At 41.5% G+C, this 138,970-nt stretch overlaps 5 protein-coding genes across 8 annotated transcripts; 2 read left to right on the forward strand and 3 right to left on the reverse strand.

The window, feature by feature from the left end:
* Positions 1 to 7,258: 7,258 nt before the first annotated feature.
* Positions 7,259 to 25,029, reverse strand: LOC133440651 (EF-hand domain-containing family member C2-like). The gene is given in 15 exon segments (XM_061717974.1): positions 7,259 to 7,381; positions 8,050 to 8,149; positions 8,370 to 8,462; positions 10,664 to 10,858; positions 12,917 to 13,050; positions 13,197 to 13,393; positions 13,719 to 13,846; positions 13,959 to 14,136; positions 16,019 to 16,157; positions 16,708 to 16,812; positions 19,081 to 19,332; positions 19,569 to 19,792; positions 19,973 to 20,123; positions 20,339 to 20,527; positions 24,988 to 25,029. Coding segments are annotated over 15 exon segments (2,250 nt in total).
* Positions 25,030 to 30,417: 5,388 nt separating this feature from the next.
* Positions 30,418 to 78,379, forward strand: LOC133440652 (uncharacterized). The gene is made up of 23 exons (XM_061717975.1): positions 30,418 to 30,602; positions 39,363 to 39,825; positions 39,910 to 39,941; positions 40,131 to 40,410; positions 40,587 to 40,627; positions 41,804 to 42,089; positions 46,265 to 46,308; positions 54,849 to 55,113; positions 55,390 to 55,433; positions 57,187 to 57,585; positions 59,506 to 59,773; positions 60,083 to 60,163; positions 60,266 to 60,300; positions 60,749 to 60,822; positions 63,529 to 63,743; positions 63,822 to 64,072; positions 64,201 to 64,326; positions 68,588 to 68,726; positions 72,725 to 72,748; positions 73,790 to 73,837; positions 74,140 to 74,211; positions 74,340 to 74,383; positions 74,480 to 78,379. The coding sequence occupies exons 1-23, from the start codon at positions 30,597 to 30,599 to the stop codon at positions 74,600 to 74,602; spliced, it is 3,360 nt and encodes a 1,119-aa protein (XP_061573959.1). The 5' UTR covers positions 30,418 to 30,596; the 3' UTR covers positions 74,603 to 78,379.
* Positions 78,380 to 86,618: 8,239 nt separating this feature from the next.
* Positions 86,619 to 101,736, reverse strand: LOC133441140 (natural killer cells antigen CD94-like). Of its 4 annotated transcripts, XM_061718532.1 has the most exons (7): positions 101,596 to 101,736; positions 101,215 to 101,295; positions 98,165 to 98,257; positions 93,863 to 94,057; positions 88,336 to 88,496; positions 88,101 to 88,216; positions 86,619 to 87,069 (listed from the first exon to the last, which is right to left on the reverse strand). In XM_061718532.1, exons 1-7 carry the CDS (start codon positions 101,654 to 101,656, stop codon positions 86,922 to 86,924), a joined length of 855 nt encoding a protein of 284 aa, XP_061574516.1. In that variant the 5' UTR covers positions 101,657 to 101,736; the 3' UTR covers positions 86,619 to 86,921. The 4 variants fall into 4 exon arrangements, 3 of the variants coding, with proteins under 3 accessions (XP_061574516.1, XP_061574517.1, XP_061574518.1); XM_061718533.1 differs by lacking the exon at positions 98,165 to 98,257; XR_009782403.1 differs by lacking the exons at positions 86,619 to 87,069; positions 88,101 to 88,216 and adding an exon at positions 90,698 to 91,297 and having other exon boundaries at positions 88,412 to 88,496.
* A 4,727-nt stretch (positions 101,737 to 106,463) lies between these two features.
* Positions 106,464 to 115,335, reverse strand: LOC133441141 (C-type lectin domain family 4 member M-like). Its single transcript, XM_061718535.1, has 7 exons — positions 115,213 to 115,335; positions 111,603 to 111,680; positions 111,414 to 111,521; positions 111,147 to 111,332; positions 109,610 to 109,770; positions 108,357 to 108,478; positions 106,464 to 106,750 (listed from the first exon to the last, which is right to left on the reverse strand). Exons 1-7 carry the CDS (start codon positions 115,271 to 115,273, stop codon positions 106,603 to 106,605), a joined length of 864 nt encoding a protein of 287 aa, XP_061574519.1. The 5' UTR covers positions 115,274 to 115,335; the 3' UTR covers positions 106,464 to 106,602.
* A 1,768-nt stretch (positions 115,336 to 117,103) lies between these two features.
* On the forward strand, positions 117,104 to 120,641 carry LOC133440653 (uncharacterized). Its single transcript, XM_061717976.1, has 2 exons — positions 117,104 to 118,408; positions 118,455 to 120,641. Exons 1-2 carry the CDS (start codon positions 117,104 to 117,106, stop codon positions 120,570 to 120,572), a joined length of 3,423 nt encoding a protein of 1,140 aa, XP_061573960.1. The 3' UTR covers positions 120,573 to 120,641.
* Positions 120,642 to 138,970: the final 18,329 nt, after the last annotated feature.

The following is a 138,970-nucleotide window of genomic DNA, read 5'->3' on the forward strand; positions in this document are numbered from 1 at the left end:
TTATTTATTTATTTATTTATTCTACTTTATATGCTTTTATAAAGATGGCTTAAAGGAGGAAAATCATCTGTTTGAATAACAGTGAATACAAACCATTTATGGAAGTATTAGGCTGATTTGCCAAAATAAAATACGTATGTACTACAGACGCTGTAGATACTGTATACTGTGATGTATGTACAGTATACAGCTGGGATTTCTTATTCATATTTTCCTTTTAATTTTAGAGTAAATCTTTGTTATATTTATGACAAATTTGGGCAAATTTCAATTAATGTAAATTCAAAAATGCTTTATTAATCCCTTGGAGGGAAATTAAGTTTTCAAATTAAAATGTGAGTGTCTTTTTTTTATATTTTCATTAGTGACACTGAAGCTAAAAATACACAAATTATTTGTTTTGATGTACTTGTTATTTTTTGTCTTTATGTCAAATTTCTAGTTATTGGTACGTTTATCTACGTGTAAAACGTAGAAACTAAATTAGGCACAAACGTGAGAAGATGATTTATGTTGTCAGTTATTTGGTAGACAACAGGGCAGTTTGATGTCAACCTGTAACATCACCTGTAACTCACTCTTTAGGGTCAATTTGGATTCACCAAATATTTTAATGTGGATGTTTTTTGACTACTGGAGGACTTTTCAACTTTATTTAACCAGATAAAAAGAATAGAGTACGGAAGAACACAAACTGTACACAGGAAGAGCCAGCTGGGATCTGAACCAGGACCTTCAGTGAGACGACAGTAAAACTAAAGTGTCTAAGTGTTTTGCGTCTGCCTTACGTCAACCACGAGTGACTCTGAAGCTCCTCCGGGCTGGGACGCTGTTTGGGATTTAAAATAAAACACTTATGCAGGAAATCTTGACACTCTGCAGAGAGATCATCCCTGATTGTGATCACATCTTCAAGGTAATAGTCGGATGGGAAGTCTGTGTTGTGGAGAGTTTCATACAGGACCACTCCCATCTGCCATGTTGTTGTAGGTCCAGCAGTGTACGTATTAGTAACAAGCCACTCCGGAGGGATACTGTTGCCACAGAAGATCCTATAGCGAGATCTTGGCCTGAAGAAGCAACTCAGCCCAAAGTCTATGAGGCGAACTCGTGGGACAGATGAATCAGTCTCTATCAGGATATTTTCTAGTTTGATGTCTCTGTGGAAGATGTTATTGGCCAGAAGATGTACCGCTGCATCCAGCAGCTGTTTCAGGATGATTCTGGCCTCGTCCTCCTCCAGCTGACCTCCGTTTTTCCCAATGTAGCTGGAGAGGTCTTCTGAAGGCATTGGTCTCTCCATGACCAGAATCAACTCCTGATCCAGATCATACCAGTCTAGCAGGGACACAGGTGCTGACTCTCCTGCTGAACCTGAACTTACTTCCTGGAGCTTCAGCATTGCAGCCACCTCCACAGAAACCCGCCTCCCATCCTGGCCTTTATGTTTGCAGAACACCTTGTCTTTTTGGACGTGTTTGATAGCCACCTGTAAATTATCAGACTTCCGGTACCCAGCAAACACAGACCCACAGGCTCCTTCCCCGAGCGGACCCTGCTGCTCATATTTCTCCTGAAACTCAGCTCTTCGTGAGCTTGTTGGGTCCTGTTGGGTCTCTGTCTTCTTCTTCTTCTTCTTCTTCCCACCTGATGTTTCTTCAGCATCCTCATCATCGGCCTTCCTCTTGGCATTTTTCTTCCTTTTATCCCCCCCAGGAATAGCGTGAGTTTCTAAATTACTACCAGTGTCCGTAGAGGAGGAAGCAACCTCTTGGTCCAACACGCGTCTCAGTAGATCCCCACACTTGGCTCGTTTTTTTGGTCTCTCTCCGTCCTCTCTGGCTTTCCTCTTTGCTACTCTGACCGTCTTTTCTTCATGGTCGTAGCTTGTAGAGGATCCAGCTACCCCAGGAATAGCGTGAGTTTCTAAATTACTACTAACACCAGTGTCCGTAGAGGAGGAAGCAACCTCTTGGTCCAACACGCGTCTCAGTAGATTCCCACGCTTGGCTCGTTTTTTTGGTCTCTCTCCGTCCTCTCTGGCTTTCCTCTTTGCTACTCTCACCGTCTTTTCTTCATGGTCGTAGCTTGTAGAGGATCCAGCCACCTCAGGAATAGCGTGAGTTTCTAAATTACTACTAACACCAGTGTCCGTAGAGGAGGAAGCAACCTCTTGGTCCTTCACGAGTCTCAGTAGATTCCCACGCTTGGCTCGTTTTTTTGGTCTCTCTCCGTCCTCTCTGGCTTTCCTCTTTGCTACTCTCACCGTCTTTTCTTCATGGTCGTAGCTTGTAGAGGATCCAGCTACCTCAGGAATAGCGTGAGTTTCTAAATTACTACTAACACCAGTGTCCGTAGAGGAGGAAGCAACCTCTTGGTCCTTCACGAGTCTCAGTAGATTCCCACGCTTGGCTCGTTTTTTTGGTCTCTCTCCGTCCTCTCTGGCTTTTCTCTTTGCTACTCTCACCGTCTTTTCTTCATGGTCGTAGCTTGTAGAGGATCCAGCTACCTCAGGAATAGCGTGAGTTTCTAAATTACTACTAACACCAGTGTCCGTAGAGGAGGAAGCAACTTCTTGGTCCTTCACGAGTCTCAGTAGATTCCCACGCTTGGCTCGTTTTTTTGGTCTCTCTCCGTCCTCTCTGGCTTTCCTCTTTGCTACTCTCACCGTCTTTTCTTCATGGTCGTAGCTTGTAGAGGATCCAGCTACCTCAGGAATAGCGTGAGTTTCTAAATTACTACTAACACCAGTGTCCGTAGAGGAGGAAGCAACTTCTTGGTCCTTCACGAGTCTCAGTAGATTCCCACGCTTGGCTCGTTTTTTTGGTCTCTCTCCATCCTCTCTGGCTTTCCTCTTTGCTACTCTCACCATCTTTTCTTCATGGTCGTAGCTTGTAGAGGATCCAGCCACCTCAGAAACCCTTCTCCTCTTGCTGGGGGGCTGGTTGTCGGGGCTGAGGCTTCTTTTAAATGTGTTATTTTTTGTATTATTTCCCACTGCACTTGAATGTGTCGCGCTGGAACTGCACGCTTCTTCCTCCTGATTGGAAGTACAGTCACTTTTATTTTTCTGCACTAAATCTTTATTCATGCTCATTTTAAAAGAAAGTTTAGGTAATTAAACTTTTGTTAATGTGTGAAATGAAGTAAACTCGACTGATCTTTGCTGTGTCTTGCTCTGAGGTTAGACTGAACTAAAGACAGTTTGTCAACAGTTATATGCTTTACTGTATGACATCACTAGTGACATCACAAGTGACACTAAACACTAAGTAAACACTAATGTGCACATTCCGGAGTGTTCAGATTAGTATTTACATTATGTTGCCTAGCAACAGGGTTAGTCTTTCAATCTTCTTTCTTTCATTTTTTTTATTTATTTTTTATTTTTAAACTCTTTGCATTCAAATTAATGGTTGATACCACAATTCGCCAAAACCTAAAAAACCAAGGAGAACAGGATGTAAAGCTAGCCGGAGCTGCACTGTGAGAACCTGTCCTCCACCACATCAATGCTCCTTCTTCCAATGTTTTTAAAGAAATAGTCAGGATCAGGCCAGACTTTTAGCAGCTTCTTTGTCCTTATTACACTTCTGAAGCAGATTTATTTATAAGTACATACACAAGTTCTTTGTTGGTAGTTGTCTCTGGTTAATTAAAGTGTAATAAATATTGAATAAGGGAAAAAGTGGGAATAGTGAAAACTTTATGGAAAATTTTTACATAGAAATGTAAAAATATACAATAGAGTTGCAAGTAATACGTGTAAGTATTAAGTCTATCAACTTCTCCATTAAGGCCCTGTTTACACGTAGCAAAAACGGTGGCCAAAGTGGAGATTTGCAAAAACTCCGTCTTCACATTTGCTTGTAAACGGAGGGAAACGGACATTTAGGCTTCAGAACGTCACATTATGCCACAGAAACGTCACCATACTGCAAAAACTCAAAATCTTAACAAGAATATTTGTCTTATTTCTAGTTAAAATGTTTCATTTTTAGTCAAAAAAATCTCATTACACTAAAAAACAAGACTCATCACTGGAAAAAAGTGAAAATTTACTTGAAACAGGTGAAAATTGTCAAATAAGTTATTTATCTGGTGATGACTCTTGTTTTAAGTGTAATGAGATTTTTTGACAAAAAATTAGACATTTTAACTAAAAATAAGACAAATATTCCTGGTAAGATTTTGAGTTTTTGCAGTGCAGCGTCATGTGTGCGACCTGTGTTTACAATTTGTTTGGCCACCGTCAATATTTTCTTGTATTTTACTTGTTTTATATTCTAAAGTCACACTTAAAAGTAACTCCACTTCTCTGTCACTCAGAACGAAAGACTCTCGTTCCATCTTGGAAATAACTGGAAGTTACACGTGTCATTTGTTGATGTTTTTTTTTCCAGGATTCTGATTGGCTAGCATGACTTTACGCTTCTCGTTACACTGCCCCCTGTAGGTTTGGCTGCGCATGGCACATTAACAGCGTATTTATGCAGGTTCGTGTAAATGACTGTATTTTTCAAAACGTAGATGGGGAAATATCCGTTTTTGTAAATACCCGGCTATGTGTAAACGTGGCCTAAGTGTGTCAGAATTTTATTTAAAGAAAACCTGATGCGAGTTCAAAAATTGGAAGGATGTGATCTGATGAAAATTCACCAACACAATCGTGAGCTCACAGGTCCTACACCAACAAGTCTAAGTGATAAAACACTGACTGTCCCCAGATGCAATAAAAGACCCCGACCGCATGGCTAAACATTTATACTATAGGTGGAGAGGGCGTGGTTTAGACTTTGCCGCTCTGTGGTTGAGTGGTCCTGGAGGCTCGTCTCCCCGTCCAATCCAGTGCTGCCAGAAAAGGGAAGAAACTACATCCGGTGACACTTAAAAGGAGCTTGAGGCAAGAATAAGAAATGAGACTCATTAACGCTACGACGACCTTCTGGGGTACTGCAGCCAACAGCGAAGCCGGCACAGGAGAATGGGGAGAACGTGCATGCAGCGTCATTTGACGTCACATCCGCAGGACAGCGCGGGAAATTCCGGTCCGGAATTGCAGCACATTTTGCAGCAACAGCCTGTTCAAGGCAACGGAGAGATACGCTAGAGGACTCATTCTTTTTGGTTTGGAACGCTTCATCCGACATTATTACTAGAAAACTTAAAAAGTATACGAATTTTTTTCATAAATCCTGCCTCAATCCTGCCTCATGCTCATTTAATGACTAAATGATACAAAATGAAGATGGCAGATACACTAAACATATTGGAAAGATGAGGAATAATTATTCAAACATGAAGATTGTATCTGACATGAAATATGAAACTCTACTGATCAATAACAAAATAAACCAAAGAAAATGAATGACATGAAAAGTTGGCAAAAGATGGCATGGAAAGGTACATTTTTCCAGCCTAACAAGTGTCGTGTGACTAGTCAGAATAATGTAGGCGGTTTGGATTTGTGACAATTAAAAAAAAATGAACAGAAGAAAGTTAAATTGTACTTCTAAACATATTTAGGGTGTACTTTACACCCGTTTTATCTCCTACAGCTTAATTCTTCTCCCCTACAGTAGCCATTACACACATACGGTGAAGTAAACATCAGAAATGCTTTGCCACAAGCTGTAACTGCAGGAACTACACTAACTCTGGTGATGCAGATCTTCCCAGATGGTATTCCTCCACTTGTAAATAGTGAAAATGAGGTGATGATGTCATCTAGCAACTTTTACGACAGCCGATAGCTACATCTCCCGTTCTTTGTGCAACTCCAAGTGTCAAAGAAAGTTGGAAGTTGTTCCATCTCCGACTGATCCTCGACCCACATGCTTTTCATTTCATTTTTTGTTGTTCATCTATTTGCAACATGCTGTTGTAAAGAAGAGAGCTCACACAGACACATGTAGCTGTGATGACTGGTGATTAGTGTCTTAATCTTTAGGGTAATATGTCAAGTGTTTTCAAGTCAACAGCCTCAAATCCAAGGGAATTTAGTCTTTGCATTTTGTCAAGTGTAAAGTTGGGAAAATAATGACTTCAGTCAGAGACGTTCAATAAACGAGACAGCCCACTACAGTTCGGTTTCTTGTATCTGTGTCACGTGACTGCCCCGCCCCTTTAGGAGACCGGATCGCAGCCATGGCAGCCTACGTTCCTGCTGCATTCTGCAGCCTACCTGGCAACCTCTGGTCGGGGGGAGGAGGGGGAGGGTACACGCCGCTCAACAATATTTTGAAAGTGACTGCAGTACCAGTTTTGGACATTTCTTACAGACGGCTCCTTTAAGTCTTTTTGGAAGAAAGTTGTACTGTATTTTGTGTTGTATGTTCCAAAACGATGTGGGGAGAGGGGCGACCACGCCCACTTAGGAGACCGGAAGTGTATACCATTTCATACCATTGGCAGCAACGGTAATGCGCTATCTTCTGTATAGAGGATCTTTGCTTCAGTCTTATTTGAGTCCCAGTCATGTGACTCGAGTCCACACCTCTGGCATCACTTATTTAAAAGATATCGTAACGTACGTCTGGAAGCGGCTAAACTCCTGAACCTGAACTCACCGTCCTCCCTCCTCTTCAAATTAGGATATACCAGGGCAGTTCCTTCTTTTCCTCTTCTTAGTAAATCAACACAAAATCATTGTTACTTGATGTGTTTTTTTTTTTTTGTTTTTAAAACCTTTATTCACAAAATTGGACCACACTTGAAGGGAATACACAACCATGTCAATTTTCGCCTTTCGAATTATTAACACTATAATCAATAGTGTGCTAATCAATACCATAGAATTGTGGTATTGATTAGCATTGCCTTTAGCGTGCATCATTTCTCACTTCTCCCATTTCTCCCAAGGTCAGTTTTCCATAACACCTTATAGCATAGTGCTGGAAAAGAGTTATTTCCTGCTTTAAAAGTGTTGGCCAGAGCTGAATCACATTACTTCTTTAACGCCTTGTTATTGAAACACACATGCACACCAGGAAGCATCTCTCTTCTCCAAAGCCTTCTCCCTGTAGCATCAGTTTTCAAGTTAACTGGACTTTGTAGGATCACGCTCAAACCAGTGGAGCCTTTCCTGCCAAGCCTTTTCTACAGAAGTAAAAACTAACTTTCATGCAATTCGCACTTATCCCATCTCCTCACGTTCCCTCCCACGTGACAGTTGATGAAAACGCAGACGTTTTTTTGCTAATGTTCTTTAATGGAGGAAAAGCATGTGTGTGAATGTGTTTTTGATGCAAAATCACTTTCAAGAGGAGGTTGTTGGGTCACTGTTGCTGGAGGTAGAGCTGAACACATCCTGCAGAAGGGTGGAGTAATTGACCGTTTCCAGCGCAGTTCTGTCAACATGAGGCCTTGTGTTCACCACAAACTACAGACAAGATGGACAAACATCACTGCATAGCTCTGAGTACATAATGGGATTTCATTATTGAATGCTCATTTTTTTAATATTGCACAGTGATGTTACTTGTATGAAAATGGTCATACTTTGACTTTTATTTGTTTGATATCTTTTTATAAACTTTACACACCTTAAAAGGCACCTACAATAGTCACTGTTTTTTAGTCTGAGCCTGTCAGCATGACATTCCTGTTGTGCTTGACTCCTTCAAAGGTTAGGTTTGGCCGTAGTAAAGCATTCCAAATCAGCATTCGATGAAAGAAACAAATGCGAGGACGAAGAAACAAATGAGCGGCAGTGTTTCCTTATTCTTTGATCACCTCAGTCTTCATGTGTCTGTGTCTGTGTGTCACTCTTTTTAAGGTTGTGCTCAGGTTTAATTGTCCTTGTGTCCATTTGACTGTTCCTTTCCACTCACTTAATTCTGCCTTTGGCTCACTTGTCCTCTGAGTCATCACAGACTGGGGTACAACTCAGATTGATTTTCAATTAAATCTATTTATAAATCTGTGCACACACCTTGAGACTACTTACCATGTCCTCCTGATTGAGCTTCATTTAAAAAGTTTTTCTCATTTTTTTCCTCTCTCATCTCTTCGTGTTTCATATGAATTGCTGTCGTCTTTCTCACTTACCCTTAAGATGTCCTCTGGCATTATTTGTGGAGCGCAGTGATCTACCCAGTTAATACCAGCATGGAAGGCATTATAGTCAATCTGGTCTTCATCAGCAAACCTACAGCAGACATACACCCCGATAATTAACAAATGATTCAAATGAACGTGTTGTACTGGTCCATAATTGGACCAGCTTTATTTTGAAAGCCGGTCCAGAGATGCTCCATATGTTCCAAGTAAAATTGTATAACAAAATATTCGTTTGAGTCTCTCAAAATAATCTGTAAAACCTTTGGTGGAACTGTATGGTGGGACTTTGAGTAGAAGTGGGCTCTTACTTGCTGAGCAGATCTTCAAGCAGCTTTTCAGGCAGGGGAAGCTTGAAGGCTTTACAGATTTTCCTCATCTCCTTGGTGGAGAGACGGCCAGTTCTAGAGACAAAGCAGAGCATGTAATAATATTCATTCATTCATCCACTCATTCTTTCATTCATTCATTCATTCATTCATTCATTCATTCATTCATTTGCAAACACAGAAAAACAACTGCACAGAGAGTTGAAGCAGTTAAAAGTCACCTTGAATTGTACCTTGGTGGGACCTCCCTCAGAACCAAACGCAGATATGGACGACTTTAAAAGTTGGATAAAACAACATAGCAGCCCGAGGCGTCTTGCATACTTTAGTAATGGTGGTTTATAATAGAAAAGGTACGGTAAGTTGAAACTTGCTTCATATTAAGCATTAAAAGTAAATAGCTGCAGGTTGCTTTGATGTGTATTTTGCTGCCTCTTGACCAGCTATGAAACTGCCTTTATATCTGAACTCCAAAATAATAAAATAATTTAGAATCCCCTTTTACTTTTTACTCAATCTTCCAATGGCAATAATATTTCCAATATCTTTTCTATATGTTGCATTGCCTGCAAGATACAGTAAAATGTACTTGACATCACATGAGAGTTGAAAGATGTTTATGATTGTCAGAATCATTAACTAAATGTATGCCGGTTTCCATTACACCAGGCAATATCCAAGGTTTGAGGTGGTAATCACACAGCTGTCTTTGGCACCCTACTGAAATGTGGCTACGCAGATTTGAATATCATTTTGAATGGACTGGTGTATCCAAACATTGGAATGGTTCTGTAAATGTCTTACAAATATCATTTGAAAATAGTCTGTGAAGATTCTGGCTTCGTTTTCAATATTTTTATTTATATGTACGCTTTTGGCAGACGCTTTCCAAAGTGACTTACAGCCAGGGAACAACGTTCAAGCTCCAAGACCCGTGAAACATCACACTCTCTGGTTATCTAAAAACACTGCCATTCCACTGACAACATTGTTCTTAAGTCTCATGTCTCAAGCTGACATTGCATGAAGACAATGTGTGAGTATGATTTTTGCTCTCTCAGACCATTATTGTTTTCAACAGCACTGCCAGATGCTCCATTCCTGTCGTGCCATCCTCATTGCAGGAACAATGTGATGCTAACTAAGGGTGTCAGCGGTATAAACAGACTACTCAGCAACACTGTGGTACTGATAATCATCCATATCTGCTAAGCCTAACGTTAAAGATGGGTTAAAGCTCTTGTCATTGGATGGTTTTATGCACAAAATGAAAAGGACAAGGAGGCCAAGTGCGTGTGTGAATGTTCCTGTCCTGCAGAACTGCATGCTGGTCTTCAGGGTCCATCTGGTTCCAATGCTCCCCTCTCACATTGCTGGAATGAATCATTGCTCGGAGATATGAGGTCAGAGGCTGCACGATTGATGTCTTGTTGTGATGCGATCTGCCTCAAGGTTTTTGTATGTGTTGCTATTGCAGAGGGATTATTATTGATTATTTTACGCTGTGTGTGCGGGTGTAGGTGCATGTCTGTGGTACACAGAGGTGTCAAGTAACGAAGTACAAATACTTTGTTACCTTACTTAAGTAGAAATTTTGGTTATCTATACTTCACTGGAGTAATTATTTTTCAGACCACTTTTTACTTTTACTCCTTACATTTTCACACAATTATCTGTACTTTTTACTCCTTACATTTTAAAAACAGCCTCGTTACTCTATTTCATTTCGGCCTTTAAAAAAAAAACTATCCATTTAAATTACGCCATCCGGATAGAGTGAATTTGGTTGTGGTTGTTTCAGATGTTCTTGTCCAGTTTTGTTCTTACATCCGTTCCCTCAGATTCCTGCAGCTAAACTTGGATGTACATTCCAATAAAGGTTAGGATAAATGATAACATGCCTCTGAAGTTTGACTTTTTGCACCATTACAATACTTATAGGCAACTAGTCTTCATATCTTCTGCTCTCTGAAACACATGTTAATGCTCAATAGTACACATATATGGTTCTTTAATATATTTGCATTATACTAAGATGCATTCATTTTCAATGGCTTTTGTCCTTAATGGCTTTTTTCCCCCTTACATTACTTTTACTTTTATACTTTAATTAGTTTTAAAACCGGTACTTTTATACTTTTACTTGAGTAAAAAACTTGAGTTGATACTTCAACTTCTACAGGAGTATTTTTAAACTCTAGTATCTATACTTCTACCTGAGTAATGAATGTGAATACTTTTGACACCTCTGGTGGTACATTATATGTGATACCCACTTTTGCCGGTCACGCTGCCTAAATGCTTTGGCCAGTTCATGGAGCTCCTGAAAGCCTTTCCTCTTGAGGAAGTCCTGGGCCACAGCAAGCATCAATCCCACGTCCTCCTCCGGCTGTTTGCGCTCTGAGAAACATCGGCCCACAACCAGAACTTCATGCTCCGTCAGACCGCAGTCAAGGCCCATCAGGAAGCTCCTGTGTCCCAGATATGACGTTTGTGAGATACATGAACATGAACAGCATTAAAAACATCAAATAAGTTTTCTTCAATATGAAGAAAACAATGCATATAAAGAAGAATGCGTATTTTCTTTCCTACTCTGTATAAATTGTATCCAGAGAGGTATAGCACTATTTAAAGGAGCTTGAGGCTCCTTTTAAGAAATGAGACTCTCTAGCGCCACCCTTCACCACGACGGCTGTTGGGGGTACTGCAGCCAACAGTGAAGCCGGCACGGGAGAACAGGGAGAACGCACATGCAGCGTCATGTGACGTCACATCCGCAGCCCAGCGCGGGAAATTCGGGACCGAATTGCAGCACATTTTGCAGCACACAGCCTGTTCAAGGCAAGGGAGAGATACACTAGAGGAATCATTCTTTTGGGTTTGGAACGCTTCATCTGACATTACTACTAGAAAACTTAAAATGTATACAGATTTTTTTCATAAATCCTGCCACAATCCGGCCTCAAGCTCCTTTAATCCTTTAACATCAACATGCTGCAAAAGCACTATAAAATCTGACAGATTACCTACAAATCGATGCTTAGCTCACTTTCACATGTTCTGTCCAATGCACGTTGTGTGATTGAAAAACTTTTTTCTGAGTGCTAACAAGTCAAATCAAAATTTGTATCTAAAAAATCTCCAATTAACAATCTGCAAAGTTCCAAAAATCTGTTTTTCAGTGCAAATATATTTTTTGATTATTTTTATGTTATCTCTCTGCATAGTACTTGGTGAAAAAAAAGTACATACATATACATACATATACCGTGGAAATGTGAAATGCTGCAGAGCTGATGTGGACTGATTTCTGTCAGGATAAAGCCATCACCAATCTACAGTTTATGCTTTGGTCTGATGGTCCCCTTTTTCGTTCGGGAGACTAAACCATTGGGATATTTTTCATTTTTAAAGCTACTCCCTGTCTTCTTCCATCTTAACAATGGACCTTCATCTTTCACTGAAGTTCTTCTACTGTCTTTATCTCCATTAATCATTCCTTTTATCTATCCCTAAAGCCTCTTACTGAACTGGAGAAAAAAAAGATTAAAAAATGCTGCTGCCTCAGCTGTCTCTCTAAAAAGAATTCAAGCAAACTCAGGCCAAAGCATAAAAAGTTACACATATTTCTTTCTTTATTATTAGTTTAATAATGAGGCAGTACACATGTTGGCTGAACTTGGCACATGCTGTGCTTAGTGGAAACTTGCATATTTTATGCAAAGAAAAAAAGAAATTCAGTCCAGACCTGCAAAAAAGCCCCATGGACACATGCCAAACGTCCGACAGGTAGTAGGCCACTTTGAGTTTATCTACAAATGTTTGGCCTCATTTGGATGATTCCAAGGCTTCACTTTTTAAAAGACTTCATTATATTATTTATTATTTGGTTAATCTTTGTTTTGAACGCAGGATCAGAGCTGTTTGTTTGTTGGTTACACAAAACAATCCACTTCCATGGAGACTAGACGGAGAGGGAAGAACAGAGGTGGAAGTGGACTATCCAGTCATAGGATTGTGTTTGGCATCGCTTCATTATCTTCACTAGCGACTTTTGTAGTCTGGGTGAAGTTAAATAATTGCGTGGGGGGCACAACTGAAGAGGGACTTATAAAAAGGTGTTGTAAAATACATTAACAACAATGCTGGGTAATCTCACCGTTATTACAGAATCTCCTGAATAATCTGCAATAAAAATCTGCTTTGCCGGAGGAAAAAAAAAAAATTAAACATTTTGCTATTTTTTATCTTATTTTGAAAAATCACAGACTGATGGAGAAATAATGTTTATTATTTGTGCTCTAATGATGCACAGTTTCTATTTGAATGTTAATCATCTTTGAAAAACAGTCTGATTATCTGGTTATCACGTCACAGTAGTAAAAGATTTTAATGATGCAACCAATTATTTTGAGAAAATTGTCTGACATGTTTATTTTTTTAATCTTAACGTCTTGTTTTCTGCTCAATAAAAGAGTTGGCATTGGTTTGAAATGGAACTCTGGCCATTTTGCTTTTTACTGCACCTGAATGACTGATAGGGGATGAGGCCAGTGTTGCCGGGGTCATCGAGAGCCAGAAACTTCCTCACTTCAGCCTGTTTTCCCTCCGGAATGGAGCGCAGTTTGCTGAGGATGTTACCTATGTTGGCTTTGGGGAACTGTTTAACACACACACACACACGCTTTAACCATGCACACCATTCTTTAACAACTTAAAAAAAAAGATTGCCGCTCGACATTACTGAGCCAAAAACCAAAACTGGAAACATCCATGCGGTAAACAAATCTCAGTCCATTGGTTTACCTCCTCTGCATGCTGCTCCATGTAGTTGAGTGTATATTCATCTGCGTCCAGAAGCTGGAAGTCTTTACCACAGAGGTAAATGCTTGCTCCAACATACAGATCCTGAGCTGTGAAGTACTCAGACGGCTCGCTCTTAAACAGCTCCTGGCCAGGCTTCTTCATGCGGCGACGCTCAAGAAACCTTCCACCCAGCATACCTTTTGCAGAATGCAAAACTGTTAATTCCACATCACATCAGCCATCTCGTTATTTCAGTGGTATAAAATATGAGTATTGAAAATACAGACTACTTAGCTAATATTCACATTTATATCATATTGCAACAACTTTACATCTTACACCATTAAAAATACAATCAAACTGTGAAAAGTGCATCCGAGGAAATGTATCTCTATGTCATGTGTTTCCACAAACTTTGGGAACTGGAAGCTCAGCATGACTACTTGAGAATCCATGAGAAGCAAAGATTTCTTCTCCTGGACAGTCCTATTTCTGATGAAGCTTTAGCCTAAACTTTTATACCTGAGTTTTTCTGAGGGGGCTCAACCACACTCATAGTGTCATCACCGAGGAAGAAGGAGATGAAAAACACCCTCTCTGCATCAAATGTATCAGTGGTCATCTTGGCACGGAACGTGAGCACATTACTGCTTAGGCCGGATATGGAGGGGACATATACACATGCACGTTGGGGGAGTCTTCTGATACAAACATGTCCTTACGTATTTCAATATTTAATTTGATTGTAACTGTGACTGTAACTCATAGGCCTACCCGTCGTTCTCCATAAACTTAGAGAAATCTTTCCTGGGGGGTTTGGGCCACAATTTCAGACAGCACTGCAACGAGTCCTCCTCTGAGCCAAAGCCATTGAAGGGGGGCACAAGCTTCGGCAGCTCGGGGGCTGGGGGAACTTTGTACTGCACTGGAGTGAAGTCCTCTGCGAGAAAGGAGAAGATAGACAACACAAAACTATCAGAAGAAGGGAGAATGAAACACAAGGGGAGAGCAAGAAGGATCAGAGGGAAGCAGGTAATCCATCCCTGCTCTGACCTCTGACTGCTCCGAGTCAGATAAGATAAGATAAGATAAAACCTTTAATAGTCCCACAGAGGGGAAATTTGCAGTTTACAGCAGCAAAGGGGATAGTGCAAAAAAACAAGAGGCATCAATAGAGAGGTAATAACACAGTAATAATAATAACACACTATAAACAGTAAACTGGTATATACAATAATAATAATAAGAAGAAGAAGAAAAATAAATAATAAGAAATACTAGTATATAAAAAGATAACAGACGGATATAGGCAGGACCCTCCATCATAACCAGGGGTGCACACAAGCCGGTACTCGAGGGCCAGTCTACTGCACGTTCTAGATGTTTCCCTGCCTCAACACAACCCTGATAGACAAGGCTGTGTCACCAACAGAGTTGTGTAAACCTTGATGACATGTTGATGACGACCAGTGATTAGAATCAGGTGTGTTGAAGAAAAGGAAACATCTAAAACATGCAGTAGACTAGCCCTGGAGTCCCGGCTTGTGTGCACCCCTGATCATAGGAACCTGTCAGTCGGGGCTGTGCTTGCGTTTCGACTGTGACTAATGTAGCATGCCCAAAAACCTGCCCAGGGTGGTAGACACATCCAGGACAAGCTTGAGTTTCTGTTGCGAGATAAACAACCCAAAATGTTCACAGCTGGGCTTGTTTTTTCCTTGTTACCAGTACTTGAGTTGTAAAAAGAAATCAGGGGGGATGGTGGATTTTATCATATGGGGACAGATAATTTGTGCTGATTACAAATAATATAATATATTACAAATAATAGCACTGACCAAAACACCTGTAGAAATACTGCAGGAATGACATAGCAGCAGTTCAATGCAGCCTTCTGTAAGCTTTAAATATCCACTGGGCTTACATCAAATACATCAAAACACAACAATAAAAAACAGTTTTCTGAACGTATCAATACGACTCTGTCCTTCACAGGATAAGTAAAATGGATCACTGCAAAAACTCAAAATCTTAACAAGAATATTTGTCTTATTTCTAGTTAAAATGTCTAATTTTAGTAAAAAAAATCTCATTACACTTAAAACAAGACTCATCACTGGAAAAAACAACAATTTTCACCTGTTTCAAGTAGATTTTCACTTGAAATAAGTAGAAAAATCTGAATGTGGAACAAGATTTTTTTGCTTGTAATGATAAGATAAATCTTGTCCCACTGGCAGATTTTTCTACATATTTCAAGTGGAAATTTACTTGAAACAGTTGAAAATTGTCAAATAAGTTATTTTTCTGATGTTATTTTTCTGGTGATGACTCTAAATGTTTAAATAGCAGTTATACCACATTCATTGATGAAATTACATAAGGGATGGAAAGGGGGGATGGAAGTTTTACAGGGGGGATGATTTTGACCGTATTTATTTCAGGGGGGATGCCATCCCCCCTCATCCCCCCTCAACTCTAGTACTGCTTGTTACACCCAACAGTCTTAGGAATATGTCTTGCAAAGAAGGTGATCAGTTTGCTTGCTCTTACTGCCCCCAAGTGTTCACATCAGTGTAATGCAACACATCATTATCAAACAAAACGCCTAAAGTCGGTGGAAAAGCACACACTGTTTAAATCATTTTGAACCCCATCTGAACACCATCAAAATCTGTAATGAATCATTTCAGATATGAAAACGAAATAGTCCCTCTAAGCTAATATTTAAAGTTGCCCGTTTTGCTTTAAGAAGGAGCTAAAACCTTTGCAGAAAGAAATACAAATCAGATGAACAGCAGACATGGTTACCAGTGCCTCACCTATGCCATATTTGGAGCGGTAGTGTTGTTTGGTGAAGTCATCGCAGTCAGCGAGGACCACTCTCCTGCCCCACACGTTTACCTCACCACCCACAGCCAGGTCAGAGTCCTTATAAAACTCCTCACTAATAGTTCCCGTCTGCAAGTAAGTGAGAAAAGAAAGGGAAGATTTTGCATAAGTTAATTCAAGATAAATAAGCATGCATTATTCTCACGTGTTTTAATTATAGCTTAATTCACACAAATGTCTTTCTCATAAATAAGGCAACTTGAAATCAGGGCTTCACATTCTTTACACATGACTGGACACTAAGATATGAACACAGCTCTTTTGTTAAGTTTGCAAACATGTCCACCATCCTAAAATGCATTTCAAACAATCATGAAAACCTACGTCTAGAGAGAATAACCAATCTTGCAGAATTTTGCTCAAAGAACTACTTGATGACCAACACTGACAAAACCAGGGAGCTGAACATTAACTTTTGGATGAAACCAGACCCAGATGAACACTGCCTTTCTATATCTATACAGCTCCAGTGGAAACAACATCCCAGAGAAGGTGGCTGCAGACGCCATATTATAGGTTTATTGGAAGAACTTTAACTTCTGGTTAAACAACAGACTCCCTCCCTGTAATCTACTTGTTGACTGCTATGAAGTGTAACCGGGGCTGAAGCAGCACATACATTGCGGTGGTCCAGCATGAAGCGTTTTCCCAGGTTATCGGCCAGCACGTTGAGCACTGTGCGATCCGTGACCTGTCCTGGCTGCTTCATCCGGGCCAGACCATGCTGCAGTGAAATATCAAACAACCACACATGAAATGGACGGAACATTTACTCAAAAGGCATCATTAACAAAAAGTGGGAAAAGTGGACACCATTCTGCGTCCCGTAAACATGGATGCAGGTGGAGAAAAGGAGGAAACACGACAGAATGAGACAGAATGAAGAAGGGATTTCTCATTAAGGATATGCTGGGTTTTTTTCAGATGGTGGATCATGGTAAACCTTTGAGGCTGACATTTAATAAAAGGCATCGAAGCAAATAAAATTACTGGACTGAAAACACACAACCCCAATCATGATTGAGGCCTGGCTGGCTTTCAAGATGAATGAGGCTTTAGTGAGTAACTGGAGGAGAATGAGGGAAACTGGATGCTGCAGTCCTGTCAGAGAGAATGAGATCTCAACGGGGTCGGGGGTCGGGTGGCTGTTTGAAGGAAAGACCAAGAAAATAACTGAGGGAGGTACTGCAAACATTTAGGTTTCTCAAATAATTAATTATACATGCAAACCATAACAGACCAAAAATGTTCCTGTCTTGTATGATCATCTCTGAAGTACCGTCACGTGAAAAAGAAAACACCCATTTTCAGTTCTAAGGTTTTATGTATAGGGTCTAAATATTATACAACTAAAACTTCAGATCAACAGCAACATTTGATATATTATTCATAAATATTTATTTTTGAAAAAGAAACCCAAAACGCAGAATCGGTGAGTGGTAACTCGGTTTACTGTTGGTGTTTCCAGTGGAGTTAAGAGGGTCAGTATCAATTAGGTGCTGCTAATCCAATACACCTGACTAACTGATTATCGGCATGTCTGAACACCGTAAAACCTGAAGTTCAATTTGTTTGCCTTCAGCAGTTAAATTGATTGAATCCCTAATAACTTATAAATGTATAAAATGGGAATAAATACTTCCATAATCACTCTTAATCATGGACTGTACAGAAAATAATGATGAACTAGCCTGAGAGAAAATACAATGATGAATAATGAGGTCTGAATATTTCTAAAGTTGCTTTCGTCAACGAAAATTATGACTAAATATCGTCGACAACGAACCTTTATCACCTGAGGAAAACGAGGCAAGACGCAACGAAAATGCTGGTCATGTGACGATAACGATAATTAAATATATAATGCAATATCGTAGAGGAATAAAAACGAGACTAAAATGTAGATTACAAAATAAAAACTCTGTGTCTTCATTTTCGTTGACCAAAACGAGACGAGGTGAAATGTTCTACTAAAGATCCTTAATGTCCATGTTTTCAGTAGTTTCCTGGTTTCTGGTTTAGTTCTGCTGCTGGGTGACGTTAGTCCTCAATCCCAGTCTCGGCCCGCGGGGAATCAGATCCAGAAGATGCAGCTGCAGAGTTAGAGGCTGATGCCGTTAACGCAGAGCTCTAGGTTCACGTCAATTAAAAATAAAGTTAAATAGACACGATCTTTGGATACACTTTCCTACATAGACGCAGAAAAGAAAACCGAATGTATCGTGAAAAAAGAAAAAGACTGGGAGAAATGCGGAAAAATAAATACGTTGTAAACTCAAATTAGAGTCTTCTGCATCTGGAATGAATGTATTCTTGAGTCTATAAAGTAACAATAATATAATAATAAGATAACCTTGTTTGAATTGTAAAATGGGTTTGGCTAAATACAATCTTTGACTAAAACTAGACTAAAATGGTCCTGGACAATTCTGACTAAAATAAGACTAAAATGCTCAGACTTTTAGTCGACTGAAACTTGACACGACTAAAAGGAGAATGAACGTGACTAAAACTAATACAAACTAAAATGATAGCTTGACCCAAAGACTAGACTAAAATTAAAATTGAAACAGCCTGACAAAAACAACACTATATTTCTGAACTGATCTGAGAGGTCAAATTATTAGTAAAAATACTAAGTAATAATTATGAGACACTTTTTCATTTTTATGATAGACAATACAAGCTAATGTTTTTGCTAATGGGTGAAAAAGGATTCATGGGCAGTTAATGATGACAACATAATTCATTACACTGTACTCAGACGATATGATTGACTACTTTAAGGGTAAAAAAAAAGGGACAGGTCATCTTAAAACATTTAGTAATGGGGACCATCACATACCTATTCAGTGAGTAGCTGTATACAACAATGAGTAATACCCAATATTATATATTAGTGACTAAGTAGGCCTAAGTCTTATCTAGCAGTCAGTTTCTCATCTCTTCTCTAGTATGCAAACATCTGTATAAAGTGTAAAGGACACTTCACCTTGGGTAATTTGCTGCGATGCAAGAATTTGCTGCTAGCATCTCTTCCAGGGTTTGGTGGGAGCACTTCCAATATCTCTATAGTGTCATCGGCAAGGAAGTAGAGAAGTATGAGCTCCCGCAGGGATCCACACGCGCTCTCTGAATCATCCCAGTAGCAGTAGAAGCGCAGCAGTTCACGGTCGTGGTCCAGGAACTGCTTCAGCGTGTCAAGTCTCTGATAGGGACGAAGGGGTTTCATACTCTCATCCCACTGAACGAGAGACATCAAAAGATCACATGTTACTATGAAAACACTCCATTCAGTTCCATTTTTCTGGTGACAATTTTACTCAAGAGAAGCTGTTGTTGCTTTAATGAAGAAAAAAAAAGGAATAGTTAATGATCAGGAAGGAACTTTAGTTCAACTGCTCCTGCTCATAATATATTTTTTACAATTCACTAAGAAAATAAAAATCTGGATTCTAAAAGTGTGATTATAATGCCTACCTGCTTCCGGAGGTTGCTGTAAGGGTCATCGGGCACATTAGTGGGTTCATTCAGCTGCACCCCCAGTTTTGTCAGAAAGTTCCTTGTGAAGGCGTCACAGTTGGTCAGAGTGAACGTGCGAGAGTACAGCACCATCTGTTGGTTGAGGTTGAAATCGTAAACGTTGTAGAACTGGTCATCCTTTGGGTGAGGGAGAGGGACACGGTGGCGACAAATCAAGGTTCCTGAAACAGGGATCACAAGCAAAACGCTATTGATTATCAGGTATAAAACTGCTCATCACAAGTCATCGTGCTGCTTCTTTTACTGTGATGGACTGTTTAGAAAGCTAGAATCTTGGAAGCAGGAAAAATAAATAAATATTGCTCTAATTTCTAAGTGATTTCCTGTGTGGTTGTACACACCTTTAGGGAGGCCACTGTTCTTGTATTGTGTCTCCACCACTTGGATGGTGTCATCTTCCAGGTAGAAGTAGATCTTACACTTTCTGATCCGGTATTTCTCATTTTGTGCAAAAGGCACAGTCTCCTCAAAGTAAGCTTCAAAACACAGAACCTGGACAGACAGTGTATAAATCATAGATCAGATTTAGTGTATTCTGATTATTGTGTTTAGTCACTGGAGTAATCATTAACGCTACAGAAATATGAAGATGGCAATGCTAACATAGCGCTGTTTGAAAATGTGGAAGTTGCTATGTTAAAATACATAAAGAAAAACCAAATATTAGCTCCAGAGTATGAAGATGAAGCTAATCAGTTTCAATCCACCTGCTTATCAAAGGCTATCCATGGTGGCAGATCACGGCCCTGTTCTTTGGGATAAACAGAATGTTTTGGTTTAATGTTCTGGCCCTCCAAACGCTCGCCTCCAATACCCGGCTTCTCTGATCCCACGAACATTGGAATTTCATTGGAATAGCCGAAATGCTGGGATTTGTGAAATTTCTCCTGTCCAAGCTGTAGCACAGAAGACAAACAATTTCATAGTTTCTGTTAAAGACATGCTGCAACATGCATTACTTACATGAGTTTAGGCTGTACATATTTCTATCTAATGATCTTAAACCATAACCATACACACATTCCTGGACATTATAATCATGAAACACTCCTACAGTACATTACTTTGAAGTTGCATATATCTAACAGATCATATTCACACTCAGTAACACTTCTTAGGAGTTTTTATGTTTTTAAGTGAGATTAAAATGTTTATATATGTTTGTCTACTACCGGTAATTTTTCATATGAGAGAATGTTGACCCTCGTTTTTATCTTGTCATCTTCAGAAACATTTTGTATTTCCAAGGGCCTGATTGTGCTGCCACTTTAGTCAGAGACAGTACTCGAGTTGTAAAAAAAAATCAGGGGGGTGGTGGATTTTATCATATGGGGACAGATAATTTGTGCTGATTACAAATAATATAATATATTACAAATAATAGCACTGACCAAAACACCTGCAGAAATACTGCAGGAATGACATAGCAGCAGTTAAATGCAGCCTTCTGTAAGCTTTAAATATCCACTGGGCTTACATCAAATACATCAAAACACAACAATACAAAACAGTTTTCTGAACTTATCAATATGACTCTGTCCTTCACAGGATAAGTAAAATGGATCACTGCAAAAACTCAAAATCTTAACAAAATTATTTGTCTTATTTCTAGTTAAAATGTCTCATTTTAGTAAAGAAAATCTCATTACACTTAAAACAAGACTCATCACTGGAAAAAACAACAATTTTCACCTGTTTCAAGTAGATTTTCACTTAAAATAAGTAGAAAAATCTGCCAGTGGAACAAGATTTTTTTGCTTGTAATGAGAAGATAAATCTTGTCCCACTGGCAGATTTTTCTACTTATTTCAAGTTGAAACAGGAGAAAATTGTCAAATAAGTTATTTTTCTGGTGTTATTTTTCTGGTGATGACTCTAAATGTTTAAATAGCAGTAAAACCACATTCATTGATGAAATGACATAAGGGATGGAAAGGGGGTATGGAAGTTTTACAGGTGGGATGATTTTGACCGTTTTCATTTCAGGGGGGATGCCATCCCCCTCATCCCCCCTCAACTCCAGTACTGGTCAGAGATAACATGTTGTATAGGCCTGACAGTAAATGATGTTCAAGAATGAAGTGTTTGATGGAAGAGGGCAGTCTACTTATCGGAGGGATTGGCTTTTGATTCTGATAGTCCTATAGCTTCTTTAAAGAGCCTTTGTACAAAATATTAAACCTTATATCACTTCCAGCTCTGCTACTTAAGGAGGTTCTGTTGGTACTTCTGATCATCACTGTTATGATGAGCAAAAATGTCAATTTCTTAACTTGATCATCATGAGCAAAGTGTTAAATAAAATAAAACAGCAGGAATGTGGGGGATGCAATATTAAACGTTTCACTTTCAAAAAGAGCTTGGGTGAAATGCCTCTCTACCTGGATTTGAGACTTTGATGGCAGACAGAGACTGCAGACAGAACAATCTGGAATCTGCATGTGCTTGCTCAGATCTTGGCCGGGTACTCTAGCTTTCTCCCACAGTCCAAACTGAATATGTCAAGTAAGTTAATTCTACATTGCCTGTTACAGTTTGTGTGGTTTTTTGTGTATATGTAGCCCTGTGACAGACTGGCACCCTGTCTAGGGTGTACTCACGTGGGTTGTGTAAATTAAAGAGAACCAAAGTATGCCATGAAATGTTCACACACACCATTACACTACCTACACTAGCCTGAATCGTTGATACAAGACAGGATGGATCAATGCTCTCATGTTATATACACCAAACTTTAACCGTACTATCTGAATGTTGCAGCTGAAATCAAGGCTCATTAGACCCAGTAACATTTTTCAAATCCTCTTTTTTTTTCATATATATATATATATATATATATATATATATATATATATATATATATACATACTGTCCAAGTCTCGTTTTCCTTGCGCGCTCGTATCAGGTTCAGGAATCAATCAAAACCTGCATTCAACAACAAGCAACCCCTCATGTAAGGGGATAGAAGAGGAACAAACTTCTCTATTGCACTGCCTTACAATATACATTAGGTTAATTGGTGATCCCACTGTGTGTGTGGTTGGACTGATGACCTGTCCAGAGTTTACTCCTGTCACATACATGAATATAAAGTATATACAATGACAAAACTCAAAACGTGAATATAGCATCAATATGTTGTTTATCATTCTGCAAGAATTATAAGTTGTTTAACAGGGTGCTTTCACACCTGTCCCGTCTGGAGCAGTTGTTCCGGAACAGAGAACGTTTCCCCCTAAAGATCGGATCGTTTGGTATATCTGAACACAGTAATCGTGCTCGGAAACGGCACAAAACAAGCGAGCCAAGATCTCCTAGAGTTGGTCTCGGCCCAATTCCATTCGAGACCTGAAACGGTTCTTTTTGTTTTATTTGGAGTGAGAACATAATCCACACAGCAACCAATACAACTCCATTCATTGTGTATGTGCGACCGCGGCGCAAGGAGAAGAGTCGGCGCAGCCTCCACCACCTTCTTAGTCCATGGGCCAGACCAGATATCAGTAACACTCAAGGTGACCAAACTTACTTATGACTTTTGAAAAGATCCATGACTATAGAGGATATTTTGGTATGATAACCCTTCCTGAGTGGCAGCTGTATCATAGTTATCAGCTCATGAAGTTACCCACCCCCTTCAGGTTAATTGATGATTCTAAATTGGGTGTATTATACATTTCCTGAATCCTTATGGTCCTGTGAGTATTCCAGTTTTTGTATTTTGTGTTCTAATGTTGTTTATAAAACTAAGCTGGTTCCTTATCTCATTGTTGTGTCCTTTATGTCGTGTATTTGCATGATAAAGACCAGTTTGTGACATTAGTGGCTGTTATAGTTTCATAGGAGCCTAATGATGCTCTTCTAGTTTAAGGCTCACAATGACCTGTAACAACAATATAGTAGGGGTATATTATACATTTCCTGAATCCTTATGGTCCTGTGAGTATTCCAGTTTTTGTATTTTGTGTCTCTGTTGTTCCTAGTTGACACAGAGCTAAAAGATAGTAGCCTATATCATTTAGGCGAAAATTGTGTAAAAATGTGTGTTGTTTATAGTTTAAAGAGCTGCAGTGACCTCTATGTTGGTCAGAAAGATCCACGTCTTAGCTTGAATCAATGATTAAAAGGTCCCCTTTAAAATGATACCAATGACAATATTGTGAAACTTTGACAGATATCCTGTACATGAATCTAAACCAGGATATGCACCAGCATCTAAATGTAATTTTCTGAAGGAGCTGTGTAACTTCCTGAGCTGATAACTATGATACAGCACTCAGGATGGGTTATCATACCAAAATATAATGTATAGACATGGATCTTTTCAAAAATCATAAGTAAGTTTGGTCACCTTGAGTGGTACTGACAAGTGAAATGTTGGGCTCTGGCCCAAGGACTATCCGCTCTGCGCCGAGCGCACATAAATGATTGGGTAAAGCCTGATTTATGGTCTGCGTCGACGCAGAGCTTACGCCGTACCCTACGCCGTAGGCTCTGCGTTGGTGTAACGCGGAACCATAAATCAGCCTAAAGCCGCGGCTGCGGTCTGCGCTGCGCTGAAAGGGGCGTGTCGTTTATCCCGGGGAAGAGGAAACTCCTTCCGCGTTCATTTGACCAATCAGAGAGCAGCTGGTTCGCGCATGGCATTTGTTAACAGCTTTGAAACGGTACAGACGGTTGCCATGTGAACACAAACCCCACAAAAGAGAAACGGAACAACTGTATCGATTTAGCCCCTGAATCGGAACAATTAAATAACAACAGTTAAATAATAACAGTTAAATAACTCACCAAAAGACGGAAAAACAATGTCATTATTAACTAGGATTGCCAACTCCCTGAAAAATAAATAAGGGACACCTCCTCGGCAGGGCCGGTCGACCAGATTTTTTAACTATTTGATTCGAACCTGAATTGAATTAGATGCATATTTTTGAATAGCATGAATTCATGGAAAACAAATTATTATCCAGCAATTTACTTTAATACAAAATAACAAAATGAACTGAATAAAATAAGGATCTTTCTTAAACAGAAACCTGTCCTGCTTAACTTAAAATTGTATAAATTAATATAAAACCATAAAAAACAATAGAAAGAAAGCAGAACATCCAATCTGTAATAAATTCACATTTTTAGTGCAATAACAAAAGTGCAAACTGTAGAAAACTTGTAAACATATTTGTGCCTCAAAGGCCATGACTGTAGGCTACAGTTGTAGTAAAACCAAAAAAAAACCAACTTAACAGAAATAACTATCAAGTTGTCTGATAAAACGAGCTTCGTTTATCAGACAACGAAGTCTATCTTAGCTCAGTACCTACTGAAGACATGCCGTCTATATTAATATACTTACATGAGTATTGCGAGAGCTCCCTGGCAGAAACGGTAAAGCCATGGCGGTAATACTTTAAAACGTGTTTTTCCTTCAGAAACTTTTCAGTCCGAGGTCGGTTTTTTGGTTGCCATGGAAGCGTTTTGTACGGGTCGTCATAGCAAACATCGCAATCCTAAATGTGCTAAATAAAAGAATTGTATCAATTCAAAATATAAGCTTGTCAACAGCCCATAAAACATGTTTTCTGTTTACATACTTTGTCGTATAGTTTTAACAATCCTGTAAACTAAAACAGTTCTTTAATATCCCTTTCATAATGTTTATAACTAAGCTACGGGAGGCTCTCTGAGTAAAACCCAAATAAATATATTATAACCATAGCATATAGTTACACAAGACTAAAGGCCAGGAGTAAAGACATACAAAGGATACATTTGATTATTTTTATTCAGATACTTAGTAAAACCATAGTTTTTTAGTACCTCAGGCATCAAATCCCCCCCAAAAAAATACATAACAATGATGACAGGGAGGCAGATACAACCCATTTAGCACACATGATAGAAGTTTAATCTCATCATTATCCATCAGCACTGAATATGAACATTCAAGTTGTCACTCTGAAGATGATTGTGAAGTCTAGAAAATGCAAAGTATAATTCCTGGCATTGATGGAGTCTGATTGATGGAGAATTTAAAGGCTTTTAACACACTGGCTGAGCAAAACCAACGCACACTTTTTCCTATTGGAACAATATCAGTTTTCTAAAAATAAATAAAAAGGGAAATGATGACATTCTGATAGGCTTTCAATTTCCCTAAACAAAGTAACTCTTCAGGACACACATAATCACTTAAACCAGAGAGTGTTTAAAGAGGGCCCCTCGGCTCTAAGAGGTTTGACATATACAGATTCAGTTAAGTGTTAACAGTTTCAAAGACAAAAAAGGCAAAAGAAAAGATATAGCTTAATACCTTCCAGCAATGATTGATATTTTGCCTTTCTTTTTTTTTTAAACATCAAAGACACATGGTTTTTGGCAGACCGTAAGATGCCAGGCCGAGCAGGAATCCCCCAACGAAGCCACTGGTAACAACACTGTTTTTCTTCACAAACTCTGTGGACTGAAAAAAAGACATATCTTTTAGTTTTGAAAGTGGTTACAACTCGGCTGATGTTACTCGTCATGCAAGTGAACCACATGTGAACTTCATTCCAAATTGTATGACAACAATTTTGAGACGAAAATCTCCCTTTAAAATATTTTTTCTTTTTTCAGTTTGTTTCATATTTAAAGGAAATTAAATGAAATCAAACATTTCATACTAGCTGTGTAGTATAAAATAATATATACAGTCTCCAAACTGAGCTTAGATTGATTGTGTCCATTCACTACGTGCATGGACACAGTAAAATTCAATGATTTTATCAGCAAAAGGTTAATAAGCAGATATTACAACTCCAAATCAACAATATATTATTGTTGATATTATATTATTATTATATATTATTAATATTATTATTCTAGGGGTGGATATTGCCAAAGACCTCGCGATACAACACACATCATGATACAATGCAATATTGCAATATCTAAATTTTGCAATATATTGCAATGACATATATAGTTTGTTGAAAACTGTAAAAGGCATTATGCATATTCAAATCTGAGCTGCACGTACATCAGATTATAGTTATAATTCATGGGACAAACTGAACAATGTAATTCAAATTATCCATACCGTTTTATTGTAACTATACAAGCTAAAGTTACAACATATTTGCATGTTTTTCATATTATTTACATCATATGAAATTAACATTAACAATATTATTTAAGCCCATGTATACAATAAAGTCGTACTGGATTTACAACCTTACAACATGATTTATTATTTGAAAAAAAAAAAAAAAATCAATATTGATTTTCTTTTTGAATCAGCCGGGAAAGTATTGCGATATATTGCCATATCAATATTTTTGCCCACCCCTAATGTATTCAAATGTACCCAGGTTGTGTCTGCTTCATATATTTAGAAGGTTCTAACAAAATAATGTTTTGCTTGAATTGCAAATTGGAAAACTATGAATTTAATGTGAGAAAAACTTCAGGGGAATGCGCTGCTTGGATCCAACATTTACTTTGGCCATATCCTTTTTTTAAGTTTCTTATTGAACATGCATTTTGTATGAGAAATGGGTAAATTACAAATATTCACAAAAGTCTGACAAAGCCGACGTCTACCTGAAAAATCTTACCTTGTCAACAAACAGGAACTGCCTGATTTGTTCCCTTCTTTAACTGCTTCTTTGCTTTGTTGACATCCTTCTCTACTCTCTACCAGTCAAATTGGACATAACCACTGTTGTTGGCTATCTGGAAAGAGTCAAGCAAATTAAATATACATATAGAGATCCAGGGAATCACACAGAAGTGAAGGTCTACAGTAATGCAGTCATGTTCCTTAGCCAGGCTGTTTTTCATGTTTGGCATTGCGCTGCAAAAACAACAAGCATAGTATTCCACAAATCTGGTCAAAATGGTCTTAATTTCCGCAAAAATATGAGTGTATTGGGCATAAGATTTTTTTTCTTGAACTAAAATTCTTAAAACTAGCAAAAACATCTAAAACAGTGGGGGAACAAAGGGTAATCGAGTACAATGGCGTTGTGTTCGGGGGCTGCCCTGACGGCTTTCCTGAAAGTACATTTTTTTTTACTTATAAATGGGTTTTTGCACTGAACATAAGATATTAATTATGAATTGGACTGTACTGCAATATGATTTGGACTTAATTGGATTATACACTGAATTCTTTCTGGGTAAAGTGGTTTACGATGACTGATGTAATCTGGCACCACACAAGTAAAGTGAACTGAACTGAGTCTGGGGTTTTTTCGGCTCAGGCTGCTGCCCCAACAAACTGATCCAGACTAGCCAAAGAAAATGGATGGATGGAGGAATCGATGGATGGATGGATGGATGGATGGATGGATGGATGGATGGATGAGAAAAACTGGAAAAAATGATTAACTAACGATTTAAGAGAGAAAGTCAGCTATGACTTCCATAGTGTGTGAGGAGGATCAGGAAAATATGCACTCTTAGAGGTAAAGAAGGATGCTTCTGCTCTGATGGGATCTGGTAAAGGTAGGTCCAGAAGTATGTATGATTTTGCCTATAAAGACCATACAATGGATCTGAAATCCATTAAAGCTTGAAATCCAAGCACAAGCAACAAGGTTGATGTCTATTGTAATAGACTACAAGGTGACTTCGGGGCTCACACCTGCTTATTTAGACTCAATTCTCCTTAACTTCTCAGTACAGTCCAATCCCCCTTAACTTCTCAGTACGGTCCATTCCTCCTTAACTTCTCAGTACGGTCCACCTTTCATGTGTAAATCCAGCTGTTATTTTAAAGAACTGTTATAGTTAATTGTGTTTCATTTCATTTCATTTTTTATTTATTCCGATCATGGACATATGCAAACAGAAAAAACAAAAAAAACAAACAAGTAAAATAACAACAACACAATCATCAACTAAAGCATATTCCATAACCAGAAAGGAGCAGGAAGAAGAAAATCTTATTAAACCTGCCCCTCCCTCAAAACAAAATTGAACAATTATAACAGATGGTCTGCACAATTACAATTTTTTTGTACCATTTTTTAACAAAACTCATGGCCCCAAAGTTTGCTGGTTCAACGTAGAAACAGATGGAAGATTAAAACCGATACGTCAGAACAGTCAACACTGACGGCGAGAGCGGGGAGGTACTTATGAGTTTGGAAATATTAAGTTGAAAACACTTTATTGATTAATTAGAATCTAAATACAAATTTGAAATTCATCTAAGTAGTTTTTATGTTTGTTTGTTACATCTTATATACATGGAACTCATCACTGAGTATAAAAGTTAGTTTAGAAAGCTCAAATTGTCATCACTTAAGTTGTTCCTGCAACAAATCAAAATATCTAAAAACCAAAGCTCAACCTTTTAATCTATTAACGTCAGTCCAAAACAGATGAACAATTCGATAAGTGAGACAGTTTCTTCTCTTTTCCCTCCATTGTTGGAGCTAGTTGGGTTACTCCATACAGGAGTACAGGAGTAACCCAATCAAGACAACTTCTTTTTGTCCTCTATTATATTCTAAATCCATATGAAGGAAAAGACAGAAAAATTAAATAGAGTAAGATGAAGTAATGGGATTGAATTAATGATGTATTTAAAGGAAGTGAACCTTTGGTATAATAATTTCCTGCAGGATCAATAAAGTTTTTATCTTAACTCCAACGGTCTGGTTCAAATTCAGGTTATCTTCATCAGTATTACTATTAGAAAGAGAGTTAACCTCAGGTCATTTGAATGCTGCAGCAAGACTTCTGATGAAGATGAGCAGGAAGCTGTTCGGGGCCCATCAGGACATCATTTAGACTTAGAAACGTGTTTCATGTGTGCTTTAAAGCAGAAATCTAAGGGTTGCTTTTTATGTGAAATATGATTATTAAAAAGTATGCCTGTGTTTAGATGGTTGGATTTCCTTCATATTAAAAGTAAAACTCACAAATCTGTTTTTGTTTTGTTTTGTTTTTCTTATTGGCCCAGAAAGTCCGACAAAATTTGCCAAACTGCGTAGCAACTACATACATAGTATAAAACATTTCTAAATAGCCTTTTAACCAAATGAAGTTGTTCAATAATTTAGGACACAATAAAGCTGCTAAACAGAAAAATGAACAGAAACACAACTTTGTCTTAGATAGACTTTAAAAAATGGGATATATTAGCAATAAATGAGTTGTCTATATGTGCCCTGATCCGGATAAACGGGTGGAATAAAAAAAAAATACTTTCATTTTTGATAATCAGAGAGCTGGGTTTAAACTGCCCTTTTACTAGAGGTACTTTGGTAATTCTTCCAATATCTTTGCATTATTTCGGTCTCATTTTTACTCATAAACGTTTATGTTTCAGTGTTCAACAACTCAGGGTTAAAAAGGTTTTTTAATATTTGATAGTTTAGATGACTTGAGCAAAAAGGATTTTAGCAAAAAAGTGGAAAAAAAATGAATCTGATGTTTTATAGCAGTTTCTAGAGCTGCAAGGACATTTACATCGAAACATTTACAAATTATTTATAGACAAACTTATCAGCTTGCAGTCGGTTCTAGTGTATAACGAGTGTTATGTTTAGTATCAGGGCCACCCATCCCTGAACGCAGAACGCACGCTGTGCGTAAAAGGGCCATATTTTGCGCAAATTGTGCACGCTTTGCCGTGAGGCGGTGGGAGAAAAGAGACCTGTAATCTTATCTGACAGCACAATAAAATTCCCTCGACGTAAACGCGGAAGTGATCCTGTGACAGGGGAAGTCAAGTCTGTGCAGAAGTAAAGGTAAAAGGAGAGGACGTGGTTGCGGGTCTGAGGGGCTTTGAGTTAACAAAGTAAACGTCCATGGTTCAGGATGAACCGCAGAAATGTGTGTGAGTTCAACCTGCAAAGATCCTGAAACAGATCAGAAACGACGGGAAACGCGATGATCTGAACTTGTTTCTTTCTCTGGGATGAAGGATTTACTGTAATTGTGGAGATTATACAACTCGCTTAAGAACACATGCAGGTAAACTCCGTTTTAATACTTTATTGACTTCTGGAGACGGGTTTAATGGTTGGATTTTCCTCATATTCTCACCCAGTCCCGCGTTCAGGTGAGCCGTCAAAGTGAGTCTCAAATTACACAGATTTCAGATGCTCGTCTATATGAGACATTATGGTATAAGAGCCCAGAGCGGCCAAAAGGGGGAGTTTATAGCGTCATACAGGACTGTCTCAGAAAATTAGAATATTGTGATAAAGTTCTTTATTTTTTGTAATGAAATTAAAAAAACAAAAATGTCATACATTCTGGATTCATTAAAAATCAACTGAAATATTGCAAGTCTTTTATTATTTTAATATTGCTGATTATGGTTTACAGTTTAAGATTAAGATTCCCAGAATATTCTAATTTTTTGAGATAGGATATTTGAGTTTTCTTAAGCTGTAAGCCATGATCAGCAATATTAAAATAATAAAAGGCTTGCAATATTTTCAGTTGATTTGTAATGAATCCAGAATGTAATAACATTTTTGTTTTTGTAATTGCATTACAGAAAATCACAATATTCTAATTTTCGGAGACAGTCCTGTATATGTATTTACATTAATTCGTGACTTGCAAATTATCTGAACTATAATACTGTTGTTCCTGCAGAGAAGTCCATCCAGAGTTTACTTTTGACAAGTCTTGGCTACTAACTCCTACAGAACTGATTACTGAACTGAAATGTATCATACTTTCAGTTGGACAGAAAGAATAATGCATTACAAAGTAGATCTCTTACAAGCAAGATTATACGACTGTAGATTACAGTCAGCGTCTGACGGCTTGGTGGTGATGCAAAGCAGTCACAGTTCATGTCAAACACAGACGTTTATTCACAGAAGTTTAGTCTAATATGGGAACTCTGATATGGGGGCGGGCGCAGGCCAGTACGCAGCTCCTGAAGCTCCGGCCTGCAAACATGCACAAAAGAGAAAAAAGGGGGCCAGCACAAGAAACTACAGGAACAATGGGCAAAAATGGTGGCTATGAGATACTTATAATAAATAAAAACGGAAAAGGAGAAGAGAGGAAGGGAAAAGGAGAAAAGAGGAGAAGAAAAGAAGGGGCACTGCCCAGTGGATCATGTCGGTGCCCCCTGCAGCATAGGCCTATAGCAGCATATCTACCACAAAGCTGTGTTTGAGACTAACTATTATAGTTATAGGGTTGTGGGGGGCATTGTCCCGCGTGGCCCGGCACTCCCCGCCTCACGGTTTTAAGAGCAATATAGACACTGCATTCAACACTTAATAAATACATTTGACAAGGACACGTAGTTCGGGAGGGGGGGGGGGGTCGGTGTCAAATCGATACTTGGTCCTCCCACTCCCTGTTTATATGGCATTAATCACATGCACTCAACACCAGGGCTAGGAGGGGGTCCCACATCACCCGCATTCCCTCGCCGGCCTGGGATAGGTGGGTCGTGATGCCCGGGCCTGGCGGGGCTCGCCGCGCAGCCTGGGGTGCCGTCTGGCGGTGCTGGACCCCCCCAGGGAGGGGGAAACGGTGCCTGATTGTGTGTCTGTGTCGGTGAGAATGCGGTGTGGAAGGGCCTTGCCATGGAGGATTTGAGCCTCCATTGGCAGGACAACAAAACTTAATAATTTATCAATATTATATTATACAAAGATGGTTATTATTATTATTATTATTATTATTATTATTATTATTATTATGTATAGTATATCTTATTATTAGTATAGGTATCGGATAGGTGAATGGATGAATGAATGGGATGCCTGGGTCTGGGGCCCTCCGTTGTCGGGCCCACGCGGGTGTCGCCCTGTTGGGGGGTTCCCTCTCTCCGGGCCCGTCTCCGGTCCCCCCCGCTGCCTCCGCGGCGGGGCGCACCTCTGGTCTTGGGGGGCCACTTTCGTGGGGGCGGGTGCACCTGCCCGCGTCGGCGACCGGGGCGGCTCTGTCTCTCCGGGCAGGCTGGCCCCCTGCCGGGTGGGGGTCGTTGGCCTGGAGGGTGAGGGCCTCCTGGCCATGTGTCCGGCCCGGACCGGGTGGCCGGGGATTGCCTGGGTCGCGGTCCGCCGCCGGGGGATCTCTGGCTGCTTCTTCCCACGCCATGGGGGCCCCGCCCGCGGGCCCCCTCGGCCGCCGCCGGGGGAGGGGGGGGGCCTTGCAGGCGGTGGGTTGCCTCCCTCCTACTTCTCCCCTCTGTGGGGTTGCCGGTGGCCTGGGTTCCGGGTTCTTCCTTGTCGGCCTCTGGTCTAGCGGGTGGCGGGGTTGCTCCCCCCCCTCCCCCACTATAGATACACTTCAGGTGGAGCTTTGTTTGGTTTATTACACACACACACACACACACACACACACACACACACACACACACACACACACACATACACACATACACATAGCTACAGAAACATATACACACTCACGCACACCACACACACACATAGCCACAAAGACATGTACACACACACGCACGCACACACATATACACACATATACACACATATACACACATATACACACATACACACACACACACACACACACACACACGCACGCACACACGCATGATCATATGCATATACGCTTACACACATAGACATACACACTGGCTTGTTCACCTGCATGCTTGCTCTGTAGTTTTTGGGGTTAGGTAGCGGTAGCGGTAGCTTAGCTCAGACTGCGATCAGATCTCAAGATTTGGGTCGATTGCTGTTCATGTTTTGGTCGGCTCCGTGCCGGTTTTGTGTTTTGTTGGTGGTTTTTTGTTGCAGATTTCCAGTGCTTGACGTGTGTCTCCGTGTGCTCCTGCTTCCTGGATTGGCAGTGGATGTCGTCACCACCCCCTCTCTAGGAACTACGAGTAAACCTGCACCCAGAGAATGGAGAGCTCTGCCAGGAACATAAGGCACTATCAGGTCTTGCAAATAATGCAGAGCTAAGCCGTTTTGGGCTTTATACGCAAGTAATACAATTTTTAATTGGATTCTGAATTTTACGGGTAGCCAATGGAGCGACGCTAACATTGGAGAGACGTGGTCTCTCCTGCTGATTCCTGTCAGTACTCGTGCTGCTGCATTTTGGATCAGCTGGAGCCTATTCAGCAAATTACTTGGACATCCTGCTAATAACACATTACAGAAATCTAGTCTAGAAGATACAAACGCATGAACTAGTTTTTCTGCATCACTCTGCGAGAGGATTTTCCTAATCTTTGCAATATTACGGAGATCGAAAAATGCTATTTTACAAACCTGATTAATATATGGTTCAAACGACAAATCCTGGTCGATAACAACACCAAGGTTTCTCAAAGTTGCACTGGAAGCCATTGCAACACCATCTAATCCCTTCCTAAGATGCTCTGGACCAAGAATAATAACCTCTGTTTTATCTGAATTTAGAAGCAAAATATTTCCGGACATCCAGTCCTTGATGTCCCTAAGACATACCTGAAGTTTAGCTAACGGTTCTGTTTCATCCGGCTTCATAGACAAATAGAGCTGCGTTCATCAGCATAACAATGAAAGTGTATGCCGTGATTCTGGATTATACTTCCCAATGGCTGCATGTATAAACTGAACAAGATTGGCCCTAGCACTGAGTGTTTTCCTCACCTGGATCGTTAGTGCTAAGCCATGTCACCAGTCCACTTACTGTGTGTGTGTGTGTGGGCGTGCGAGTGTATGCACATGTGTATGAGTGTGAGTGAGGGTGTATGTATGTGTGGGGGGTGGGGGGTGGGGTCGTATGGGATGTTTTAAATTGTACTTTTGATTGTTATTTTATTTTTGTATGTAAAGCACCATGAGTTGCACTTACACTGCATGAGTTGGTGCTATACAAATAAATAAAGTTTAAGTTTAAGTGAACCCTGCGGAACACCATAACAGACCCTTGACTGTTCTGAAGAAACATTATGTACATGAACAAACTGGAATATATAAGATAGATATGATTTAAACCAATGTAGAGCTGTCCCTTTAATCCCAATAACATGCTCTAACCTGTGCAGTAAAATGCCATGATCTACAGTGTCAAAAGCAGCACTGAGGTCCAGTAGAACCAGTATGGACACTAATCCTTTATCTGAGGCCATAAGAAGGTCATTCTTGACTCTAACCAGTGCTGTCTCTGTGCTATGAGGCATTCTGATCCCTGACTGAAAAACTTCAAACAGATCACATCTATACAAATAGTCACATAACTGGCTTGAAACTACCTTTTCCAGAATCTTGGAAGGTTGGAAATTGGTCTATAATTAGCTAAGGTGTCTGGGTCGAGAGAAGCTTTTTTAATAGTCGAGTTGGGATGGGGTCCAACATACACGTCGTTGACTAAAGGCTGAATTAAGGTTCTGCGTCAAACCAACGCAGAGCACACGCCGCAGCCGTGACGCCGTATTGAACCCTTCGGACTTCTCCGTCTCTCCATTTCGTCGCGGTGCAGTACCCCCCGCGACCGCTAGTTAGCGATCTTTTTCTGAATGGTTTATCCGACTTTTTCCAGTCACAGTGAATCAAAAAGATAAGGACAGCTATTGTGAAAAAAACCAAAATAAAAAAAAAATCACACATAAACGAAGAAAAGAGCCCTGAAAGTTCACAACTGCTTCAAACCGGAAACCGGAAATGTGTTGCTTCCAAGCGAACCAATCACAGCCCTCTCTGTCTGCGTGTGGTCTGTGTCGCTCGACGCGTAGTTACAATTTTCGGGAGGTGCACGTCAGTGACGGCGCAGGTAACGGCGTGTGGTCTGCGTGGACCCAAACCACACGCCGTAGGCACGGCGCCGTTTTGACGCAGAACCATATTTCCACCTTTAGCTCTATTGACGAGTGAGGTCAGCTCAGGGAGGTCTATAGGATCAAAACAGTCTAGAGTCAAGTCAGAGCCTAGGGAAGTCGCTAAAACTGAAGAAAGGCCCACAGCCGGCTGGTTGATTTCTTCTCTAATTCTCGTGATTTTACTGTTAAAGAAGCTCATAAACCTTCACTACTGAGAGCTGCAGGAATGCACGGCTCAACAGAGTTGTGACTCTTTGTCAGCCTGGCTACAGAGCTGAACAGAAAACGTGGGTTACCTTTATTATCCTCTATCAACGTTGAATAATAAGCTGTTCTGGCTTTGCAAATGGCTTTTTTATATACTATTAGAATATCTTTCCATTCACGAAAGGAGTCTACAGACTAACAAGAGTACCACTTCCTTTCCATTTTACGCACGTTTTGTTTTAACATGCGGATATCTGAATTATACCAGGGAGTTAAGCTCCTATGGTTAGAAACCCTCCTTTTCAAAGGAGCAACTTCATCTAAAGCTGAATGCAACAAATCAGCAGTGTTACTAGCAATGATATCAACATCTGCAGAGGCAGAACCCAGGGGCCTCATGATCACAAAAAACGTGCGTACGCCACTTTCTACGCTCACGGTCGTGTGATCGAAAATTGATATGAACATAGAAAGTTGCGGTCTTTCACACACACACCAAGGGTGGCGTATGCACTTTTCTGAGGTTTTGTCCGTTGGCGACACTCACCAGGCCTCAACTTTTGATAAGACTGTCTCCAGCTCACAGCCAATGTTTTTTTTAATTTGTTTTACTTGTTTTTGCAAGTTCCTTGTTAGGATGAGCGGTTTTTAATGGATAATTATCTTCATTATCATATTCAAATATATGTATTTGAGGGAGGAGACAGGGTGGAGTGTGGTGCTCCTGCATGTATGCTCAAATCCACGCTGATTGTAATGTTCAAAGGAACCTGCGTGGATTTGGGCGTACGCACAGTTTTGAACATCTGAATTTTTTTTTGCGTACGTGTGAATTCCACGCACGGATTCACTTTGAAATCCATGCACGTTTTGATCATGAGGCCCCTGGTCACTGGCCTCGACTACTTCACTATTTTCCACTGTCGTAAGATGAGCAATGGCCTCCCTAAATTTAACAATGGCTTCATCAGACAAACATCTGCTAAAATAATACCTTCTATTTTGCACTTCAACATCGACAATATTAAAATCCAACGTTATTAAATAATGGTCGGATTAAAGGGAGTTTACAGGTGACACCAACAGATCATCAGTTTCAACACCGTAGGTGAGAACGAGATCGAGGGTATGATTAAAACAGTGCGTCGGTTTGTCCACTTTTTGTGATATACCCATCGATTCTAGAAGAGAATTGAAAGCTAATTTAAGATTATCGCTTTCAACATCCATATGAATATTAAAGTCACCCACTATGATGAATTATCTGTACTGATCAATAAACCAGATAGAAAATCTGAAAATTCAGACAGAAACTCTAGATAAGCACCAGCAGGGGGCCGGTACACTACCACTAACAGAACTGGCTTCTCTGATTTCGAGCTGGGGAATTTCAGACTAAGCGTGAGTGTTATGACGATTGCTACTCAAAAGTCCTTCGGGGATTGCTTTACCGAGACATAGAAGTTTGGACGCGTGAACTCAAATACACATGACTGTTTATTCCAGTATAAACATGATCCAAGGAAAGTGTGCATGGCTACACGGTCACAAACTGTGTGCTCATCCCGGTCTCAATCACCTGCAATCAATTACACCTGCACCCGTGAGCGCACCTAAATCACCTCTTGCACCCATACACCACCTAGCGTTCAATATATGACAACAACGAAATAAACAACAAACTATTAATGATCAAAGATATATAATGGCTGCAACAGTGAGGCTTTCAAATGTATTATAATCGCACTTAGGTTCAGTTTTTGTTTGAAGACTGGAGTTATAAATTTCTGCGACGACTCCTCCTCGGCCCATGCTTAGGAATGTGATGATTAAAGTAGCCGGGCGGAGTTGATTCATTCAAACTAACATACTCTTCCTCCTGTAGCCACGTTTCTGTTAAACGGAAAATATCACTCCTGCTCTCTGTAATTATATCATTTACTAACAGAGACTTGGAGCTTAACGATCATATATTCAGGGCTGCACATAAGTGGGCCGCCAGAGCGCATGCGCCGTCAAAATCCACAGTGCGCTGTCAATCTTGTGCCGCCAAGCGCTTTTGCGTACCAACAGCTGGGGCTCATATTATTGGTTGTGGCCAGACCAGAATACTAATATTAAAAAATCTATTGCGAGAGCTTTTCCCCAGAACTGCCACTCAAAGTTGGTACTGGCCAATCACAGCGCGTGCTTACTCCCCCTCCATGCTCGTTGCGGCGGTGGGTTGGGCAGGAAGAGATGGAAGGATCTATCATCACAAGCAGCTTTACTGAACAAACCCCGACACGTCTCGTCAAAATGTCCAAGCAAGCACCATTAAGTAATTATTTTGGCGTTCCACCACCACCAACTACAAAGAGACGCCAAACTGAACCACTACCCGAATCGAACAGAAAACGCGCGTTCGCCGAGAAGTGGCTGCATGATGTTACGCGGCGACGCGTACCGTACGTTCGCGTTCCCGCGTATCCTACCCCGTAAGCTCTGCGTTGGTGCAACGCGGAACCATAAATCAGCCAGTGTCCGTCACTGCGTGCAGCAGTTTCCTGCACCAGCAAGACGCTGCTCTCTGATTATGGCTCAAAGTTTATGAAAACCCCAAATAAAAAATAAATTAGAGAATATTTTATGAAATCAATAAACAATTCCATCATCAAAATTATAACAAATAAAGGTTCAACATATCTTGCTTTGCATGTAATAAGGTAATATATTAGTTTCACCTTTTCAGTTGAATTATTGAAATAGATTAACTTTTACACCATATTCTAGTTGAATTATTGAAATAAATTTACTTTTACACCATATTCTAATCTAGTTGAATTATTGAAATAAGTGAACTTTTACACCAAATTCTAGTTGAATTATTGAAATAAGTTAACTTTTACACCATATTCTAGTTGAATTATTGAAATAAGTAAATTTTTACACCATATTCTTCACCTGAAGCAATATTCTACACCTTGGCTGATGTGGACATACAGAGCATAGGAGGCTATTTCAGCTGCTATATGGTTGGCTGTCTGTACAGTCATGCAAGTTCAATGCTATTAAAGAACACGCTTTTTCATATAAAATAAACACATTTTAATGCAGTTTAGAAGTTTTGGGGCTTTTTTTTGGCTCCTGCGCTGCTGAAATCGGGGCGTCCTTTATTTCTATTTCTGAAAGTTGGCAACCCTAGGTGCAAAATATGCCGTGAGCATCCCAATCTGGCTGATAAAAACTGTAACTTACTTATACTGACTCTACAGACTAACACGCACCATAATTTGTTAATTCATTTCTATAAGTGAATAAATATCGTTTTGCCTATAACTTATTCCTGCATCCCTCTTTTATCGATCCGGTGAGACGGGTCACCGCGCTTGTGGAGCCCCAAGTCACATATCCAGGGGCTCCTCTGAGCACCAGACCAAAATAATTATGTGCAGCCCTGCATATATTTAGTAGTCCGCATCTAATTTTTCGGTCTCTTATTGGTACCAAATGCGCATTGGTTTTAATTTTTACAAGGTTATTTTGATTAACGCTACAGTTTTATTGGCAGGCGTTGGTCCTTGAGAAACAGCAGAGAAGTGTGTAAGACTGCAGCTTTGCATCCTGGCCTGGACCCTGCATTGTCAGGGGGACCATCTGAAGGTGTTTCACAGTCAGTGTAAAGGTCTTAACTTCTAAATCGCTTCATTTTAAGTCTTTCATTTGCCCATCGTGGTGTAATGGATCCCTGTCATGTGAAGGATAAATGGTGTCTGACATCTTCTTTGTTCTCTCAGGAAGAAACGATGGCGACTCAGAAGCTGCTTGTTGAAACCCTGAATCAGCTGAGTCCAGAGGACTTTGTCGTATTCAAGTTGCTCATTGAAGATGACAATGTTTTACCGCTGCTCCCAAGGAAGGAACTGAAAGCAGCAAACACGCAAGACGTGGTGAAGCTGATGCTGAAGGCCCACGGTCAGCAGTCTGTGGAGGAGACAAGAGACGTTTTGAAGAAGATGAGAAAGATGGATCTGGTTAAGAGATTGTCAGCCATCAAGTCAGATTCAGATCCAGATCCAGATCCAGATCCATATCAATATCCAGATCCAGATCCATATCCAGATCCATTTCCAGATCCATATCCAGATCGATATTCTTATCCATATCCATATCTATATCCATATCCATATGCAGATTCAGATTCAGATTCAGATTCAGATCATTATTTGCCATCCATTCAGCGTCCCGACACTATAAAAGGTGACTGAGAAATGAAAGCTTTAAAAATGCCCATGGGCTGCGATGTTTATGAAATTAATGAACCAGCTGCTTTTTTCTCCTCAGGGAATGAATGGCTTCTTCCGCTCACCGAGAGGGTGAGTAACGTGTCATCGGTCAACTTTACAATGTTTAGCTTAAGTCCAGACAAAAACAAGTCTGGAGTCATTTCGGAGTGACATCTCTGTCCGTCTCTCATGTCCGGTTTACACTTTATAGCGAGTAAAGTGAACAGTCCATAGCTACCGGATCTGATAAATTCTCTTGCTGGTCCTTGAATCTACCAGGTGGAGGCGCTCGAGTCTGCTACCAGACTGCTGTTGGAGACGCTGGATCTCTTGGGTGATGAGGACAAAGAGCACTTCAAGAAGGCCTTGAGTAAAACCCACCAGCGGCGGTCCGACTCCTTCCACATACTGCTGGAGTTGACTGACCTGCAGGATAAAGTGCTTTTGATGGTGTACACGTATGGCAGCAGGTCTGTGGAGAAGATCACAGAGGTTTTAAAGAAGATGAAGAAGACTGAGCTGGTGCAGAGGCTTACAGACGGCAGCTCGGTGACCAAAGGTGAGACGATGAAGATGGAAGACGCTAGAACTATTCAAATGTGTCTCAGAACTCACGTCTGCTCTTAGTAACGTGGAAACATTTGTTTACAGGAGGCAAAAATAAGGATGTGTCATCTTTTTTTAACGTGCTGCGTTGTTTATTTCTTTTTTATTTACTTCTTTCTTTCTCCTCAGAGACACATCGGGATGAACATCTGTCTGCACTCATCCACAAGGTGAGTAATGTCTGACTGATCCTGAAGGACACTGCTCCGGTTTAGATGGAGCAACCTGCATGAGTCTCTGACTTTGTCAGGAATCGGATGTTAAAAGGCTGAAAGAAATCATTCCCCGATTCTTCTGATACATAAACATACATGCTGCAGATTTCAAAGCATCCTCTGATTTTCATCAGGCAGGGTTCAGTAAATGATTATTTCTGATACATTTTTTATCTTCATCAGTGTCCATCTTATTCATTACACTTGAGTCCCGGTTCAAACTCTCAAACGGCCGAAATCGAAATCTCCCACTGAGCAAGCATGAGGCAACAGTGGAGAGGAAAACACCAAATTAACAGGGTGATGGGAGGACGGGAAGACGAGAGCACCAGGGAGGTTTGTCCAGGGATCTCCGCCTGTGAGACGGACGTCAACAACTTTAACTTTAATATAATAAGGATTTCCAAGTTAGGAGAGTCAGAGGGGAGAGCCCAGTGCATCATGGGAGATCCCCCAGCGATATAGGTCTATAGTAGCACAACTAAGCCAGTAATACTGGGAGCTGGTTCCACCAGAACCAGACCCAGGGACCTGATAACTGAAGGTTCTGACTCAAGAGGAACATCTAGAACCTGCAGTTTTCTTTTGTTTTTATTCTGCATGTCATGACCGATGTGTTTACCAGTTTTAATGGGAACTTTTGTATTGTGATTAACCTTAAATAAACAGAGGGTGCTTGGACCGCCGGTGCTCATGGCCCGATTGACAGACGCAGTAAAACGCCTTTTTAAACATATGCAAGTATAATAATAATAATGACTTTGTTTTATATAACGCCCTTCAAGGCACCCAGAGCGCTTTACAGAGATCATTATTCATTCATACACATTCTCACTGGTGGTGGTAGCTACGTTTCGTAGCCACAGCTGCTCTGGGGCAGACTGACGGAAGCGTTGCTGCCATATCGCGCCAAACGGCCCCTCCAACATTCATACACATTCACACGGGGCAAGGTGGGTAAGGTGTCTTGCCCAAGGACACTACGACAGCAAACTGGGACAGAGTGGGATTTGAACCGCCGACCTTCTGATCATTGGATGACCTGCTCTGCCACCTGAGCTACTGCCGCCCCAGTCTAATATTCAGTGTAAGGACGATACGTTTTTCTTGAAGTATATTTTGACTTTCCAGGTGGTGACTATGAGGTCAGTTGAGGAGGTGCTTTTGGAAACTCTGACAGATTTGAGCACAGAAGATCTCAAGAAGGTGAAGTGGCTCCTGCAGGCCACCTGTTACCAGAGGAATCTCCCACAGTTGTCATGGAGATTGCTGTTGACGGAAGATCTGAGGAAGTTGGCGGGCATGATCGTCAGGACGTACGGTCAACAGTCCGTGGAGGTGGCTGTGGAGGTTTTCACGGACATGAACAGGACCGATCTTGTCCAGAGGCTGTCGGGGAGCAGCTCCGGACCCAAAGGTGAGATGAAGTGGATCCCCGTCATGAGAATGAAGAGCGCACATGAACACGCCAGTCAGATGAGTACATGAGTCAGTTAAAAGCCTGATTAAAGAGATGGATCATGAGCCTCTTTTTAAAAACATCAACAGTCTCTGCGGCACTGAGGTCCGCCGGGAGGCTTTTCCACAATCGGGGGCCATAATAACTGAATGCCGCCTCCCCGTGTGTCCTGGTTCTAACTTTTGATATTGTTAAAAGGCACCGGAGGACCTCAGGGTCCGCGAGGGTCCATAGGGTAAAAGTAGTGCAGACAAATAAGAAGGCCCAAGACCATTACAAAACTTAAAAACTATTAGACGAACCTTAAAATCGCCCCTTAAGCGCACGGGGAGCCAATGCAGTGATTTTAAAACAGGTGTAATGTGCTCCCGCCCTCTGGTCCTCGTCAGCACGCGTGCAGCTTCTGCAATAGTTCTCACAGAGTTCTGTAATAATTGTAGATTGTACATTTCTTATTGGGAAGACCAGAGAGCAGGGCGTTATAATAATCTAAACGACATGAGATAAAAGCATGCATTAGCACCTCCGTACTAGCCTGAGAGAGAAACGGGCGAACTCTGGCTATGTTCTTTAGATGGTAAAAATCTTTTATCTTTTTGATATGTGGAATAAAAGTGAGCTCAGAGTCAAAAATCACACCCAGATTTTTAACTGATTTTGAGGTTTTAAAGCAGCACAATGTAACTTTCAGCTTTTGTTGAGTTTGGCGGCTCCTTTGGACAAAAGCGGTAGTGCTTTACCAGAAAGAACACTACGTTTCCCATGAGCACCAGCACGTACCGCCGGAAAACTCCCGTCCCTGTCGCGTGCATTTGATAATGCGCTGTGGTTTTGATCTACTGCACCTTTTTCCTGTCATGTTTTTTAGAGGGACTTGGTCATAAATTAGTAGTCCAACATACTTACTGACAAAATAAAAAAATACTTTATAACCTGTGAATAACTGAATGTTTTGCAGATCAGCCCTGCACAATTTTACAGTTCTCAGAAATAATAGTAGAAATGTTCTATACATTTTCTTTGCATTGCATTCTTTCCTCTAGTGCTGTAATTCTATTCAATTGTATTATTTTATAAAGCTTCCTCATTGCCAATTACACAATTTTATGATCACTATTATTATTCTGTGTCTGTTGTTGATATTGTCAGTAATTTTAGAATTACCCAAACCCAAGACGAATGTGAAAACATTCTAATTTTGATTCTTATCGAACATGGAACTCTACATTTACATTTGTATCTAAACAATTCTGTCTCTTGTTTTATCCCCATAAAGTTGGGCATACACTGTGCGATATTTTAAATCATTTGATTCAGCCCCATCTCACACTGCACGACTAGATCGCTGAGTTCAAAAGTTCACAACCCACGATTTATGGTCTCATACTGTACGAGCCGATGCTCTAATGCGACCCGTCTGCTCACACTATACGATCATAATACTCACGTTGGACTTCTGTGTACTGGAACTCGAGGCCGGTTTTGGGACAGGGGTGGGCTGTGCCCACGCAAACGTGCGTCCTTCCCACCCAATCAAAGGTTATGGGGATCCTTTATTTTTTTTATATAATTTTATTTTTTTATATATATAAAAAAAATCCCAAAATATCTGTACCATTTCTGATTGGGTGGGCACTGCGCATCATTTTTAGACACAACAATGAACGCATACCGCAAAAGTTGTGTCTCGGCGGAGGGACCCGGCGTCCCAGCAAAATGAGCACAACAAAGAAGTGTTCAGAACAGCACACAGAGCACACACTGAAGGCTGATTTATGGTTCCGCGTTACACCAACGCAGAGCCTACGGCGTAGGGTACGAAATCGGGCCCGATCCAAAAAATAGTCGACTGGAAAATCACACAGTGTATGCCCGGCTTAAATCCCCATCGGTTGGACATCCCTCCTCGTCTTTCAGCTCACGCCAGCGAGTGAACGCAGTAATTGCCTGCCAGAATCTGATTTCTCTCCTGAAAATGGGTGTTTTTACCTGCCAAAAATTGATTGAAAATAGCCAAATACAGTTAATGAAAGGTTGTTTCTACCTAAATATTATTTGATCTCATTCTTGAGCTTCATAATATAAACACTAGAGCTCACAGGATTGTTTTTAACTTTTTTACAACACAAAATAGGAATTTTCACCTGCCAGAAATTGATTGAAGGCCAAAAACAGTTAATGAAAAGTTGTTTCTGCCTAAATATGACTTGATCTCATTCTTGAGCTTCATAATCTGAAAATTTGACGTTTAAACGCTATCGCTCAACGGGCTGCTGTGCGCGCTCCTGTGGCCAGAAATCCGATTCTGGCACGCAATCACTTTTTTTAAAAATATTTTTATCCCGGTTTTTTCCCCATTTTATCACCCAGTGCTCCTACCTAACAGTCCTGGGCATTGCCATCCTCTACCAACCCCGGGAGGGCCCCGCACTGAGCTCAGGTCTCCTCCTTAACCTGAGGAGTGAGCAGGCCGCATCTTTTCACCAGACTACTTTTTGAAATTGGCAGCTGATTTTGTTGCAGAGCCTCTTGCATTCCTTTTTAATTTAACAGTAGAGTGGAATACAATCCCCTCTGTATGGAAATCAGCTTTTGTTCATCCTTTATTAGAAGGGGGTGACCCAGCAATTTTAACTAATTATAGGCCAATATCTAACTTATCAGTGCTGGTCAAAGTTCTTGAAACTCTTGTGAGTGAGCAAGTTAAGCTGTTTTTACATTCCAACTCCATTTTATCCAAATTTCAATCAGGATTTCGGAAAAAGCATAGTACTATCACAGCTGCAATGAAGGTGGTAAATTACATTTCTGACTCCCTCACTTTTAAGCAGCATATAGAGAAACTTGTGAAGAAACTGTTCGTGTTTTCTGTCATTTATAACTATGTGTTGTAATTGCTGCTGCCTATCTTGGCCAGGTCTCCCTTGGAAAAGAGGTTTTTAATCTCAATGGGATTTTCCTGGTTAAATAAAGGTTAAATAAAATTTAAAAAAAATAAAAAGTTACCAACCAACCTTTCCGTGACATCTTAGTTTTATTTTAAAAGACAACCTTACAGAACCGGATTTTCGCTGCAAGATGTATTTTAATGTTTTTCTGACACAGTTATGGGATGTTTAGGATCTGGCTTTAATCTCGAGTACTCGTCCCATACGGTTGTCATGGTGACAGAGATGTCCGACCTGTCAGCAGCTCCCGCTGAAAGCATCATGTTGGTCTGAACCGGAGCAGCTGGTCCAGTTCAGGGCAGAGATCCAGAAGATCCTCTTGGTACCTAAACCAGCTGATGGTCCAGTCTTAGTCCTGGACCAGCAGATCGGTGTGATCTGATGCATCAGCTGGTTCCTCTAACGGAGCCAAGGCTGCCATCGGGATTTGCGGGTTCCACCGTTGAGCTCCTGCCTTTAGTTGTTTGTTCAGATCATGTGGTTGATTGTGAGATTGTTGCAGCTCCACTCTTGTGTAATTTATCTAGTGATGTGGGGACTGTCGTGTCCTTCACGTGGTCGTGAACTTATTGTTGACGTCACGTTTCCTCATATTCTGCACTTCACTGCATCACCAGTGAGTGTCGCCAATGGACAAAACCTCAGAAAAGTGTATATGCCAGATTTGATTTGTGCATGAAAGACCGCAACTTTCTATGTTCAAATCACTTTTCGAACATCCGGCCGTGAGCGTAGAAAGTTGCGTACGCACGTTTTTTGAGCGTTTTTTGTGCGCCGCACGTTTTGTACATGAGGCCCCAGGGACATTTCTTTGTAATGTCGAACCAGACTGCTGATCTGACCACCAAACCACCAGACCAAATCTTCCCCAAACATTTTCTTTCCTGTCAAATATATTTTGCGTTTTGAGCCCATGAAGGACACAGGTGGACTAAATGGCCATGGTGTAAGAAAAAGGGCAAATTGTACAGGTCCAAAAAAGTCTTTCACTTTCACCCACCTAGTCTCGAGTCAGATTCCACTCCGTCCACTCAGAGTAAACGCAGATAGGACCACAGTGGAACCTGCAGACAAACCCGTGTTTCAGCTCATTTTGGGTTCAGCATAAACGCTGTCTGGAAAACAGTTATAAGACGTGATGTTTAAGCAGAAAGCTTGAATGTCCTCTGTTTCCTCTGTCCTCAGAGAGGCCCGTCGCGGATGAACACTGGCTTGCGCTGATCCAGAAAGTGAGTAATATTCCTTTTGGACATGTTCAACTCATGACGATACAAATAATTATGTGATCAAGATACAGAAATTCAGTTTGTTCAATTTTTTTCTATTGCTTTCTGTGAGCAGCAGCGCCCCCTATGGAAGAAATGTGATTAACGTGTGTTTCTGAAGACTTGTCAAAATCTACATTTACACTTATGTAAAATGCTTCTGGACCGACCTACATCCAGTCATGACACCAGTCATTAAAGTAAACAGAATAAACTCCCAGCCAACCCAGAAGTTCCATTTGTACTGGAACTAAACCCATAAAATCAGTTAATTTCAGCTTTATTTATATAGAACCAAATCCTGACAAATGTCATCACAAGGCACTTCAGCGACACACTTCAACTTGTTCCAATTTAGTCCAATAAATACAAAGCCAATAAGATAAAGATGATAATTGTAACTTTTCTAAGGAAACAGACCGCTTCAAAACCTTTCTTGGACCCAAACCCGGTCCTGATCCACCACCAGGCGGACAGAACAAGTCCCCTTTAACAGGAACCTCTGATAGAACCAGAACCAGACCCAGGAAGGACAAGCATCCACCTGGACCTGATGAAGGTTGAGAGGACGGGAACGAGGAGAGAACAAGAACAACAGATCAGGATCACCTGCTGGGAAGAAGGAACGCAGTGTTGTGCCACACAGAGGGGGTGCTGTTTCAGTTATCAAGAGTTATTAATAATTGTCATTCAACAATTATTAATAATTAATAAAGTAGATTATTTATGAAATTGAATTATCAAAATGACTTAATCAAAACGGGGCACCACCTGATCATCAGGAAAATGATAACTTAACGGCAGGAATCAGTCTCAAAGTATGAATTATTCTACAGAATAATACATTTTACTATTATTTCTACATAATAACAGTTAAAGGGGGTTACGAGTTCGGCACGGACTCCGGCAAACCAGCCATTGTAACAAAATATGTGCAAAACAACTTCTCTCATTTAAATCAATCAGAATTTATTTACACCAGGCGTCAAGCAGGTGAAAAAGCGACACCTTGGATAAATTCCGATGGCTCACTACATAGAAAAACACAAAACAATGAAAACTACGTAAAGGAGAAAAACAATAAATCATGTGATGCAAATCTTACGATCATCTGCGTGTATCTCAAAACAGCGCCACGCCACGTGCAACAAAAGAGAAATGGCGGACACGGTGTTTAACCCACGAATAACTGGCAAAATAACGTGCGTCACGCATCGCGTCACTTCCTGGTGTTGTTGCGGTCTGCTGCCGTCTCACGGCGTTTGCAGGCTCTGATCTCTCCCGACTTTTTTTGTCTAAAATTTAGATTGTTTTCTGGTAAAATAGCACTATATCTGGTACAGTTCTGTCTTTATTTCAACACTCGCTCATTTTCTCTTCCGTAACTTTCACTGTCACCAATCACCGATACATATTCTGTCCGTTAGCCTCTGTTAGCATCTTAGCATGGCCTCCCCTTCTCCCACCGTTTCTCCTCTTTGCTGCTCAGTGTGTGAAATGTTTAGCTATTCCTCTGCCTCCTTTAGTGAAGACGGTAAGTGCTTAAAGTGTAGCTTATTTGCAGGACTGGAGGCGAGGCTCAGTCAGTTAGAGGTCCGGTTCGGCCAACTAAACCATAGTCCGATAGCCTCCTCAGCTAACCAGGCTAAGTTAGCGGTGGACCTTCTGTAGCAGCTGCTGGTAGCCGCTCCCCTGCAGCTCCCGAGCAGCCAGCCAGTCAGGGCCGGTGGGTGACGGTTCGGAGGAAGCGCAGTCCTAAAGGGACCACCACCACCTGCTTCATGTATCTAACCGTTTTTCCCCACTCAGCGACACACCCGTTGAGAAACCGACCCTGGTGATTGGAGACTCCATAGTCCGGCATGTGAGGCCGACTCCGGCGACCATAGTTAGGTGCATTCCGGGGGCCAGAGCGGGCGACATAGAAGCAAATTTGAAGCTACTGGCAAAATATGGTAAAGTTATCATCCATGTCGGAGCTAATGACTCCCGTCTTCGCCAGTCGGAAGTCACTAAAATGAATATTGTCCCGGTGTGTAACTACGGCAAAAGTTTATCGGACTCCGTAGGTTTTTCTGGTCCCCTTCCCAATCTGACCAGCGATGACATGTTTAGGCGCATGCTCTCGCTCCGCCGCTGGTTGTCTCAGTGGTGTTCAGAAAACGACGTGGACTTTATTGACAATTGGGAGACGTTCTGGGGAAAGCCCGGTCTGATTAGAAGGGACGGCATTCATCCCACCTGGGGTGGTGCAGCTCTTATTTCTAGAAATCTGGCCAATGTTATTAGACACTCCGCCTGACAATCCAGGGTCCAGGCCAGGATGCAGAGCTGCAGTCTTACACGCTTCTCTGCTGTTTCTCGAGGACCAACGCCTGCCAATAAAACTGTAGGATTGCATTATGTAATTAGCGACTCTAAAACTGTAGGATTACATGATATTGGCGACTCTGGCCAGGTGCTTAGCAAAATAGAAGTGGTTGCAGTTCCCCGCCCTCCAAAAGTTCACCAGGTGTGGCGTTATAGAGGCGTTAACCAAAATAATCTTGTAAAAATTAAAACCAATGTACATTTGGTACCAATTACAGACCGAAAAAATTAGATGCGGATTACTAAATATACGATCATTAAACTCTAAGTCTCTGTTAGTAAATGATATAATTACAGAGAGCAGGAGTGATATTTTCTGCTTAACAGAAACATGGTTACAGGAGGAAGAGTATGTTAGTTTGAATGAATCAACTCCGCCCGGCTACTTTAATCATCACATTCCTAGAAGCACGGGCCGAGGCGGAGGAGTCGCAGCAATTTATAACTCCGGTCTCCAAACAAAAATGGAACCTAAGTGCAATTATAATACATTTGAAAGCCTCACGCTTAGTCTGAAATTTCCGAGCTGGAAATCAGAGATGCCAGTTGTGTTAGTGGTAGTGTATCGGCCCCCTGCTGGTGCTTATCTAGAGTTTTTGTCTGAATTTTCAGATTTCCTTTCTGGATTATTGATCAGTACAGATAAATTCATCATAGTGGGTGATTTTAACATTCATATGGATGTTGAAAGCGATAATCTTAAATTAGCCTTCCATTCTCTTCTAGAATCAATGGGTATCTCACAAAAAGTGGATAAACCGACGCACTGTTTTAATCATACTCTCGTACTCGTTCTCACCTACGGTGTTGAAACTGATGATCTGTTGGTGTCACCTGTAAACTCCCTTTTATCCGACCATTACTTAATAACGTTTGAATTTAATTTGGTTGATGTTGAAGTGCAAAATAGGAGGTATTATTTTAGCAGGTGTTTGTCTGATGAAGTTATTGTTAAATTTAGGGAGGCCATTGCTTATCTTACGACAGTGCGAAATAGTGATGTAGTCGAGGCCAGTGACCTGGGTTCTACCTCTGCAGATGTTGATTTCCTTGCTAGTAACACTGCTGATTTGTTGCATTCGGCTTTAGATGAAGTTGCTCCTTTGAAAAGGAGGGTTTCTAGCCACAGGAGCTTAACTCCCTGGTATAATTCAGATATCTGCATGTTGAAACAAAACGTGCGTAAAATGGAAAGGAAGTGGTACTCTTGTAAGTCTGTAGACTCTTATCGTGAATGGAAAGATATTCTAGTAGTATATAAAAAAGCCATTCGCAAAGCCAGAACAGTTTATTATTCAACGTTGATAGAGGATAACAAAAGTAACCCACGTTTTCTGTTCAGCACTGTAGCCAGGCTGACAAAGAGTCACAACTCTGTGGAGCCGTGTATTCCTGCAGCTCTCAGTAGTGAAGACTTTATGAGCTTCTTTAACAGTAAAATCACGAGAATTAGAGAAGAAATCAACCAGCCGGTTGTAGGTGTTTCTTCAGCTTTAGCGACATCCCTAGGCTCTGACTTGACTCTGGACTGTTTTGATCCTGAAGACCTCCCTGAGCTGACCTCACTCGTCAATAGAGCTAAGTCAACCACATGTATGTTAGACCCCATCCCGACTCGACTATTCAAACATATTATTTCTCTTATTGGTACGACAATACTGGACCAAATTAACCTATCCCTAAGTTTAGGATATGTACCACAGGTTTTCAAAGTCGCAGTAATTAAACCTTTACTTAAAAAACCTTCTCTTGACCCAGACACCTTAGCTAATTATAGACCAATTTCCAACCTTCCATTTGTATCTAAAATTCTGGAAAAGGCAGTTTCAAGCCAGCTATGTGACTATTTGTATAGAAATTATATGTTTGAAGTCTTTCAGTCAGGGTTCAGAATGCATCATAGCACAGAGACAGCACTGGTTCGAGTCACGAATGACCTTCTTATGGCCTCAGATAAGGGATAAGTGTCCATACTGGTTCTACTGGACCTCAGTGCTGCTTTTGACACTATAGATCATGACATTTTACTGCACAGGTTAGAGCATGTTGTTGGGATTAAAGGGACAGCTCTACGTTGGTTTAAATCATATCTATCTGACAGGTTCCAGTTTGTTCATGTACATGAGGTTTATTCGGAACAGTCAAGGGTCTGTTATGGTGTTCCGCAGGGTTCAGTGCTAGGACCAATCTTGTTCAGTTTATACATGCAGCCATTGGGAAGTATAATCCAGAATCACGGCATACACTTTCATTGTTATGCTGATGATACGCAGCTCTATTTGTCTATGAAGCCGGATGAAACAGAACCGTTAGTTAAACTTCAGGCATGTCTGAAGGACATCAAGGACTGGATGTCCAGAAATTTCTTGCTTCTAAATTCAGATAAAACAGAGGTTATCAATCTTGGTCCAGAGCATCTTAGGAAGGGATTAGATGGTGTTGCGATGGCTTCCAGTGCAACTGTGAGAAACCTTGGTGTTGCTTTCGATCAGGATTTGTCGTTTAAACCATATGTCAATCAGGTTTGTAAAATAGCATTTTTCCTCCGTAATATTGCAAAGATTAGGAAAATCCTCTCGCAGAGTGATGCAGAAAAACTAGTTTGTATCTTCTAGACTAGATTACTGTAATGTGTTGCTAGCAGGATGTCCAAGTAATTTGCTGAATAGGCTCCAGCTGATCCAAAATGCAGCAGCACGAGTACTGACAGGAATTAGCAGGAGAGACCACGTCTCTCCAGTGTTAGCGTCGCTCCATTGGTTACCCGTAAAATTCAGAATCCAATTTAAAATTTTATTACTTGCGTATAAAGCCCAAAACGGCTTAGCTCCGCATTATTTGCAAGACCTTATAGTGCCTTATGTTCCTGTCAGAGCTCTCCGTTCTCAGAGTGCAGGTTTACTCGTAGTTCCTAGAGTATCTAAATGTAGATTTGGAGGGCGGGCGTTCTGCTATCAGGCACCACTACTATGGAACCAACTTCCAATCTGGGTTAAGGAGGCTGACACCACCTCCACCTTTAAAACTAAACTTAAAACATTTCTGTTTAGTAAAGCCTATAGTTAGTGTTTAGTAAACCTCTAGCTGGTGTTGGTAAATCTCTAGGTAGTGTAAACTCTAGTGTGCCAGAGTCGCTCCTGTAGTTTCTTGTGCTGGCCCCCCCTTCTCCTCCCTTTTCTCTCTTTTGTCCATGTTGCAGCATCCTTTGCCAGAAACCGGAACCTGCAGCGTGGGAGTGAGAGGAGCAGGGTAACGGCCCGGGCAGGCGGGGGAGAGGTTTGTCCGTCAAGACTCCTCTCCCTGGCCCTGCCCCTTCTCAACCTTTTCCCGACCCTGCACCCCAACCTGGGACTTGATGATTGGGCCGGAGCTTCGGGAGCTGCGTGCTGGCCTGCGGTCCCCATCCCTGGTCATCCTGTTGCTGCTTCCACCTGCCTGCTGTGCTGTTGCCGTCCCTGACCCACCAGTCTGGCCCTCGGCAGGAGGGTCCCCCCTTATGAGCCTGGTCCTGCTCAAGGTTTCTTCCCTCCTAAAGGGGAATTTTTCCTTGCCACTGTTTGGCTTAAGGTTTTTCTCCCACTAGGGGAGTTTTTACCTGCCATTGTTTATGTAATAACTGCTCGGGGGTCATGTTCTGGGTATGGGTCTCTGGAAAGCGTCTGGAAAAACTTTTGTTCTATTAGAGGCTATATAAATAAAATTGAATTGAATTGAATTGAATTGAATTGAAACGGCGCCACAAAAATAAACAAGCAGCGCTGCCGGTAGTTTCCGGCGTTACACAATAATATGCATACAAAGTTACATTAAACACAATTTCTTTAAACCGCTCTAAATTAACTGACTGCCCAAAACCAGAAGCTCACGCCTCCTTGCTCCGGATCTGGAGGGGCTGCTTTTTCAGGTCCTGATCCACGTTTCTGCCGGGTTTTTTCAGTCCGAGCCTCTCGGTCCTCTCTGCTTCCAACTCTGGAATGAAAAGGACAGTTGGTGCCCCGCGCCTTAAGCCGGCTCTTTCTGCCTGGCCACGGCCTCTCACGCTCCCTCGCTGTGCAAGGGGGGCCGGTTCCGTCCGTTGGAACATGTGGCTCGTCCCGTTTGGGTCGCCGGACGCGTGGGCTTCACGGGTCCAGGAGCTGGAGCTTCTGCGGCTGATTCTGGCTCACGCTGGCGGTCGTCCTCAGAACGCCACGGTTCCTGGTGCAAGAGAGGGCTCGGAATGAAACAGGTCGGCCGGTCAATCCTGGTCCCGAAGCAGCTCCCCCCACCCCCCAGATGCTCTGGTCGGCAGGATGGGTGTATCCTGCCCGCTGGGTGAGAGAAAAGAAGGCGAGCTGAGGGGAAGAGCAGAGTTTCGTCCACCGGGATGCGGGGACGTCATCAGCGCCTGCCCAGTGATTGGACGTGTGGCATTCACACCTCCAAAGCCCAGTGGCCATTTTAGGTGACATTCGAAGCTGATTTCAGACTGAGGATTGAACCAGCTTTAAAGTCGAATTTCACATAATCACAAATGTTCAGAAACGTTCATAAGAGTTCAGAGTTCACATGATCACATGACGGTGGCCCAAAAGCAGGTTCATTACAATGATGATGTCATGAACAGAGTTGGAGGAGATGTGCAGGATGTTCCTGGTCCTGATAAATATTACAAAGGTGATAAAAGGCGGTCCTGGAAACCCGTTTAATATGCAGCTCGAAGGACTGATTCAGGACTGAGGGAGGGAAGCAGCGTTCCACCTAAACATAGATCCTCCTCCCAGCATGGAGGCTCCCCATGAGGAAACACGGGAGCTAAAAGCTACAAGAAAGCAGGATAAGATACACTAAAAGAGTTTAAAAAGTATAACATAACATAAAATCCTAAAAGTATGTCTAGAAAGCAAGACATTAAAAACTAAAAGAATAAGACCATAAATAACGACTAAAACATTTAGATATAACATTGAGATAAGACAATGAAAATAAAATATGATAAAACAGGATAAACTAAAGATTAATATAAAACAGAGTAGTAAGATCCAATAAAAATAGGGGTGAGCATAAGAAAATTTCAGAGTTAGATGAGTCAGTTAAAAAGCCTGATTAAAGAGATGGGTCTTGAGCCTCTTTTTAAAAACATCAACAGTCTCTGCGGCCCTGAGGTTCTCCGGGAGGCTGTTCCACAATCGGGGACCATAATTACTGAATGCCGCCTCCCCGTGTGTCCTGGTTCTGACTCTTGGTATCGTTAAAAGGCCAGCACCGGAGGACCTCAGGGTCCGCGAGGGTTGATAGGGTAAAAGTAGTGCAAACAAATAAGAAGGCCCAAGACCATTAAGACACTTAAAAACTAGTAAAGGAACCTTAAAATCTTTACGTAACGACAGGAGCGATGTGTGAAACCACGCCCACAACTAACTCTGGCGGGAACAACAACAACAAATCTGCCGGCCGGAGCTTCCGCCATTTTTTCGAAGCGGTGTATCGCGTCATTCGCATCATTACGTCAGGCAGCCAATCAGCACAGTGCCTCATTATCATAGCCTCCCCGCCCACTCAGAATCCCACATAGAGAAGGAGGTTAGAAACGGTAAAGATAAAGACATGGCTCATAGGCTGAATTTCTAATTTATTTAGCAAAAACAATCAAAAGCTTGTTTTTAAGACATTCAAGGCCTGTTTAAAATAGGTATTAGATGCCATAATAGGTCCCCTTTAAAGGAGCTTGAGGCAGGATTGAGGCAGGATTTATGAAAAAAATTCGTATAGGTTTTAAGTTTTCTAATAATAATGTCAGATGAAGCGTTGCAAACCAAAAAGAATGAACTCTCTAGTGTATCTCTCCGTTGCCTTGAACAGGCTGTGTGCTGCAAAATGTGCTGCAATTCGGGCCCATATTTCCCGCGCTGGGTTGCGGATGTGACGTCACATGACGCTGCATGCGCGTTCTCCACGTTCTCCCGTGCCGGCTTCGCTGTTGGCTGCAGTACCCCCAACGGCCGTCGTGGTGAAGGGTGGCGCTAGAGAGTCTCATTTCTTAAAAGGAGCCTCGTGCTCCTTTAAGTATTTATCTGATTAGTATACAGTACTATTGGATTAATGACATAATCAATAACCCCGACTTTTCTTTGATAAAAGTGTCTGTTTTCCAGGTAGAAACGTTGTCGTCTGACACCGAGCTGCTGCTGGAAACTCTGGCTGATCTGAGCGATGAGGAGCTCAAGGTCTTCAAGGACTTTGTTCAGACTCAATTTAACATCTTGTGGTCGTCGAGCCTGGTAGACCTGCAGGACATAGTGTTTTTAATGGTGCAGGCTCACGGCCAACGGTCCGTGAATAACTTTGTGGAGATTTTGAAGCGGATGAAGAAACATAAGCTGGTCAAGAGGCTCTCAGACAGGAGATCAGCTTCCAAACGTAAGAACGTGATGGAAAAAAAACGACTCTAAATGTGTCTCAAACCCGTTTGAAGCAGTCTTTCATTTATAATGTGGAACATGGGATTTATTTAAGTTTTGATACATAGATTTAAAGATTTATTTTATGTATTTGCTCGGGGGTCATGTTCTGGGTCTCTGGAAAGCGTCTAGAGACAACTTTTGTTGTATTAGACGCTATACAAATAAAATTGAATTGAATTGTATTTTTCCCAGCATCAGTCACTTATCATTCTTTTATCTTTTTATTCCTCAGAGAAACCGTCTGATGGCGTGTGGCACTCTGCTTTTATCCGGAAAGTGAGAAATGTGACACAATGCAGTGAACGAGAGCTTTTACTCTGCAGATCTGAACTTTTTAATGATAAAAAAAGAGCTCCTGTTTGATGTTGTTCACAGTGATGAATATGCGTTCATGTTGAGGCGTTCAGCATCAGTCTCATCTTTTATACTGAAGCGCGGATGAGCAAACATCTGTTTTATACTCTTAGGGCCAAATCCACAAAAGGACTGCGCGGCTTTTGCGGCCGCTAAACCGGTGCAAATGAGATAAAAAGAGAGCGTCTAATTCACAAAGCACCCGCAAAGGGCGAATTGCATCACAAACTGCGCTACCAAGGAAATAGCGTCATGATGCGCCTGTGCCATTTGCATGCATGTAAATTAGGTAATATTCATACATTCGGCGCAAAATTGCCCCCTTTCTATGCAAATAAGCCTCATTGCAAAAACCGCCTAATTCACAAAGGCCAGCGCTATTTGCCACACGCAAAAATAGTGGAGCAAATACCGTCTGTCAGAAGCGTGTATTAACTGCGCGCAAACTCACTCCTCACTCCCCATCTCTCTGTTTCTCTCTCTCTTCAATGTCATTCAAGCCTGTGTGATACTGAATGATATTAAGGGTGAAATCTATAGTCAGACATGACTGTACACAGTCAGATCAAGTGGGGTTTCTCTGGACTAATCTCGGATTTAAAAATAAAAATAACAGGAGCTCAGGATTCATCCATACAGTAAGGGGCTGCTTATAACAATTCCACCATATAAACATATAAATCTAGAATGTGTGTGTTTAACAGCTTAATAATGTCATCACATATCACAACATATATCAGACTTATAATAAAATAGCGCTGATCGTGTCCCTGTGAAGCTCAGCATCAGTCAGGACGCTCAGCTGCTGCTGGAGATGCAGCCGCGGTGAGTGGGCTTGTCACCCGTCCCTTGAAATACGGAATTGTTACGTAATTGGGAATTAGAATTCATATAAAACAGTTTATATTTTATTTCACAATCGTCCCATGCGCGTCTGTCACATACGCACACACTAGTTAAGCCTAATTATGCCTAAATAATGGTCCGCGTTAAATCGCCGCATAGCCTACGCCGTAGGGTTACGCCGTACGGTCTGCGTCGATTTAACGCGGAACCATAAATCATCCTTGAGCAGCACTGAGGGAGGAGGGAGGAGGGGGAGCGGGGCTCTTCGCACAGTGTCCTGATGATTTGTAATACAGGCTGAGCCTACCGTTAGTTCTTAAACTGTAAAAAAGCTGGGGGGGACTAAAGCATGAGTTTGAAAAGTGGGGGGGACATGCCCCCCCTGTTCCCAGTGGAAATTGCGCCCTTGCGCCTCACAGCGTTTTATTTTCACTCGCTTTACTTTTTATTTCTGCAGTTTTCATTAGGGACCAATCTGTGTGCTGAAATATGGAGAACACTGGAAACAGCTCCGCTCACTTACTCAGACAAGTGCAAATTGCACTCAGCCGCAAAACTTTATGGGCGTGTTTGCGCTGGTATATCATTAGAGCAAAATCTTTTGTGAATAGGACCTTAAAGCGGGGCAAATTGCGGGGGCAAATGCAGCGCAATTCACAGCGCTATTTGCGGGCGCAAACTATTCTTTGTGGATTTGGCCCTTACTGTCAAAGACTTGGTTCTTATTTAAAACATTCTGCTCTGTGTTTGACAGAATATAATCAGTTTTTACAGTTTTTAAGAATAAAATGAAGAAAGTTTAACACAATATGTTTATTGGTTGTTCCAGGTGTCGACTGTGGCAGCTGTTAAACATCTGCTTCTGGAAATTGTGTCTGATTTGAGAAAACAGGAAATCCAACAGTTCAAGAACATCCTGGAGATGGTTATCTCTCGGAAGGGTTTCTCACACTTCTCCTGGGGTTTGGATAAGTGGTCAACCGTGGTAGAAGTTGTGGGCATGACGGTGCAAATACTTGGCCGGCAGTCGGTGGAGGTGACCCGGCAGGCTCTGCTGTACATGAACAGGACTGATCTGGTGCAGAGGTTTCCAGAGATCAGCTCAGGACTCGAAGGTAACATCGGGAAAATCATCCGGAGTCTGTCCTCTGAGTTCTCAGGAGGACAAATCAAGGACCAGGGTCCAGGACCAAAAATCAGATTTGATGGACCGGCACTGTTGGTGGAAGTGAGTGTGATTTTACACAACACAGATTTGATTCATGGAGACAGAAAAAACTCACGTTTAAGATCAGACAATATTGATCAACTTCCGAGCAGATAGTGGTTTTAAAGTCTGGTTCTGTCGTTTCATCAGATTTGATTTCACCAAACGGTGAAATGGTTCCTGACAATCATTCAGGATTTCCTCCTGGAAGATAATGGTTCCCCCAAAATCCTTCCAGTTTTAATGATGCGTTGGACGGTTCTTGACCCAGATTTAGTAGTTTCTGCATCTCTTTGGATGGGTTTTCTTCACTTTATACCAATAATTTGACCCTTCTGAGACAAATGAACGACTTTTCCACGTCTACATAGTTGTTTAAGAAACGAGAAGCCCCTCTCTCATCAGTAAGACATAAATATCTTGTTACTGAAAAATCATCATCCATGCGGAAATTATCCGAATGAAGATGATAAAAACAGTTAGTGACACAGTTTGATAACTGGAGACATCCAGCTGAGTGTGAAGCAGCGAGGACGAGAATCATCACCTCAAACTCTGAGGGCCTGGGGCCGTATTCTCAAAACATTCTTAAGAAAAAAAATCTTCTTAAGTGCCATTTTTTTCTTAAGTTCTGTCTTAAGAAGAAAAAAGTCTTAAGTCGTTTTCTCCAAAAAAGTTCTTAAGTATTTTCTTAACTTTCTTCTTAAGTTTCTTCTTAAGAAAAAACTTAAGAAGAAATGGTATTCTTGAAATAAAAGTTCTCAAATTTGTTCTTAACTTTTTTCTTAACTTAAGACAACCTTGACCTGTCTTAAGATTTCGTCTGTGAAAAGGTGAGACTCTAATATCACCTTTTTCAACACATTTGCACATGCACAAACAAAGATCTGCAATATTGTGGAGCGATGCATTGGTGTAGTGAAGTCTCGCTTCAGGTGAATCGACTAAATATAATGAAATTAATAAAAATAATAATAATAATAATATAATGAAATGAATAATACATATAATTTTGTATACCAAGTAGGTAGAGGTGCACTAAATAAAAACCCAAACATATGTAGCTTAATAAAACAAAATAAAATTCAATAGACTGATATGTTCATTTTAATACCTTTTTATTAAAATTGTGACGACTCTGATGTACAGACAGAGCAGCAGCTGCTTCTGGGGCTCCATTAAAAACATGAAGCTCCACTTTATATTCAGACAAACTAATATGGAAGCTACAACTGTTAGATTTCATCTATTAAACCAACATTTATCTTCCTAAATGATTTATTTCAGCCAGCGACAATTCTCCACATAGCTGCAGGTCAGTTCATTGGTTCAGTTTCTCCCCGGGACGACAGCGCGGTTTTACCCGGCGATCACGTCTCTCCCCCCGGCCGTGAGCTAATGCTGCTCCCCGCAGCCGCCGGCTCTTCTCATCCCCGAAAACGTCGGAGCAAATTTCTCAACAGGCGTTATTTGGATAAACTGAGGCCAGGTTGGGGAGAAGCAGAAATAATCATCTGAATCAGGAGCAGGAGTTCAGGGGTGTTGTACTGACACCAGGACTGAGTGATTTCCACTTGAGAATAATCTTTCTGAAGCAATTCCACTTTTAAGAAATAAAAAAGCTTCCCAACAATTGCTTCTCTAAAGCCCCTTTTACACCGGTGGACATCTTGTGTTTAAAACCTGAATATAACACGTCGTTGGTCGTTTTTACATTCACTGCCGCGGGTTAGGGGTCGAGCTCCACCGGGAATCATTCGCCTCTGAGGGTACACTTCATGTAAACCAGCACCTGGCTGCTACCAACCTCCCAAACCCTGCAGAGGCATTAAGGCTGCTCTCTGTTTTTCACATAATCATTTTATATTAGGTTTATTTTTTGTCAATAAATAAACAGTAAAACACTTTTCTTCTTATTGATTGTGTCTTGGAATATTTCAGGAAGCAGAAACTAAATGGATCTTTTCAATGAATTTGGCTGATTTCACAAGAAACGAGCTGTTGAAGTTCAAGTGGTTTCTGCAGTTCACCTGCTTCCAGAAAAGTCTCCCACAAATCCCAAAAGACCAACTGGCAAAAGCATTCACAATACCTAAACTGGTGGATCTGATGCTGGAGAGACTGGGAGAGCGCTCTGTGGAAGTGATTCGAGAGGTTTCCCAGGATATGAAGAAGATTCTGGTGACAGAACCCAGCGCATCAGCCGGAGGTAAGAACAAAAAGCTCTCACTTTTCAAAGAAGTTGTGCATCAAACTTGGTGGTGATGACATGACTATTAAAGTGGACGTGGAATGTCCTTCCCTCTCCCTTGGACTTGTCAAAACGGTTGCAAGGATGAATATTTACCTAGATGTCGTCAGGAGGTCAATGAAAACAGAAGTTGTGTGTGGCGGCTGGAACCTGCCCAGGCGTGCCCTTGGGTTTCACCCTAAGCACACTGAGATACGTTCCAGCAGAGCCCTGAGATGGATAGATTGAAAACATAAATAATCTCTCAACGTTTTGTTTATCCTGTAGAGGTTGCCAGTAAGTTTTTACAGAAGATTGGCAGGAATGATTTGGTGCAGATGTTTTCAGACAAGAGCTTAGCATTCAAAGGTAAGTCATGTGATAAAAATTTGGTTTGTAGAGACATATGGAGATGTGGTTTTATATTGCAATGTGACATTGTTGTAACTCACGTCTCTGTATATTAACTAGGACCTTCAAGAAGTTTGCAGCCTAAAAGTGTTAAGGTAATTAAAAACATTTATTTGATTAGACGGTGGGAAAAGAAGGTGGAAAATTGTCTCTCCTGAAATGGCTCATATGCCCCTCCCACTGTCAGTTTCCACTGGTACACATTGTACCAAATCAACTGCAATGAGGCGGGGGTGGACTTAGTGCAATGACACGTATAGGAATGTCCAAAAGAGAATGTGTCCAAAATCACCCCTAATCCACTGGGCCGCTCTGATTTAGACAACCATACATTGTTCATCAATTGAATGAATTGCTGTACACGACTGCTGTACTTTTGTTGTTTGCCTAACCGATTTTAAACCAGTGAGAAAAATATTTTTATTTACATTTTTTCATTCACATAACAGTGAAAATGAATACACAATTGTTTTTACTGATTCACAACTTGTGTTAAAAACAAAACAACATATCTACACTTGTTTATCTGATTGTCTTGTGCAGCAGGAGTCCATTCGGTGGACTGATTGTGAACCAGAAGTGAGCAGCACGGACGGAGGCCAGGCTACAACCTACAGGTAAAAAATAACACAGGGACCATCTGTACCAGGAATATTCTCGTGAGCCAGACGACCCTGGTCAGTCACATTGACAAAGCTTGCATCTCTGCTACCTTGAGTTCCTGGCCAATGACATAGAACTCTTTGACCCGGATGATCCAGGGTCAGATATTGAGAATTATCTGTGAGGTTCAGCATTGCCTCCAGGATTTGCCTCATGCATCACCACAAGAAAAAGTAAAGCTTCTCTGGAAAACCACAGCCATTAAGCACTCTGTCACACTCTGCAAGAAGAGTATTCTTCATATACAGACTGGGCCTCAGCTACTCTTGCTGATTTTTCAATCAAACACCAGAAGTTAGAACCACCAAAAATATTGCTGGCATCTAAGAGCAGCATTCTTCCAGGGACGCAGCACAACAGGTTTGGAGAAAGACCATACTTTTAAGTCTCTCTTCCTCCATAACCTCCATGAAAGCCTGTGGTTCAATGTAACCCTTTATTGCAGCATGAGGAACCTCAACGTGCAGGGAATACGTGAGTATGCAAAGCTTGCATGGAAAACACAGAAACATCCCACTGTAGGTATAGTCATTAAGACCTGGTTAATGATGGTGAACTTGTCCTTAATGTCAGATGTGTTTCCAGAGCCACTAAAAACATCCATCCATCCATCCATTTTCCAACGCTTATCCGGAACGGGGTCGCGGAGACAGCAGCCTTAACAGAGATGCCCAGATTTCCCTCACCCCAGACACTTCCTCCAGCTCTTCCGAGGGGAGTCCGAGTTCCCAGGCCAGCCGAGAGACTAAGGGCCAGTCCCAATACACCCCCTAGCCCTACTTTTCAGCCCTACTCCTAAATTTTGCGCGTTCCCGTGAGGGTAGTGGTGTCCCAATTCCTCTTTGCATGTAGGGGTAGTGTGCAAGGGCTAGGGGGTATGAATCTAGCCCTTAAAAGCTAGGGATTTCAGTTGCTGACTCGCTGACCAAGGGCCAGAAAAAATTCCCAGAATGCTTTACGTCATCATTTGCAGACTGAATCAAACAAAAAAACATGGTGGACATTTGTCATTTTTAGTGAATAAAATCAATATTTTGAGTTAGTTTCTGCATAAAAATGCGTTTTGGTTACATTTCTAGCGAGAAATATATATTTTACTTTCATAATATTAACTCAGTGGATGTACATAATCACTCGCTTGCTCGTTGTTGCGTTGTATCTTCAGATCTCGCCAGAATAAAGGCTGATTTATGGTTCTGCGTTACACCAACAGCCTACGGTGTAGGGTACGCGGCAACGCACACCGTACAGCGCACGTCACCGCGTAACCTACGCCGTAGGCTCTGCATCGAATTAACGCGGAACCATAAATCGCCGGCGGCTCTTCTCATCCCCGAAAACATCGGAGCAAATTTCTTAACAGGCGTTATTTGGATAAACTGAGCCCAGGTTGGGGATCTTAACGGTTACTTTTACACCTGAAAAAATATTAAAACTTAACAAAAAGTGGCATATTAACATCGCTACAGCTGAAATTAAAACAGCTCCTAGCTTGCTTTTAGCTCTCTTCCTGATATGGTGTGACGTATGTGCAAACGTAACTACGCAGTCACTTACGTACCCGAACGTAAACCACACAGTGACGTAGCAAGTGGTGTCCCAATCCCTAGGGAAGATTACAAGGGCCCTACCCAAGTGGCTTCATTTTTAGGGTGAAGTGGTAGTGAGTGAGGGCTAGTGGTAGAAAGTAGGGTGAACATTGGTATTGTCTCTCCAGTGTGTCCTGGGTCGCGCTGCCGTGCCGTGCACCGGCGCTCTCCGCTCTCGCCGTGAGACGCCTACATCCCCACGGACCCCATACAGCTACCGAGCCGGAGCTGCTGCAGCTTTTCACGGCTGCGGCTGTTCACGTGTCCCCGCGGGCTGCTGCTGCAGAGGCTGCTGCTGGGCAGAGAGCAGCAGCAGCAGCAGCAGCAGCAGCAGCAGCAGCAGCAGCAGCAGCAGCAGCAGCAGCGGACTAACGGCTCCCGCTCCCCGGTCACACACAGCGGGGACCGAGCTGCTCTGGAAATAACTACATAATATCTATATACTGGGGTCCGTGGCAGAAGGGAGGGAGGGGGTTACACTGGGACACTGTGAGCCCAGGAGGACCCGTGGGAAGTGGACACGGGGGGGGGAGGTCGGGGCTGGAAGCGAGTGCACGCATGGGACAGGGCGGGGGGGCGTGGTTTAAAATGAAGACATCTGATTGGTTCTTTCCCTTCCTGGACCTGGACCAGTCCGTATCATTCGGACCGAATGGGGGGGGCTTAGAGGTGCCTCTTTCAAAATGATTGCTAGCTCAGGGAGAATCAGGGAGAATGCCTTTAAGTCCAGGTTGAATACTTGCCTGTTCTGAACTGCATCTGAAAAAGGCTCCAAATCTGCACTGGTTTAGAAACTTGATCATATTTTAACTACTGATTTTTATCAGAATTTTATCTAACCTTTTTTTTGTTTAAATTTTGAAAATCATGCTTATTTATTTTTGAATGTCTTTGTAAAAATCTATTGTTCTCATTTCTTCCTTTTTTGTTGAAATTTTAAATCATGCCTTTTATTTATGTTTTAATGTCTGTAAAGTCTGTCAACTTGTTCAATTGTGATATACAGATAAACTAGCCTTGCCTTCATATTCATGTAAATCAAACTTTTTTTCTCTCTAACTCGAATCTCAGGCTGCAGTCTGGACCGGGACACTTTGAATGCAGTGTTTCAGGTTTAAGATGGGTCTGTCAGCAGAAGTCCATCTTGAAGTACCAGTTTGGCTCCTGGCAGGGACACGTGGACAGGATGGAGAGCAGACAGTTCCTGCCTGCAGGTCCGCTGATGGACGTCACCGTCATTGAAGGGAAGCTGAAAGAAGTCTACCTGCCACACTGGATCTGCATAGGTGAGGGGAGCTGAAGAAAACTTTTTACTGAATATTTATTGATGTGTTTTTCTGACTTTCTTTTTTCTGTTCACGCAGAAGACAACCCTGAAATCTTGGACAAGTTTGCGGTCCTGCACATAGACGACTGTGGAGATGTTGTGGAGAACGTGTCAGAAGTCACAGCGACGCACGTCAAGTTGACCGAACCCACTTTCTCTCTGTTAGCTGCCTTGATGAAAGTTGGCCTTCGTCTGAAATACAGATGTAACGTATTGCTCTACAAGACCAACACAGCTTTCCTCACGCTGCATGTTTACCTGATCCCAGATGATCCTGGTTTACAGAAGGTCATCACACATTTTACTGTTACTAGAACCTAGTACTGGTGTGATAAATACATCAATAATGTTGAATTCTGTTGATTACTGTAACATTGTGATAATCATTTTATGAATATCTGTTTTTTCTTTTAAAGGCAATTGACCAGAAACAAGAATCCTATGGGTACGAAGTGATCCGAAAGCCAGACCCGGAGTCCTTGAAAATATGTGACCGCTTCATCCTCACCACAGATTTGAAAGATGCAGAAATCACTCCTAAAGTATGGTTCAAATGTTCTTCATATCTTTGATGCTTCGTAACAGACCATGAAAAATTGTTTTCTTAACGAACCGCACCAGTTGACCTGTTAGGAAGCAGCCCGACATCACACGTCTTATTACTCATCCATATTTACACCATTAACATCCTCAAATCCCCACTGAAGTTGCATCTTTTTGTTTGTAGTTCATTGTCCTCATTTTATTGTTTTTATGTTTCATTATGCTACATTTGAACTATTTTATAGTAGTATCTTACTTGTACGGGGGCCTTTGGTACCTTCTTCTTATCATTATCCATTCATTGATCCATTTTCCAACTCTGATTCTGGACTGGAAATCCTCCACCTGTTCTGTGCAAATAAATTCTGTCCATAAAGCTCATTAACAGAATATGTGAGAAAAATGAGCTTGTCTTATTAAAACTGGCCCACCAGTGAGTCCTGGGTCTGCTGTCAGGCTTCGATCTGGAAGTCCAGGTCCAATACACGTCCTACTTGACTAGTTACTAGTTGATTAGTTACTAGCTACATCATCTCAGCTGGATCATGGAGCAATGAGTCTTCTCTGAGCTTCTTTGGAATGATTGAAATCGTCATCTTACCTCTAAGAGTTTGTCCATCCACCTTAATTTTCTTGGTCACTGGTCACAGCTCAAGACCACAGTGGAGGAAGTGGACTGGTAAATCCATTTTGCCTTTGGGCTCAGTTCTCTCTTAGTTCCAGTCAGTGTCCTGCTTTGTTCTACAGACATTTGTATCCAAGACCCTGATATGTTTGAACAACTACTTCTACTAGTACTACCACTACTACTACTACTACTACTACCACCACTACTAGTGCTACCACTCAGAGCCGGCTCTAGGCATAGGCGATATAGGCGGTCGCCTAGGGCGCCATCTGCTGCAGGGGGCGCCGCGAGGCGCCCCCTCCAGCAGATGGCGCCTCGAGGGAAAAAAAAAAAAAAATTAAAAAAATTAAAAATAAAAATAATATACTATGACCAGTCGCCCTCCTTTGTGTGTTCTCTTTTGAAAATAATAAATATTAACAAATGAATAAACAATGACGTTCCTAAAATGTGGCGCTGCAGCTGCTGAATCACATGACGGGTGCGCGCATTGCGCGCGGCGCACCTCAGAGTCAGAGCTGGGCTCAGAGTCAGGTCACAGACAGGTGATTTTTTTGTTATTTAAGAGATGAAAAGGCCGTCTAAGCCCTCGGGTGCGCAGAACCGAAAGAGAAGAAAAGAAGAGGAGAAGAGGAAGTCGCAATATAAAGGTAACATTAGCCTGTAGGCCTACCATTTTTTTTTAATTATGCCGTTTTGTGTGGAGAGACGTTTTATTTGTGGTAGCTCGCTAGCACATAGCAGCTTGCTACGTTGTTTAATGTGAAATGCGCACTACACCGGCGCTGTTTATGTTTGTGATGAGTTTTAATTAGTTTTCTACACAGTTATCATCTCTGCCTGCCTGGATGTCCAGTCTGATTTGGTATTTTATTTCAGTTTCATCTAGTCATTATGTTTGGTCGAGTTGAAAATTTACTTTACCATAGTCATCACTAGTATAATAACTCCTGTGTGCCCACTGACACAGCTGCTGCTGGTGCATAGTTCTACTGTCTTATCACGTTTGATATTGTGCTGAAAATCAGTAGCCAAGTGATGAAAATGCAAACCGCAGCAGTTTTTTATTATTATAATTATAATTATTATTATTACTTGTTTTTGCTTGTAATTTAATACATTTACTCTGTCTGTCTAGATGCACTCAAAAAATATTTGACACCTCAAACAGCTTCTGGAGAGGGGCCTTCTGATCACACATCCACAGGAACACCACTCTCATGTAAGTGTAAGTTTATCCAATTGTTTGTGGTCTCTGACACACTACTATGCTTTTGTTGTTGTTACTGAATGGTACAACCTTGTTAGTAATGCCAATAAATATAATTTTTAGTCATTAAAATCAATTGAGATTGACACAACAAACTTAATGCAGTGTTGTGACAGTATGGATGTGCTCTGTTTGAATACAGCTACAAGTCAGGCATCATGCAGCAGCAGCAGCAGCACTACTACGTCAACCATACCACCCACCTCTGCAAGTCAGCATGAAGCAGGTGAGTTCTGTAATTAAATGTTGTAGTCACATCACTGAACAATACAATTGTTATTCCTAATTCATGCTTAAGATGCATTTTTTGCCTGATGTCTTGTAATTTGTAAATCATTGTGACTTTACTAATACTGAAGGATTAATATTTATATTTGCATGTGTGTTTGATTTTCTTGCAGGTGAAGGGACAAGCGCAGCGTGCAATGTTCCACAGCCTGAGGACACCCCAGGCCCATCAACACATCCTCAAGTCCATGAAAAATCTCTCAAGACAGCACCATTGGACCCTGCTGACTGGCCTTCCCTGTCTGATAAGGTGAGGGTGGAATTAGTCCAAAGAGGGCCATATCAGCTGAAATCTGACTTTGAATTCCCAAAAAGAGGAGATGGGAGAAGTTGCCATCACCACTACTTCCATAGACAGTTAATCAATGGAGAGAAGTGTCTAGGCAGGTGTCATTTGATGATACCATAGATGCTTTTGCTGCAAGGAAGTCCAGACGTGTACAGTTTTAGTTTAAGTGAAAGACACTGTGGAAAGAGTTACCTGAAAGTTTGCTGCTGTCAAATTAAACTGTTGTGATTGTTCTTTTGGCTGCTGTCATTCAATACTTGAAAGTTTGCTGTTGTTTTTCAAATTAAACTGTTGTGATTGTTCATTTGGCTGGTGTAATTTAATTGTGTGTGTGTGTGGAGGCGGGGGGGTGGGCGGTGGGCGGGGGCGCCGGAGAGCAATCTCGCCTAGGGCACTAAATTAGGTAGAGCCGGCCCGTACCACTACTACTACTAATACAACTACTACCACTACTTTTCTACTCCGGCTCCCTCCCTATCTGCCCTGTGACTGGTCTCTGTCTTGTTCTGTCTTGTCACTCTATTGGAGCCTCTCTTTTCACATCCTCCGGAACTTTCTACAGTCATGGAATTGGTTGGCTGGTCTCTCAGTGCAATTGACCAAATTGTTTCGACGAGAAGAGAGGGCAAAGGGGAGCCCTCTTGCCCCAACGGGACGTTTGTTGCTGGATACGTGATGGACTCCTGGAAGACGTGGAGGATCGTGTGTCTGTCCAAACTGTCGGTCAAGGTTGTTGAAGATGCCTTCATAATTGGATTTCTGATAACAGGATTTCTGCTTTTTGGAGCTAGCGGTTACCTGGCATATCGACAAATTCGGAATTCGTTGACAGCTATTCTGGCCCTCTCAGAGCTGCCTGACGCGCCTGAAGGGATAAGCTGTGCGACCAACACTCAGACTCAAACATCGGGGGAGCAAAATCGCAAGCTGGATGCGATTCTTGAACAGAATCAGAGGCTAGCTGCGCGTTTTGGAACTCATTACCAGGATGGAAAAGACCTTAGAGAAGTTGGAAGCTTGGCGTGGCGGGAATTGACCACAATTTCGTCTGTTTGGAGTCGCCATTGATGAACCAGAGACTTAAGGCAGACAGAAAATTACTGGAACCTGCCTGACCCAAATGCAATTGTTGATTCTACAATCGCACTACCACTACCACCTCTACTATTACTACCACTACTAAGACTACTACTACTAATACCCCTAATATCACTACCACCACTATCACTACTACTACTACTGCTAGGACTACTACTACTTCCACCAACATTACCACTATTACTACCATAACCACTACTACTACTACTACTACTACTACTACTACTCCTACTACTACTACTACTACTGCTGCTGCTACTACTAATACTGCTACTACTATCACTATTCCCCCCACTACCATCACTATCACTACTACTACCATTGCCAATGCTACTATTTCTACTACCATTACCACTACTGCTACTGCTACCACAACTACTACTAATATTACTGCTACCACTAGTGTTATATCCATGACATATCCTGGCGGGGTAGTAATGTCACATACGCAGAGCTCTGAGGACCCTGGGGTGAATACCCCAGGGTCCTCAGAAAAAATCAGTGATAGTTGGGTTTCCACACATTTCCGTTTCCTGCACTCGTGTAACTATCAGCGACAACAAAAGACGGATATACAAGTGAAAATGACTCCACGCTGGCTGTGTGGTAGTTTCTGCAACTTTGGTTTACCAAATTTTGATAGTATGCAGCTGAAGTTTCTCTTTCCCTGACCTGTTTATTTTTCAGTCGGGACTAAAGTTTGAATATCCACGAGGGAGGCCGAATTTCTTTGAAGTGTACATTGAAAAGCCAGACGGGGGCTTCACGCTCAAACTCTCACCTAGAAAGGAGCACCAGCCAGTGTGGGACTGTGTTGTTCGAAAAGGTCAGTCAACAAGAAGTTATTTGAGTTCTCACAACAAACATAATTTAAGGCTACTAACAACAATTATTGAAAAGCTCTCAGAGAACTATAATTTTAACGGATAAGAACCCTCGTCTGTGGGGTCTGACACTGCGTATTTCTTATCAAACTGCTTTCCAACCTATAATTTACAATTATAATTACAATTGTGAAACTGCCATTGATTTTGCGGTATATGTTTAGGTTAGTGTTGTGGAAAAACCTGCTAAACCTCTTTAACATGCTCTTTCAAACCAGGTGAATAACTGGACTGAAATCTGAGTGTCTAAGTTACCAAGAATTAGACTTGAGAGATAATTCTGATTTTGGTAGATTTAATTAAAAAATTGCATGAAAAAAGGGTCAGAACATACATCAGGCGCCTCGATCCAGAATGACGATGTAACAAAGGAAGCGTACTGATTTTGAAGCGTAGAGGATGATACATTCAAGTAGAAAAGACATTGGTGTGCCCACCGCTAATCTTTGTTTGGGCAGAGTACTAGTCTGCACCTGATGTCGGCCAATGCTACATCCGGCTGCTCTCAGCGGTTTTGTTTTCATCAAGTATGGGAAACACTTTTTTAATATCACACTCCACACTTTTTTTTCTTAAAGAATCACTTACTACACCACAGAGTTCAAGGGTGTTTCATAGTTAATAGAATCCCTATAAAGATGCAGCACCACTCACCTATTGGCAACTAGAAAAGCCAAACATCAGACCCCAGAAATGACAGAGGTCTGTAAAAGACTTACTAGAGACTAACTACTCTTTCTATGGGTAAAACCCTTTATTAAGGGAAAAAACCCAGAACCCACTAAACTACAAATATAACAAAAAAACTTGGAAAAACACATCACAGTTCATCTTCTGAGCTGTGCTCAGAACAGACTGGATTTGCCCGTCAGTTTATACCCAGAAGGGAGGTTGCTGGGGCAGTAAAAAGATATGAAGCCGTTGTGAAAGGAGCATTAATCTCATCTCATAATCATGGAGCGTACACAGGGAATTAAACAGCAGAACCGAATGCAAATCACACAGATTATTGTAAAAATGGCAAGCACAGTTTCAGCATCACAGAATACCAGGAGCCCGATGTTAACCACTGCCACGCATCGAATCCCCAGGTTCCTGACGAGTCGCGGCTTTTTGGGCCTGTAGGAGATTATTAACCTGCGATACTACATGGGTCATGTTATCAGTAACTTCTGGGACGTATGTGCAACACGTTTCCCCAACAATGTGACAAACACCCCCCTGGGGCGCCAAGACTCGATCCAAGGCTATTCTATTCTGTATGTAATTAATAATTACACAGGGCCTTTTGTTCAACTGAGAAAGCTTGGAAACTCTCAGAGGTCAATGCTGTGACATTTTGAAGATCCAGAGCTACATCATCCAGACAATAAGCCAAGTTAACCGTACTCAGAGGTGTCAAGTAACAAAGTACAAATACTTCATCACCTTACTTAAGTAGAAATTTTGGTTATCTATACTTCACTGGAGTAATTATTTTTCAGACGACTTTTTACTTTTACTCCTTACATTTTCACGCAATTATCTGTAGTTTTTACTCCTTACATTTTAAAAACACCCTCGTTACTCTATTTCATTTTGGCCTTTAAAAAAAAACTATCCAGTTAAATTGCGCCATCCGGATAGAGTGAATTTGGTTGTGGTTGTGGCACAGATGTTCTTGTCCAGTTTTGTTCTTACATCCGTTGCCCTCAGATTCCTGCAACTAAAATTGGATGTACATTCCAATAAAGGTTAGGATAAATGATAACATGCCTCTGAAGTTTGACTTTTTGCACCATTACAATACCTATAGGCAACTAGTCATCATATCTTCTGCTCTCTGAAACACGTGAATGCTCAATAGTACACATATATGGTTCTTTAAAATATTTGCATTATACTAAGATGCATTCATTTTCAATGGCTTTTGTCTTTAATGGCTTTTTCCCCCTTACATTACTTTTACTTTTATACTTTAAGTAGTTTTGAAACCAGTACTTTTATACTTGAGTTGATACTTCAACTTCGACAGGAGTATTTTTAAACTCTAGTATCTATACTTCTACCTGAGTAATGAATGTGAATACCTTTGACACCTTTGACCGTACCCCACCAAGGAATGAGACCCCCAAAATAATTTCTCCCCCGCAGAGGTACGAGGAGTGTCACTGGACAGATCACGCTTAGAAACTTGAGTGCTGGAATAAAAATGTGCATAGTTAGTGTGATGGTATGACAACTTATAAATGCCCACGTGCGGAAGAAGTTTTGCTAGATAACACGTACCACACTATTTCAGAGGCAAACCCTGGTAAGCATGGTTGCCATAAACCCAAATATGGCAGAAAAGTATGACACAGTGGTCCAGGACATGTGTGAGGGCAGCGTGAGAGGCAGTGAGGTGCGGAGTAGGCGTAACAGAAGTGTGTCAGGTGGAGGTGGGGCTGCATCAAGAATCAGCCCTGAGCTGCTTCTTGTTATCATGGTGATGGATAGGTTTATACTTGAGGTCAGACAAGAGACTCATGGACTATGATGTCTTGTGGATTATATTGTGATCTGTGGTCAGGGTTCACCAGCTTTACCTGCCAATTAATAAGGTATTATTTAATTAGATCGTGTGGGAATTGCAGAAAAACGCGGAGACAATTTCCCATTTGAAAACGTGTGTTTATTGAACAACACCAGAACACTGAAACTACAAAATGGAGCTGTCCAGCAGCTAAAACTGCATGCAGCTCAACGTCATGACCCCAGTTAAAGGGGCCACGATCTCTGAACCGCCATAGTTGCATGAAGGACATCATGCTGCATTTAATAATGAACGGTGTGTAGAACCACACTTAATAAACAAGGTGAATTATGTCCGTAACATTCACTACAATCGATTAATTAATTAAGGATCAAGATGACATAATATGGGGGCTTTATGTAAAAGGTGATGTTTTTCTATTAAAGGTATTGTGACATGAAAAACACATTTTTCTTGATTTTTTGTGTTTTGTTGGGTGTCTTGACATCAATTACACCCAAAAAACAACGAACTTTTAACATTCAGTGTATTGTGTGCTTTCTGGGATTTTCCGCATAACTGTGCAAAAACGGCGCACCTGGTTTGGTGGCGGGCCGTGACGTCAGGGCCCGCTAAATCACCGCCCCCTCCACCCAGCTCCCTGCCTCCTCTCATCTCCAGCGCACCATAAAGGCTGATTTATGGTTCCGCGTTACACCGACGCAAAGCCTACGGCGTAGGGTTACGCGGCGACGCGCAAGGTACGCTGAACCCTACGGCGTAAGCCCTGCGTCGATTTAACGCGGAACCATAAATCAGGCTTAACACGGAGCGGTTTAGAGCCTCTTCTGTTCTAATCACCGGAGGAGAACTGCTAAGAAGACCCGCGGCCACTGACTGGACTTAAGATAAGGAGACACTGCTGCTTGCATGCCTTTATTTTTATGATTGTTTGCTGTGGACTGTCTGCTTCGCCGTGCTGCTTTTCCGTGCATGCTTCGCATCGCCTGTCGCTCCCCCGACGCCGCTGTGAGCGTATTGCTGGCGGGGAGCTGCGGTCCCGGTCCTCTGGTCCCGGTTGGACTTCATCACCGGGCTGTAGTCGCCCTGTCTGGGCTGTGTGTCGGTGTTTGTGATTCGGTGTGCGCGCGTGTGTGCGGAGACGCCGGCAGAAGTGTGTAGCGGTTGGTTGGAGGAGGTTTGGAGGAGGAGCGGGGCAATGATTGACAGGAAAGGGGAAAAAGGAAGCGTTTTTCACGGGGCAAAAAAACACTGTAATAAAAAGCCAGGAAAAGAGTACTAGAGTGAAGTTTTTCTTGTTACACTCTTTTAGACACATTTGAGGGATGTTGGCCAAGACTTTTAATAGTGTTAAAAGCATGTTAAAAATGATGTCACAATACCTTTAAACACAAGAGAATAATTTTGTCCTCTGTTTCTTCACAGATGAATACCAAAGCTGTACACAAGGTGAGACATGTTCAGTTGTTTGTGTGAAGGAGTTTCACCAAAAGAAATGTAAGTTTCCTTGTTTAAATTTTTTACCAAAAAGTAAACGAAGCTGTTTCACGGCTGAATTTAAACCCAAAGGGAAGTTTGTCCACTGCTGTATAACCGTCTGTTTGCATCTAACGTCTTTACTTTGGAGCATCCTCCCTGTTTATCTGTTTTTACTATGACTTATATTTATTATTGCAACTAAGGCGTATTTACAGTACAATTCATCCCCAACAGTGATATAAGGATTGTACTTTATTGAAGCATAGTTTTATTTGTCCATTATGCAAGAACATCGTCGTCTATCTTACGCGTTCAGAGCTTAGTACAAAGTTCTGCTCCTGAAGGGGTTTTAAAACATGCTTTGAGTGTCATTCTGACATTGGCTCAACCTGTCTGGATAAAATTCAAATAAAATAGTGGTAAATTAAATAATTACATACTAGAGGGAGAGGTAAATGTGCGAAGCAGAACTCTTTGTAAAACTAGTGGTTGGTTTCAAACTTAGACCAAGTTTATTAAAATACACAAAACACTGATGATCACTGATATAAATGATGTGCTACAGAAGCCAAACTGCCCAAGCACAAGTGTGATCATGAAGTAAAAGAAGACCTGTAGACATCACGATCCACTGACTTCTGTTCAGTCACACGCGATGAGTGGATGTGGTTTTTAGAGATTACATTTATTATCTTTTAACCTGAACTCATTTCACTAATAGTTTGTTTTTGGTTTAAGGAGAATTTCTGATGGTGTACCAAAAATGATGCTTTAGAAAAAGCTCTCCTACCCAACCTTTAACACAATGCCAAACACATACCAAGATCAGCAGTGAATTTTTGCAGCCCATCAATAAGAGAATGGTTTTCACACGTGCCGAGTCTGTCATCGTAGAGGTGAAAACATACCTGATGCTTTCCAGTCTTCCCAGTAGTGGATGGCTGTCCTATCATTGTAAGTTCACTGCACTGCTCTATCTATTTATTTTATTCACGTTTATTTTTGTTCCAGCTGCAGCATCCTCAAGTGGAGCAACAGGCTTAACTTGTATGGCTGATGGTGAGTTGAGAAGTTTTAAGAGTGCTGTCTCCTCTCGTCCTCATCAAAGTCCTTTTATATCGTGACCCGTTTCCATCAGTGGGGGTCCAGGCTGGTTTCAAGCTGCTAAACACTGATGTTCAGATATTTAAATGTCAATTTTGAGTATCAGTCGTCTCTTTTTAATCTCGTCTTTCATTTTTTTCATCTTCCTTTTTTCTTTTATTGGCAAAAAGCAACAGTGGTTCCCATGTTGAACATGTCTATATATTTAAAAAGAACAGATGCACAGTCAACTTTTTTTATCTCCATCTTTGTTCCAGTTGCTGGTGCTTTAGATGAAGCAGCTGGTGCAGCTGGTGGATTTTCACCGATGGATTACAGTTGCTATGAAGGTAGGCCCTCTCCTGACCACCTGGCCACTGATCCAAGACCTAATCATGCCAGTAAAATGTGGGCCGAAAATCCTTCCATCAATAAATCTGTTCAGTTGTTTGAGGGATTTGTTTTATTTTTTCCTCAGAGGAGCACTTTGTGGACAAACACAGCGACAAGTTGATCCAGAGGGTGAGCAACATTGGACCTATTTTGGACCAGTTAAGAAAGAAGAAAGTTATCCAGCAAGAAACATATAATATCCTACAAACTTTGCCAACCATCCAGGACAGCATGAGGGCGCTTTTCTCCGGTCCCCTTAAGGCTGGAAAAACCAGCAAAGACATCTTCTACTCCATCCTCCAGCAAGAAGAACCACATCTAATCACCAGCCTCAAGAGTGAACAATGACAGGAAATCCCCTTTCAAAATAAAATCAAGCACAACGAACAGACTCAGGTTTCACACCGGTGCTGGAAATGTTGGATTATTACATATTTTTTTCTTTTAAGTTGGAAAAGTGTCTGATTTGAAATTAATTGTTTTAATACAACAATGCAGAGAGCCTGAAATGGAAATGTGTTCCATGTGCATCAAAGACCCGCTAACACGAGACAAATATATGACAAGGTTGTCATTTCAAATCTCATTTGGCTAGAAAACTAAATAAAATATCTTAAAAGTAGTGTTGTAAAAAAAAAATCTACTTTCTAAACAGGTGAGCCTGTGGAATAAATGATACGTGAAACATTTTAGTTTATTGATCTTCTTCCATGTTCACGTAAGGAAAGACGCGTCTAATTTACAACCAAGTGGGCTTGATTTGAACTCTTTCAGTGCAGAGTAAAAAACAAGATAAAACAGGGCATATAGGTAGGTAAGAGGCTGTTAGAGTTCTCTTTTGACAGAGCAGCCACCGCTCACATCCCCCAGGTGTTTTTTTTTAATAAAGAAAAAATCTTCTCTAAAAGTTCTTAATAAGTTTGTAACACAGTAAAAAAAGATTTATTTTGTTTAACTGGTCTTAAGTGTTCCACAGATTAATTCTTACCTTGGACATTATTGTGAGCTTAAAACACAACATTTACATTTAAAATAAATGTGATTTTTAAGTCTTAGGACTTCAGTTGAGTCCTGTAACTAAGTTTCCGAGGCATCAGCACAGGAAGTAAATTAAGTACAATTTTATTTATACTTAAATTTTATTAATACTTAAATCTCTTCACTGCCTCCCAGTTTGATTTAGAATACAGTTTAAAATCCTGACCCTCACCCACAGAGCACTGCATAGTCAGGCTCCCCCTGATATAACTGACCTACTGGAACTGTATTCACCAGCTCGACGCTCAGATCCAATATGCAGAACGTACTGGCTATCCCTCACACCTGCCTCAAAGGGGACCTATTATGGCATCTAATACCTATTTTAAACGGGCGTTGAATGTCTCAAAAACAAGCTTTTGATTGTTTTTGCTAAATAAATGAGAAATTCAGCCTCTGAGCCATGTCTTTATCATCCCAGTCTCTAACGTCATTATCTATGAGGGATTCTGAGTGGGCGGGGAGAATATGATAATGAGGCTCTGTGTTGATTGGCTGCCTGAATGACGCGATACACCGCTACGAAAAAATGGCGGAACCTCCGGCCGGCGGAGTTAGTTGTGGCCGTGGTTTCACACATCGCTCCTGTCGTGACGTCACAACAGGAGCAAAATCTGAATGGCTTTTAGAAGTCACATGACACTGGATGGATCATCCGGGCGGCTGTACAGACACTGCAGAATGTGGTTGCTTTCCTCCTTCTCTGAGTTGGCAGGCTGAGGGGAGACCACTTTAATAATGTTAAAGCAAGAAAAAGTTTCTTTTTCATAATAGGTCCCCTTTAAGACTCGTGGTGACCGAGCTTTCAAGGTTATGGCCGCTAAATTTTGGTATGCTCTGCCTGCAACTTTTAGATCTATTGAGTCTGCGAGCTCTTTTAAAAGCCAACTAAAAACCTACCTTTTCAAACAGGCTTTTATGTAAACTGCATTGTTTTAAGTTATTTTATGTTTTTTCTTTTCTATCATGTATTCTATGTATTTTATTGCTCTAAACTGTTTTTATTCTTTAAAGCACTTTGTGACAAATAGTAACTGACGTTTGCAGCGACGTAACTGACGTTGCTCCCCTTAACACCTGAGCTGTGGAAAAACAAACCGGTTCTCAGCTTGTTGAACGAGGTGTTAACCAGAACTGGTCCAGAACCAGCCCTGGAACCGGTTTGGTGGAAAAGGGTTATGGGACTCGCTCTCTGTGGAACTCCCTCCCTCTACAAGTCCCTCCCTCCCTTTTTCTTGAACTCTCTCCCTCTCGAGCCTCTGAGGTCTTGTCTGACATAGTAGACCCCGACTTCTATCACGCTTGTGCCCAAGCAATGGCATGGGCCCTGCATGAGCTTCTCTTCCATTATATTATATCATCCGTCCATCCATCCATTACATACAACCACTTATTTTCCTTAATAATAAAGTGCTGATAATTCAATTCCCTTTTTTTTCAATTTTTTTTTCATTGACATTCAGCATTAGACATTCAAATCCGATACATCATGAATGCATACATCTTACATCTGTTGTCTATCCTAAATGTCGGAATAATATTTATGTTTTTTGTCCAAACAATGAAAAGAAAGACAAACCACCAAAAACAACTACTGTATGTACAAGTAGGGAGCCATCTTTTCAACATAACACAATCATTGACTTGAGAAAATAAAATCAGGCCTATGGAGCGTGACATAGTTGAACCAGTTTTCCCAATATAAGGTGAATTTCTCCTATTTATAACTAATAAATGCCGTTATCTTCTCCATGTTATAAATGTCCATTGTAATTTCCATCCATACCTTTAAAGTTGGGCTCTCCTGTGATAACCATTTCCTTGTAATAGTCTTTTTACAGGCCACTAGCAGGATATTCATTAAATGTTTATCTCTTTTTGGCCAGTCCTGATGTATGTGTCCAAAAAACATGGTCTTACTCCCGAGGGATATTTCACATTTGAAGATATTCTGTAGGGCTTTGTGTATCTCTTTCCAGTAATTCTTTATGACAGGGCATTCCCAGAAAACATGGTAATGATTTGCATTTTTATTCCCACAGTTTCTCCAGCAGACATAGGAGTTATTATCATAGTGAGACTTCTAGGAGGGTGTAATAAAATACCTCATCAGACTTTTCCATCCAAACTCCCTCCACTTCTGTGAGCTGATACCTCCATATCATTGTCCATTCTTCCTCCGATATAGTTATCCCTCCTTCCTTCTCCCATTTTATGATAATTCAATTCCATTCTTCTTATATACTTCATGGTCATATTGTGCTCTCCTTTTAAAGCCACAATTTTAATCTGTGGTTCCTCTAGTCTAGACCATATTTGCACCCAACATAACTCATAATATTTTATTTTTATATATATAAAAAAGTGCAGACAAATTCAATACGCAAATGTACGAATATGAGTTTAAATAAATAATATAACCTTTCATTATTCACTTAAATATGATCACAAATCATGTGGTTTCCCCTGACTTCACTGTGTAAAGTGAAGAGCCTTCGTCAATGCTTAGTTATCCAATCCGTTCCACCTATATAGATAGATATAGAGAAACGCCCACTTAGAGAGCAGCATCAGAAATGGACTTACGTAGAGTTAATGAAAAGCTAAAAAAGACAGAATGTGCAACATACAGCTGTTGACACCCTTTATATAAATGGTATTGACATCTTGAGTAAAAAATGTACTAATAAACATGTTATAGAATATTTTTATAATTCAGGAAAAGTAAAACCACAAAGGAAGTTTTTTCTGGAATGCTCATTTTGTAAATATTAATTGGCATAAGGTGTGTCTTGTTCCTTTTAGATTTTGTGTCACAAATAAAATCAGAGAACCTCATTTAAAAATACTACATAACATATATCCATCTAACATATATTTCAAGATTTTGTGTTATTGTGTGTACCATAGTGTTTCATAAAGCTGAACCTGAAAGTGTAACTCACATATGGTTGCTCATATACTAGTACATTTTGGAAAGAACTTGAGAACTACATACTGTGCAAAACAACATAAAATCAACATAGAAGGGAAAAATGTTATTACTTATTTTGAATTCAAAGAGTAAAAAAAAATGCTTTCTTGTCAACCTCTGTATTTTATTAGGTAAATTCCATATTCATGAAAGTAAATTTCGAAATTAAACCCCATTATTTAAGCTGTTTTTGATTGAAATTGATTATTTTTTTAAGTCTCTTAAATTAATCACAAAGAAGAAATGTATATCAATAATTGATATTCATTGAGAAGTTTGTCTTTCACACCATGTTTATTTTTCTATTCTTTATTTCTTATTTCTCTCTCTTTCTTTCCTTTGCAATACGTATGTGTTTGTGAGATGTTGTGCTGGCTCACTACGCCCCTGTAGCGAGTGCGGTGGTTTTTTCTCTAGATGGGGCTGCTGAGGGAAACACGCAGATCCGACATGAGCCTTTATTTTCAAGCCAAGAGAGCGGAACTGATATCCGACCTCTCTTAAGGATTTAAGAGAGGTACAAAGAAGGTTTCACTTAAGAGAGAACCCTAAGATACGGGTGTTTCCCAGATGACTTCTTAACACCGTTCTTTAGTTTCGCTCTTTCAGAAGCTCTTTGGAGCAGCTGTCCGGTTCTGAAACCAAATCAATCGATGCCAGGCAAATCGATCACCGATCACTATCAGCGCATTTTCACACGCAGCACTGCTACCTAACGCACTAATTCCCTGCTGCCTGTGCGTTATAATGAAAAATTAAGATGATAAATATAATTCAATGACCCTTTTTCATCCAAACGGTGCGTTACTTCGTTATTTCTGGCTACAGTGAGGCTTTTTTTCCCCACACGCAGAGACCGGGAGGAAACGTGGTGGGCGTGTGTGTGCGTTCAAAAACATGACGGTCAAGAGCCAAGAGAAGGCGAGTTTCGCAAATCGCGACGTGGAATTACAGCAATCCCTGGTTTTTCGCAGGGGTTATGGTCCAAAAAGAACCCGTGATAAGTGAAATTCTTTTTACAATTATAGAGGGCTTCTAATTGCGGAGATCAGCTCTGCCTCGCACGTATTCCTGCTCTTCTAATGCTGCTGCATCCCGACTCTGTAGCGTCTTTTTATCCTAAACGCCGCGGTGCAGGTGGGTTTTTTCAAGAGAAGAAAATAGTTATGGGTCGTTGTCTTCGCTCTTTTTTCTTCTGGGCAAAAAGATTCTTTAATATAAACCGACACCATTGATTATATATTTGAGACTGTAATGAACGATTCATCAAAGGATCTCGTTCTTCAGCTGCTGCTTCCCTGTCATCACACATGTAGGTGCTCGGGCTCGGGCTCGGGCAGGAGGATCGGTGTCACGGCTTCCTGGACAGCCCGGTCCGACAGCACGTCCAGGGGACTGAAGTGCTGACGCACGAATGCGTTCATATAAACAGTTCTGCTTCGCGCACAGCGGCACGGTTGATTTGCAGCGAGAACATGCTGTATAGCAGCCAAATTATCAAATACATGATATTCATGATGATCGTTTTATTTGTGCGTAATGCATAAAGCATATACAGGAACACACTTGTTATTCCTTATTTTTCTTTTTTTTTCCCCTTTGCTGTCACCAATAAATGCTAAACAATATAAATCTAAAGTATAAAATAGATCAAAATTTGTGCGGGCTGCATTGTTTTAATATCTCATTGCTTGGTGTGATATTGATTTGCCTGACGCGGCTGGATCTGTGAGTCTTTGTTCACTAAGATGGTTGTAAAGACTGGGTCAGCAGCATCTTTCATTTCCTTCTTAATGAAAGAGATACTTAAGCTAAGAGCGACTCTGGGAAACGCGATTTTCTTTCACAGGCTCCTTAAGAAGGTTTGAAAGAAGTCTTTCGCTGTTAAGAACTACTTAACTGATCTGGGAAACCCGGCCATTAACCCTTATCCGGGTGGGCGTTCCGGGATATCGGAGGGAGACATTACTTTTCCTTTTCTTTTAGGGGCAGATTTGCTTGTCAGTAGTTTTTAATAAAAGCTAAATTTAGCTTTTTTTTCTTGGGCTGTGTGTATTTTCTCGCTAATTGTGGCGAAAACATAAAAACGGTCGACATGGGTTTTAAAGACCAAGCAATCCCGGAATCTCCTTTTCTTCTTACTGCAGAGAGGAAACCAGTGTCACTGCCAGAAGAGGTGAGCATTGTTTAAAACCTACAGATTTACAGTTTTGTGTATTTCATTTTAACTTTATGTTTTGTAGTTGACGGTTGCAGACTGCGGTCATAGCCGTGATTCGTACTTACTGTACGTGGTCAAATCAGCCGCTCCTAAATTTCATGTGCGCTCCTATTTCAGTCGTTACGGCAAATGAATGAACGCGGCTCAAAAACAGAAAGATATGAAGTACTGAGTTTGAGATAATGCAGGTATGCAGGTTTTTTTTTTTCTTCATATATTTATTTCATTACCTTGATCATGACACCCATACTTCCACCGTAATATTTACGGTGAAAGTAGGAAACACTTTTCTTTCTCTCACTTCAGGTTCTGTGTTGCAGAGACTGTAAAAATGAGTTCTTCCACCCAATACCTCACATAACTCTCTTCACAACTACAATCACTAAAAGAACACTGAATATCAAATAATTTAACTGTAGAAAAATTGAAATGTTAAGATCTAAACTTCAAACATTTTACTTTTCACTCCAGGTCTGCTCAATTTCACATTCACTGTACTTTTATAATCCACAGAATCACAGGCTCAGTCCCTGTCTGTCACTGCAAGCGCCTCTGTGTTTTATAATCATCCTTAAGCACACTATGTGGATATTTGATTTAGTTATATTAAGTATATTTAGTATTTCAATGTTTTTTATATTTTACTGTTTATTGTTTAGCTGTGTTTTTTAATATTTAATATTACAAACATGAAACTTTCATGTTTCTATTTTCTTTTCAGGTGACTATCCAAAGTCTGGACCTTCCAAAGGTGAGAAACGATTTGGTAGAAAATCCGGATTTTAAATCATGTTTAATTCCAATGAATCCAATTTAGTTTGATGATGATAATTGATCATAAACACTAAAACCAGCTTGAGCATCTCTGTGAGTGCTTGTATTTTATCTTTTTAATGCTTAATTAAATTTAATCTTTAGGCACATTATGGATCAATTGGTTTGCACATCACGTTAATGTCGGATAATTGAAAATGGTATTTTTTAGCTTTAAAAAAATTGGAGCAAAATGGAGAGATTGATATAAGTAAATAAATGTACTTGTGTTTTTACAGTTAAACCAGCAGGTGAAGCCCCCAATGTCGGAACTGCAGCTCCTGGTAAGTTAATACAGTATTCCTGGTGGAGGTGGTGGTGGAGGTTTTTGTGGCACCAGACGGGCATCTCCAAAATCTTTGGACTGTGATTGATCTGCTCGCTGCTCTGCTTCGTCCCCTCTGCTAGACCCGTTCCCGGGTCATAAAGACCATCTCCTCACACAACTCCCCTTCCATTTAAGATTCAACATCTGAATAAAAGCGTTTACTGCTCCACATCAGTCAGCTCCAACTCCAACTCCATCCTCCCCTATGACACTTTTCCACTAATACCTACTCGACTCAACTCGGTCTGGTTTCTTTTTCCATAACAATCCAGCACCTGGAGCAGAAGTAGGAAGGTTGGAGCGAAGCTGCTGTGACGTATTTGATTGTGTAATCCAAATGAAGCTTAAAGTTGCGACGCTTTTTAATTTTTTTAGTTTGTCTCTGCGCTGGTGAAAAATCCGTTGGTAGCTGCGAGCAGCTATGAAGTGACAGAGCTCCTGGTAGATCTCGTCATTCCTTATTGCCCGTCGAGATCCCTTTTTAATTCTCTCCTCAGCCACCAGGTTTATGAACATCTGCATCTCAGAGTTGGATCATGAAAGAGACTTTTGTGCTGCCGTTGCTGGTGGAATAAAATGAACAAGAAGCCGTCAGAGTCGCTCTTTCTGTGATGTCACATCCTGACTCAGATGTCTGACTCCAACCCCCCGACCAATCGGTGGCCTGTAGTGTGATGACATCACAGCCCAACTCAGCCGCTTAGAACCTTGGCAGAGTAGTTACAGAAAAAGTATCTACTCTGCACGTTAGACCCCTAGTTAGAAACAACCAAACCAGAGTGCAGTCGAGCCTAATAGGGAAGCCCATGAATTTTCAAAATAAAACATGACAAATGGGCTCGGACCTAGTGGGACCTCCAGGTTCAAGTCACTGGAGGAGTAAAGCAGTTGCAGTTCCTCTACTGACCACTAGGGGCTGGCTCCAATGTCTCCAATGACTTTGGTTTTTGGTTTGTCTTCATAGTTCATAGACTTTACATCCATAACATTTTTGCAAGGATGAAATATGTTTGTGATACATCAGGCAGTATTATATAAAGCAACACATTTATGTGCAATTAAGGCTGTGAATGTTTGATTAGCAGCTGGTATAACCAATGACTAGCTGTCATTACTTTGGCTGCGTAGTGCTTGACATTATACTAACATTATACATTATACTACACCAGCTCTGCTCGTCCTCACATCAGCTCTGACAGAATGAATGAATGTAAATTATTGTTATTAATTAGCATCACAAGTTAGCATCAGCTAATTCTGCAAGCTACAATGCTAACTTTGATTAGCTCCGCCCATTTGCCACATGGCGCCGTGCACCACAAGGAAGAAGAGGCTTCAAAAGCTCAACTCGAAGGAGGTTTTTGAGTTGAGACACGATATGTGAGACATAGTGGACTTCTTATTGTGCCAACAACCCCTTTATTCCCACGACCCAGTGCTCTGACACCGGGTCGACTTCACATCGTACAGCGGCCATTGCTCCGACATCAACAGCAGACTGGTTTCTTTTACCAGCGGCTTTAGGTGTTTTTCCAAAACTTGTACTAAGAACACACTCTTGAGAAAAAGCATTTGTTTGAATTTTACCAAACATATAAGCATGCAGTATATGCTTTGTGGTGTTTCCCCCAGAACCCTCTTCCCTTATCGTCTCCCATCTCACCTGCTCTCTGAGGAGAGGACTTAAATTGGAAAATTATTTTATTGAAATTATAATTAAGATATAGTTTTTTAATTATATTACAGATATATTAAGTGTATTATTTATTATATTATTTATTATTTTACTGTATGAATCCATGACTTTGCTGTTTAGGTCTTTAGCATTTCTCTATAAAACTTTGTGCGAGGTTATATATCCTCTGAAAAGGAATTTTGACCCTTTGTTTACTTGTTTCTGCATTAATCTCTTTGAGTTTTTGATCAGGTTTTGTTTATTTATTTAGACATTTGTTTGAATAGTTGGAAGGGCCCACTGAGGATAAATTATATTTACAGACCAAAGCAGCACCAAAGACTGTGACTTTGTGTTGGTGTTGGTGTTTTTTTTAATTATTTGCTTTCTTTTATTATTATTATTATTAATTAATGAATGAGAGTCATTTTTCTAGCATTTTACTGAAACTTCTTCTTCTTCAGAGGAGGAGCACTTCGTGGACAAACACAGCGACGAGTTGATCGCCAGAGTGAGCAACATCGGACCCATTTTGGACTTCCTGAAAAAGAAACATGTTATCCAGCAGGAAGCTTTTAATACGATTAAAGCCCTGCCGACCACTGAGGCGAAGATGAGGGAGATCTACTCTGGTCCCCTGAGAGCCGGCAAAGAGTGCAAAGACCTCTTCTACGCCATCCTTCTGAAGAAAGAACCACGTCTCATCAAAGACCTCAGGAAAAAGAAGTAAACACAGTCTGGTCCAGAAGTCTTCACTCAATGTGGTTTTAACTTCACCCCCCCCCACCACATCTTATTAAAAATGAAGCAATCAAGATACTATAGACAGATGCTATAGCAGCTTTAACAGGTTTCACCTAAATATGGCATTTACTATAGTACCTTATGAACCTTAGGACTGAAAAGCAGTCGATTTTCCAGATGTGGTCCATTCCCTCGTTACTAGAAGACAAATGAAGCAGGTAAAAGGTCTGGAGTCGATGTCACATACTGAGATGTCTGGAGGAGGGTCTTTGTTGGACTGAACAATCAATCCAACCGTATTGCAGGGATGGACCTCAGGAATGTCCAGGTCAACACTGAACAGGAAGAAGACACTCTAAAGTTCTGGAAGACCACAGGACAAGAAGGTCGTCCCACAATCCTTCCCTTGGTGACGAAAAACTGCACAACATCAACAGAAATGGAGGAAACTCTGGAGAAGGTGGACGTTGCCAACACCTGCAACCATGAATGTAAAAACTGAGTTTACGGCGAGCTCCAAACAGCTGGAAACATCGAAGAAACCAACTGAAACAAAAGCTGTCGTGTGCTGGATTCTGATTCTGTGAACAGATGAAACCCAGTCTCCGTCTCCAGGGCCGTAACTCTCCCCAGACTTCAGTCGCTGCAAAATAATCATCGACGTATAAACAATCATGGGTAAATTTATAATTTTGAGCTATTTTGTTCTGGTGAAACCTCTTGAAGTTGTTCGTTGACACTTTGATCACATCCTGATCGTTTTATTTCAAATCCATTGTAATGAATGAAAGGTAGATGCAATAATCCATCTTTATAAAACATAAGGTTTGTTGGACTTTTAAAACCAAGACAGGAATGTAAACAGAATTGTATATTTGTATTAATATATATATAATCACTTAATTTCACTGGAGTCTTAACTAATGACGTTTTTAAACAGCTGATGTCATTCTGAAGCAGAGAAGCGCTGGTTCGATGGCAGCGGTGTGTTTGAAAGGTCGGGACTTTTGGTACGTCAGTCTCTTTGATCGGAGGCGTTTGAGGAGTCGAGGAACGTTGTGGAGATGAATGAATGTTATTTCTGTTACTGGAGCATAAACGTTTGTCAGGGACCAGAAACACGTGGACTGAAGCAGTTCATTACTCTTTTATTTGTTTTATTTCTTATGTTTATATCTTTATCCCTTGAATATAGAGGGAATGCGCATGACGTCACAGATGCGACTTCACAGTGGGTTTCGCCCACTGAGTGGCAGAAAGACTGAGTGGCAGCGTACACTTTCAGTTTGAGCAACTGGAAAACATCTAAAATGGGAAATAGCTGTTATGCGATCGACTGTACTCATAGATTTAGCAAGAAATCGGAGTTATCGTTTTACAGACTGCCGAAAAATAAGCTAATAAGGTAATAAACTGGATTCCAGGCACCGAAACGTGGATTTGTGGTTCCCATTTTGTATCAGGTAATGTTGGATTTTTGGGCAGCTAACGTTAAACCGTCAAATCAGAAAGTTCGGTGTCCTCATCACTTTTAATTTCGCCAACAAATCCTGCCTTGAAGTAGGACCAAGCGTCAAGACTTTTGTATGCCTTCAAGCTTTGCTTCGTGTATTTCCCCGGCGTAGAAATTAAATACATATAAATATCAGGAAACTGGATTTGTGGCCAAATATTAATGTCCATGGACCACTGGTTCTTCTGGTAACTGTACGGGTCACTGTCAAGTCCAACTGCCTTTAATTTAAGCCGATAATCGGCTGTTATACCGTCTTCTCCACTAGATGCAGCTGTTTTTGCCACTCAGTGAGAGTAAGGGGGCTGGTCCAGTGGTAAGTGATGTCAATGTATACCCTTTATTTCCCATTTTATCCCCCACTTTAAAAAAACAGTTTATCTAATGAGGCTGGCTGCAAATAGACACTGCTTTGGTCCGAAACTGCTTTGATTCTCGTGGTTCTGGTCCCTCCTGAAAGTCTGCTCTCTTTACATCCCATAATGGGTCCAGGGTGAACTTCTACTCCAGCATGTTGCGCTGATGCTGAACGAGCTGGACGCTCTCGTTGCTCTGCAGCTCCGAGGACGCAGCATCCCAGATTTGTTTTTATTTTTCTACCAGAACAACTTTTATACATTTAAAAAAGATTTTATTGCAATGCAATTTTGTGGAAAACTTTATTTTAGCCCTACAAACCTTTTTATAAAACATATATATATTTTTTACGCTGTTTATACTCCAGATTGTTTACGTATGTGTTTTTTCATGTTGTCTGTATTTTTTTTACTGTTACCATGATCATTATTATCATTCTTATTATTATAAATGTGCCATTTTCATCCTGGAGCATCTTCAAAGGCTGGATTCATCCGGATGAAACAACCTGCTGTCTCCAAACTGAGATTTACACAAGTTTGTATTGAAATAAAACGGCTAAAATGAAGCGAATTAAGCAGTTCTTCTTTTTAGTTGGAAGAGCCTTTTAGACTTTACGCTGAGTGTTTTATCTCATGTCCGGCCTCTGGATCTTACTAAATCATAATAATGATGTAAAACTCATTCATTCAAAAGTGCTTTATTTGTTCATGTGACTTCACATTTCTTTATTTAATTTCTCTATATTACCACATTTGATTTTATTTTTACAAATATAGTTCATCTGAACTTTTACCATGCTGTTAATAAAACACGAACTGATTAAAAAAAACTAACTTAAACAAAACAGAATTAAAGTTATAAAAAGATTGCAGACATTTCTAAAATGTGAAATTTTGCTTCCGCTTGGAGTAAACAGCGCTTTTCGTATATGTTCTTCTTGTCCAAAACTGAGACAACTTTATAGACGCAAGCAACATGAGGAGGAGCAGAAACAGCGTTAGTTAGCTGGACCTGACGAGGACTTCGGCCTCACAGATGAACCTGTTCTTAAACTCATTTCCTGCTTTGTTCCAGCTCTCCGTGAGATTCTTCCCAGGGATCATCAGTGCAAAGGAACCCCCTTCTCCAAGTGGCTTTCTCAACCAGTACCTTAAAATGAACATCAGAAAATAAAAAATAAATAAAATGAATAACAAAAAAGAAATAAAATGTAGCCCCTCTCATCCCCCCCCAGCCTTATTTAAGTTACTGTTTAGAGGTTTGGGGAAACACGTATAAAAGTTCACTGCAACCACTATTCATACTGCAGAAAAGAGCCATCAGAATGAACAAACTAATTCATTATTCTTCAATTCTAAAATGATCAAATTTTTTGACATAGGGGAATTCCAAACAGCACAATTCATGTATAAAGCTAGGAACAACTTATTACCATCTTACTTACAGGAAATGTTTTATGACACAGAGGGGAGGTTTAATTTAAGGGGTTCTCTAAATTTTAAGACTTGCAGAACACGAACAACAATGAAAAGATTTTTATATCAGTCAGTGGAGCTAAACTATGGAACAGAATGGATTTGGTATTAAAACAATGTCCAAACATTAACCAGTTTAAAAACAAATATAAAAACATGATTTTCACGAGGTACAAAGAGGAAGGGGTTTATATATATATATATATATATATATATATATATATATGTGTGTGTATGTAGTATGTAGATATATATATATAGATATAGAGCAGATGGAGTTAATATAGAGATAGTATGGTGTAAATAACTACATTTATATAATTATTTATATGGGCATGTCTGTACAAATATATATAGAAATATTCAACTATGTGTGTGTGTGTATGTATGTATAGGTAAGTGTGTGAATACAGTGTGTGAGTATAATTATAGGATAGTTAGTTATTATAAATACTCATAAATGATTAGTGAATGGGGGTAGGATTAAATAAGTTTACACTTATTCCTACTCCTTTTTGCACATGTAAACTAAGATATCAAGTGTTAAAGTATGAAATTCTTTGTTTTGTTGTTTTTTTTTGTTTGTTTTGTTTTCTTATCTTCTCTTTTAATTGTTGTCTTTTACATGTACAAAATTAATCAAATCAAACAATCCTCAAACCCCCATATTCCACAAACCATATTGCATCCCCTAAATTCTCATACCCGAGCGTGTCGTTGCGTCCGTCGGTCCAGACCCAGTTCTTGTTAATTTCTTGCAACCCGATCCAGAATCCATGGAATTTGTCATAGTAGAACTTGGTGTGGTTACTGATGAACTCCTGAAAATCAGAACATTGGAGATCATTGCGAGCAGCAACGCTTTCACGCTAAAGATATCAGCGTTAACCTCATAATTAAGTTAAGGTTGTGTTGTTGGTGTAATGTTGTTAAAGATCACCATTTCTTGCAGATCATCAACAACAACCAGATCTGCAGCTGTGTCACGGCAAAACTCTCGGCTGCCTTCCCACGTCCTCCAATCACTCCCTGGGAGTCTGGGAGTAAACAAGTAGCACTTTTGCCGGTACAGAATCCACCCTTTCTGACATGGTTGACACTCTGTATTCATGAAAGAAATAGACAGACATGATGTGAAGATTAAATGTTGCTAAATTGTATAAAATATTCCTGTCTCTGGCAGCCTTTTTGTCAAACCTATACATGACGTCGATATCGATGTCTTCAGGATTAGAAAACTAAAAGGGCACATTTTATGCCTTTTCTGACTTTCAAACATTCAAAAGGGTCTCAAATTGTGATATATCCAGTTTTTTCAGGTTGTCCAGCTTTCACTTTGATAGCTGCATGATTGATAAGGGAACTCTAAAAAAGAAAAAGCTTTTGAAAAAGCAGTGATACCGAGGACCTTCCAGATACTTTCTTTTTATTAAATAACTTATTTTTTTCCAGCCCATGCAGCTTTCCGCATATAGAGGCAGCCCCACCCTTTAGAAAGGATTCAGTTAAAAAACATCCTCCAACTGTCCCCGTCAGTGTTGCTAATGGTGTTGATTTAGGAAGGTAAACCAACGAGAGAACCAGTGGGAGAAGGACGCTATTCACTCGTGCTCTGTGCAGCACACAGAACATTTGTTAGAGGCTTCACGATCTAACGATCGTCCAATCAGCATGGCTTTCAGAAAATCAAGGAGAGAGTCATAACCCTTTTCCACCAAACCGGTTCCAGTGCTGGTTCTGGTTCACAACTTGTTCAACTTGGGAACCAGCTGAGAACCGGTTTGGTTTTCCACAGCTCGGGTGCTAAGAGGAGCCACGTCTTTACGTCACTGCAAACGTTAGTTGTGGCTGCGTTTGCGTGAAGGTTGAAGCAACAACAAGGTATTTGCTCTAATAGGACTTGGTCCTCGTAGCTCCTCCGTGGACACATCTCTAAAAGACAGGTTGTCTCCTCCTCAGACCCATGATGCTTTGCTGCATCCAGATTCATTCTTATTTGAAAATGTCTCCGTCTCCCAGTCTTGCTATTGCTATTGGTCTTAATAACTCCGCCCCCTCCGTTTACGTAATCGGTTCTTTTCTCTAGACCAGCAAAAAGTTGGTTCTACCTTGGAACCGGGTTTTCTGGCCCTGAGCCAGTTCTTTGTCAGTGGAAACAGAAAGCCCGGTTCCAAACTCTTCCAAAACTGGCCCAGAACCAGAACCAGCCCTGGAACTGGTTTGGTGGAAAAGGGGTATTAGTGGTGTTGTGCAACTCAGGTAGCTTGGCTGATCAGTTATCGAAGGGTTATTAATAATTTTATTAATAATTATTAATAATTAATAAAGTCGACTATTTATCAAATTGAATGACCAATATGATAAATAAAATCCTCGGGGCACCACCCTGTTCCTTAAGCAGGGAAATGATAACTTTTACAGCAGAATATCAGTCTCAGAAATTAAGGTTTATGCATAATACAGTAATTGAAGGGTGAAATTCGAGCACTAGGCTCTGTCAAACAAATCAATTGTGACCAAAATGCATGAAACAACAGAAACCACTCATTAAAAATCAATCAGGATTTATTTACATACAGGTGTCAAAAGATGATAGACGCAACACCCCAAATAAAATCCTGATGGCACACTACGTAAACAGGGACAGAAATTATACAATGCAAAAGTTCCAGTCATCTGTGTGGGGTGTGACTAGTGTGTGTGTGTGTGTGTGTGTGTGTGTGTGTGTGTGTGTGCGTGTGTGCGTGTGTGCGTGTGTGCGTGTGTGTGTGTGTGTGTGTGTGTGTGCGTGTGTGTGTGTGTGTGTGTGTGTGTGTGTGTGTGTGTGTGTGTGTGTGTGTGTGTGTCGGATCTCAGAACGGCTCGGGAATTTATGACCGAGGGGAGCGTCTGGGTGTGTGTGTGTGTGCGTGTGGGGGGGGGTTAGTACGAGAGGAAGAGAGAGAGAGATGCAGAAGAAAAGTAAAATAATAGACACTCTTAAATAATTTCTCATTACCAGAAACCCAAGACCTTCTGATCTTTCCCACACAGAAATGCCCCAATGTGAAACTAAACTTCACACGTGCGCTCTGGTCATTCAACTGGGAAATTTAGAAGGGCCTTGTTTTCGGTTGTCGAGAAGCATGTCATAACGATCCAGCAATGTGGATGCAGCAGTAGACCAATAAGAAGATAAACAAAAACACTTAAGTTAATAAACACAACTATGACGGGATCAGCAGTCCAGCTCACAGCGTAAACTAACTTTTAAAGTGTATTACTAAGTTTTCTCTGCCCAGACACCAAAAACAGCCTCTCACGTGAATCTTTGCAGTTGAAGGAAAAAAGGGTGGTCGGTCAGCGTTCCTCGGGGAACAGCTGGGTGTTTACGCTCAGCAGGGGATCCTGATAAAGCGGCTATCACTCCCTCCTGTGTCCTTGCTGCAGATGAGGGGATGGCAGCTGGGCACAGCACTTGGCTTCCTTCAACTTCGGATCGGCGTCGCGTTCACGTCGAGGCAATGCAGGGTCCCTAGTTCGGCTTTCTGGGCTCGGAACTGCGTGGGTCGCTCGTGCAGCGCTGCAAAATGGACGCTCCTTCGTTCACGAAGGAGAAAGCCGGCCCTTGGCTGGCTCCCTGGTGTTACAGAGACCTGTGGGTGAGAAGGAAGAAGCAGAAAAGAGAGAAGAGACCGGAGAGAGGGGGGTCTCCCCTTTTATAGCTGTATACAGGAAGTTGATACCCATTCCTGCAGCTTGGGGTCCTTGTCCAATCAAAGTGTGGTGCCTTATCACCAAGAGGGTCACATATGCAAATCCTGGTGTCCATGGGGTCTTTCCGTTCTCCAGACCACGCTGGAGGTGTCGTAAACTCACCATGAGGCAGGGATCATGAGACTTGGCTTGGCTTCGGCCCTTTACTGGTCCAAAATAAATGTTCACCCAATCATAAATGTCATGAATTCATAACCATATGGACGGTGGTCCAACAGTGGACATTTTACAAAACAACAATTTAACAAAAGCTGAATCTAACCACCTACGCACGGTAACCATGGTGGTCCCTGAATGTCTTTAGCTCATCAGCTGACCATGACCAACAAAAACGTAAATAGATGGTGAATCGCAATTTGTTTCATTTGAGTGAGATCCTTTCGTGAAACACACATCCAGTCTATTGAGATCAATCGTCTCACTGCGGACTTCACCTTTAGTTGTCAGACCACAGTCTTCCAGGTCTTCCTTCCCACAAGTAATGCTGACTGGTAAACTCTTCTTCTCATCAGTTTTACGGTTCCCGCCCAGTCCATGCATCTGTCCCCATGTAGGACCAGCCCTCCCCAGCCCATGCAGCTCTCTGGGTTGACTGTATCAGCAGCTTTAGCCAAAGCAAAATCTATGCATTAATTAGTTGTCTTTGGATGAAGGAAACTCCATAAAAAAGAGGATAATTTGTTGTGAAGCTGCAGGCTACAGATGTTTGAGATCTTTCATTGCAACTGATTCAACGGCCATTGGCTCATGTGGCTTTGAGGGGCGGGTCTTACAAGCCAGTTGCATAATGCTTGACCTTTACGAAAGACGTGAGTTTTTGGTCAATATTGGGAAAAGCTTTGTTCCATCATGAAGAAATTGTGGTGTACTCGTGTTTCCACACCCACATACCGTGACCTTGCACCTTAAATATTCATAAATATCCTTATTTAAAGTCTAAACACCTCCCTACAAGCTGTAGACCGAGATTGAGCATACTGTATGTTCTTTGCTCTACCACCATACCTTAATAAAAGGGATATTAATCTTTTCAGGCTGAGATATTCACCATCAACGTCATATTTGGAGCAGTTTGGACCAAGATTGTAGAAAATATGGCACCGTAGTGTTACCACGCCTACACTGTTCAATTTTTTAAAAAAATGGGAAAATCTTCAAATTGTTAACATTGCGCTGCAAAATGTGAAACACATTGGATGAATGTAATTTGCTGATTCTTTTCGTCGGACAAGAATATTTAGGTTTTTTAAATACCCGACATACCTAAACAAAAAACCTAAATATTCTTGTCTGACAAAAAGAATCAGCTAATTAAATTGTAAAGCCATGGACAAAATGAACTTCATTAAATCACACTGGATGAATCTTCTAAGATTAGTTCGTCAAATTACAATTTGTGCAGAATGCCAGTTTTTGCATCACGGTGGATCTCCTGGATCAAAGCAATTCTTCCTTTAGCCATATTGTTAATCTAGAAAACGATGCTGTGGAATTTTTCAACCAACATCATGTTTTTCTGTAATTTCAGTCTTGCAGCAACATAACACAAGTCAGCAGTTGCTCAACCTTAGACATTGCCTTCATACGCACAAATGCTCAAAGTTCTTATGGGTGTTATGCATATTAAAAATCGAATAATGGCCACAACTCTATATCAATATATTTTAAAAATGTCATATAAACCCTTAGCCTTAGATGCAATATAGAGAAGGGATATACCTGACTGGAACCCAGATTTCAACTGGAATGATGTATGGACTAATAATATATCATCTTCCAGAAACCAGATCATCAGCTTATTGATGATCAATTTGTACATAGAACTTATTTAACACCTTGCAAGTTTTACCATATGAAGATCCTGGTTAGCTCTTTATGTACATTATGCTCTCAGAATAAACCAGGAACCTCCATGCACATGGTCTGGGAATGACAACGTGTTGCAAACTTCTGGCAACAGGTTGAAACTGCACTATCCTCCACAACAGTACAGACTATTCCAGTAAACCCTCAAACACTTATTTTAAATAATTTATCCACAATTAATGCTTCACTATGTCATAAACAAATTTTGCTTGCTGGCCTAACAGAAGCAAAAAAGATAATTGCAGTAAGATGGAAACCACCACACAGGCTTAACATCTCCCATTGGTATTTGACTTTTCTTGATATTATCTATCTGGAAATATCTACAGCCCGAACCCATAATGCAAAACAACTAAATATTTTATTTAGGTATATGGCCGCAGATCAAATTAAAGCCAAACTTGAAAAATGTATTTAAAATTGATGTAGACTACCTTGTTGCAACTATCCTTGTCCAGTTTTTGATATTATTATGTTTTGCCTTCGTTTTATTTTGTCCTTTTTTGTTTGTTTGTTTGTTTGTTTGTTTTTTATTGTTTTCCTTATTATTAATAATTAATTGTTTTCGGTGAATGCTTAGGTCCGAGGGGTGGGTTTGGAAGGGGGTGAAAATATGTGTATTATGTTTGTTTGACATCATTGTGGATGCCACCGTTTATAATAAAAAAAGAAATATAAATAAAAACATTTGATCACAAAAAAAATGTAATAATGGAAAGACTTAAAGACTGATGTTGAACGTGGGACCTACAGTCGTGGTTTCAGGTGATCATGCCTAGGATCATTAGGGTATCAGTCATCTCCAGCTACATTCTGAAAGATCGATTATTAGAGAGAGTACTCACTTTTTTCAGGGCAGAAAGCCTTCACAGGAAAGTTGTTGAATGTCAGGATGACTCCCAGCGTCCAGTTGAGGCGGGCTCGTTCTCCGCTCAGCTGCTCCGTCTCATTCATCAGGATACCGTTTCTCTTTTCCATCTCCTCATTTTCTGCTCTGAGGTCAGTGAGGTTTGAGCGCTGCTCTCTCATCCTCACCATGACTATTAAAAAAAAGAGCACAGCAGCAGATGAATGAGCTTTGCTATGAATCTACATTTTCTCTTTTTCTTTCGTCGTCTCTTCGCAGGCTCTTCAGAGCAGTGTGCTTGAAACTGAAGATGCTGTATTAAAAAAAAACTCTTTTATATGCTGTAGAGCTTTTATTTGAGTTTTTCAAGAGATTAGCAACTCAATTGAGGTTTGAAGCCCCAGAACTATGGGCTCAAATTAATGCCATAAGTATTTTGTATCTGTAAATAAACTTTGTACTTGTAGAAATATTTTGTGCGTGTGCAAAAAATATTTGTACTTGCAAAAAATATTTGTACTTGTAGAAATATTTTGTGCGTGTGCAAAAAATATTTGTACTTGTAGAAATATTTTGTGCATGTGCAAAAAATATTTGTACCTGCAAAAAATATTTGCACTTGCAAAAAAAATTTGTACTTGTAGATACAAAGCTACAAACTTTTTTTTACAAAAGCTACAAACTTTACAAAGCCACAAACTTTTTTTACAAAGCTACAAACTTTTTTTTACAAAGCTACAAACTTTTTTTACAAAGCTACAAACTTTTTTTACAACTACGAGTTTTGGCAGTGTTTTGACGTGCCAAAACTAACAGCCAATCAGCGATCTTTGGCACGGGTTTCAAAGGGTTTCTGGAGAGCCAATCAGATCATTGCATCGCCTACTGACGTCGCCGCCATATTGGATGTGGCAAGACTGGGCTGCAAACTAATACAAGTAAATGGACTTATTTTCATAAAGCGCCTTTCTACAAAGAAATGTAAGTTTTACATCTCATTTATTCATTCACACATGCACTAATATACTTGGGAAACAATTAGGCACCAAATATAATATATTTAATTTTCTCAGACGGCAAAAATTAAGAACTTTATTGATCCTACATAGGAGTAATTCATGTTATATCAGCTATAGAGAACAAGGTAGTGCCGAAAAACAATATATATCCCCCATATTTTACATCTTTACACATTACATTACATTTTATGTTATTGTTATTTTATTGTCTGAAAAATGGTTCAAATGTGTTATTTGAATTTTTTTGTATTCGTTTTGTTGATAAAAAAATATGTCTCTATTTTTGTGAGGGGGGATATATATTGTTTTTCGGCACTACCTTGTTCTCTATAGCTGATATAACATGAATTACTCCTGTGTGGGATAAATAAAGTTCTTATTTTTGCCTTCTGAGAAAATTAAATATATTATATTTGGTGCCTAACTGTTTCCCAAGTATATTAGTGCGCGTGTGAATGAATAAATGAGACGTAAAACGTAAATTTCTTAATCTTAATTAAAAATAAGTCCATTTACTTGTATTAGTTTGCAGCCCAGTCTTGCCACATCCAATATGGCGGCGACGTCAGTAGGCGATGCAATGATCTGATTGGCTCTCCAGAAACCCTTTGAAACCCGTGCCAAAGATCGCTGATTGGCTGTTAGTTTTGGCACGTCAAAACACTGCCAAAACTCGTAGTTGTAAAAAAAGTTTGTAGCTTTGTAAAAAAAGTTTGTAGCTTTTGAAAAAAAGTTTGTAGCTTTCGTAAAAAAAGTTTGTAGCTTTGTAAAAAAGGTTTGTAGCTTTGTAAAAAGTTTGTAGCTTTGTATCTAGAAGTACAAATATGTTTTGCAAGTACAAATACTTTTTGCACATGCACAAAATATTTCTACAAGTACAAATATTTTTTTCACACGCACAGAATATTTTTACAAGTACAAATATTTTTTGCAAGTACAAATATTTTTTGCACACGCACAAAATATTTCTACAAGTACAAAGTTTATTTACAGATACAAAATACTTATGGCATTAATTTGAGCCCATACAGAACCAGGTGAACCCGGTTAACAAGTTGCAGCAGTCTGTCCGTACAACCGAGAGCACAGAAAAACAATCTTACCGGTAATAGGAATGATTATGCTCTAAGTATTTCTTCACAACTTAAACAACACGTTCACAGGAAAGTCTAAGGATCAAAACTGTAAGCTAAAGATTCATCCCATTCCAGTTGTAATTGCTGTGAATTCTGCTTATGCTTTTAAACTATGCTGTAAGTATGGTTATTCCTTCAATAAAGTTAGGCATTTTAACTTTGGTGTGACTACAACCAGCCCCGATACCCCTTTTCCACCAAACCGGTTCCAGGGCTGGTTCTGGTTCTGGGCCGGTGCTGAGTTTGGAACCGGGTTTTCTGTTTCCACAGACAAAGAACTGGCTCCGGTTACATCTGGCTACATCTTCACATTGAATATCATACAATACACAATATCAAGTTGCAAAAAAACACCTCGCAGACACGAAGCACAGACGTCACAGGACTTGCATGTGGGTGATTGGGGGTGGGGAAGTCGGGGGGGGGGGGTGGTCCCGGCACAGTTCATCCAAGTGAGGGCCGGGTAGCTGGCGCTCAAACCCGGACGTCCTTGTCGGGAGGGGCTGATAAGAGAGGGAGCCAGGAAGGCGGTTGGATGGGGAGAGGGAGGTGTGTGTGTGTCAGTGTGTATGTGAGAGTCTGTAACGCGGTAAGACCGACGACCTTTCTCCCCGAGAGTAGCCAAGCGTCCTTGATGTTATCGAACAGCGGTACAGTTCTGGGAGTCAGGATCCTCAGATGTTTTGGAAGGGGGAGGGTTAGGTTGGGTGCAGAGCGTCATGTTTACATTCCTCCCGGGAGATTATAGCGGAGAGGCTTGCCAGCCGCTCCTTCAAGGCCAAAAACGAATCAACAATTTGCAGGCAGCTCGGTAATTTTCCGTCTGCTTTTTCAGTTGCATATTTATATGTGCTTAATTTCTACGCCGGGGAAATACACGAAGCAAAGCTTGAAGGCATACAAAAGTTTTGGTCCTACTTCAAGGCAGGATTTGTTGGTGAAATTAAAGTGATGAGGACACCGAACTTTATGATTTGACCATTTAACATTAGCTACCCAAAAATCCAACATTACCTGATACAAAATGGGAACCGCAAATCCACGTTTTGGTGACTGGAATCCAGTTGTTTCTGCGAATTGCAGCGATCCATTTGTCTCTCTTAAGCTTATTTTTTGGCAGTCTGTAAAATGATAACTCCGATTTGCGTTACAATCCTGACCCTATGCGTTACATTAACGCACATCCTAGGTCAACTTTGCACAACTCATATCCGGCACTTTAAAACCTCATGTTGTAAATTTTCTCTCATGTTATACATTTTCTCTTTTCATTATATATTTGTTCTTTGTATTGCACCAATCACCACAACAAATTCCTTGTGTGTGTTTAACAAACTTGCCATTAAACTTATTTCTGATTCTGATTCTGATTCTTGCTAAATCTATGAGTACAGTTGATCGCACAACAGTTCTTTCCAATTTTAGATGTTTTGTTGCTCAAACTAAAAGTTTACACTGCCACTCAGTCTCTCTGCCACTCAGTGGGCGTAACCCGATGTGAAGTCACATCTGTGACGTCATGCGCATTCCCTCTATTCCTTGATTTAAGGTTGGTGTCGGTTCTGAAAACCGGATTTAGCCCTTCGGTGAAGACAGGGATGTAAAACGGAGACTGGATGAAGCCCATACCTCAGAGGACAGGTGTCAGGAGATACAGCAGTTCTTGGTCAATTATCCACCTGAACAGAAGCTGTCACATGTTGGTGTGGCATAACAAGTCTGTGGGTGATTTTATTCTGACATAAACACAGGTTCAACTCTCAACTTTGCATATCTTTGCATATATGTGCTCAAGTGTTGAGGTTGCTGGATTCAGTCCAGGCTGCACAGCCCGAGCTGGATTAAACGGAGTAGTAAATCAAAGTACTGAGATCTTATTTCCTGGCTGATTCAGAGCAATTACTTCCAAAGTGTCCAAAATACACATTTCTACACCTCTGTAGAAATGCATGTCCTTAGAATGTTTGAAATTCAGACCTATGTGTAGAAACAAGTAAAGACCAGAAGAGGAAACTAACAGATTTCTTCACTATGTACGTTCGTTTTGTAATATGTTCAGATTTCTTGGTTCACGTTTTTTAAAGTGTTTGTTTCTTGTGTTTTTATCTTGATCATCAACGTGAAATGTGTCGTAATGAAACTTACTGTAGGCCAGGACGACGATGCTGGCGACCAGGAGAACAGAAAGGATCCCCAAACCCGCCAGCAGTGGCCAAGAGCGAGCGGCCGGCTCCTCTTCTGGGTTGATAAACAAAACACATGAGACACACAGAAATGTGAAGCTGCCTTCACCAACTCATCTGTTGCTCTGTATTTAAAATATTTAAGATGGCTGTTGGGATGAAGGAGTATTTCTATCCAATAAATCTGACCAAACCTGGACCTATCACTGCAAAAACTAATTTCCTTTTTTTTTCTTGCCAAATTGGCACAGATTGTCCTGCTTTAAATAAGACAATTTCGATAAATTTTAAGGAATATTAGGCTTAATTCTAGAAGGAGCTGTAGAAGACAAGAACTGAAATTTCTGCATCTGACAGGATGCGTGAAGCTCTTCTCCCTACATGTACGTATCCCACAGCAAACTCTGCTCAGGTCCCAGTATCTTACTGCAGCTCTTCACTATTTTGATGAATGCTTTTCTTGTCGTGTGCAGTGCTTTAAGTGGGCCGGTACGGAGCGGTACGCAGTACCGGCACTTCTAAATTTTACCCATCAGCGTACCGGAAATTATTTACTGTGTGCGGCGCGTACCGGTACTGTTCTTCCCAGATTCCCCATCAGTCAGTAACTCCTCCCGATCTCCCCAAAGTCTACGGGTTGGATTTGTTGATTAAGGTGTTTTGATGCTCAAAGCTTGCCGTACAGACGTAAAGGCGCGCTTGGCCAACCCGCGGCTCTTTGGCCGGTGTCATGCGGCTCTTGCAACTTTATTTGATAGGTGCAGTGAAAGACAGACAGCGTTCGCTGTACGCAAGTATCGTCGCGTTGAGCTAAACGGGTGCACTCGTGGTTGTGACGGAAATAACTTGGAGGGACAAAATGCACGGCCAAACGGAAATATGAAGGTAAACACAGGAGGTTTTTAACAGAGTGGGAGAGTTTAATATATATATATATATATATATATATATATATATATATATATATATATATATATATATACATATATATATATACACAAATTTACATAGTCCCATATTTGTATGACTGGAGGGGGAGAGTACCGGCACTTATTTTTTCCCACTTAAAGCACTGGTCGTGTGATAAATGCTCCCCAGACGGATCGCGAGAGACAAAGCAAGCGAGTGATGGCAGCATCGGAAGGAAGAGGAAGCAGAAAAGATGTGGAAATTGAAGGCAGTGGTATGATAGAAGGAAGTTAATGTAGAAGTACCCTAGAAATGGCAGAGTGACGTCCACTTTATTACAAAAGACTGAAACGTGAATATCTTTTTTTTTGCTTTTTTTTAAACTTTTTTATTGAATTTTTGGCCCGACAAACATTAACAGTATAAATGCACTTATGAATTATGTAAGGACATTAACAAAGATAGTCCTAAAACAAAGAAACGCACTCAAAAAAACAACAACGCATCAACAGTACGCCTTGACTAAGTTACAGACAGATCGACCAGATAATACAGTGAAATCCTCATAACCACCTCATGTTTCTAACTAGACTGTGTCTTATCTTCACATCCATCTAGCAGGGTGAAACAAGTAAAACATACCTATATACACAAACATATATACATATGTATAAAAACACCCGCATACAACTAGGAGAAATAACATTACCCTGGAACCGCAGGGAAATCAAGCCTCTTAATATATGAGAAAAAAGGGGCCCATGTAGTGTAAAATTTGTCTGTGCCCCATTTCAATGTGCACCTTGTTTTTTTCCAACTTCATACAGTTTATAATAGATTTGATCCAAGAGACATAGGAGCTGCAGAAGATTTCCATCCAAGTAAAATTAATCTATTTACCGGTCAATCTACACACCTACCCTCACCTATGGTCATGAACCTTGGGTAGTGACCGAAAGGACAAGATTGCGGATACAAGCGGCCGAGATGAGTTTCCTCCGCAGGGTGGCTGGACGTTCCCTTAGAGATAGGGTGAGGAGTTCGGTCACCCGGGAGGAGCTCGGAGTCGAGCCGCTGCTCCTTCACATTGAGAGGAGTCAGCTGAGGTGGCTTGGGCATCTGTACCGGATCCTCCTGGACGCCTCGCTAGGGAGGTGTTCCAGGCATGTCCCTCCTCCCTAGGGAGGTGTTCCAGGCATGTCCCTCCTCCCTAGGGAGGTGTTCCAGGCATGTCCCTCCTCCCTAGGGAGGTGTTCCAGGCATGTCCCACCGGGAGGAGACCCCGGGGAAGACCCAGGACACGCTGGAGAGACTATGTCTCTTGGCTGGCCTGGGAACGCCTCCGACTCCCCTCGGAAGAGCTGGAGGAAGTGTCTGGGGTGAAGGAAGTCTGGGCATCTCTGCTGAGGCTGCTGCCCCCGCGACCCGGGAACGGATAAAGCGGAAAAAGATGAGTGAGTGAGTGAATGAGTAAAATGAATTGTCTTGCTAATAAAGTAGCAAAGGCAATTACATGTTTACTTGCTTTGGAGAGTTGTGGTGTGGCTGAGAGTACTGAGAGTTCAATGTGCGCATATTACTCATTTCTGACAGTGTGTTAAAAATGTCTTTCCAAAAAACGTGAATATCTTTGATCAGAACTGTGTGCATGTGTGTCAAGTAGAAAAATGTCCAGTGGAAGCAGCAGATTGAGCTTTCCAAAGATCAGAGTTGAAGAGGAGAGGTTGAAGATGAAGAGTAGGAAGCACATGTGACTGTGAAGGAGCATCTCTGCACCCCAGACGCTGAACTGCTGGACGTAAGTTTCCATCCACGGCATCAACCGTGATACCTGGCGTACTGTAATGATGTCATCACCACAGTTGTTGTTGCTAGGCGACAAACACAACACTCGCCAGGGATTTCAACCACGCCTGCTATCTACAGTATATCGTGTTTATTTTGACTTCATGACTTCATGCTTTACCATTTTTTGAGTAATTTACATTTGAACGACATGACTTTGCTCTCATGGATTACTTAAGAATTAATGAGTTAAATTGAATGTTGTCACTGAGGATACATGATATTCATACAATGTCGTAATAGCATTTCGTAACTTACTTGTATCGGCAGAAGCAGGAACTTTTCCCTTAGTTTTTACTTCAGAATAAACCGTCATGTCCTCTTTATTCACTGGCTGATCTGGAAAAAAAAACAGGTTATAGAAAGGTGACAAAGGTGACAAAGGCTTCATAGGGATGAATTAGTCATCATGCATCGTGATAGCAAATAATATATATGTAGATTAAGCTTCTTTTCACCTTCCTGAGTGGAGTTTTTTTACACAACAGTTCCTGAAACATTCGTGAATAAACTCGGGTTGTTCATCAGGAGAATAAAAAGTATTTACATTTTTCTATCAGGTTATTTTTATTTCCATCCCTGCCAGAGGAGGGGGAGTTGTTCTTTCTCACAGAAACCAGTAAAAGCTGTGAAACTTACCTCGTGGACGTGTTTTACCATTTTGGAAAACGACTGTGGAATAAGTGATTTCTTCCTCCATCCTTTAAAAGAAAGTTTTTTTAAATTAAGGATTCAAATTGAAAGGAAGTGATGCCAGTGCTTCAGAGCTGCTTTCAAACGAAAGATCAGGACTTGAAAAGGAACGAGTCGTTTCCTCTTCCTCTATTGTGATGTGTGCTTGTGGTTATTTATTACCCCATTTGACAGTTTAGCTTGTTCACCGAAATGTGCGCCTCTGAAACAAACATGTTCACCCTCGATATTGGCTCATGGAGTTGAAACGCTGCAGCGTAAACTCAACCTTGAAAGCTGTTGAGTTTACTTCATGATTACACGATGGCCGCCTGGACGTCTCCTCTGCTGTTGGATATGTTTAAGTTTAAGTTAAGTTAAGTTAAGTTAAGTTAAGTTAAGTTAAGTTAAAAGAAGAAATCCCCAAAACCAAATGTACTATAGTCCAAACCCTTGACACCCTCAATCCTGGACATGATTTTTCCTTGAAGTGCCAGTCCTTCCTCGAACTGAACTGCCCGACCCACATTAATCCTGAAATGGGTCAAATATGTGGAATGAACAAGTCTGACAGTCAGATGGAACATGTCTACTGTTTTAGCTTACCCGTCCACCTTAAATCACTGTTTTACCTTAGTCGTCCACCTTAAATCGCTGTTTTACCTTACCCGTCCACCTTAAATCAATGTTTTACCTTAGCTGTCCACCTTAAATCACTGTTTTACCTTACCTGTCCACCTTAAATCACTGTTTTACCTTAGTCGTCCACCTTAAATCACTGTTTTAGCTTAACTGTCCACCTTAAATCACTGTTTTACCTTACCTGTCCACCTTAAATCACTGTTTTACCTTACCTGTCCACCTTAAAGGAGCTTGAGGCAAGAATAAGAAATGAGACTCATTAGCGCCACGACGACCGTCGGGGGTACTGCAGCCAACAGCGAAGCCGGCACGGGAGAACGCGCATGCAGCGTCATTTGACGTCACATCCGCAGGACAGCGCGGGAAATTCCGGCCCGGAATTGCAGCACATTTTGCAGCACACAGCCTGTTCAAGGCAACGGAGAGATACACTAGAGGGCTCATTCTTTCTTATTTTTTGTTTGGAACGCTTCATCTGACATTATTACTAGAAAACTTAAAACGTATACGAATTTTTTTCATAAATCCTGCCTCAATCCTGCCTCATGCTCCTTTAAATCACTATTTTACCTTACCTGTTCACCTTAAATCACTGTTTTACCTTACCTGTTCACCTTAAATCACTGTTTTACCTTACCCGTCCACCTTAAAGGTATTGTGACATGAAAAACAAATTTTTCTTGATTTTTTGTTGGGTGTCTTGACATCAATTACACCCAAAAAAAACGAACTTTTAACATTCAGTGTATTGTGTGCTTTCTGGGATTTTCCGCATAATTATGCAAAAACGGCGCATGTGGTTTGGTGGCGGAACGTGAAGTCACGCCCCGCTAAATCACCGCCCCCTCCACCAAGCTCCCTGCCTCCTCTCCTCTCCAGCGCACCATAAAGGCCGATTTATGGTTCCGCGTTACACCGACGCAGAGCCTACGGCGTAGGCTCTGCGTCGATTTAACGCGGAACCATAAATCAGGCTTAACACGGAGCTGTTTAGAGCTTCTTCTGTTCTAATCACCGGAGGAAAACTGCTAAGAAGACCCGCGGCCACTGACTGGACTTAAGATAAGGGGACACTGCGGCTTGCATGCCTTTATTTTTGTGATTGTTTGCTGTGGACTGCTTCGCCGTGCTCCTTTTCCGTGCATGCTTCGCCTGTCGCTCCCGGCTTAACTCTCCGACGCCGCTGTGAGCGTATTGCTTGCGGGGAGCTACGGTCCTCTGGTCACGGACTTCATCCCCGGGCTGTAGTCGCCCTGTCTGGGCTGTGTGTGTGGGTGTTTGTGGTTCGGTGTGCGCGCGTGTGTGTGGAGACGGCAGAAGTGTGTAGCAGTTGGGTTGGAGGAGGTTTGGAGGAGGAGCGGGGCAATGATTGACAGGAAAGGGAGAAAAGGATGCTTTTTTTCACGGCGCAAAAAAACACCGTCATAAAAAGCGAGGCATGGAGTACTGGAGTGAAGTTTTTCTTGTTACACCCTTTTAGACACATTTGAGGGATGTTGGCCAAGACTTTTAATAGTGTTAAAAGCATGTTAAAAATGATGTCACAATACCTTTAAATCATTATTTGACATTACCTTTCCACCTTAAATCACTATTTTACCTTACCTGTCCACCTTAAATCACTGTTTTAACCAACCCGTCCACCTTAAATCATTATTTTATATTACCTTTCCACATTAAATTACTGTTTTAGCTTACTTGTCCACCTTAAATCACTGTTTAACCTTACCCGTCCACCTTAAATCCCTGTTTAACCTTACCCGTCCACCTTAAATTACTGTTTTACCTTGACTGTCCACCTTAAATTAATGTTTTAGATTACCCGTCCACCTTAAATCACTGTTTTAGCCTACCCGTCCACCTTAAATCACTGTTTTAGCCAACCCTTCCACCTTAAATGATTATTTTACATTACCTTTCCACATTAAATCACTGTTTTATCTTACCATATCTCATGATACCTGTGATGCTACCTTCTGACTAAATCTGACCGCAACCACAACATCTGAACTGAGGACTTCTGAAGCTCTGGTCAGCGCTGTCGTAGCCTCAGTCCGGCTAGGCGCTCTGGCAGAGCAGCCGACTGCAGACCTGATCCTTCCTTAGTTGGCATGTAAGGGTCCGGGGAGACGGCTGCTCCTGGTCCAGTTGTTGGCAGTTGCATCCGTGCAGGCTGCCAGTTTTGGCCGTAGCCAAAGCCTCGGCTCTTAGGCGAAGGTTGTGAGCCATTCATTGGCTTTTGCCCCTTGACCCTTCCTGGCTAGCCCAGAGCTTGTCTCTGCAGTCCTATCATCTTCGTAAAGATTGTGTTTTCTTAACTCGCTGCTCGGATGTCAGGTTAAAACAAAATGCAATGTTGCTCTGAAGCTAAAATGATGAGAGCCCCGACAACAAACAGGTTTTGGCCCGAACTTGGCCCATATCTGCAGTTCTCTTTGGGCCACATTTGGCCTTGACTGACAACATTGTAAATCAGCCAAACATCTGCCAGATGTGGACCGATTCAGCACTTTGTTTGGCTCCTTTGGGCCCCACCTGGCCATCACATCTGGATCATGTGTCGGATGCCAGAACACAGGCTTGGCCCAGTTCCTGAAATCAGGGACAAATCTAGCCCTCGTAGCACTTGCCGGTGCTGTTACTGAGTCGTAAGTGAGCCAAATTCTTCTGGAATTATTTGTTCTATCTGTGAGATTAGCATGCCTAAAACAATATTAAAATAAATAAAATATTCAGCTGCAAAAACTTCAACCGCAAATAATCCAACCTCAAAAAATGAAACCGCAAAACATTCCACCCCGAAGCCAAGGAATCTAGAATCAATTGGTTTTCCTTGGGTTCCCAGGCGTTGAGGTTGAATTTTTTTGCAGTTGAATATTTTAATTTAAAAAACATTCATATACATAATTTCAATGCATGTAAATATTCAGTGCTAGAAATTCAATCACTTTTTTCTTTCAAAATTCGATGTTACTTCCATGTAGGTGGCTCTTTGCAGAGTCAACGCAGAAATCGGCTGTATCAGATGTTACAGACCTGTCTGTTATGGCTCTTTTCCACTACTACCTACTCGGCCCGACTCGACTCGCCTCAGTTTGGTTCTTTCTAGGTTCTAACGTGCCAAGTAGATACTTTTCTGTAACTACTCTGCCGAGGTTCTAAGCGGCTGAGTCGGCTGTATCTGACATCATCACACTACAGGCCACCGATTGGTCGGGGGGTTGGAGTCAGACGTCTGAGTCAGAATGTGACATCAGCGAAAGAACGATATCACATCGCTCTTGACGGCTTCTTGTTCATTTTATTCGACAGGCAACGGCAGCAAAAGCCTGTTTCATGATCCAACTCTGAGGTGCAGATGTTCATGAACCTGGTGGCTGAGGAGAGAATTAAAAAGGGATCTAGACAGGCGATAAGGAACGATCAGATCTACCAGGAGCTCCGTCACTTCATAGCTGCTCGCGGCTACCAACGGACTTCTCAGCAGCGCCGAGACAAACAAACAAAAATTAAAAAGCGTTGCCGCTTGAAGCTTCTCTCACTCTCATTTTTTAACTTGATATCGAACACAAGCCACAGACCCAGCAGCACATTTATCATCTCCTCCAGGTTCTACATCTCTAGTGTTGTTGTCTTCTCCATTTAGATACACAATCAAATACGTCACAGCAGCTTCGCTCCAACCTCCAACTTCTGCTCCAGGTGCTGAATTGTTATGGAAAAGAAACCAGGCCGAGTAGAGTCGAGCCGAGTAGGTTCTAGTGGAAAAGTGCCATTAGAAATAGTTATTGATGGAGCCAGTTGTCACCCAGAATGTCACAAACACATTGCATTCTCACATCAGAGAGATGGTTTATGTATCAAAGGAAACATGCTGCAAAAGTGTGGGTAAGTGGTGCGTTTCTGGTATTTTTAACTAAATCAAACACGAGAGAGCTCTTTCTGTATGGGACCGATTCATTTGAATCCATCAATCCTGTGCAGACGTTCAGCCATGTACTCAGTATTGAATTTGTCATGAGAGCTGTAACATATTCAAACAAAACCAACAAACAAAAAAAGCAGATATAAAAGTAAACATGATATAACTACGGAACATGTAACAATTTCCCTCGAAGGATCAATAAAGTTTATTTGAATGAACACAAATTCCTTTATACTTGCATACTCTGAACTGTACATAGAAACTAGTAATATAATTACACTTCATAATACACACAACTGCAATATATCAGGAAAAATAGATAAAAAAAAACAAAACATGATCATTCACTCAATAATTGACAAAAGTTTTCTAAATGAAGAGAAACGTTTTGATCCGGCGATTGATCCTCAGTCGGGTCTGATCAGGGCTCTGGTCTCACAGATCCAGCGGTTTCTCATGGAGCAGCTCACTTTGACCCAGTTGGCCAGAGAACGCTGAGCTGGTTTACTCAGGGCACACAATTCCCAGGGGTCTGGTTTCTGGGAGGTCCAGAACCTGATGAATGAAAACATCACACTATGTAAGGCTGTGCACCGACGCTGCAGGAATAATAATTTACCAATTCCATTCTGGATACCATTCTATCCACATGTTAAAGGCGCCATCATATGCTGTTTTGATCCCTGTTCATATTGATCAATCACCAGCATAAAGTCATTTTACTTTGGTTGCAACTCAAAAACTCCCTCAGACCACATGTTCCTTACAAATGTGGCACCATTTTTAAAACAGCTTTCCAACGGCATTAGATTTATTGCTATGAAGCCCGTTTACGACAAAGAAATAATCTAGATATATATATGTATATGTTGTACCACAAACAAATTGTCCTTCGATAATTATTAATAATTAATAAAGTAGATTACTTATCAAGTTGAATTATCAAAATGAATTAATCAAAACGGCCACCTGACTTATCAGGAAAATAATAACTAAATAGCAGAATCAGTCTCAAGGTAACTTCCATACATGCCAGCCTGTTGCCAGTGGTGGCGTTACAGAATAACAGTGAAGGCCTTTGCAACCAACAGCTGTGACAAATATGTCTAAAATAAACACAAAAAACTCGTTCAAATTAATCAGAATTTATTGACACAAGTGTTAAAAGATGATAAAACAACACTTAGGATAAATTCCGATGCCTAAACTACACATGAACTAAACATCAAACACAAACTTCAGATCATCTACATGTGTATGTGTTAGTCAGTTTCTTATCGCGATACTACTAATGAATTATTTATTGAGTCAGGCACATTAAAATTCATAGATATATATTCATGTAAAAGCATTAGAAATATTATTTCAAATTAAGAATAAAAGCCTTCCTACATGTATTGTAACAAATTATAATTTAAGAAGGCTACGGGTCTTTGAAACATGTTATGTGATGACTAATGTCAAATACAGATGTGTTTCATTTTTGGGAGTCAAATTATGGAATGGACTTTGTGATGAACTGAAATTATGTAGATCTCTGTTGAGTTTAAAAAAAAATATTGAAAGACAAAATAATCAAGGATTAAAATGCAAGATGATTTGAATATAATTTAATTATGCAGAGCAATTTAGAGTAAATTATCTTTTCTTTCTTTTCTTTTGTTTTACTCCCTCCCACATGTTCCTTACAAATGTGGCACCATTTTTAAAACAGCTTTCCAACGGCATTAGATTTATTGCTATGAAGCACGTTTACGACAAAGAAATAATCTAGAAAAGGTCTACAAAACACAAATGTTCCTACTGTATGTATATATATATATATATATATATATATATATATATATATATATATATATATATATATATATATATATATATACACACACACACACACACGTGTGAGTGTGTATATGTGCATGTGTAGAGATTTCTCTTTCTGGTTTGTACTTATTTCCCCATCGATCACTGGTTTGGTAAAATCAGTGCCTGTTTCTGAAGTGCTGCAGAAAAAACCCACGGACGTCAAGATGGAGACTGTGTGTGTGTGTGTGTGTGTGTGTGTGTGTGTGTGTGTGTGTGTGTGTGTGTGTGTGTGTGTGTGTGTGTGTGTGTGTGTGTGTGTGTGTGTGTGTGTGTGTGTGTGTGTGTGTGCTCTTACATCACTGTGACATTGCTTCCATCAACCCACTTCCACGTCTGCTCTGCGTTTTTCTTTCTCAACCCAATCCAGTAACCGTGCTTTTCATCATTATATACTTCTGTGTGGTTGTTGATGAATTCCTGCATTTAAAACAAAGTTCAAGAAATAATAGATAATCAATTAAGTCTTTCCAAACAAGATGATTATAACATCATCCACTAGAATCGGTTAAAAAAAATACTAGGGATACTAGGGAGAAAACTAGGGATGTCCCGATCTGATCACGTGATCGGAAATTGGGCCCGATCACATTGTTTCAGACTTGATCGAAATCAGACGTTGCATCCCGATCAGGGATCAAATATATATTTCATTCTCATTATTTTGATCAGCCCATCAAACAAACTAGGCAAAAAATGCTAAAACAACTGGTATCAATCATCCTCACTGTCTGTTGACAAATTACAAAGAAATATGCAGAAATCTGCATTATAATATACTGTAGATACCCTTACCACAAAATAGAAATCCTGTAAATAAGTGAATCATTTGTAGTAATATTAATTGGACGCTGAGAGGCCTGTGTAATTATCAACAATCCCAGCTGGAAGGAAGACTCTAGGTCCTTCAAACGCAAACATTTTATTCTTTAAGCCAGAAAAGGACAGTAAGAAGTAAGAGTTCAGCCTAAAAAGCACATTACTGACTTACTTTATGACAGTGTTTCACTTTTATTTGCGTATTTGTTTACATGCCTGCTGGGTATTTTAAGTTGAGCTAATGTTTTTATTTAATTCAAATTTATGTTTAAATTTGCACTATTTTTACTAGTTAATAGTTGAACTATTATTACTTGATTGTTCAAGCTACTTCAAAGAAAACTGCTCTGTTTAAGTGCAAAATGATAAAATAAGGTGAATTAAATAAAAATAGTGGAAACCTGGATCTGTTTATTTTGAATTTGTGCATTATTTTAAATGTGTCACGAGAGTATCGGATTGGTACTCGATATAGGCAGATACTCAAGATCAAATGACTCAGAATCGGATCGGGTCCAAAAACACCTGGGACGTCCCTATTAAAAACTATGAACACTATGGGACTATGCTTACATAGAATCAAATGTAAAGAAATGCCCAATTAATCTGCAGGTGGACATTTGTACTAGAGGGAAGAAGAATGACGGTCACGATTGAAAACTCACGATGAGTGAAAATACCCCTTTTTTTTATTGTTCAAATATTGGAAAAAGTACCAATTTTCAGTCTTGCCTGTTCTCTGCGGCTGTCGATCACCACCAGATCTGCCTTGGTTTCCCTGCAGGATGTGAGGCTCCCCTCCCAGGTCTTCCACCGCCAAGAATACTTTTGTTTCCGAAACAGGTAACAGTTTGACTGAAACAGAACCCAGTTATCCAGGCAAGGTTTACACACTGGAAGGAAAAAGAGTAAACAAAAATCAGTTATGTGATTACGGTTGTAATCTTAAGTGAGAAGAGTCATAACAAAGTTCCTTGAACCTTTTATTAAAGACAGTGAAGATGATATGTATGTATGTATGTATGTATGTATGTATGTATGTATGTATGTATGTATGTATGTATGTATGTATGTATGTATGTATGTATGTATGTATGTATGTATGTATGTATGTATGTATGTATGTATGTATGTATGTATGTATGTATGTATGTATGTATGTATGTATGTGTATATGTATATTTATATGTGTGTGTATATATATATGCCCACTTGAAAAGCATGTAGAAGTCTGTAATTTGTATCATAGGTACTCTTCAACTGTGAGTGACAGAATCTAAAAAAAAAAATCCTGAAAATCACATTGTATGATTTTTAAGTAATTAATTTGCATACCAAATATTAAGTTCTGTTTTTCTGATGTATCAAATACTTATGTCATGCAATAAAATGCAAATTAATTACTTAAAAATCATACAATGTGATTTTCTGGATTTTTATTTTTAGATTCCATCACTCACAGTTGAAGAGTACCTATGATAAAAATTACAGACTTCTACATGCTTTTCAAGTGGGAAATCCTGCAAAATCGGCAGTGTATCAAATACTTGTTCTCCCCACTGTATCTTCTTTCCCCACATTCTGTATCTCATAGTTGAAGTGAACCTATGAAGAAAGTTACAGGCCTCCCTCATCTTTTTAAGTGGGAGAACTTGCACAATTGGTGGTTGACTAAATACTTTTTTGCCCCACTGTACATATGAGTCACAGGCAGCACTGGACGAAAAACAAGGACCTCAGTTTTATTTTCATTAAATTTAAAACGTTTAAAGCCATCCAGACAGTCTAGTAAACTTTTAAAAGAGTGGGAGTCGTTGTGTTTTGTAAATGTATGTAAATTTGTGTGTCATCAGCATAGAAGTGAAAAGAGAAGAATAGATCCCCGGGGGAGCATGTACAGGGAAAAGAGTATAAGCCCCAGCATAGACCCTTGAGGAACACCAACGGATATATATATATATATATATATATATATATATATATATATATATATATATATATATATATATATATATATATATAAATAAAACAATATACAAAACAACATACTTATAATCCCTTTTTCTTACGAAACTATAACTTGACTCTGATGATATTCTGATTTGTTTTTACATTAAAACTTTATTCTGAGAGTCAGATATTTTTCCCTCCTCAAGGTGGACCTCAAAAACCTTTTCAAGATACTAAAGATGACTTTTTTAGGGTAGATTAATACAGTTAAATCCTAGATGAGGGATTTTAGAGAGAGAAGTAATGAAAGAGTGATGACCTTTCTGCGGGCAGTGTTCCTTCACGGGGAAGTTGTCGTACTCCAGGATGACCCCGAGGGTCCAGTTGAGTCGGCCCCTCTCTCTGGTCAGCTCCTCCATCCGTCTCTGCAACGAGGCCTTCTCCGCCCACAGCTGCAGGTTCTGCGCCACTAAGGTGGAGTTCTGTCTCCTGTGCTCGTACGCGACTGCAGTCGGGGGAGAAAAGTTCGTTTCGTCACCCTTGGGCGACCTCGACAGTCCTTAAACACGTGGACGGGTGGACTTACAGTAGGTGCTGAGGAAGACGATGACCAACACCAGGGCGACGCAGCTAATTCCCAAACCTGCTGCTAGTAAACTCAGTGGAATACAAAGTGGAGCTTTCTTTCTGCTCTCTGAAAGAATAAAAACAATGAATTCACTCCTGTAATTGATAGTTAATATGAATGTTTTAGTCCTGGAAAACTGCAAATCACCTGTTATTAAGTGGGCATGCTGCGCCATCTCCTCCGTCTTCACCTCGTCGTAGATTATTTCCATGCTGTCTTGGGTTTCTGCAGAAAAAAAGATCTAAAATAGTAAACTAATATGGCGACTGGAACAGGAAACTTTCTGATTTATTTAGCTGATGCCTCCATAATAAGTAAGTAAGTAAGCACCTTTCACAGACAAGGTAATGCCACAAGGTGCTTCACAAAGAATAAAACAATACAATCAATGTAAAAATACAAAAAATCAAGACGATACAGATTAAAAGTTCCGGGAATAAGAGTACATAAAATCAAAATGATGGTTGTAAAACATCCGTCACACTACTGATGTTTAAAAGCTCGGAGAAGGAGGTGGGTTTTAAAAGCGTTGATGGAGTTCAGCGAACGTAGAGACAGCTGGTTAACTAGTTTACACAATATTTGTAACATGGTCCTCTGGGAACTTGCTAGAGCTTAGACCAGCAGTGTGGTACGTGGTTTTAAACCTGCCCCTCTCTTATCACTCTTACATATATGTTTTAAAAAAAAAGAAAGAAGATTAAAATGTTAAAATGTTTTACCAAACTTGGTATTAACCATTAAAAGGAGCTTGAGCTCCTTTTAAGAAATGAGACTCTCTAGCGCCACCGTTCACCACGACGGCCGTTGGGGGTACTGCAGCCAACAGTGAAGCCGGCACGGGAAAACGGGGAGAACGTGCATGCAGCGTCATGTGACGTCACATCCGCAGGACAGCGCGGGAAATTCGGGACCGAATTGCAGCACATTTTGCAGCACACAGCCTGTTCAAGGCAACAGAGAGATACACTAGAGGAATCATTCTTTTGGGTTTGGAATGCTTCATCTGACATTATTACTAGAAAACTTAAAGTGTATACAGATTTTTTTCATAAATCCTGCCACAATCCGGCCTCAAGCTCCTTTAATGTATATGCAGACAAGGGAGTAAAAATAGCAAACAAAAAATTGGCTGTTGTACATTACACCAGGCGCTGACGCATGTGGAGCTTTTTTGGTGATCTGCTGCGCCCAGGTGGCCTGGGCTGGTAGTGTTACATAGTGTGCCTTTTAAAACCCAGCAGATAGCACAAATGGTGCTGCATCATACCTGTCAAATCAATCAATTCTGGCCGGGAAACTACCGTATTTTACCTCTTTCCCACCGTCCTCCCGTATTAGTATTTTGCCATAAATTTCCCGTTTTATAATATAATAATTTTTAAACAGCAAACTGTCAATGGCCTCGCGAGAACTGCCACCTGCTATAACCCGGTTCTCGCGAGGTTAGCAGCAACAATAGGGACAAACTCGGAACAACAAATCAGAGATGGATGGATGTAACAAGAGAGAAGATATTTCTGCTAAAATAAATATGTCTAAAAATGGGAAACCGAAGGTACTTTCCTAAAGAGAAGGATGGATAGTGCTCAGTTACGCTTTCTTAAAGACGTGTAACTGCTATTATAGTGTCTCTCACTGGGGAAGTACCGATGTCCGTCAGCAGCACCAGGGCGGCACCAGAGACCCACATGAGTGAACATGACAACTTAAAAGAAAATGTAAATGTAAAGACAATCAATGCGTATATAAACTGAAAATATTTAAAATAAATAAATGTGCTTTAATTCAAATGTGTTTTCATTTAGGCTCTATTATAGGAGTTACATACATAGGAATTAGTGCTGTCAGGCGATTAAAAAAATTTATCTAATTAATTACAGGATTTATAATTAATTAATCAAATTAATTGCATTTTAATCTCATATCTGCTAAAGTTCCCCAAATAAAGATTTTGAATTCTAAGACATTACAAAATTGCAGTGCATGACTAATCAATTGAATACACTAAGAAGAGAAGATTTGAAATCCACATTTTTATTGGTGAAGTCAAGTGTGTTTCATAAATGAAATTCAAAAAGAAAAAATATCTTCCGGTCAGATGGTCGTGCATCTGTGCACGTTGGCCTGGGGGAGTGGTTTTAATACGGTTTGGTCATGACACCATTCCTCCTTGAGGCCCTCGTCTTCCACGATTGAAATTGACCTGCAATCAGCAGCAACCCACTTTGCGATTGAGTTTGTCAGTTTTTCTGTCGTGGCTTTGCTCATTCGTTTCCCACATTCTGCAAGTGTGGGTTGGCGAAGTGAGCTAGCGGTAGCACTAGCAGCTGTAACGTTTACAGTGGAACTTGTCCGGACATGTTTGGCGTTTAAGCGATAATTCCAGCTGGAGCAGCTCCGGTGATAGCAAAATTCTTTTTTCACAAAATGTACAAATCACCACGTTCTTGTTGATAGTCCCGTCTTCTTTCTTTTTATACATAAACTTGCCGTTCAAAGGCCCTAGCAAAGATTTGCTGGCCTTGCTCCCCTGAGTCGCGTCCACGTCTGTCACCCTGCTGTTTGTTTGACTAGCAACACAGGTGACCTGCCAAGTGGCCTACGGGTCCCTCAATGGGCCAAATTTAAAATGCTTGCACATTTTGCCACTCATAATTTATTGCATTCATTTTCATAACGCGTTAATTAGCAGTGTAATTTATTAATCTAATTAACTCGCTAAACTGACAGCCATAATAGGAATGTCCACAGCATTTCAGTTTCAACAAAGGACGGCCTGTCAGATCTTGAGCACCTATTTGTAGTTTGTAAGTGATTGACAGGAAGTTATCTCGTCTGTCTTAAAATGTAATACTGGACCTCGGTTGGGCTAGTGGGACAGCAGCGGAAAATGTCCCTTATCTTTGAATCCAAAACAGGTATGTGCTGTACGTTTACAATGGGGTACCAAGAGTTACACATAAAGTGGCCAGAAGGTACTTTTTGGGGATAAAACAAATGTTTCTCTACTGAGCAATGCATCATGGTCATGATCTCGGTATCAGAGGTTCCCAGCAGAACGTCGTAGGCGAACGCAACCCAACGATCAGAAACGTGCACCTCACCTTCACTGATTCTTGTCCAAGGGTTGATTGACAGATCCTTTAATCTGAGAGAATTTAATCTTAACTTGGTAGTTTTATAATGCAAAATTAACAATATCCTGCTTGATGACGCTTTCTCTTTCAAAACACATATTGAGAAACGTCATGGTGAACTGTACTGGGGAGTGGGACGGCCTTATCTGTTACCAGGAGGTCGACTCGCTGGTCCACTTTTATTTACAAGGCCATGGACCACTGCCCATTTACATTTGTAACTTGATCACACGGAGAAGTGTTGATTCTTATGATTTGTGCTCAAGCAATAATCTGTTGCTCACTGATCCAATTGCAAAAGGACTTGAAACTACGGGAAATTATCTCTTTTAATGATTTTAAATCCAGACTGAGAGCACATGAGACAGAAAACTGTAACTTTTTGCTGCCTCTTGGCCAGAACTCCCTCGAAAAAGAGGGTTTTAACCTCAACCTGGTTAAATAAACGTTAAAAAAAAATGTATTCTTTCAATGTCTAAAACATTTTTACATGTAAATAAAAACTAATACATGAACTATTCATCTTCTAAGATGATAAAAATGAAGTCTTGGCTAAAACACACAAAAAATGAAAAAAATATAACAAACAAACACGCAAACAAAGCTCCACGACTCACCGTTTGGAGAGATGGGCTTACTCTTAAAAGTCACATTCACGTATTGAATTTCTTCCTCCATCTTTTAGGACGCATCAAAAAGAGCAGATGTTATATTTTAAGGACAGAAACACAAAGTCAAACCACCACAGAGGCTTCAGAGTCATTCTCGGTTTTGTTGGGTCACAAAAATAGAGAAACTGACTGATTACAAGATCGGTAGTTCCTCTTTTCAGGCAGGATGTTGAAACTGAAGAATTTTTTATTTTATTTTATCCGGCTGATGCGTAGCCAAACTTGTGTCATTACATGTACACATGGACACATTTGCTGGTACCCTCCTTTTAAAAGGTGTTTCTCTCTTTAATGGTAGGATCCACCCGAATCTAAATAAAGGAACATGGTTTTTGTAACTAAGTTTATAATAATAACTTCTAAAAGTTGATGCACTATTTCAGTCTGAAAAAAATATGGTGTGTTTAAGATCCTCATCCGCCTGCATACGGAAGAGTATTAGGACCAGGCAGGAGAAAAATAAAAATAATATTTTAGAGGGGTAAGATTTTTTTTTCATTATGCACTTCGAGAAAAAAGTCGAAATGTCGAGAAAAAAGTCAAATTGATTTGAAACACATATCACACGCATGCAGTTGCATAACTTCAGAAACGTACCCTTAATGTTACACTCCAAGGATGTAAGTTAGCGAGTTACGGCTGCTGCTGCATAGCTGTCAGTCGCTCTCCTAACTGGATTTGATGGGCCAGAGGAGACATTTCAACTTTATTCACGAAATTGTATTTCAACTTTATTCTAGAAATTTCAGCTTTAATCACGAAATTTCGACTTTATTCTTGAAATTGTATTTCAACATTATTCTCGACATTTCGACTTTTTTCTCGTAGTGCGCAATAAAAAAAAAAATCTTCCCCTCTCAAATATTTTTTCTCCTGCATGGGCGTAATACTCTTCCGTAGGCTGCATGAGTCAGTGTGGACTAAGCAGTAAAAGTTTAGGACGTCTGCAACCTGGAGAGATTAGTTTTCACTGTTTCAGACTGTGTGAGGGAGGAAGTATTCCCCTCACTAGAGGATCAGATCAGCAGCGATTGTTCTGTTTCATTCCTTCCAGACTGCCAGTGGCAGTAAACAGAGTGGATATGTCTCCTCGCGCTCCGCGCAGGTCGAGATTTAATAACAACAGTGTCACGTGAGTGACGTGTAGGCTACCTGTGCGTCTATAAATACCGCCCGGTAGACTACATCCGGCCTCTTGAATCTTCTCGCTGTTGACCTGACGTACATCGCTGGTTAATCGCTCCGTAGATCCGTGTTTCGGATCTATATTTTCTGCAGGTTCGGGGAGGTAAGCTCAACTCTGGTTGGTGGTGTTTGACAGCCTGCCTGTGACTCTTGGTCGGAGCGCACGTTGTGCCCTCTAAGGCTGTGGCTGTCAAGCCATCTTACCTCTCCCTTTCTCCATCGGGAGGATCCAAGCGCCCGTGTGTCGGGCTGGCTCGCTCCCCAGCCACACAAACGGTCTTGAATTGTTTGTGCTGAGCTGATTCCTCCACATGCTAGATGTCCCAGCCGCGTTCAGTGGTCCGCCCACTGCTCTCGTCTGTTGGTTCCTAGCCTGGCTTGGTAAGTATTTTTTACTTAAGCTTTAAAAAAAAAAATAATAATAAAAAAAAAAAAATATATATATATATTAAAAAAAAAAAAAAAAAAGCTAGTCCAGAGGTTCCGGACGCGTTCTGTGGCGGCCACAGTTCTCGCTTGGATTGCCTGGCTCCACACTGAATTGTTTGGATTAAAAACAGTGGTGTGAGGAGTCTGTTAGATGTTCTGATCGAGTCTCGGTTCTCGCCCAGATTTCCTAACTTGACCCTTTTATTTTTTGGAGGAAGCGATGATGGCTTGTACATCGTGTGGCACTCTACTGTTGGTAGAGGATGGCCATGAATTGTGCCCCCAGTGTCTGGGGGTGGGGCACCTGAGGGAGGCCCTCTCCGACCCCTGCATCAACTGCAGCATTTTGCCGCTCTCGGTGAGAGAGGACCGGCTGCGTCAGGTGGAAGGCCTCCTCTTTAGGAGCGACCTCCCACCCTCTGGGCCCGCTCATGTCAGTGCAGGTTCCCGCAAAAAGCACCGGGACAAGCGCAGAGCGGGGCCCCATGACGAGCGCAGTGGCCCTACGCAGAAGAAGGCGAAGGATGCTCCCTCACGCAGTGAGATGGAGGATTTACGGGCTGAACTGGAGCAGCTTAAGGCCTTAGTGAGGGAGCGGGCTCTGCCCTCCCCACCTCTGGCGGTCCCCTGGGAGTCAGATTGTGGAGACGATGCTATGTCTACCAGGGCTTCAAACTCCATGTTTCAAGGCCGTGACAGTGTGTTTAGCTCTGGCGAGTATCCCTCCCCTGAGCTGCCGTGTCTGGTGGTTGACCCAGCTAGCATACAGGCAGAGGCTGGCTCGGAGACATCCCTCAGGAGCTCTGGGAGCACTGAGCTGGGAGAGGGCCCCTGCCCTTTGCAGGCAACACTGCGTGCGGCCCTGGCTAAGGTCGGGCTGGATGATGCGCCCGCTGCCCAACCGGCGAGCAACCCATTCTTTCGCCGGACTCCTGTAGCCCCGCCCTTTGATGTCCCGCCCTCGCCTGCTTTTTTGCAGGAGCTGCGGCGCTGCTGGGCAGATCCAAAGGCGTTGGCCTACCATGGCAAGGATGCGAGGACTTTGGCCTCCATGCGCCAGGCGGAGCAACATGGCCTGGTTCACATGCCTCCCGTGGACCCGTGTATCGCCTCACTGGTCCTTTCACCAGATGAGGCGCTCAGAGATAAGGCCCGCTGTCCTAGGCCTCAGTGCCGGGTAACGGATAGCCTTCTCTCGACGGCTTATGATGCGGCAGGCCGCATGGCTCGCATTGGGAACTCCCTCTCCGTGCTCCTCCTCGCCCAGTCCCAGATGTTGCAGTCGGAGCATGAGGGCGGGGAGTTGGGTGACACGAACGACGCTGCGCTCCAAGCCTTCGGGCTGATGACCAGAGAGCTTGGCCGCCTGATGTCCACCCTGGTGGTGACGCGGCGTCAGGTGTGGCTGGCGCAGGCACCCATGTCTGATGATTGCAGGCAGACGCTACGGAAGCTTCCGGTAGTGCCGGGCCAGTTGTTTGGGCCAGAGGCAGAACAGGCGTTGGAGCGCAGGAAGCAGTCGGGTCAGGCATCAGAGGCCTGGGGTCGTCGGAGTGCGAGCATGGGACCCCCAGCTCAGCACTCCAGGAGACGGGGCGCACAAGACCTGCGCCGCTCACATCCCCCGAGCCCCCCTCCGCAGCCCTGGCAGCACAGCCGGGTTGCTGGGGGTGGTGGGCGTCAGCCCAGGGGCGCACACCCTCCACCTCGCCGGTCTCAGCGGGTGCAGGGGCAACACCAGCGTCCCCCCAAACCCCCAAATAATCCTCGAGGCACTCTATGAGGGCCTCGGGCCGGCGGTGGGCAGGTTTTCACATCAGCACCTGGCCTATTGGGCAGCCCATTCTCCAGATGTATGGGTTTTGAAAACACTGTCCCAGGGCTACAGGTTGCAGTTCCGCCGCCGGCCCCCACCACCCTCCGGGGTCAGGGAAACCTCGGTCAGAGACCGCGGGAGGGCCCTGTGTTTGTCACAGGAGATAGCCAAACTCTTGGACAAAAAGGCCATCACAAGAGTTCACCCACATACACAGAGCAGTGGGTTTTACTCAACATACTTCCTCATTCCGAAGAAAGACACTTCTCTTCGGCCTGTGCTGGACCTTCGGGGTCTGAACCAGTACCTGAAGGTCCTCCCATTTCGGATGCTGCGTACACGCGACGTCCTTCAATCTGTCACTCCAGGGGAGTGGTTCACCTCCATAGACCTCAAGGACGCCTACTTTCACGTCCCAATACACCCAGACCACAGACGGTTTCTCAGTTTTGCCTTTCAAGGCCACGCCTACCAGTTCACCGTCCTGCCTTTCGGCCTGTCCCTGGCTCCTCGCATCTTCACCAGATGCATGAGGGCGGCCTTGACATCGCTATGCCTGTCGGGAGTAAAGATTCTCCCATATCTGGACGACTGGCTTATATGCGCCCCCTCGCTCCAGGAGGCGGAGCTGATGACATCCAGGGTCCTCACACATATCGAGGCTCTGGGCATGTCGGTAAATTGGGAGAAGAGCTTGTTGCGTCCTACGCAGCAGACCACCTTCATCGGCCTGTCCCTCGATTCCGTATCGATGCAGGCACGCCTTACTGCAGAGCGGGCAGAGCGGATTCAGGACCTGCTACGGTCCTTCCGCCTCGGGATGAGGTTGCCCGTCCACGCATGGCTCCGACTGCTGGGGATGTTGTCGGCGGCCTCGGCTGTGACACCTCTGGGGCTGCTGCACCTGCGCCCCCTGCAGATGTGGTTCAACAGCCTCCAGATGGACCCTCGCCTTCACAGGTGGGTCAAGGTCAAGGTTACACACCAGTGCCTTATTCATCTCCACCGGTGGCGGGACAGCACCTTTCTATTGCACGGTGTTCCTCTCGGCTCAGTCCCTTCGAGGCGAGAGGTGGTGACAACAGATGCCTCACCTCAGGGTTGGGGTGCGGTATGGCAGAAGAGGTCAGTCCAGGGGGTTTGGGGCCCTCTGTGGCGGGGACGGCACATCAATGTCCTAGAACTCCGGACTGTCTACTTGGCGCTGAGGCACTTCTTGCCCTTTCTCAGGGGCAAGCATGTCCTCGTCCGGACAGACAACACTTCGACAGTGTTTCATGTCAACCACCAGGGGGGAACCAGGTCGCTGGACTCCCTGAACGAGGCCCGGAGGTTGTGGATGTGGGCTCATCCTCAATTGGCCTCCTTGAGGGCAATGCACCTCCCTGGCAGAGCCAACGTGGTGGCGGATTCCCTCTCACGCCGGCAGCTGCCCCCAGGGGACTGGCGGTTGCACCCCCAGGTGGTGCGAATGATTTGGGATCGATACGGGGAAGCCCGTGTGGATCTGTTCGCCTCGGAGTGTACGACTCATTGTCCACTGTGGTTCTCCTTGGCAGAGACCAGTGCCCCGCTCGGGATGGACGCTCTCGCCAACACTTGGCCGAGAGGCCTCCTTTATGCGTTCCCTCCGATTCCCCTGGTGATGCCCACGCTTCACAGGGTGAGATTATCGGGTCACAGGGTCCTCCTGGTGGCGCCCAAGTGGCCCTCGAGGATTTGGTTCTCCACGCTCCTCAGCCTGTTGGACGGGGAGCCTTGGCAGCTCCCAGTACGGTCGGACCTCCTGTCCCAGCTGGGCGGGGAGGTATGGCATCCCTCTCCGAGCCTCCTTCAACTCTGGGCCTGGCCGTTGAGAGGGAAGGGTCATTCTTGACGCACCTTGAGCCCTCGGTATGTGAGACCTTGCAGAATGCTAGAGCTCCTTCCACAAGAAGGGTGTATTCGCATTGCTGGGCCGCTTTCTCCTCCTGGTGCAGGGATGGGGGTTTTGACCCGATCTCCTGTCCGTTACAAATTGTACTGCGGTACCTGCAGTATCTGTTTGAGGCGGGCCGGGCGGCCTCGACCTTGAAGGTGCACGTAGCGGCTATTTCTGTCCACCATGGCCACATCGATGGTAGACCAGTTGGTGCGCATTACTGGGTGGCACAGTTTCTGCGGGGTGCCAGGAGACTGCGCCCCCCCAGAGTGCAGCGTGCAGCAGCATGGGACCTGCCGCTGGTCCTGCAGGCCTTGGGCGAGGCACCCTTTGAGCCTATGGCAGGGGGGTCCTTGAGGACGACGTCATGGAAGACCGCCTTTCTGTTGGCTGTTACGTCTGCCAAGCGTGTGAGCGAGCTCCACGCCCTTTCAGTCAGTCCTACGTGCCTTCGGTGGAAGGCAGACAGCTCAGGAGTGACCCTGTGGCCAAATGTCGCTTTCCTGCCAAAGGTGTTACCCCCTGACCATGCCAATCAGGCCATAGAGTTGGCAGCATACCATCCTCCCCCGTTTGAGTCCCGGCTGGAGGAGCGGGCTAATTTGCTGTGCCCAGTCCGGGCGTTGCGGCTCTACCTTCAGGCAACACAGAGCTTTCGACGCTCTGAGCAGTTGTTTGTGTGCTACAGGGGGGCGCACAAGGGCCGTGCCCTGTCGAAGCAACGTCTCTCCCACTGGATTGTTGAAGCAATCAAACAGGCTTATGACGTGGCAGGTAGACCTGCCCCTTCAGGCGTTGTCTGTCATTCCACCAGGGGTGTGGCCACTTCCTGGGCGGCAATGAGAGGGGTACCGTTGTCTGAGATCTGTGCAGCGGCATCCTGGACGGTGCCGTGCACCTTCTCCAGGTTCTATCGCCTTAACGTGGCCTCTGGGTCCACGCTGGCTTCGGCCGTTCTGCCTTTGGCTTCTGCGGCTGACCACTAGGTGGGTGTTGTTCCTCGTGACAGTGCTGGTATGAGTCATCCACTCTGTTTACTGCCACTGGCAGTCTGGAAGGAATGAAACAGAACGTAAGTTACGGATGTAACTATGGTTCTGTGAATTCCTGGATGACTGCCAGTCACACCGGTCACTCCGAACTTCCTGCGAGAAGGTTCTGGGAGGCCGGATGTAGTCTACCGGGCGGTATTTATAGACGCACAGGTAGCCTACACGTCACTCACGTGACACTGTTGTTATTAAATCTCGACCTGCGCGGAGCGCGAGGAGACATATCCACTCTGTTTACTGCCACTGGCAGTCATCCAGGAATTCACAGAACCATAGTTACATCCGTAACTTACGTTTTAAATGCACATTGTTTATGTTGTTTAAGTGGGCGTGATTTAACTCCTTAACTCCCTAGGGCAGGCATGTCAAACTCAGTTTGGCTCTGGGGCCGGATCCAGACTTTCTGTTCTCAGGTGGGCCGGATCAGTAAAAGAATGTCAACTCCAAATATTTAGCTTTGTTTTTCAGTACTATGCTTTATCATTCAGCCTACATTTGTAGCATATCCTACATATTATAATCATGGATGACAAGGGATCTTTTCTAAGCACAACACATTTATTCAAAACAATGGAAAAAAAAATTCATGGTTTGGCGGTGAACGTGTTAACAACTGGTTTATTTTAACAGTTGAGTGAATACAGTTTTACACCTGAACCAACTCACCACATTAACAAACTCAAGTGGGAACTATGAAAAAAATATGTTTGCCTTAATTGTCATACTGCTTTAAAATAAATAAAAAAAGAAATACAAAATAAAAGTTATAGCAGTGCATTGGCAATAAGATTAGACTACATCAGATCAAACTACTAGCCTAGGCCTATTGAAGCTGAAAACATACTGCACAATATTAATTGTCTTAAATATGAAACCAGATTAATCTTATTTTTAATGATCTTTATTCATGAGTCCAAACAAATTCCATGTCATCACACTTTTTTTCTCTCTCTCTCACTGCATTCCTGCAGTCTACTTTTGCCTTCACAAGTGCATCGATATTAGGTGTCAAATCCTGAGTAGCAGCATATTTAACAATGTCATTTAAGTGTTTATTTGTTAACCTTGAGCACTGCTTTGTTTTATTATTGTTCATTACGGAGAACACCTGTTCACAAAGATAAGTAGTCCCAAACATGGATAGAACCTTTGCAGCCATGGCTGTTAGTTTGGGGTAAACTGGCACGAGATATAACGAGATAAACGTATCCAATCCCACGGATCCAAATGTATCCTTCATAGCAGAATCGCACTGCACGTCAATAAACTGGAGTTGAATGTCAACTGGCATATCAGAAGGCTTCACTGTAAATGGCGAGCGAAAAAAGCCAAATTTGTTCTTAAGTTCACTGAATACCTGAAACCTCTGCTCAAACTCTCGCAGCAAATCTGTTATGTTGTCTTTATATTTATCCAAATCATTAACGGGACGGTCCGTGCCTTCGGACGCACAGCTGTGAGGCAAGAGAAATGCGCTGTGTCACCATTAGATAGCTGCGTCTCCCACAGTGACAGTTTCGTCTTGACCAAACCTATGCTGTTGTAATATTGAGTGACAACTCTGTTACGGCCCTCTGTATTCTGTTAAGTGTATTCAAGTGTTGTCTAATATCAACCATAAACACAAGATCCTGCAAAAAAACTGTATTACCGCTTGTACTTCAATTCATTCCACTATTTATCAAAATCCAGATCTGAATATTAAGCATATCAACATAGGCGAATGGGCAAACTCTGGTTTAAAACAGTTTAAGGATTTATTAAATTCGAACATGCAATTAAAATCATTCATTGACTTAAAATCAGAAAACATCACTTATCAAAGCAAATAAAATCAGACTTGGATTATCTGAAATAGAGGACATATTTATAACCTCATAAGGAAAGATCAGTGAGTTTTATAATATTTTATCACAAGGAGGTTTGTCATCTTTCCAAACTTTAGTGAAGATATGGGAGAAGGAAGTGGGGATGGTCTTTGAAGGAAAATACTTGGTTAAATATATGTGAAAAAATACATTTTCCATTTACTAGTAATAAAATTAAAGAGGCTAATTTTAAATGTATTTACAAACTGTATTTAACTCCAATTAAAATGCACAAAATTTCAAAGGATATCTCTTCAAAATGTCCAAGATGCAAAAGAATCGATGGAACATTTGTGCATATGTTTTGGGAATGTGATCTTTTAATAAGTTTCTGGAAATCAATTAATTCCTTCACACAATCAGTTTTAGAAATGAATTTTGAGTTAAGCTCCAATTTGTATTTATTAAATGATACACTGGATCTTCAGTTAGACCGGAAAAAAAAAGGGATATTAATTATGATCACATAGCCTACTTCGCTAAGAAATGCATACTTTTACTTTGGAAAGATGATTCAGTTTTTTTACCATTGGACAAATTAACTTTGGAAAAATACAACCGTGGTCATATTTTTCAAGAATTTTGGTTTCCATTATTTTCAAAACTGGATAATTTTTCCAATGGGGACCAATGAGTATCTCTATTTTCGAACTTGTGCCTTACAGTATATGTATGTATGTATGTATGTATGTATGTATGTATGTATGTATGTATGTATGTATGTATGTATGTATGTATGTATGTATGTATGTATGGATATATATATATATATATATATATATATATATATATATATATATATATATAGTTTGATATCGCTGTTGCTGCCATTATTTTTTTTATTTCTTATTTTTTTATATTTATTTAATTTTGTTCTCCCCTAATGTATGATTTTTTTTGTTTTGTTTTGTTGTTTTTTTTCCCCTAGGGTAATTATGGAGAGGTTAGGAATGTGGATAGAATAGAAATCGTGAATGTGAAAATGTGAATTGTGAAAATTATTGTGAAATAAAAAGATATTATATTATATATTAAAAAAAAAAAAGATGGCTGCGTCTCCCACAGTGACAGTTTCGTCTTGACCGCACTTATGCTGTTGTAATATTGAGTGACAACTCTGTTACGGCCCTGCAATGTAGTGTTAAGTGTATTCAAGTGTTGTCTAATATCAACCATAAACACAAGATCCTGCACCCATTCCTTGCATTTAAGTTCCTTTACTAGGCGTCCCTTCTTTTCCATGAACTGTCCAATTTCCCCTCGTAGCTCAAAGAAGCGCTTGAGTACTGCACCTCTGCTTAACCACTGCACGTCAGTGTGGTATGGTGGCCAGCATGAATGTCATTGTCACTGAGAAGTGTCATACCGACGGTGATTAAGCATTTGTGGCGAGGCGTAGTGCAGACGGGGAAGTTGTCCAACAACGCCACCTGGGGAATTGCACGCCAGGAAATAAACTCGACTCGGTACTGGGTCTACTACGAGGTCACACAGATTCGTTACACCAAGGTTAAAAGAGGACATGAGACGGACTTCCAAAAATATATAACTTACGTTTATTTAACAATGGTTTACTAAAATTAACATGTTCTCTGCAATCCGAGTGTCTGCTATAACCACAGTAAGTTAAGGGGGAAATAAACAAAAGAAAGGGGGAACTGGGCCAAACTCAGGGAGGCGGACAGAGTAAAGAAACTTAAAACACGCAACAATACTACAAACCAAACCACCACGTGCCACAGCAAACTTAAGGGATGTGAGATGGGGACCACCACCAGGGAGCCACGCACTACCCAGCTCCTGTCCAGGGGAAAAAAACAAAATTAGGTGAAGCGACACTCGAGTGTTGGGTTATACAAATATTTAAAATGGCCTATTCTAAAACACTCACACAACATTCACACCCACATGCACGCCAAGATAAAGAATACAAATTAATTGTTTTAAGGTAAATATAAATACTTAAATAGTAACTCAGCTATGGGTGGCAACCCATAGCTAAATAACAAAATCAGAAATGTAACCAAAAAATAAACATAACCAGATGCGACTAAAAAAAAAGAATAAATGAACAGAAAGAAAAATGCTTTAAACAGCTGCCCCAAGGAGGAACCGGAAAGCAAATGAGTAATTAACCAAAAACAAACAAAGAAATAAACCAACAAACAAAGAAACAACACAACAATTGCGGTGGGGCTTCAGTCTGATGCTGCGTGGAGAGCTGCAACCAGAAACAAAACAATGGCATGGAAGACAGAGTGAAAACGGAGCGGATGTTTAACTTGGATGGCCGTGATGGTCAGCAATAAGCTGTGCAGTGCATCCTCAGAGCGCAGGAGGAGAGACAAAACCGCTGCAGCTACAGCAGGACAGAGCAGAGGGAAACAGCACAGGGCTACTATAGCCAACAAAGAATAAAAAAAGAGCATGCTTACTGATAAAGAGAGCTTTAAAAGGAACCCTGGCTATTAAGACATGTAGGTCTTAAAAGATAAATGTTGGTATCAATTATAACAATGTGATATAAAAAACGTTTTGGATGTCTTCGTTTTTATAAAATTTGAAAATATAATTTAACTCGTAGGTTGCCATTGTTGTTTACACCGCAATGCATTCTGGGTAGTGACGTCAGACGGTGGCACCTGCTAGCCCCCGTCCACTGTTTTGACACCCAGAAACAGATGAAAACACAGCTAAACAGGTGACGGCGCAACAGAAACACAGATGAAAATGCAGCTAAAAACATTAAGGTGACGCCGCACCTACAAAAAAGTAAAAAAAATTAAAAAAAAAAGTACAGCACCATAAAGCATGAACTATAAAAACACCATAAAACTCAGATAGACTAACAGACCACACGTTTCAACTAGCAGATAAAAACTCCAGCCAGATCTGGCGTCATTAAATTAAATAAAGATGTTCTTGCCTATTTGACGCGAAGTCTGCGCCGTTTCGTCAAACTCCCGGGCCAGTCCCCTCAGCCTCTGGTCTGTCATCAAACGGTGGACCCAGCCCCAAAGCCGGTTTTAGGGGGGCGGCAGGGGTGGGCTATGCCCACCCAAACGTGCGTCCTGCCCACCGGCGTATCCATCCCGGCGAGAGTGGAGAGCGGATGGCGGAGCGCTGCAGGCTCTAGAGCCACGGCTACGCCGTAGACGGCGTATGCTACGCCATAGCCTAATGCACTGGTAAGATAGCACGACTTTGATCATTTTTGCAGATCTCCCGTGCATCACAGCACACGGGAACTTTGATCCAGTTTGCCTGAACCGATACATCTTATGGGCTCCCTCGTCAGCCTCCACGGCCGGGAGAGTGCTGCTCATCTATGTTTTAGATACCTGTCGCAGTTAAACTAACGCGGCTTATCTTCCCAGAGCCACCGTTCTACGTCATCGCCCCCAGAATGCATTGTGCAGGTAGAACATGGCGCTGAATATTAAACTCTTTGAACACTGCAACTTGCTGATCAAATACCAAGCACACTGGTTTTGCATTCACTTCTGTGAATAAATACTTCTCAGTCCACTTTTCCTGGAAAACTCTGCATTCCGTGTCCACTTTTCTTTTTTTTGACAGTGCAATTTTTGGAAGGGTGTGTTGACCGATAACTTGTTTAGTAGTAGTGAATGGTGAAGCAAGATTGACGGTTTATTTTTACTTGGACACATCACGTTGCAAATGTTTACATCCTGTGACTAACTTGTGTAAGTGCCGCATGCTGGACATGAGCGCTTTTACACATTTACTGCCCGAGGGAGCATTTGTTTTTTTTTTTTTAAATCACAACTTTTGATAGAAAGAAGCTAGAGACTCGCTTCTTCTTTTTGAAATACTCAGAAATGTATGCCGGGCCAGATTAAATCATCCAACGGGCCGGGTCCGGCCCGCGGGCCGTATGTTTGACATGCCTGCCCTAGGGGGTGTTTCATGCTGGGCTGTACCAAGTGGACTTAAGGGGAGGGAGGCATTGTTTTTTTTAATGTTATTGATTCATTGTTCTGCAGGTTTTATTTATGTATTTATTTTCGTGCTTATCTTCGAAATAAAAGATTACAAAAAATGTTTAAAAAAAAAGCCCATCTACCCATCAAAAGTATAACACATGATTACACAAATCATAAACTAACAGGCAAATCAAAACTAAACTCCAGAAAACGAACCAAAAGAACAATAATAATCACTAAATAATAAATGTACCATTGTAAACAAAGTAGACGAGATTTCATAAATATAATAGCAAATGTGTTATGCTCGGAAAAAAATTATTGATTTCTTTTTCCTAGTTTGTAAATATTGATGTGTAAGGCCTGCTCAGCAGCGCTTTTGGTTCATTTAATAAATCACCATTTTTGGAACTCCTGCCTCCCGCTCTCCTGCATTTGGGTCCTATCTACAATGCTACGTGACAGAATGTTTATAATGGTGTCAGGTTTGAGCTACCACTAGTGCTCCTCCTTTTGTTGGTGTTGTGTTTTTTGATTAAAAACAGAGCTGTGGAAAACTCTTTGTCCGTGCTTAGCTTGATTTGCTCCCCGGCTCATCCTGGTCTAAGGGTTTATAGCATTATTGTTACCCTACAAACTTTTTCACTGCTGAACGTTATTGAGAAATGCTCTTATAACTGTTTCCAGAACTATGTGCAGCAATACATGCTTCACTAAGGCCTTTGCTGACGTCTTTCCCTCTCAGCATTGTGTTAACACACACCGGAAACTGCACCCTGCTGATGATCAGGTCATCAAGGCCCGATGATTAGCAGCACCGGAGGTTTCACCTGAGCGTCTGCGATCAGGTGACTTTATTATGCTTTTAGACAAACAAACAGGAAACGAATATCGTCAGACTAAAAAACAGGATGGAACTTTGTAAAGATTACAAAAGTTGTTCACCAGGTATGTTTAATAAATTGCAGGACTTTATATTTTTTTTTCTGGAGATAAAAACTCAAAACATTGCGTAAAAATTAGTTAACATGAGTAAAAGACTGTTTTATTATGAATGAGCAGCAATGCCTGCGATGGACTGGCGACCTGTCCAGGGTGGACCTGCCTCTCACCTGAAATTAGCTGGGATCGCCTTCAGCAGACCCCCGTAACCAGTACTCGAGTTGTAAAAAAAAAATCAGGGGGGATGGTGGATTTTATCATATGGGGACAGATAATTTGTGCTGATTACAAATAATATAATATATTAATAATAATAGCGCTGACCAAAACACCTGCAGAAATACTGCAGGAATGACATAGCAGCAGTTAAATGCAGCCTTCTGTAAGCTTTAAATATCCACTGGGCTTACATCAAATACATCAAAACACAAAAATAAAAAACAGTTTTCTGAACTTATCAATATGACTCTGTCCTTCACAGGATAAGTAAAATGGATAACTGCAAAAACTCAAAATCTTAACAAAAATATTTGTCTTATTTCCAGTTAAAATGTCTCATTTTAGTAAAAAAAAATCTCATTACACTCAAAACAAGACTCATCACTGGAAAAAAAAACAATTTTCCCCTGTTTCAAGTAGATTTTCACTTAAAATAAGTAGAAAAATCTGCAAGTGGAACAAGATTTTTTTGCTTGTAATGAGAAGATAAATCTTCTCCCACTGGCAGATTTTCCTACTTGTTTCAAGTGAAAATGTCTGGTCTTATTTTTCTGGTGATGACTCTAAATGTTGAAATAGCAGTTATACCACATTAATTGATGAAATGACATAAGGGATGGAAAGGGGGGATGGCAGTTATACAGGGGGGATGCCATCCCCCCTCATCTCGAGTACTGCCCGTGACCCTGCAAAGGATATACTGTAGCGGGAATAGATAATGGATGGATGGATGAGCAACACTGCACCAGTTTATTGATGATAGAGTTCAAGACACAAATGTTTTATGGACAAATCTGAGTTTAATCCACATTTTTCTCACCATTACCACATCATTTTTTTATGCTAGACCTTTTAATGGCTGAATTCACTTTAAACAGACTTTAATGTTCAGTAAACTTGGTGGATGACTGGGAGTTTGGGATAAAGTGGAGGCTAGCTAGCAGCAATAGTTTTTTATAATGTAACATGCAGAGCTTCCACATTCCCACTTACCACCGTCACCTTCTTTTTTTCATCTTTTTCTTGTTTTTTTCTTTTCGTGTGTCCAGAGGGATATGTTCGCTTCATTTTTTTCAAATTGTGAATCACTATTTTGCCGAACGTCGATGCCGGCTAGTAAGGGGGCCCCATTAGGGAGATTCTTGACTGTCATTGCAGTGTCTATGGGGGTTTCAAGTTGTGTCACTGATATGGAGCGATATCAGCCGTCTGCTGAGGCCCCCCTACTAGCAACTAGCCAGGGACAACTGGGAAAGGGCCCTGTGAGGGGGGTTTCTGATGGGTTGTTGTTGCAGCGTCTAAAGCAGTTCCATTATTTTGTTGTTGACATCATCCGTCCCTTCAGATCGGGGCCCCTAGGCAATTGCCTGGGTTGCCTGCCCCCGCTGCGGCGCCTCTGTTCGTGACCATAGGTGAGTGTAGGAACGTAGACCGACTGGTAAATCGAGAGCTTCGCCAGCTCAGCTCCTTCACCACAACCGATCGGTGCGGACGCCGCTCCAGTCGGCCTATCAACCTCCGACTCCATTCTTCCCTCACTTGTGAACAAGACCCAGAGATAACTCCTCCACTTGGGGCAGGATCTGATCCCTGACCCAGAGAGAGCTTGGTGATGACCATGGTCTGATTCTCATCTGCTTCCAAACCAAACCAAATACCTAAACACAAACAAACATCAACAAAAACAAAGATTCACACTCATGATTCAAAGCCCAGCATCAGACAGGTGACAAAGCCCAACCCTAACCTATTTTACTACCATAACCACAACACCTCAACCGTATAGGAGTACTGGGCCCATTGCTCTGAGCCATTCAGTCCCAATACAGACGGATCCATTGCAGATGGGAGGTGGACTCCACCAGAGTCTGTGTTTACTGGTCTACCTCTATCCCTGCCCTCCCAAACTGGGCTCTGCTGATCCTCCAAATCAAGAGGAGAGTTCAGATGGTTCAGATGCCAACATGTCCAAGTGGGAGGAGGCCTGAGGAAGAGCCACAACGCTGGAGGAGGTGGCTCTGAGGACGGAGATCAGGGCCTCTGTGCTGAAGCTAGATCAGCAAAGGGATGGTGTAGGTGTAGGATATTTAACATTGTTATTTAACATTGTTTGTGTTCAGAAACTCACCGCTCACAGCGGCGTCGGAGAGTTAAGCCGGGAGTATGGGGGTATTATTGTTCCAATATTATGTGTGTGCGTATCTCAATCTGTGTGTGCGTAAAAAGATTTGTGTGTCTGTATTCAGATCTGTGTGTGCGTAAAAATATCTGTGTGTCTGTATTCAGATTTGTGTGTGCGTAAAAAAAGATTCGTGTGTCCGTATTCACATTTGTGTGTGTGTAAAAAGATTTGTGTGTCTGTATTAAGATCTGTGTGTGCGTAAAAATATGTGTGTCTGTATTCAGATTTGTGTGTGCGTAAAAAAAGATTTGTGTGTCCGTATTCACATTTGTGTGTGTGTAAAAAGATTCGTGTGTCTGTATTCAGATTTATGTGTGCGCAAAAATCAGCCGGTAGCTCTCGATTGGCTGTCTTTGCACACGTGGATTTTGACACACTTCTGCCGCGGCAAATCTGTAAAAAGATCTGTGTGTAAAACGATTTGTCCGTAACTTTGCTTTGCCCTGAGCTGGGACTCACAGGCTCACGCCAGGCTACAGTAGCAATACAGCCTTCACCACTAGTCGGCGCGTAGCATTCAGTCAGTACGTTTACCTGCAGCAGTTCCATCGGGGTTTTGAACATATTATTAGACATCGTTTGGACTTTTATACTGCATGCAAACACCTGAACCCCATCTACTTCGGACCTATGTCGGACACTTAGTAATCGGGTTGCATATGGAGTAAGATAACTTCCAAAAAGATGTGTCCATGTTATAACTATTCGTATTCATAATGATAAACATTTGTATGTAAATAAAAAAGTTGTACTCAAAATGCTGCTGTCACGCACATGAGTCTGATAAATTATTAAGGTAAGAGTAAGAAATTAGGTAAGAAATTGACCTTTTACGTCTCATTTATTCATTCACACACGCACTAATATATTTGGGAAACAGTTAGGCACCAAATATAATATATTTAATTTTCTCAGATGGCAAAAATAAGAACTTTATTGATCCCACATACTGTAGGAGTAATTCATGTCATATTAGAGAACAAGGTAGTGCCGAAAAACAATATATAGCCTATCCCCCCTCACAAAAATAAGAAAAATATATTTTCTCATCAACAAAGCATATTTTACATAAACATATAAAAAAAATTTCAAGTAACAAAATAACATATTTGAACAATTCTTCAATTTTTTCAGTTCTTTTATTGTCTGAAAAATGGTTCAAATGTGTTATTTTGTTATTTGAAAAAATTTAAATTTGTTTTGTTGATGAGAAAATATGTTTCTCTATTCTTATTTTTGTGAGGGAGGATAGATTATTGTTTTTTTTTTCAGCACTACCTTGTTCTTTATAGCTGATATAAAATGAATTACTCCTATGTGGGATCAATAAAGTTCTTATTTTTGCCTTCTGAGAAAATTAAATATATTATATTTGGTGCCTAACTGTTTCCCAAATATATTAGTGCGTGTGTGAATGAATAAATGAGACGTAAAAGGTCAATTTCTTACCTAATTTCTTACTCTTAACCTAATAATTTGTCAGACTCATGTGCGTGACAGGAGAATTTTGAGTACAACGTTTTTATTTACATACAAATGTTTATCATTACGAATACGAATAGTTATGAATAGTGAATAGTTATACAAAAAGATGTGTTCATGTTATAACTATTCGTATTCGTAATGATAAACATTTGTATGTAAATAAAAACGTTGTACTCAAAATTCTCCTGTCACGCACATGAGTCTGACAAATTATTAGGTTAAGAGTAAGAAATTAGGTAAGAAATTGACCTTTTACGTCTCATTTATTCATTCACACACGCACTAATATATTTGGGAAACAGTTAGGCACCAAATATAATATATTTAATTTTCTCAGAGGGCAAAAATAAGAACTTTATTGATCCCACATAGGAGTAATTCATTTTATATCAGCTATAAAGAACAAGGTAGTTGTTGCGGCTACAAACATTTTCCTTAGCCGCCGGAGAGTGTGAGGTTGGATCCTTATTCAGATTTGTATGACGCGCTAGTTATGGTGACACATGAGCTGAGATCCAGGATGCCTTTTGCGTGCATTTATTGTTTTAAAACATCAGGCTATCACAGCGCAACAAAATGGTATATGATAGGAATAGAAACCAGTGAATTTAACTGATAACAAAAAGGGTGATGAATGAGTGAATAAGAATGACAAAAGCGGTCAACAAAAATTACGGCTGCCAACCCTGACTCTCTCTCATCTCATCTCAAGCACCTGGTGAGAGCGCACCTTTACGCACGCACACACGCCTACTCCCGTGGGAAACGCCCCCCTCACACGCACACACACAAATAAACACCGTGATCCTCTGTATGTCTCTTACACACCAGCCCCTAATTATTAGGTCCCACATAATAATTCACATTTCCAAATACAATAAGAGACATAATAAATCATCATATCAATGTCATCAAATGCAAAAATGTGTCCAAAAAATTGTTCAAGTCCAAAAGTATTCCTTCTTCTGGTCATCCATGACCGATAAGGCCGAGTCCGGCTCAGTCTGGAAAACACAAAATCCTTGTAGAGGTCAGCAACGTCCTCATGCTGCCTCCTCCTTCTCCAGCAACAAACACACCTTGGATATGGGTCTGTCCAAGCAACTGGTCCTTGTCTTGATCCGAATTTGACGTACAAATCCCTTGCGATCCGGAAAAGTTTGCAAGACACGTCCCATCATCCAGGAATTACGAGGTGCAGTACTGTCCATAAGCAAAACTAGATCTCCTGCAACCAGGTTCCTCTGGACTCCAGTCCATCTCTGTCGTTCCTGTAGCAGAGGCAGGTACTCCTTTATCCAGCGCTTCCAGAACAGATCAGATATGTACTGGACTTGTCTCCATCTTCTCTGTACGTACATATCCGCTGCTTGGAACTCTCCAGGTGGTAATGAAGCTTGGGTTTTAAGCAGTAACAGATGGTTTGGTGTTAGTGCTTCCAGGTCGTTGGGATCTGTGGAGGCCTTGGTGATGGGCCTGCTGTTGATAATGGCTTCTACTTCACAGAGAACTGTGTGGAGCCCCTCCTCATCCAGGCGTTGCACCTTGAGGGTGGAGTTCAGAACTTTCCTCACCGACCTGATCAGCCTTTCCCACACTCCTCCATGGTGTGATCCAGCAGGGGGGTTGAATGTCCACTTGATGCCCTTTTGGAGTAACACATCATGCACTTGTGCCTGGTTCCACTGTGCTATTGCTGTTTTCAGCTCACGTTCTGCTCCCACAAAATTCGTCCCATTGTCAGAACGCAGCTCACGGACCTGTCCTCTTCTGGATATAAACCGCCTCAGCGCATTTATAAAGGAGTCAGTATCCAACGAAGATGCCACCTCGATGTGAATGGCTCTAAGTGCGAGACAGGTAAAAAGGACACCATACCTCTTCACTGTACTCCTCCTGCTCCTCACCTCGATGGGTCCAAAATAGTCAACGCCCACACAGGTAAATGGAGGTTCATCAGGTTTGAGTCGATCTATGGGCAAGTCTGCCATCTGCTGGTAAACTGGAGCGGCATTAAGTCTTCTGCAGATGGTGCACTTCGACAGAACTCTCCTAATTGCAGTGCTCACTCCTGTCATCCAGTATTTCTCTCTGAGCTTGGACAACATGTGGTTGCGGCCGCTGTGTCCTACCTCTTGATGAACATTTCTCAGTAGCAGGGTAGAAATATGAAGGTCTTTTGACAGAATGATGGGATGTTTAGACTCCAAAGGCAGTGCTGCTTTACTGAGCCGTCCTCCAACACGCAAGATTCCATCCTTCAGCCTTGGACACAACTTGTACAGGCGACTGCTTTTCTTGATATTTTGTTCCTTTTCCAGACACGAGAACTCCTCCATAAATTTTCTTCTCTGACAAAACTTAATTATGGCCAACTCAGCCTTGTCAATGTCCTCCACTGTAAGAGCACCCAGAACAGTTGTGGTTTTAAAGATGCACCTTTTCTGCTCCTTCATTCTCTGTTGCGTAATGCTCTCTTCACTCGGATTGGCTGTCTTTTTCTTCTTGTTGATACAAGACCACAACCATTCCTTTAGTTTCAACCACCATCCCACAGCTTTCTTTAATCGGATCCATGAGGAGTAATGATGGATCAGGTGAGTAGTGGGATCCTCTCCAGTTTGTACAGCGTTAACAGTAACACTTTTCTTCACCTCTGGGTCTTCCTGGGAGAGATATCTCATAGGCTCAGGTTTCATAGGCCACTCTGTTTCAGGTTGGCAAAGAAACAGAGGACCCATTAGCCAGAGTCTGTCTTGCAGAAATGCCTCCACTGTTACCCCTCGGGACGCTGCGTCTGCTGGATTTATTGCTGTATCCACGTACCTCCACTGAGCAGGGTGAGATGATTTCAGTATCTCTGACACACGATTGGCAACAAACACCTTAAATCTGGAGCTTTCATTGTTAATATATTTCAACACAGAAGCACTATCAGTCCAAAACACAGATTCCTGAAGACTCATTTGGAGCTCTTTCTTCCATAGGAAATCCATACGACTGGCCATTGTTGCAGCGATCAGTTCCATTCTTGGAATTGTAACTGTCTTCAGTGGGGCGACACGAGACTTTCCCATGATGAAAGCACTGTGCATTTGGAGGTCATCATTCTGTAACAGCAAATAAGTGACTGTACCATAACCTTCCTCAGAAGCGTCACAGAAATGGTGTAGTTGTGCGGTAATAACGTCTCTGAACTCCAGAGGTTTTAAACATCTGGGCAGTTCAAAGTTGCCCAGCAGGTGGAGCCCTTGCACCCACTTACGCCACTCTTTGGAGACAGTTTCTGGTATGGGATCATCCCAGCCAATTCCTCTTCTGCACAAATCCCTCAAGATCCTTTTTGCCGTCAAAACAAGGGGACTTAACATGCCAAGAGGGTCATAAATAGAACTCACAGTAGAAAGGATGCCCCTGCGGTTGAGTGGTCTATCCTGCCATACAATTTTGAACTTGAAGGTGTCCGACTTGATACACCACTCTACACCCAGCACTCTTTCCATGGGCACAAGCTCCTGGTCCAGGTCCAACTGCTTCACACTTTTAGCTCTGCGGGACTCTGGAATGGCATTGAGCACTTCAGTTCTGTTACTGTACCATTTAGTCAAACAGAATCCCCCTTTAGCGCACAGAGACATGAGCTCATGACAGAGGGTCTGTGCTTCCTCTTCTGTGGCCACAGCCACCAAACAATCATCCACATAAAAGCAGTGCTGCAGCTTGTCCACTGTCTCCTTCTTATGCTCATGACCAAAGTCCTCTGCACATTTACGGAGGGCAAAATTGGCACAGCTAGGGGAGGATGTAGCTCCGAAAAGATGTACCTTCATCCTATATTCATGTAGTTCCTGGGTAAAGTCTCCTTGTGGCCACCAGAGGAATCGCAGCAGGTCAGCATCATCTGGGGGCACATGCACTTGATGAAACATAGCTTCTATATCAGCCATGATGACCACAGGTTCCCTCCTGAACCTGGTCACAACCCCAATTAGTGAGCTGGTTAGATCGGGCCCTTGTAACAACTCTTCATTCAGAGATTGTCCTTTGTAACTGGCACCACAATCAAACACAACTCTGAGTTTTCTCTTTGTTGGGTGGTAAACCCCATGGTGCGGTATGTACCAGACCCTGCCATCACTTCTTTCCAGCTCTGCATCAGGAACTCTTTCAGCGTAGCCTTTGTCCAGCAGATCATTAATAAAGGTGATGTACTCCATGTACAACACTGGATCCTTCTGGAGCCTCCTCTTCAGATGGCTTTGACGCTGCTCCACTACTTTCCTGTTATTTGGCATGCTGACAGTTGACCTTTTCAAAGGCAGGGCGACTTGGTAATGACCATTGATGTGCTTAGCTGACTTTGTGACCATGTCCATGAACCTCAGGTCTTCTCTGGACGGACCCACTTGTTCCTCCACAGCAGATTCTGGAAAATCCATCTTAAATTGCTGTTGCCACAGTTCATCCAAATTTACAATGGATACACGATTCACATTCACTGTCTGCTCACAATAATTGGCCTCTCCACTATTTCCTGTTAGCGGTCCATTTATCGTCCAGCCCAGTGCTGTCCTTATAGCGTAAGGTCCATTATGCTCACTGCGGATGACTTGCAACGGTTCCATGGCTCGTGGGACATTTGTTCCTATCAGCAACTCAATTCCAGCCTCGATCTGTGGTAAGGAGATGTGTTTTAAATATGGCCACCTTCTCAGATCCTTATTTGTGGGTATGTTTGCTTTGTGTACCGGCATTGATAACTGAGTGTACGCTTTTGGCAACTCGATGAAATGGTCATCTTCAAGTGCTGCTACCTCCAACTCTGGCACGATGTAACTACTGACCACTCTCTCCTGCCCCATGGTCCTGAGAAGAATGTTGGCTCTCTTTCCAGACAAATTAAGCTTCTGCTTCAGACTCTCAGTGCAGAAAACGGCAGTGCTTCCCTGGTCCAAAAAGGCATAGGTAAAAATGATTTTATTGCCCTTCTTTGCTTTCACTTGGATTGGCACAATAGGAAGCTTGCAGTCCATCTCACCAGCCCCTGTAAGCCCACTGGAAACCAAAGTACCGTCCACTGTAACCTGGACGCTTCTCTCAGCCGGTTCTGCAGTTGCCACACTATCCTTATGGAGCACAGTCGGGTGTCTTTGGCCACACTTTGAGCAGGAAATCTTCCTTTGGCAATTCTTGCTGATGTGCCCTATGCACAGGCAGCGAAAACAAGCACCATTCTCCTTCAGGAAGTCAATTTTGTCTTTGTGTGCCATTTTTTCCAACCGCGCACACACATCCAATGTGTGTCCTCCAGTGCAGCAGGGACAGATCTTTTTGGCTGAAGGTTTTGTGTCCATGGTTTTATTTACAGATTGAGCTGTTTTCTCCACATGATTTACTGTGGTTGCGAAGCTGGTTCCCCTGACGCTTGAGCGAGGATGAGGTTTGTGTTGGATTTGTTTGGTTGATACAACAGTGTCCTGAATGTTTCCAAACACAGGGTCTGTCAAGATTTTTACTTGTTTTTCGACAAAGTTGACAATGTCCACAAACCGTGCTCTCCTATTGTACCTTTCCTGTAGGTCACATGCGTGACACCTCCAGCGGTCACGGAGTTTGTAAGGCAGTTTTCTGATGATTTCCACCATGTTTGTGGGTGTGTCCAGATCATTTAAATACTGCACATCCTCCATGGCATTGCAACATCCACGTAGAAAGAGGCTGTACTCCTGCAGGGCCTTCACATCCTCCGTTTTGATAGTGGGCCATACCAGAGCTCTCTCCATGTATGCTGCTGCCACCTTCTGCTCATTACCATAATGCTCTTTCAATAGAACCTTGGCCCTCAGATATCCTCTGTCCGACTCAATGTGCTGGCAGCTCCTCACCAGCTCCTTTGCATGCCCTTTGGTGTACTGTTCAAGGAAGTAGAGTCTGTCACAGTTGTTGTGGGTGTTTTGCTCAACTCCATTTTCAAAAGCTTTAATAAAAGAGTGATATTTTAGTGGATTGCCATCGAAAATGGGAATTTCCCTTTTTGGGAGTGCTGAGAGGCATTGTTGTTGTATTAAGAGTGTTGTAATTTCGTTTTGTTTTCGCATTATGTCTAGCACACTGTCATTTTGTGATGAGTCAGTTTGTGTAACATTGGTCACTGGATCTCCAGGAGCCATTAAATAACGTTGGAGCATGTAAGATGGACCTGGGAGATGTCCTTTATCAGGTAAGTGGGTGACCTTTGGCTTCACATCTGTCCATGTGGATTCAATTGCTTTGGATTTTGGTTTAACTGGCATTGATGGAACAAATTCTGTGGCGTTGACATCTAGTTGTTTTGAACACGTCTTTTCACAATATGAGTTCATCCCATCTGAAACCTTTGACCTTGATTTACTGCCAACGCTGCCTTTTGATTTCATAACACTTAGTTTTGCCATTTCCTCAGCGATCGTATTTTCCAGTAAAAGCTGTTCCCTTCTTTTACGTAATTTTAACTCCTCTTCATCCAATGCATGCTTTTCCTTTAATGTCTTTTGTTTTGCTATCAAAAGTGCAAGGTTTGCTTCTGTTTTTAAACGAGCAGAAGAACGTGAGGCTAAGGATGAGGAATAATGTGAGCATGATCTCTTGGTTGCGTTTGAGACACTGTCACAGGGCTGTA

The sequence above is a fragment of the Cololabis saira genome, chromosome 3, assembly GCF_033807715.1.
Source record: "Cololabis saira isolate AMF1-May2022 chromosome 3, fColSai1.1, whole genome shotgun sequence".
NCBI lineage: Eukaryota > Metazoa > Chordata > Actinopteri > Beloniformes > Belonidae > Cololabis > Cololabis saira.

Coding starts and splice junctions, on each gene's coding strand:
- LOC133440652 (XM_061717975.1), top strand. Junction 60,301..60,748: donor TGCAGCCTAAAAGTGTTAAG/GTAATTAAAAAC, acceptor TGTCTTGTGCAG/CAGGAGTCCATTCGGTGGAC. Junction 68,727..72,724: donor GGACTGTGTTGTTCGAAAAG/GTCAGTCAACAA, acceptor GTTTCTTCACAG/ATGAATACCAAAGCTGTACA.
- LOC133441140 (XM_061718532.1), bottom strand. CDS start 101,656: ATGGAGGAAGAAATCACTTATTCCACAGTCGTTTTCCAAAATGGTAAA. Junction 98,258..101,214: donor TCCTGCTTCTGCCGATACAA/GTAAGTTACGAA, acceptor TTATCAACCCAG/AAGAGGAGCCGGCCGCTCGC. Junction 88,497..93,862: donor GGCTTTCTGCCCTGAAAAAA/GTGAGTACTCTC, acceptor TCATGAATACAG/AGTGTCAACCATGTCAGAAA.
- LOC133441141 (XM_061718535.1), bottom strand. CDS start 115,273: ATGGAGGAAGAAATTCAATACGTGAATGTGACTTTTAAGAGTAAGCCC. Junction 111,333..111,413: donor CGTCTTCCTCAGCACCTACT/GTAAGTCCACCC, acceptor CCCCGACTGCAG/TCGCGTACGAGCACAGGAGA. Junction 108,479..109,609: donor TCGACAGCCGCAGAGAACAG/GCAAGACTGAAA, acceptor TTTTAAATGCAG/GAATTCATCAACAACCACAC.
- LOC133440653 (XM_061717976.1), top strand. CDS start 117,104: ATGGCTTGTACATCGTGTGGCACTCTACTGTTGGTAGAGGATGGCCAT. Junction 118,409..118,454: donor GCAGGAAGCAGTCGGGTCAG/GCATCAGAGGCC, acceptor TGGGACCCCCAG/CTCAGCACTCCAGGAGACGG.